This window comes from Humulus lupulus, chromosome 4 (assembly GCF_963169125.1).
Source record: "Humulus lupulus chromosome 4, drHumLupu1.1, whole genome shotgun sequence".
In the NCBI taxonomy this organism is placed as follows: domain Eukaryota; kingdom Viridiplantae; phylum Streptophyta; class Magnoliopsida; order Rosales; family Cannabaceae; genus Humulus; species Humulus lupulus.
This window is the reverse complement of record NC_084796.1, coordinates 173514437-173658615: the sequence shown is the minus strand read 5'-3', so window position 1 is coordinate 173658615 and position 144179 is coordinate 173514437. Positions and strand designations below refer to the sequence as shown.

At 38.8% G+C, this 144179-nt stretch overlaps 2 protein-coding genes, 2 long non-coding RNA genes and 1 pseudogene across 4 annotated transcripts; all 5 read right to left on the bottom strand.

Annotated features, from left to right (window-relative positions):
• Window positions 1–40549: 40549 nt before the first annotated feature.
• Window positions 40550–41710, bottom strand: LOC133829283 (probable membrane-associated kinase regulator 3). The gene has a single exon (XM_062259106.1). The coding sequence runs from the start codon at window positions 41708–41710 to the stop codon at window positions 40592–40594; it is 1119 nt and encodes a 372-aa protein (XP_062115090.1). The 3' UTR covers window positions 40550–40591.
• A 2623-nt stretch (window positions 41711–44333) lies between these two features.
• LOC133829282 (uncharacterized) lies at window positions 44334–67515 on the bottom strand. The gene is made up of 17 exons (XM_062259105.1): window positions 67366–67515; window positions 66800–67123; window positions 66625–66677; window positions 65721–65817; window positions 65524–65597; window positions 65145–65229; window positions 64962–65060; window positions 64787–64863; window positions 64238–64304; window positions 64032–64097; window positions 46230–46337; window positions 46008–46138; window positions 45842–45908; window positions 45356–45420; window positions 45183–45276; window positions 45030–45100; window positions 44334–44935 (listed from the first exon to the last, which is right to left on the bottom strand). Exons 1-17 carry the CDS (start codon window positions 67513–67515, stop codon window positions 44635–44637), a joined length of 1929 nt encoding a protein of 642 aa, XP_062115089.1. The 3' UTR covers window positions 44334–44634.
• Window positions 67516–83341: 15826 nt separating this feature from the next.
• LOC133832677 (DUF21 domain-containing protein At4g14240-like) lies at window positions 83342–87189 on the bottom strand (annotated as a pseudogene).
• Window positions 87190–87385: 196 nt separating this feature from the next.
• Window positions 87386–91881, bottom strand: LOC133829280 (uncharacterized). Its single transcript, XR_009891657.1, has 5 exons — window positions 91367–91881; window positions 89607–89673; window positions 88405–88467; window positions 87603–87674; window positions 87386–87487 (listed from the first exon to the last, which is right to left on the bottom strand). It is a non-coding gene; the product is annotated as an uncharacterized LOC133829280 (long non-coding RNA).
• Window positions 90042–91332, bottom strand: LOC133829281 (uncharacterized). The gene is made up of 3 exons (XR_009891658.1): window positions 91043–91332; window positions 90822–90885; window positions 90042–90206 (listed from the first exon to the last, which is right to left on the bottom strand). It is a non-coding gene; the product is annotated as an uncharacterized LOC133829281 (long non-coding RNA).
• Window positions 91882–144179: the final 52298 nt, after the last annotated feature.

Here is a 144179-nt window from a genome sequence, read left to right as displayed (position 1 = left end):
TTATTTTCTTTTAACCAACTTTATTTTAAAAGTGTGTTTTTAGTAAAGTTTAGATGAACATGATTGGTATTTTAAAATTGGATATGGACCTAGAAACTCGCTTTCTTTCCAATTTTAATTATGTTCATAAGGTTTAAAGATGTTATAATTAATTTGGAATCAATTAGGTTAAAAAAAATTATTTCAAAATAGTGAGTGGGAGAGGGTTGATATCTCAAACATAACCCATGGTCTCCATTATTAATATAACACCGTGAGATATGAATAGCACCTCGCGACGACTTTGTTTTCGTCCCCCTAAGAAAGGTGTCTAGACATATCAATAGCAATGTTGTATTTCTTACATAGATAGGAGCTAATGATGTATTTTAGGCTTGACTAAACCTAAGGCAGCATGTCCTAAGTTAAGTCATGAACTCCGAAATAATGGGTTACACTCACAAAGCTATGATTAAGCTTTTGCAGTGGATACTCATAACTTGACCAAACTAAGCGGTACTTTAATGTTTAAAAAAGTAAATAAAGAGTTATTTTAAGTTTTAAACAATAAAGATAAGAAAGTTTTATAAATTCTCTAAAATTAATTTGACCGACCCTAAGGCGGCACTTGAATTGTTAGAAAATTTTATCGTGGAAATTAATCTTTATTTTATGTGTTTTAATTGTGCTCATGCATCACGTTTAATTTCCGAAAAATTTTATATTTATTTTTCTAAATATAATAATAATATTTGTATTTTTTATTTTATTCAGAATATGCCTGTCTCTAGAAATCTCATCACTGCTTTGATCGCACAAGAAAAATTAACTGGTGATAACTTCATAAAATGGAAATCAAATAAGAATCTGTTGTTGGTTAGCGAAAACCACAAGTTTGTCCTAAATGAGGAATGTCCTGAAGAACCTAGCGTCAATGCCCCGAAACATGTTCGGGGCGAATTTGATGCATGGATTTAATCCAACAACAAAGCTAAGTGCTATATGCTTGTAAGCATGAGTGATGTCTTACGAACAAAGCATGAATCCATGGAAACTTCTTTTGAGATACTAGAATCTCTTAAGGAAATGTTTGGGCGCCCATCTGATCAAAGCCGTCATGAGGCTACTAGAACCTACATGAATGCTAAGATGAAGAAAGGTCAATTTGTGCGTGAGCATGTTTTGAATATGATCAGTGTACTTCATGAAGCTGAGACGCATGGAGCAGACATGGATGAAAAGACACAAGTAAGTATTATACTTAAGTCTTTAACTCCTGCTTTTTCTACAGTCACAACAAATTATGTCATGAACAAATTGTATTTTAACATGACATAATTGCTTAATGAATTACAAACTTTTGAGTCTTTGAATAAGACCATCTCAAGTCAGGCTGAAGCAAAACCATCTTCTTCTAAGAAGAAAAGAAAAGGCAATAACAATGACTGCAAACCTAAAAAGGACAATCCGAAAAAGGCAAAGAAGTCATCCAAGGCACCCAAGAACAAAAAGAACAATGACCCCAAACAAAAGGCACCCAAAGGAAAGTGTTTCCATTGTAATGTCGATGGTCATTGGAAGAGAAACTGTCCAAAGTATCTCGCCGAGCTAAAAGAGAAAAAGAAAGGTAAATCAGATTTACTTGTACTCAAAGCTTGTATGGTGGAATAAGATAAATTATCATGGATAGTTGATTCTGGTTCCACTAACCATGTTTGTTCTTGTTTGCAGATGCTTGAGTCCGCAAAGAAGTTAGAGCAAGGAGAGATGACTATGAGAGTGGGAAGTGGAGCGCTTGTTTCAGCTAAAGCATGTGGAACAGTCTGTTTAAATTTTAAGAACAATTTTCTAGTTTTGAATAATGTGCTATTTATTCCTGAAATTACTAGAAACATTATTTATTTATCTTTGTTACATGAACAAAATTTTGGCATTTCTTTTAATAATAATATGATTTTTATTTCAAGGAATGGGAACAATATTTTTCATGCAAAACAAAAGGACGGACTGCACATGCTTAATCCAATAGAAAAATCGCTCAATAATTTTGAATAAAGTAGTTATTCCACAAAGTAACAAAAGACAAAAGGTTTCTAAAGAAAATGACACGTATCTATGGCACTTAAGATTAGTTCATATTAGTCTAGATAGGATAAACCGGTTAACTAAAGATGGACCTTTAAGGGAACTAACAGTTGGAACCCTACAAGTTTGTGCATCCTGTTTAGAAGGAAAATTGACTAAACGAAAATTTACTTCAAAGGGAAATAGAGCCACCACTAGAGCTAATACATAGTGATGTATGTGGTCCAATTAACATTCAAGCTCGAGGTGGTTATGAATATTTTGTCACATTTATTGACGACTATTCTAGATACAATCATGTTTACCTAATGCTTAAGAAGTCAGAAACTTTTGATAGGTTTAAAGACTTCAAAGCCTTAGCTGAGAAGAAATTAGGTAAATCTTTAAAAACACTCTGATCTGATCGTGGTGGTGAATATTTGGATTCTAAATTCAAAGATTTCTTGCTAGAGCATGGAATTCAATCCCAACTCACAGCACCTGGAACACCACAACAAAACGGAGTTTCAGAAAGAAGAAACCGGACCCTGTTGGACATGGTCAAGTCTATGTTAAGCTACTCTTCACTTCCCTTATCGTTTTGGGGATATGCACTTCAAACGGCTAACTACATTTTGAATGTAGTTCCGTCCAAAGCTGTGACAAATACACCTCTAGAACTATGGAATGGAAGTAAACCTAGTTTACGACATTTCCATATTTGGGGTTGTCTTGCTCATGTGCTAAGACCTAAATCTGGAAAACTAGATTCTAGGTCTGAAGTGTGTATATTTGTGGGCTATGCTCTTGAAACAAGAGGTGGATATTTCTATAGCCCAAGTGATCAAAAGGTATTTGTTTCGACAAATGCAACCTTTTTAGAACACGACTATATGAATGATTTTAAACCTCGAAGCAAAGTAATTTTAGAGGAACTAATGACAGATAATATTTCATCTCCATCCTCTTCATCAGTTAATGATAAAACAACCAAAGAAACCACAATTCCTGAAAAGGAAAAACCAGTGCAACGTCGTAGTGGGAGAATTATGAGACAACCTATTCGCTACGAACATGAGGCACACGTTCTTGTATCAGAGACTGAAAAGGACGATCCATTGAATTTTAAAGAAGAAATGGAAGACCCTGATGTTGATAAGTGGCAAGATTCCATGAATCAAGAAATGGAATCAATGTATTCCAATTCAGTCTGGGAACTTGTAGATCTGCCTGACAATGTTAATGCTATTGGATGCAAATGGATCTACAAGAAGAAAAGGGGTGCAGATGGAAAGGCAAAGACCTATAGAGTAAGGCTTGTGGCCAAAGGCTACACACAGAGAGAGGGTGTAGACTATGAAGAAACCTTTTCTCCTATGACCATGCTTAAGTCCATTTGCATACTTTTATCCATAGCTGCCATCTATGATTATGAGATATGGCAAATGGACGTCAAGACAACCTTTCTGAATGGCCACCTTGATGAAACTATTTATATGGAACAACCAGAAGGGTTTATAAAGAAGGATCAAGATCAAAAAGTATGCAAGTTGATGAAATCCATATATGGATTGAAACAAGCATCAAGATCTTGGAACTTAGCATTTGATGAAACTATTCAAACATATGGTTTCGAACAAAATGTTGACGAAGCATGTGTTTATAAATACATCAAAGGAAAAATTGTGGTTTTCTTAGTTCTTTATGTTGATGATATCCTACTCGTTGGGAATAATGTAGAGACATTATCAAATGTAAAGAAATGGTTGGCTGACAAATTCCAAATGAAATATTTGGGAGAAGCGAGCTATGTTCTAGGCATTAAAATTCTAAGAGATAGAAAGAACAAGCTCCTAGCACTTTCACAAGCAAATTATATTGATAAAGTGCTTGAAAGATTCTCTATGGAGAATTCCAAAAAGGGTCAATTGCCGACCAGACATGGAATTACTCTTTGCAAAGATTAGTGTCCAAAGACACCACAAGAGCAAGAGGATATGAGAAAGTATCCCTATGCATCAACTGTAGGGAGCCTAATGTATGCAATGTTATGTACTAGACCTGACATATGTTATGCAGTAGGGATTGTTAGTCGTTATCAATCAAATCCAGGTTTGGAACAATGGATTGCAATGAAACATATTCTCAAGTATCTCAGGAGAACGAGAGACTATATGCTAGTATATTCGGGTAGTGACCTCGAACCTACTGGATACACTGACTCAGATTTTCAATCTGACAAGGATAGTAGAAAGTCTACTTCTAGGTCAGTATTCACTCTTGGTGGTGGAGCAGTTGTCTGGAGAAGCATTAAGCAATCCAGTATAGTTGATTCAACCATGGAAGTTGAATACATAGCAGCTTGTGAAGCAGATAAGGATGCAGTTTGGCTGAAAAAGTTCTACACAGATTTGGAAGTAGTTCCAGAAGTGGAGAAACCACTTGTTCTTTACTATGACAATAGTGGAGCAGTGGTCAATTCTAAAGAACCAAGAATCCACAAGAGGGGAAAGCATATAGAGCGCAAATACCACTTGGTCATAGAAATCGTACATAGAGGAGATGTGTCCATTCTGAAAATCGCGTCAGAACACAACCTAGCAAACCCGTTCACGAAGACGCTTCCAGCAAAGCAATTCGAGGGTCATGTACGAAATATGGGATTGAGAGAAATGCCTCACTTGCTTTAAGTACAAGTGGGAGATTGTTAGGAGTGTGTCCTAAAAGCATGTAAAAGATATTTGTGTTTTCTGTGAATAAATAAATACATTGGTTTATTATTATTGTTATATTTAGATTGTTAAATTATTGTTTGAATAATTTTGTAAATATTAGAAAAATTCCATATTCATTATTGAGGATGTGATCTTGTATTAGTACGAGAGAATTAAAATCACATGAATGAATAAAAATAGTCAACAATAACAAATTAAAGTTATGGAATTCTTTAATTGGAGTTGTAAGTACGGTTTACTAAGTATCATAATGATACAAATAATCTAGATTCAGATTATTGATGTGGTAAGACATCTCGGTAAAGGTGATTTATATAATATGATTATATATGACAAGGACCGATATGAATTAAAGTCTTTTTCCAAAAATCATTTAACAATAAAGACTTGTAATTCATATCATAAATGATGATCATTTATAGATCAACCTAAATCATGAGTGTTCATGAACTCCTGTTCATGTTTATTAAATATTTTGATTCATTTGTTAAGGTCTCTTCAAAGAATGAGGCTAATGACTTTTGTTTTGGAGATTTAATATCATGGATGGCTGGGAACATGTATCAACAATACGGTATCTAATATTTCCTAACAGATCGTATATTAGTTCCCTTAAGGGTTAATTCTGGAACTGAATGATTTTGAGCTCAAATCTATAATTAGACTATAGATTAATTATCAACTAGTGAATTAATGGTACTTAAGGAATAAGAAGTAAATTAGAAAGGTAAAATGATAATTCTTCCATTTTAATTTATGAACTAATTAATTAGAGGGTTGAACTATTGTAAGATGGTTATATCAATGGACGATTTAAGATAAGATTTATGTAAAAGTATATCTATAACATAAAGTGTGCAATTCTGAATTTATAGTGGAGAAATATCAGAATTAATAAATTAACTATTATAATTAAAGAGTCTAATTATTTAGTTTCAATTTATTGGAGCTTAATGTTATAGGTCAATGGTCCCTGAAATAGCTCAAACAAACATTGACAAAGGTAAATACAAAAATGGGCAAAAATGACTTATTTGATAAGTAAAATATTTTTCTATGTATCAAACATAATTATTGTATAATTATGTGTAATTAATTAATTAAGAATTAATTAGTTATTTGATTTAACAAAAATATAATTAATTTTGAATTAATTTATTTTTGGGATTTTTGGTATTTAAATAATAATAAAAATTGGGAAAAATCACATGCCATCACTGGCATGTGGTACACGTGTAGCACAGTGCACAGTCACTGTGCTACGCGCATAAGAGACTGAGAAAGTTTCTTGGTTCCACAATTTTAGTTATTTAAATATTAAATAAATAATGAGATATTTTAATATTATTATTTAAACAAAAATCTTATAACTGATTAGTTATTTTCAAATTGTTTAAAATAACTAAGATTTTATTTTAATATATTGGATATATTAAATATAGGATATTAGTTTTTCAGAACGTAACTTTTCAGGGATAGAAAAATATATAGAAATCTTTCTTAGAGAAAGAGAACAGTGATAAATACAAAAGTCACTGTTCTTCACAAAATCTGGGTCCGAACTTTATCAGATCTCATGTTTTGAGAACATCTGATAAATAGATTTTGCCTATTATTTTGTATAGCGAGCCCACACTTTTTTTTTGTGTGTTGAGAACATTTTAGAAGATCTTGGTGTGAGATCTCAAGGATTTTGCCATACAAAAAGATAGCAGCAAGGAAGGACCTGAGGTAATTTTTCTATTGATGTCTTTGATTCAATATATATATGCATGTGAAGAAGTAGATCTAGAAATATTATGGGATTAAATTAACAATTTGATTGTTGTTCCGCTCCGTATAATCTCTTATTTGATCAATAAAAACCAACACTTATATATTCAAATGTTGTGTCATAAGGTTCACCACTCTCGCATATATGTATTATAAGTACTTATATATATATATATGTCACAAGGTCAGACGCCTATTTCGCATTTGGCCAGGCACCTACTGAGGCTCGTGAGGCTAGGCGCCTATTTTGCACATGGCTAGGTGCATGTTGAGGTCGGGTCTAATACCTCCTAAGTGGTTTGTGGGATCTTTCTTCCCAAGCACTTTGTTTTTCATTCTCTCTGATATACTTTGACAATTCCAGATCTCTGGAATCAGCTAAGTGACTTCTTTGGATCTTTATGGGGGCCGATTGTGATGATCTGATGAATCCTACTATCTTCTTCTTTGAAGCCTTTTTGTAGAACCCTTCAAATTTTCAACTTGATCAGTGACTCCACTATCACAACATTCTCTTCTACACAGAATCTTCAGATGTATTGGTAGAAGGGTGATTGGAGTAAGGTTTGCTTCCCTCAACATGCAAGTTCTTATGGACCTCTTCCACACGTATATACTTCTGTGCTCATTCGAAGAAGTCATCTAAGTTTGTAACCTCTCTCTTAAGCATGTTACCCCATAACTTGCTTCCTAGGCGAACTCCAGCTATAATAACCATCTTGAGCTCCGCTTTAGTTGAACTTCCCAACTTTGTTGCTTCCATATTGAACATGTGGATATAGCTCTTTAGACTTTCATTCTCGCCTTGTTTTATGTTAATGAGGTTGTAATTGGCATAACGTAATCACAGACTACATTGTATTGCTGAAGAAATTTGCCAGAGAATTGCTGCCATGACTTGATTGTCCCTGGCCTTAACCTCTTGAACCAATTGTACGCAACTCCTTTAAGTGTAACGAAAAAGAAATGACACTTTGCTCTACTGTTGACCCCCCTTAACCTCATCAAGTTATTGAAGGAGTCTAAGTGATACTTTGGGTCCGTAGTACCCTCGTACAGAGTCATGCGAGGCTCTTTGATGCTGGTGGGGAGTTGCTCAACCTGGATCTCCCTTGTGAAGGGTGAATCATTGTCAAATTCTTCATCATCTCTGTGCCCCTAGGTGCATCGATAATCTTGCCTCGAGGGCTTTGCATTTCGGTGTCCAGTTCCCTCATATTTTTGCTTAAGGAGTCTTGCAAGTTCTCTATCTGAACCCTTGCTTTGGTTGTGTCCCTCGGGGGAGCTGCGGGGGTGTGGTTTTTACCCCGGACCCTCTCTGGTTAAATTTCTCCCTCAAGTCAGGTGAAGCTCTTATGGGGGTAGTCTTGGGTTCGCACCTCCCGTAGGTGGGGTTTGCACCAAGTTTTGCCACTGGTGTATAATCTTCCTTGCGTTCTGGGTGAGGGGTATAATAAGTGGAGAGCTGTGTTTTGTCACCGTCCACGGGTATGGTGGTTTCTCCTCATGCATGCTTTTTTCTCCTATGCTGGGGGAGGGGTATGCTTGACCTTCCTTGCAACAGGTCATTCAACACCTCCTACATGTTCTCTATTGCGGCTTCCAGCCTTCGATTTTTTATGTGCAACTCGCGTATCTCATTCTCGTAAAAGTGAGTTTTGGAGCTGGGACTCGTAGAGTGCACCCGCAAACTGTTGACAGGTCTGTGCAAAGAGGGGCATAAAATCCTAGTGGCAAGAGTGCGGTGCATACTCAGGCCACCCACACGGGTCATAGATGGTTCACGATGACCTCCCCTAGGCTGGACTACCGGGAGTGATGCCTCCTTCACCTCTCTAGGGGTTGGATGTTCCTTCGACATACCTCTATTCTCAGGTGGTGGAGAGTCTCTTCTGGAGGCTTTTAGTTGGCCTCCGTCAAGGTGGATCTCAGTATCCTAAGATTCCTGTAGGAGTTTTGGATGCCTTGCCATTTTTTCTTGTCAAAATTGATGGAAGAACAGCGACTTGATAGTTGTCCTTCCCACAAACGGCGCCAAACTGTTGACGGTGAGAACTCGTCAACCAAGTTAAATAAAAAAACTTATGATCTTAAGAGTAAACAGAGAGTAGTAAATAAGCGTAGAAGAACTTAGGATGGTTGTATGGACTTAGAATCAAGTTGCAGAGTGAACATGGGGAGAATATTTGTATTACTCAATAGTCTCTGGTTACAATCTCCCATTTTCGACCCCCTTGCTGGAGGGGTGAAGGTCTATTTATAGTGGAGCTCTAATGGCTCCTGATACATTGTGGTCCCGGGGGACAAAATTATACATAAGTACATTGTCAGGGCAGTGGCACTAGACGTAGTGGTGCAGGAGGCTGTGATGTCAGCTTTGGTATATGGTCAGAGGTGAGCAAGTAGTGCCTCCACTCTTTGTACTAATTCATACCTTCACTACATGTATGATACGAATGTCTGAGTCACGCCTCTATCCTCCACATGGTCGTACATCCCGTGCTCGCACGTGCACCTTGTACCTGATGGTTGTTCTTTCATGTCTAAGACACACCATTGCTCCAAGTTTCATTATCTTTGGCTAAGTGTTGAATGACTTATGAATTCTTTGGCGGGGTAGCCTGGATCTCCTTGATGCATAGAGGGGTGTCGGGCCTTGCATAGCCAGAGTCTCATCCATAATGGTATCTTCTCTGCTCTATGTGAGTCCTGTAGCTCCTCGATGATATTTAGGCACGAGGCCCACCATCCCTTGGTGGCACCAGGCATTGATGCCTTACAAGCATCATGGTCGTAGTGCATAAGGCAGGACGCGAGGCCCACTATCCCTTGGTGGCACCAGGCGCGAATGCCTTGCAAGCGGCATGGTTGTAGTACATAAGGCGAGGCGTGAGGCCCATCGTCCCTTGGTGGCACCAGAGCGGATGCCTTTCAAGCGGAATGGTCGTAGTGCATATGGCGGGGGCGCCTCGCAATATGGGCATACGAATCAGGCACATGTGACCCTCGCGACACAGCCTCGCAAGACATGCGCGAGGCAGGCGGTTCGCTAGACGGATGTACGAGGTAAGGGCACCTTGCGAGATGGATGCCCGTGGCCCGCGGTTCGCGAAACGGATGTACGAGGCTGGGGCGCCTCGCGAGATGGATGCGTGAGGCTCGTGGTTCGCGAGACGGATGTACGAGGCAGGGGGCGCCTCGCAAGATGGATGCACGAGGCAGGCAATTTGCGAGACAGTTGTACGAGGCAGAGGGCCTCGCGAAATGGGCATACGGATCAAGCCCTTGAGGCCCTCGTGACACGGCCTCGCACCTTGGCCTCGCAACATCACCCTTGAGGGTCTCACGACATAGGAGTGTTTCTTAGATTATGGTCTTGTGAGACCCATAGGTGCGACCCCGATGGAATGACTAAGTGACCCTTAGCCATTTATTTCAATAAGGGACCGACCCTTTTTTCTTTGGCGGATTTTTGGTATTCTCAAATCTACTATCAATTAGCAACAAATTATTTTTTGAAAAAAAAAACTTGCAAGAAACTTAAATTTAAAATCTACGTATAATATTTAGTATTACATTAAATTTCCAAATTCAAAAAGTAGAACAAACATAAACTTAAACAAAAATAAATAAATTATTTAATTAAAATAAAATATTTATTTAAAATTTATATAACATTAATATAAATTTAATAAAAATAATTAATAAATTCTATAAATAAAATTAAGGAAACATGCATTATGCATTAAATGTTACTTGTATCTAGTATATATATAAATATTAATACACAAACAAATATTAATATATATGGATCTAATTATATCATAGTGTCCTAGTACTATAAATGCATCCTAATAGAAAACCCCAACCAACCATGTCCTAAAAAAAATAAAAACATTTGACGTCATAGTGAATGTTGGAAAGCACAAAGAGGGACAAAACAAGAAGAAAAGCGAAAAGCGATATATGTATATTGAAAAATAGTTGTGATCATATATAATGATATTGATTGATAATAAGCCCAAATGCAATCTTCCAATGTTCCTAGTGAAAGGAACATCGTTGTACTTTCTTGGGACATCTTTCTATCATCTATTACTATTCTTTTCTGTCTTAAGCAGGTGAATTATATATAATAATACATATATAAAGAATATTAGGAGAAAATAGATCTTTTTGAATTTCAATTTACAAAATCACCTTTTGGCATCAAAACAGGGTGTCAAGACTTTTCCATTGAGTGTTGAGTGTGTGTCAAATGTATGTTGTTGTTTTTTTAAATAATTTATATCTATATACTGATATAAGGAGAATTATTTGGAGGTGAAGTCACTTCTTAGAATAATTTATATATGATTTATCTATTGTATGATTTATTTTAAAAAAAAATAACACTCACAATTTTTTAAAAAGCATGTAAAATATTATATGGTATGGTGAGATTGAGTTCGTTTGGAATATATATATTTATATATATATATATAGGGACACTCTTAATGATTATTACTCATGGATGGTTACTTTAATATTAATCATTGGATTAAGATCAATAATCCATATTTAAGATTGTTAATTAATATTTCTAAAAATAATTTTTGACTTTTTCAAACTTTTGGAAGGGTTACCTGATGACATGGCGGTCACATATTTATTAAATAAAGAATAAAAAAATCTTATCTAATATTCATTCTGTATTCTTTCTTCATTCCTTTTATCTATTCCATGAGAAAAAAATATCATTTTGGAACTAGTGGGAATAATTAATGTGATCGTTATCTTTCCAACTAATGCTTATTGCCTAATTAATCTAAAAAATTTGAAATTATTGATTTTATAAATTTTATTTATTTATTTATTTTCATCATCATTATAATCATTCCTCATCAAAACTTGTTTAGTGATTTATGGTAATCATCTATGGGTAATAACCATTGAGAAGTCGTTCATATATATGTATTTATAGACGCTATAACATGTTAATAAGTTCAAGACACGGAAATTAAGATTATATAATATTAATTTATTTTTGTTGTGTTATAATTTATCTTTTCCGCTAATTAAATAAGAGAAAAGAGAAAAAAAATGAAATTGTGATATTATATATAGCTCTCATATCTATAGCCTTCCAACCTCTTCGTGCACACGGGCTGCGACACCTGAAGAACAGGGTCGTGGCCCTAGCCCCCAAACCCAGAAAATCAACCTAATTTCTACATTTTTCCTCGAGTCTAAACCCCAAATTCATACCCCAATCATCAACCAAACTCAGAATTAAGCCTAGAATTCTCTTTCACATAACCTAAATGTCACAACAAAACCACAAACAACTCCACACACCCATCAAACACCCAAAATCAAACTTAGAATTAAACTCTCATGCAAACTTATAATTCTAGCAAAATTCAATAGGAAGATCAAGTTTAAGAGCTTATCTTTGCACTTAATTCAGTCCCTGAATCACTTCCCAGCACTACAAGCTTCTAGTCCCCCTCTTCCTCAGCCTAAAATCCTCAAGGTTTCTTCAAGCCTTCAACACCACAACAGAGAGAGAACCGATGGAGAGAAAGAGTTGAGAGTTGTTGCTTTGTCCTTCACTTAATTCTAGTATTTTCTCAAGCCATTAGCTGCCTAAGCCATGTTTATCCCTTTGCCAAATGTCCAAAATGCCCTTAAGCTTATCTTAATCCTTAAGTTCTACCAAGAGCAATTTCATCAATTGCCAAGTCCCACTAATTCCTCGAGTGTTCCTATAAATTCTCGTTTAGTCCCGGCATGTCCAAATCATTGCTAAATTATTACCTGTTACCCGGTAATTCCCGAATACATATTACATTCCCAAAATACCCCTAAGCTCCTCTCGAGCCGGGTATTCGACCCCGTTGTGACTATTTAGCTAACCTGCTCCCTAGGAGTGTCTCGGATCGTGCATCAGAAATATATCACCACTCACTCGTGGTATAAATCACAATGTACACAAATATTACATTTATGCCCTCAATGGGAAAAAATTACAAATATGCCCCTAATAGCCAAATGGGGCCCGCATGCATATTTAATTCGCCTAAACATGAATTTCTAATCACATTACCATCAAATTCACATATTGGTATAACTAAATCAATTATTGCCCTCCCAGCAGGCTACTCAAGGCCCTAAGCCTTATTAGCAAATTTGGTATGCTATAATATATTTATAAAAATAAATAAATAAATTATGTTTTTTTTAATCGAAAAATATTGTGATGGTTGTAGTGGGGAATAATGGCGTTGAGTGAGTGAGAGCAGGTACAATCTAAGAAATAGATTTTTTTTTTGAGTTGTAGCTATGGTGGTAGCTATCAAAGATGAGGAATAACTCATCATTTTTTATGAAGAAGTTCGTGTTCTCCCCTTTTATTTTTTTGAAGTTTTTTCTTTATTGATTGCTTTTATTCTTTTAAAAAAGGTAATCATCAATTCTTAGTAAGTTTAATATAGGCCTTGTACCTATTTTATAACCATAATTCTATCTTTGATTATGCATAGCATTTTTAAGACCAGCATACACTGGAGGAGGTACGGTTGCACGTCGAGTGGGTTTGTTGGGTTCAGGTTGGTCAGGTTTCGAGTGGGAAAAATTAATATCGAACCCGTCCGAAATAGTTTCTGGTGTAGGTTGGGTTTAGGTCAGGTAGGGTGGGGGTGCTCGGGTTTGGGTGGTGTAACTGTTGGGAAAAACTTATACATGATCTTTTTTATTTTCATGTAGATTTAATATTAAATAAGTTAATATGAGACAACCTAGAACATGTTTCTAAAATTGAATTCAAAGAGAAATAATGATAAAAACACTTACATTATATGCAGTGGAATGAATAAGTCATTTCTTCAGTTTCTCTAACCCTTGTATCCTTTCTATCGCAGAGTATTACCAAGAAACTGAATCGTTCTTCAATTTTCTTCACAACCTTCCAAAGTATCCTTAGAATCACCTAGACTAGGGTGGGCAATTTTCAACACATGAGATAGATATAGAGAGAAGAATAATAGAAGAGAAAAATTGAGGCTTAGAAAATGACTTATGCAGTAGAGAGAATCTAAAACCTAATAGATCTTCTGATCTTCTCAGAAACTTGTGATTCAACTTATGTTTTCAACTCTCACTAAGCACTCCTTTTATAGACTCAATTAAGCCATTTAATTTAATTAATCAATAAATTATTAGATAATATCAGCCCTAGGTTGAAATTATCATGGGCTTTAGGCCCGTGAAATTTCCTATTTAATTATAAGCACGTTGGACTTAAAATCAAGGCCTGTATTATTTTCTATCGATTTAATTGATTAAATAATTATTTAAATCCTTTATCAAATTAATTATTTATAATTTGAACCTTGATTTAAACTTATTTATTAATTTCGATACCAATTTATCTTAATTAATAAATCTGCCCTATTTTCTCTTTTCTTTTCTAAATTGTATAACTCTATGAAACTATCCAAAATTGACATAGTCAACTTTGATAATTAAATCAATTAATTGAGACTATCTAGATGATTTTATCCAAGGTACAGTGGGAACCATGGGCCTATGAAATCAAACTCCAATAAGTTATCATAAATCTAACAAATAAATTTACTAACTTATTAATTTCTCGTGACTCCACTAAAGACTCAGAATTGTACTCTTGAGTTCATAGAACGCTCTATAAGCAATATAGATACGTTATTAATTATCCATTGTTACAACCATTATTTTTCACTCAATCCTATATAGACGGTCTACAATGAGATGGGACTAAAATATCATTTTACCCCTCATTGTATTTTATCCTTAAAACACTTAGTTCCTTGTAAATGATATTTCAGTAAACTAATATTAATTACTGAAATGAGATCTCTATCATTTAGCACCTTGAACCAAACTAAAAGGAAACCATCGTTTCACTTCTTCATCAGAAGCTATAGATGTTCATATCTATGATTAACACTCCCACTCAATTATACTACCGAGTTCCCAAGATGTAAGTATGGGCTAGTCCGTAGGGTAAGCTGGTAACGAACAAGTCAAATAACTCAAATAATACAATCAGTTAGAATACTAACCACTCAGAATTGAGATTGAATTTACCTATGGTCAACTATATGATATGACTAGAATAGATAATAATGGTATGTTTACTTATCCTATCTACTGTCAATATCGGTCCAGTCTGAGTAATAAATACATCCGATCTTATCTACTTTGCTAATGTTCTGGAAAGAACATAACACTACAATGTGTAAGTAGATCATATCGTAGATTGGCAAGTCAGTGTAAATCATGTGCACTAACTAATCTTAGGACTAACTTATATTTGAACATATAATCATATTTATATTCCATTGTGATTACGTCACTATAAATACGATTAGCTATATTCTCAGGATTTAATAGAAGTTTATATTAAAAAAATAATCATGAAAATAAAACATGTGAGCAAAGTGATTGGCCAAGTCAAAAAATAATTTATATTCTTTTATTGATAATAAATGAGATTACAAAGAAATTGAGTTTTAATTAGGGCATAAAACCCCAACAGTAATTGTAGAGTCCCAGAATTTACTTAGCTAGTTAGATAGTAGTAGTAGTAGTAGTAATAGTTAGTATTAGTTATAGTATGTTCATTACTGTGGATTTTGGTTCAAGCCGGGACTTAGTTGGAAAGTCCTAGCAATAGTTATGGATTTTATAAGTTTAACCTATAGTTTAAGAATATTAATTATAACATAAGGTTTGATTAATATTGCTGGTTATTAATATGATAATTATTATAACCTAAGGTTTAGATAAAGCTAATAAGAATATGACATTTGTCATGAGCATGGATTATTCCTAAGGTTTAGATTGAGCCAATAGGAATATGACACTTGTCATATGTATGATTATTAAGGAATTATTATTTTAATGATAAAATAAGGGAAATATAAGACTTAGTCTTCACCAGAATTTGTTAGGAGCATGACATTTGTCACAATTTTATTTATTTGTGATTTAGATATTTTATTTATTTGTGATTTAGATAATTAAATAGATTTTTCGTAACTTTAGGGTACTGTAACTTCCGGCCTATTTTTGACCCAGTTATATTATGAATTTCGAAAAATAGTATTTCTATAAAGTTGTAGATAATTTAATTAGCTTTCTAACGGTATAAAGATATTCTAAATCGGAGTCCTACAGCTCTAGATATATTGATTTTACTGTAGGTTGGTTTAGAGTTACGAGATTTAGGGAGTTAGAAGTTAGGATTCTATTTGATTTTTTATTTTTTTTAAATCAAGCTTTGTTGACCAAGTCCTAAGCCTTTGGCTGAAGGATATTCAAATATTTTCAATTAAATTCACTATTTTTATTCAAAGCCAAAAAGAAGATTTTTATTCCTAGAACTCTATAAATATGACCTAGCACCAAGCCTTTTCATTCATTCTTCAAGCCTTGATCAGAGCCTTCTAGGTGCTAGTGAGACTATAGAGTGATAAACACTTGGGTTAGGGTTATAAGCTTTGTCATTCTAAGCTTATTAGACACTTGAGAAGTAAGGTTCATAGAGTGTATTTCAGTTTCGAGGTGTAGTTCGGTCATAGCAATTTCAAAGGTATTCCTATTCTTAGTTCCTTTTCTGTATTGTACTTATAGTTTTTCTACTCAAATCCTAACTCGTATTCTCTATTCTTGGTTAGGCATCTAAGATCTTGAACGTAAGATTCTTATTGGTAAGTATCTTTTCGATGGTGTAGTTCATTCTTTCCATTTTTTTTCTTTAGTATACTCACCTCTCTATTATGGTTTTTAGGAGTGTTCCAAAGTCCCAATCTTGTTCTCATATCCCGGTTTTTGGTAAGGAAAATATGATAGATCTTGTATGTTTGTATGATATGTTATGTTTATGTTATGATATGTTTTTGCTATAATATGTATATGTATAATATGTTTTGTAGTCCTTGGGCATATGACTTGTTTAGATAACAAGCCCCAAGATTATGTTTTTAGTCGCTTGGGCATATGACTTGCTTAGATAGCAAGCCCCAAGATTAGTTTATCATTTTCATGGTTTAGAGTTATGGTTTACCCTACCTCAGATATTAGGCAGGGGACCTAGATGGGTTATCATATACTACCATGTGATCTAACCTACCTCAGATATTAGACATGTGACCTAAATGGTTTATCGCATCCCATGTTAATGAGTTAATGACCATTAATATTGTAGTCCTATATGGTATATGTTTTATAGTGTATGCTTATGATATATTGTATATGTTTTATAGTGTATGCTTATGATATATGGTATATGTTTTATAGTTTATGTTTATGATGAAGTTTTATGCTTATGATATATGATGTATATTTTTAGTAGGTTTTCCTTGCTGGGCATTAGGCTCATTCCTTTATTTTTAGTGTGATGTAGGAAAATGAATATGGAAGGCGGAAGGATTCTTGGTAGCTTGGCTTGTGTGTTGAGGATGGATGGAATGTGTGGACTGCGTGTCAATCGAGGATGAAGTTATTTATTTTTAGTCTTTTAAATCATGTTTTTTCCGCATTTAGTTTTGTAAATAATTTTCTTTAGTTTAAAATTATGTTTTATGTTTTAAATAATGGGTACCCATGCCATATTTTCTTTGATGAAAGAAGAAATATATTGAACCACAAAACCAACAATACAAAACAAGCTCAAAAGAGCCCCTCCAACCGAGGATTACAAGAGATTAACACTCTCAAGAAAAATTACATCCTTACTAGAAAGCTTAGATCTAGGCAGGTTTTTAACTCTAGCAAGTAAGCTTTTTTGCAACACAGCAAAAACTGAGTTCACAGAGGAAGACCACTGATTATATAAGCATTGATTCCTGTTCCACCAGACCAAATACACCACAGCAGCTAAACCAGCAGCTAGAAGCTTTTGCTGAATACCTTTCGGTTTCCCCTTCATCCACTCAAGCCATCCCTGGTAATGGATAGGCCAAACATCACAGTTCAGCCAAGTAGCTACTCTCTGTCTCACCATTTGAGAGAATGGACACTGAAAAAAGAGATGAGCATGACATTCTTGCTGCAATTCACACATAGGGCATAAAGCTGAAGATAGCTGTAAATGACACTTAAGTAAGTTGTCTCTAGTTAGTAAGTGCCCCAAAGTAGACTGCCAAAGTATAAACCTATGCTTGGGCACAGATAAATTGCACCAGACAACATGACAAAACTGAACTCTTTCCTTGTTAACCAACAATCCATACAATTTACTGGTGTGTAATTTGTTCTTCACTGTTGCCTTAATCAAAATCTCTGAGTTGATAACAGTGGTTAGCTTAATAAGTTTACACCAATACCAACTCACATCCACTTGATGCTTATACTCCCAAATAGATTGACCTTTAAGGTAAATGGCATCTATCCACTTGACCCAAAGAACATCCTGTTTGGAAGAAACAACCCATATATATTTGGCTAGTAAAACCATATTCCATTTAACACTATCCTTAAAGCCAATACCCCCCATCTGTTTAGGAAGACATACCTGGTCCCAAGCTGTGAGATGTAACTTACTTCTGTTCTCATTCCTCCCATTAGTACCCCATAGAAACTTCCTGCACAGATGATCAATTTCAGCAATGACTTTCTTAGGTAAAAGGAAAATACTCATCCAAAAGGCTCTTATCCCCATAAGCACATAATGAATCAACTGAGTTTTTCCAGCATAGGATAAGTGTTTGTTAGCCCAGTGAAAAAGCTTCAGCCTTATCTTCTTTAATATGCTATCACAGTCCCCAGCTTGCCACTTTGTAGGTCTTAAAGGCACCCCAAGATACTTGAGAGGAAACTCACCTTCAGCAAACTGAATCTCCTTCAAGATACCACTGGTTTCTTTCTTTGAAAGACCACCAAAATAAATTTTTGACTTCTCCAAATTTGCTGTTAAACCAGAAACAGCACTAAAAGATTTAAAGAAAGCTTGAATAACCTGAACTGAAGTGTTGTTCCCCTTGCAAAACAGAACTAAATCATCCGCAAAGCATAAGCTCACCAAACTTAGCTTTTTGCATCTAGGATGAAACTTAAAACCTTTATCCTGAGTAGCTTGGATGAGACATCTAGTAAAGTATTCCATGATAAGCACAAACAACAATGGGGACATCGGGTCCCCTTGTCTCAACCCCTTCCTTCCTGTAAAACAACCCTGAACTCTGCCATTTAACAAATTAGAATAAGATGAATCTTTTAAGCAAGTCATAACCCACTTAATAAAAAGACCCAGAAAAAAAAAAGGCAGCTAGGATGTCCTCTAAACAGTTCCAATCAATAGAGTCATAAGCTTTGCTAAGATCAACTTTCATCACACATCTAGGAGAGATATGTTTCCTCCTATAACCTTTAAGAATATCCTGAAAAATAAGGATATTATGAGCTAAAAGTCTATCTCTAACAAAAGCTCCCTGGTTTTGGTTTATTAACTCAGGAAGGACCATGTTCAGTCTACCACAAATCATCTTCGAAATGCATTTATATAATGCATTACAGCAAGCTATAGGTCTATACTCCACTGCATTAGTGGGATTCGGAACTTTAGGAATCAAAGTCAACAAAGCATCATTTAGACCTTTAGGAAGTGAACCATGCTGGAAGAAGCCTAAAATAGCATCTGAAATGTCATCCCCAATCTCATTCCACATTTCTTTAAAGAAACCCGAACCATACCCATCCGGACCCGGACTCTTGATAGAACCAATGCTAAACATAGCACTTTTAACATCCTTCCTAGAAAAAGATTTGATTAAAGCCAATTGGTGCTCAAGAGAAAGAATGTTACCATGTATAAAACAATCCTTTTGGATAGTACCCAAAGTCTTACTGTGACTGCCCAAGGCATTCCGAAAATGCACAATAAAATGATCCACCACCTCTTCATAATTCTCAACTAACTGCCCAGTTTCAGAGACAAAAGAGGTAATACGATTTGTTTCCTTCCGCTGCTTCATACAAGCGTGAAAATAGGCTGTGTTATCATCTCCAAATCTAAGCCAATTCACTTTACTTCTTTGCCTAAGGTAGCTGTCATAAACTTTATACTGCTGGGCCAAGACAGTAAAAGTTATATGTTCTTCCAGTTGAAAACCAGCAACATAAGGATCTTGCTGACATTGAATTTGAGCCCGATTATATCTCTCCTTAGCAACCTGAAAGTTACGTTCAACATCTCCAATTTGCTGCTTATTAAACTGTCTCAGCACTCGAGAAAGTCTTTTAAGTTGCACCAAAACTTTATCAAGACCAAGCGCCTGAACTGGTTTGTTCCAACAATCCATAACAGTCCTCTTGAAATTAGCATGTTCAGTCCACATGTTAAAAAATTTAAAAGGCCTAAAACCCGAAACCACCTCCTGAACAGTCTTAATGAGACAGTAACAGTGATCTGAAAAAAATGTACCACCTCATTACAGCTATCGACTCAGGGAACAAATCAATCCACTCTTCATTCTTAAAGCTACGGTCTATTTTAGAGTAAATCCTAGCTCTACCATCTTGGTTATTAGTCCAAGATGAGACATCTAGTAAAGTATTCCATGATAAGCACAAACAACAATGGGGACATCGGGTCCCCTTGTCTCAACCCCTTCCTTCCTGTAAAACAACCCTGAACTCTGCCATTTAACAAAATAGAATAAGATGAATCTTTTAAGCAAGTCATAACCCACTTAATAAAAAGACCCGGAAAACAAAAGGCAGCTAGGATGTCCTCTAAACAGTTCCAATCAATAGAGTCATAAGCTTTGCTAAGATCAACTTTCATCACACATCTAGGAGAGATATGTTTCCTCCTATAACCTTTAAGAATATCCTGAAAAATAAGGATATTATGAGCTAAAAATCTATCTCTAACAAAATCTCCCTGGTTTTGGTTTATTAACTCAGGAAGGACCATGTTCAGTCTACCACAAATTTTCTATTATTATGTATTTGATACAATATTTCAAGATTTAATAAAGTCAGTTATATTATTTCTTATGTATCTTTCCCAAAATAGTAGTTATGTATAGTAGATCTAATGGTCCAAGGTCTTAGAAATAGTTGGGTCATTACAGTAACGCCTTGCTAATTCAGGATCGTTACACAGAGTGTTTAAAATGGTGCTTAACTTGTTAAACGAGTCATTTGGATTCAAAAGTGTAATTAAGATTAAACAGTGGTTTAGGTACTAAAAATTTTGGTCAAAAGAATTAAAATTTTCATTATTGCTTTAAATATTTACAAGGGATCCCAAAAAGGCTTAAAACAAAATACAACTATAACAAAGGTTACAAAAATAGCCGATCTAAGCGACAAAGCTGGACTTATACCCTAAGTCCCTCAAAAGTATTTCGATCATGGCAGTCGAGCAGGCTGAATATTTATGCACCACCCTAGATCCCTCCACCTCATGGTCGGTTGACCTTTCCCTTGGCCTTACCTGTACCATAGAGCACCTGTGAGCCAAAGCTCAACAAGAAAACTAACATAACATAACAAATATTCAATAAGGCATGTACATCAAAAAACCAACTTCACCAATAGTAAACAATTCATTCCAACATATAGGATCAGTTATATGGCTCGTGCCGAACAAATGGGTTCAATAACCTTTTAGTGGCCCTACCAACACGGCCTACATTCCGCATGTTAATTTCCATATACGACCCAGTTGATCAATCAGAGACAGATATAATGCAAACATATGAAACAACACATATATAAGACAGGATATATAACCCTAACCAATATTCAAGTAAACGGTCTTAACCGTTGCATATCAACTTGGGGCCAGTGCTCTACTCTATGTGCATGCGTCAATTTTCTTACCTCGAGTCCTGCGTAGAAGAGGAAATGACGTTGAGTGCGATCCTTTTCCTGAGCCTCGCGGAAACCCTAGCCACAACTTAAATTATATGCTTATCAAAGACTATGTCTCGCAACGGGCTCCAAAATCAAACCCTGGCTCTCGAGACCACCAATTCCAGTCAATAGGGTAATGAAATTGTCTCCTGAGCCCCCAATTGGGCCCCTGGATTGGGTCCTAGAAACCTTGAGCCTATTTCCCAAAAATAAGAAAATCACCATTTCAGGGCACCTGATGCAATCGCGCCTACATAAAATTTTAGGGTTTTTGGGGCACCCTACCCTGGCGCAGTCGCGCTACTAGTCTGGAAACCCCAAATCGAACTCAAATTCTTGGGATTACGGGACACTAGCGCAGTTGCGCTAGGTCCCTAGAAACCCCAATCGCGCCCAAAAAAACTCATGTTCTTCCCAATTCACACTTAACGTTTTCTCCCTACAAAACCAGATCTAAACCTTGACCCAACAGGTTATCTAGCAGATTTTTAGCACCAAAACAACCACAAACCAATATTACAACCCCAAAACAACATCAAAGCATCATTAAAACACCAAAAACACAAAAACACCAAAATTTTCAACTTTGAGCTTTTGAACTCAAGATCTTGCTCTAATCCGAAAATCAAGCTTGAATTTTACAAACTCAGCAACAATAAAACCTTCCTAGCAAATAACAAACCCTTTTTCTATCATCGTAGGATACATACAAACATCACAGGACCCTCAAAATTCGAAACCCAAGTAAAAACCCCAAATTGGGCAAGAACACCTCAAAAGATGAAGAACCAATAACGATTTTACCTTTGTTTGAGCTTTAATTCTATACCCTTGTGCTAGAGGTGACTTTGGTAGCTCCAACCCCTCCCTTGTTGCTCAACTTCTCTTTAGAATTCTTAAAATTTCAAGAATTTGGTCCTAAGCCTAAGTGTTTAGTCTTGAAAACCCTTTGAAAGAGAACTAGAAGGGAGAAGGAAGGGTAAACGTGCAGAATCCCAGGAAAATCTCATCACTTAACTCTTTGGTCTATCTTTAAGGTTAAAAGACCATTTTACCCCTTGCCTTCACTAAACCTCAAAACTAACCCCAAGGGCATTTTGGTCATTTGCCTAACAATCTAATTACACCACCAATATCCAAATTAATCAACTAATCCATCAAACATAAATATTTTATCACTTAATTTCATTTCACTAAAAGTTCAAAATATGCAAAACTTCCAAAAATAGCCCTAGGCTCGACCCAAGCCGAGTATTTATTCCCGTTGTGACTTTTTTTCTTTCTAAAATTTCTTGAAAGGACCCACTCATATAAAATATGATAAATATCCACATAATAATGTGGTCTCGTGCACATAACACATACAAATTACAAATATACCATCAATAGGTCAAATTACGAAAATACTCATTTTTAACTAAAGTGGGTCTTTAAACACATCAATACACATAATCATGCATACTCAATCATATAATAATATAAAATAATTAATTCACACATAATCATGCCACACATCCTCCCCGCACGCTAATCAAAGCCCTTAATTCTATTAGAAGTTTCAGGACGCTACAGGTGGGGTCGGGTTCGGGTGGGGAAAAAGTAATACTGAATCCGACCGAAATGGGTGCGGGTGTGGTCAGGTTTGGACCATGTTGCTTTGTTTGTTTATTTTTTATACCATTTTTTTCTCAAAAAATTATACTTTTATTTTTACAATTTGGTTTTTTTATTTTTGTCAACTTTTAAGTGGATAATATTGCAATTCACTCAACTCTAAAATAATTGGATCATGTTTCAAGTTCACTCACAAATCACAATTCACAAATATAAAACTAACATCCAAGTTCAACTCTAACCAAAAACAAAAAATCCATAATTTCCAATTCTAACCAATCCACAAATATTTAGGGTTTTTTTTTAATTTTTAATCTTAAAAAAAGTAAAATAAAAAACTGAATATATATATATGGTCGGTCGGGTTCGGGTGTAATCCACCACTCAAACCCGTGTTTGGGTTTAACCCAATCCGACCTGAACAAACAGGTTTTGTCTTTTTCTCGGGTTTTTCCGGTGTAGGTCTTTTGGGTTTTCAGGTCCAGATGTGCAGCCCTAGGAAGAGGAAAGAAAAAAAAGTCTTCACACTTCAAACTAGAGGAGAATATAGAAAAAGATAGGGTTTTTTTTCAACTGCAGTCTCCATTCTTTACACTTTGTAACACTTAGGTCCCGAAAGTTTATTTTGTATCACTTAGGTCCCCAACATTTTCAATTAGTATCATTTAGGTCCTTAAATGTTATTTTTATTTATTTTTTCTTTCAAAATACATAAATAAAATATATAAAAGAAATGGTGAATCAATCTTAAAAAAAATTGGACCACTTAATTTATGACAATATACCAAACATGACATTGAAAAAATATATATTTTTATGACATTTTAAAAAATATATGATAGTTTTACAAATCAAATTAATTTTTCATTAAAAAATATCTTACCTATATCTTTTTTTTTTTTAAAAAATAATTGAACAATCACAAGATTATCAATATTTATCATGTACATATTTATTTTTATTTTGTAAATTTTTTCTATAATGTAACTTATAACTAATTATATATATATATGTATATGCACATAAATAACTTTATATACATTATTAAGTTTCAAAAAATGTATGAAATAGACAAGAATAAACATAATACAAATTGATAACATCAAGATAATTGATATAATATAGTTATTAATATTAATTATAAAACAACAATATGCAGATAAGAATATTTTTTTAACAAAACATTAATTTAATTTATAAAAAATATTAAATATTTTTAAAAATGTCATAACAATATTTTTTTTCTCATGTCCTGTTTGTTAGTCATAAATTATATGTCCAAATATTTTAAGAATGATTCATCATTTATTTTGCGTTTTTTATGTATTTTACACGAAAAAATAAATAAAAATAACATTTATGGACCTAAATAATATAATTTGAAAAAGATTGGGGATCTAACTAATACAAAATCAACTTATGAGACCTAAGTATTACAAAGTATAAAAAATTAAGACTGCGGAAAAAACCTCCAAAAAGATAAAAGCATCAACTTATTGGTATTTAAAATGATCATAGGTGGTTAACACATAAATTTGGCAATAAGTTTGGAGAAAGCTTAAAAGATAAAGAAATAAATCCAATTGCGATTTTATCATTTAGTTAAAGATTTTTTTTTATTCTAACTAGCTTCGTTTTTTTATGCAATTTATTAATTGGATTTCTTATTGACATTTTATTAATTTCTTGAAAATATTTCAGGAAAATTTGAGTGAAATTTGTACTTATAAGTTTAAACTATATAAAAGTGATTATTGAAGTGGGTTTTCATTTGTTTCAAATTAAACAACAAATGAAACTGTAAAAAAAAACCTAATGAAAAGAGTGAAAAAACTTGCATATCAATAAGTAGGTTTAAGATTCTCTAAGCACCTATTTAGTTAGAGGAAAGGAAAAAAATGGAATGAAAATAAATCTATATTTTTTTTTTGTTGGGTTGGAAAATAAAGTGTTGGAATGTCCTTTTAATATAATGATTTTTCCACTATTTTAGTAGAATAGCTACTCCATCAAAAAGAAAAAAAGAAATATCATTCTAATGTAGTACATAATTTTTTTATCAATTTTTTTTTATTAATTTTAAATTTTATTCTATTTTTATTTCCATTTCTATTCATATTTTTATTCTTCTATTTTCATTACTCACAACCAAATATAGAAGCTCAAACTTTATTCATTAGACTTGTTGTGATACATAAGAATTCTACCAACTCAATTATTGTTGAAACTAAATATCTCAATATTATATAATTTGGATATTTAAAGTGATATCTTCAAGTTTAACACAATTACATGGTATGTTCCACGTGTCACAACCTAGATAGTGTATGAAGAAGGCCTAATATATAAAAACATGTCTTAGCAATGTATGTATATCCTTCTTATCCATATTGTTGTTTTCTTTAGCAAATGCAAATGGTAGGGAAAAAGCTAGCGTAGCTAAAAGAGATAGTGAATGAATTAATTGAACAATATGACCAAAAACAAGGGTCCATTTTGTTCAAAATAAAGAGACAATGAAGTGAAGGTAATAGCAAGTTGTATTGAGGGTGAGTGTACTTAATTTTGTACGTTGGTTGGCATTGGGAAGAAGAGAAGAGAAGAGAAGAGGGATTGAACAAGTGGAGTGGTAGTAATTGTATAGATAAACATTATTACATATTATTGTCAATTATATGCCCAACATGTTTTCTCTCTCGAATGTTTAGTCCACCTCAACAACACACACTGACAAATGAAAACAGCTTAAACTCTTTTCTGTCTCTTTTTTTCAAAGATTTACCTAAAACTCTCTCTCTCTCTCTCATGCCAACTTAGTTGGATCATAGTCTCCAACAATTAAGAAATGGGAAATCAAAACATGTGTTCCCACTAATAAATAATAATAACAATAATCGTAATAATACATTTCTCCATACTAGACATTAATTCCACAAAAAAACTTACATTAATAGATGACAAATTTGATCAATTTGGCTTTATAATACTCCCAAGTTTTTATATATACTAAAAATGAGGTGTTAAAAATAATTGAAATTAGTAGAGGCATTTTTTGGTAGCATATTTTATTTTTATTTTAAAAAAAATGCATTTGACTTTCTTACTAATACACAAATGGGCAAATTATTAAATATGGAAAAATAGTTTTTTTTTTTCAGCTGTAGTTCCTATTTTTTACACTTTGTAATACTTAGATCTAAAAAATTGATTTTGTATCAGTTAGTTCCCCAAGCTTTTCAAATCGTATCATTTAGGTCCCTAAATGCTATTTTTATTTATTTTTCTTTGAACATACATAAAAAAATACAAAATATACGGTGAATCATTCTTAAAATATTTGGACATTTAATTTACGACAATAACAAACATGAAAAAATATTTAATATTTTTATAAATTAAATTAATGTTTTATTAAAAAAAATGTTCTTACGTACATTATTATTTTATAATTAATATTAATAACTATATTATCTTAATATTATCAATTTTTATTATGTTTGTATATTATTGTTTTATAATTAATATTAATAACTATATTATCTTGATTATCTTGATATTATCAATTTTTATTATTTTTTTATTTCATATATTTTGTTTAAAACTTAATAATAGTGTATATAAAGTTATTTATGTGCATATATATAATTAGTTATAAGTTGTATTATAGAAATTTTTTACAAAATAAATAATAAATATGTAGATTATAAATATTGATAATCTCGTGATAGTTCAGTAATTAATATTAAAAATTAATAGGTAAGAGTTTTTTTTAATGAAAAATTAATTTAATTTTATAAAACCATTAAATATTTTTTAAAATGTCATGAAAATATATATTTTTTCAATGTCATGTTTGACATTGTTATAAATTAAGTGGTCCAATTTTTTTTTTAAGATTGATTCACCATTTTTTGTATTTTATTTATGTATTCTTAAAGAAAAAATAAATTAAAAAAAACATTTAGGGGCTAAAATGATACGATTTGAAAAAATTGGGGACCTAATTAATACAAAATCAAATTTCAAGACCTAAGTGTTACAAAATGTAAAATATAAGGACTGCAGTTGAAAAAAAACCCATCTAAAAACAATGAGATATAGTTTTGCTAAAACCCCTAATTATAATGTATGTTACAAGAAATGCACCTTTCAAATTTGATTTAATCCAGAATCTATAACCAACATGGCTGTGGATGCTCTGGAGAGACCCCATTGTGATCACAATTATTACACTTTTGTAAATCCAATGCATATGCATATACATATTTATAAATATTTCAGATTATATTTTCTATATAAACCTGTGGATAACTTTTAGAACCAATGGATATAGATGAAGTTTTATTTTTTTACAGGGAATGGTATCATGATGATTCTTTTGCACGAAAACATGTTCTTGACGCAGTTCTTCGGCAACAGATAATTATATGAATAAGGAGAGGGATTAGTGCTAAATAATGAACCGTAATAGATGAATGATCTCAAAGGAAGATTATAACTCGAATACTTTTTTAGGTTGTTCAAAGGTTAAAATCCTTCTAGTCCACCAGCCCATATTATTGATATCTCTCTGATATTCTTTACAGGGTATTTCTTTACAAATTAGAAGCCAACCTTTTGCAACTCCCAGGGTCTCCATATTTATAGGGAAAGGGCACCTGGGTGTTGGCAAAGGAGGTCATCCTGTGACCTTCTTACCCATCATGTCACTTCTGTGACATTCATGATTAATTCCTAAAACCTGACAATGAAGTGTGGTCTAATCAATAGGTAAGGGAGATAATGGGCCGCATGGTCCAACCTAGTCGTGGGGTGCCTGAACACACATGTTTATGCTGCGTATCCGAGAATTCAGGAATGGAGTAGACACATGATGTCTGATATATGCACGTTTACATTGCGTGGTTGACTTTATAAAAGGTTAGAGGTGTCATCTCCAGCTCATACCTCGAGCTTGATATAGTCTCAGCCCATGGTGTCCACACTGCTGACCCGACACCTTGGTAATCTTACTAAACCTTTGGTTACCTCGAGCTAAGGAGGTAGAGCCTTGTAACAGCAGCTCCGGGTAGGTGGCTTCCACGTGGCTGATATAATTATGCCATTTTCCAGCTCGCTAATAACCCGTGGATATTTACGGTGTACATTTTCCCCCTAAGCCCCTGCTCGTGGCATATGACGTCACCTGGGGCCACAGTGGGGGCTTTTAGGCTTATTTGTGGACTCTTCACATTCCACCCATTACGCTGGTATCGAATATGTAGAGCATCGTGGTTGGTGGCGGTCCGTCTTCCGAGAACTGCATTAAATGGCCTAGCCTATCTTCGACCGTCGTTTCGTCTTTCGAGTAGTGATCCTCGTATCCCACATCAAGACAATCGAACGACCCTCATCTTTTGGCCTTTTACGTATATATAAGGTTGGCCACCTTTCGCATGAGCCACCCTTTCATTTGAAATTTTTCTCATCTCCTTCTTTCTTCTTAGTCTCAAAACCCTTTCTTTCTTCCGGTCACTATTCCCAACGTTCCAGAGGTTCAGACACGAGGGCTCTTTTGTGACTCCGGTACCAGCGATTCCAACAGGATTTCAACCTAGATGCTCCTTTCAGTCTCTACACAGCAAAAATTTATGTAAGTCCTTCGTTTGTTGCATGCTTTAACTGTTTTCCCATTTTCTTGCTTAGGTAAACTTTCTCTTTAGCCGCATGTAGCAGGTTGCTTGTCTTTTGCTCCTTTTTTGCTGGTGTTTTATGCATAGGTTTTTATCCTAGGGGTATCGACCGTAGGAAAAACCATTTAGGAGAATGACTCATAGGATACAACTTCTGGGGTGATTTTCTGGGTAAAAACATTTTATGCCTGTTTGGAACAACAAGTTTTTAGGGTGCAAAAACCGGGTAGCTTAGGGGACACGCTTCACAGGCGGTTTTGCCTACTGAAAACTTTCCTTCCAAGGCAAACATTTATTCTGACCCTCCTAACACACGGATTCCGAGTAATCGGGGACCCGTTGGGAGCACAGGCGCGTGTTCATAGAACCGCGTGGTCTTACTCGCCGCGGGCTGAGATTACCTCAGCCCGTGTAAAGGAAACCCTTCGCGCTAGATTCTTTCTTATGCTTAGGTCGCCTTTTCTAAATTTTCTTCTTTGTTCGTTAGGCGACCAGATGGGACCCAAGAAGAGCGCACCCAGAAAGAGTGCTGCCAGCTTGTCTTCCCAGCAAATCAGTAAGGGGAAAGAGGTGGCCACGGACTCCTCGATCCCCAACTTTTCTCCCACCGTGGAGAAGGAGGTCGAGGTGGGGCCCGACGCCTTTTTCAAAGCCGAGAGGATCGCCTCGAAGGTCACCACACAAGGGAAAGTCAACAAAATTATGCTTTCCCATAACATTGAGATAGGGAGGGGCGCCCTGGATGCCCGACCTCCCCTTGAAGGCGAGCGGAGCTACGCGCCGCTCGACGAGGAGTACGCCGCCTGGAGCGATGAGCATCTCAAGGCTGGAGCCTTCCTCCCATTGGACCAGTACTTTGCGGATTTTTTAAATTACGTGAAGCTGGCCCCCTTCCAGCCCCCCTAACCTACCGTCTGTTAACGGGGTTGAAGTATATATTCCTGAAGCAGGAATGGGAGGTCCCCACGCCGGCAGACATTCTTTACTTCTTTTGCCTCAAAGCCAGCCCAGAGCAGCGAGGGCGAGGCGACGGATTCTACTACCTGACCCATTTTCCAAATTTGGTTGCGGTCATCGAGCTGCCCAACCACCCCAATGACTTTAAGGATCAGTTCTTCATGTCAAAGGGGTTTCGCAACTACGAAAACCATTACTTCAACTGTCCTCGTAAGTTCCTTCTATCTTCAGCTCGTAAGTTGATTGCTGATTAGCCTCTTTTTATTCGTTCCTGACTTAGAAACTGTCATGCAACTATTTTCGCGAGGACGGCCAAGTCAGTGACCCTTGGGGGTCAATACAAAACCTTGGCGGGGCTCCCCTCAAGTGAAAAGGATTATCGCCAGCTCGTGTCTGACGAGACGATGCTGGCGTGTAAGTTAATCTCTCCGGGCCAGACTCTGGCCTTGAGGAGATCGCGGACCACCCCCACTGCTTGTGAGATGGCGCCCATCCCCGAGGAGGAGGCCGCAGATGAGGATGAGGACGAGGTGCCCCTCGTGCGCCGGAAGCGAGCTCTGGAGGTCGCCCAGGAAGCCAATGCAGAGAGGACCCAGTCCGGGGCAGCAGTCGGCCCCTCTGACCAAGGTAACCCTTATTTATTTAGGGACTTAGATAGGGCCATTACAGACCTACGGCTTGCTAGGTTTAACCCCATCCAACTCGTTCATCGCCACCAAAACGACCCAGACCGCGACATCACCCTACTCCAATACGTCGACCAGCTCGTGCTGTGTTATGACATGAGCCGCCCTAGGGGTACTATAGTTGTAGATAATACCTTGGCCTTTAGGTCAGCCTTTTTCGAGGAGTACGGGACCAATCTTAGGTCGTGGCCCTCCCTCCTGGAGGGTGTAGTAGCTTCGGGTCTTAGGCAGTACGTAGAAGAGTCCAGTCCCGAGGCGGATCCGGACCCAGAGCCTCCTCTAGCTCGTGAAGTCGTTATCTTAGACTCCCCCGCTGATGCTCCGGGGCCGGAGGTCGTGACCATAGATTCCTCCTCTAGCTCGGAGGGTAGGACCCCTTTCAATACATACTTAAGCTCTGCTTTCTTTTTTTTGTTTGGCACAAATATTTTTACATGTATATTAATGCTTTGTTGTCTTTGTTTCAACAGAGGAGATGTCGCAGCCCGGGGGCAATGATCTTCGAGCTATGTTCCCTGGAGGAAACCCTTCCTCCGGATCTTCCGGGCCCATGGTGAAGAGGCTCCGGATGGCGAAGAAAGCTATCGGGACTAACTCCAAGTCTCCTGCCAAGGGGAAAAACCAAGCCCCTGCTGCTCTAGAGAAGGTGCCTCCACCCCCTCCTACAACGGAGAAGATGATGGCTCCACCTCCCCTGTGACCTCCTGTCTCTATTTGGGAACTGGAGGCGCCCACTGGGACCTTGTCAGCTTCGACCCCCGGTGTGCGTGTCCCGGTCAACCCCCAGGCCTTGGAGAAAGTCCCCGAGGTCTTTAGGGGGACGGTCTATGAAACCGTGACCTGATCATTACTACAATGCCACCTCGAGGGATTTACGGGAGATCGAGACAAGGAGCCCCGAGAACGTGATGGAGTCTTCATTGGGGATGACCCTCACGGTAAGTTGGCTTTGCCACTGGTTCTCCCTGTTTGTTTGTATATATTTTTTTTCTAAGGCACTTGCCCTATTATCTTTTGGTCTTGCAGGCGGCTTTGGCCCTCCACCGGAGCATATCTCGGTCCAGGGCCAGGATCGATGAGATAAGGGGCGAGCACCAGGCTGCTCAGGTCGCCCTTGCGTCTGCTCAGCAACAGGAAAGGGATGCCAAGGCAGCCCTAGCAACTGCCCGAGAAAATGAGAGGGTCGCGCAGGCCGCTTCGGTTGCTGCATAGACTGAGCTGGAGGCATCTCGGACCAAGCTACAGGAGGCCAAGGCTGCCTGGGCCACACTAGACACCGCGAAGGTCGAGATCGAGGAGGCCAAGGCTGCTCTGGCGGCGGAGAGGGCAGCTTCCAGCTCCTCCATGGAGGCCATGCTGTATCACTGCTGGGTCTTCAACTCGGATGGTGACTTCTCCTTCCTGGGGCCGGACGTGTGGGAGTCCTTCTTGGAGAAGTTCAAAGCTCGCCTTCAACAAGAGGCGGCCTCTGAGACCGGGGAGACTTCTACTGCCACCGAGCAGGATGGCGAGGGGGTGACCTCATCAGAGCAGCTTGGCGGGGCTTAGGATTTTTCTCCTCTCCTTTTATCATTTATCTTTTTATTTTTATTTTTGTAACTTATATTATGAGGTTTTTATCCTCGAAACAATTGGTATCCCCAACCTTATTTCAATTGATTTACATATTTTTGCCCCGACTTTATTTCTCTTCCATGCACTTGATGATAACTTAGTTTTTGTTGGTGTTGTGATTGACATCTTATGCTTTTCTAGGAAAAAACATGTTAATCAACTTGAACCAACTTCTAAGACTTAAGTACTGGTTGTATCCAGGACATTAATTTAAAAACTCAGTTCGTGTTAATCCTTTATCGATATCTCATGTTTTTTAAGAAAAACATCGATCAACCAATTTGAACTAACTTCTAAGTTTTAGTACCTGGTTGAATCCAGGACATTAATTTGAAAACTTAGTTCGTGTTAATCCTTTATCGATATCTCGTGCTTTTTAAGAAAAACATCGATCAACCAATTTGAATTAACTTCTAAGTTTTTAGGACCTGGTTGAATCTAGGACATTAATTTGAAAACTTAGTTCGTGTTAATCCTTTATCGATATCTCGTGCTTTTTAAAAAAAACATCGATCAACCAATTTCAATTAACTTCTAAGTTTTTTGGACGGCCTGGTTATATCCAGGATACAACTTAGTTCGCATTAATCCTTTATCGATATCTCGTGCTTTTTAAGAAAAGCATCGATCAACCAATTTGAATTAACTTCTAAGTTTTTAGGACGACCTGGTTATATCCAAGATATATGCCCCCCAAGTAATTAGGAAAGGGTCTTTCGTGGTTACTTGACGTTACATCCACAAATATACACAATAATGTAAAAACAATTAATTCTCATTACTTAATAAACAAAAGATGGCTTTTCTGATTAAGCCTTACAAATGTATCATTGATAATACTTCTTCAAATGGATAGCGTTCCAAGTTCGTGGGACTGCTTCTCCATTAAGCCGAGCTAACTTGTAGGTTCCTTCTTTAATGACCTCGGTTATTTGGTAGGGCCCTTCCCAGTTCGATCCCAATACTCTGTCCTTGGGATCCTTACTGGCTAGGAAGACTCTTCTGAGGACCAGGTTGCCAACGTTAAAGGCGCGTTTTCTGACCTTTGAGTTGAAATAACGAGTGATCTTTTGTTGATAATGTGCGAGCTGTAGCTGTGAATCTTCTCGTCTTTCGTTAATCAGGTCGAGGGACGCGCAGAGCAATTCGTCATTGCGGTCTTGGTCAAATGTCTAGACTCTATGCGAGGCTACCTTTACTTCGACAGGAAGGATTTCCTCACTCCCGAAAGCCAGGGAGAAATGAGTATGACCCGTCGGCGTTCGATGCGAGGTCCGTTATGCCCACAACACCTGGGGGAGCTGTTCTGGCCAGACTCCCTTGGCTTTGTCCAGTCTTTTCTTAAGGCTTGCCTTTAGCGTCTTATTGACGGCCTCGACCTGCCCATTGGCCTGGGGGTAGGCCACGGAGGAGAAGCTCTTAACAATGTCGTGCCTCTCACAGAATTCGGTGAAGAGGTCGCTATTGAACTACATTCCATTATCCGATACGATCTTCTTTGGCAGCCCGAATCGGCAGATAATGCTCTTGACCACGAAGTCGAGGACTCTTTTTGAAGTGATTGTTGCCAGGGGCTCTGCTTCTGCCCACTTGGTGAAGTAGTCGATAGCCACCACCACGTAACGAACTCCTCCCTTTCCAGTAGGGAGGGCACCAACCAAGTCAATCACCCAGACCGCGAATGGCCACGGGGACGAGATCATCTTCAGCTCGACCGGGGGAGCTCGGGCAACTGTGGAAAATCGCTGGCACTTGTCACATTTTTTGACGTAGGAGATCGAGTCCTTTGACAGAGTGGGCCAGTAATATCCTTGCCTTAATATCTTCAGGGCCAAGCTTTGCCCCCCAGTGTGATCTCCGCAAAAACCCTCGTGCACTTCCTGGAAAATGGTCTTCGCTTCGCTTGGCAGAACACACCGTAGGAGAGGTAAAGAGTGTCCATGCCGGTATAATATCCCATCTACCACTGTATACCTTGGAGCCTGGTAAAGTACCCGCCTTGCGTCATTTCGCTCTTCAGGTAACTTTCCTGCTGTGATATATTTGAGGATGGGGGTCATCCAGGTCAGTCTGGCGTCGATCATCTCGACCTCCGCCCCGACTTCCTCTATGCTTAGTTTCTCCAAGAACTCTACCGACACTAACCCCAAAGTCTCCGCCTCCCCGGAGGTAGCGAGCTTTGCGAGGGCTTCCGCGTTGGCATTCTGCTCCCGCGGTATCTGCTCAATTGAGCCATGCTCAAATGCAGACAGCTTGCTTTTTACCTTAGCCAGATAAGCAGCCATCTTGGTTCCCCATGCTTGGTATTCCCCTAACACTTGGTTTACCACGAGCTGGGAATCGCTGTAACACTGAACGGAGCTGGCCTTCAGCTCCTGGGCCACCCTTAGCCCGGCCAGTAAAGCTTCGTATTCAGCCTCGTTGTTGGACGCTTTGAATCCAAATCTCAACGCCGAGTGGAATCGATGTCCTTCTGGGGATATCAAAATGATTCCAGCCCCGGAGCCATTCTCGTTAGACGAGTCATCTACGAAGACCTTCCATGAGGCCTGGACTAAGGAGGCCTGGGCTAAGGAGGTCTTGGATGAATCTTCCACAGGACCTTCTCAGAATCCTGTGCATTCTGCCACAAAATCAGCCAGGGCCTGGATTTTTATTGTAGTTCGCGGTATGTACAAAATATCGAATTGGCTGAGCTCAATAGCCCACTTCAGCAGGCGTCCCGATGCTTCAGGTTTTTGCAAAACCTGCCTTAAAGGATGATCGGTTATGACATGTATTAAGTGGGACTAGAAATACAGCCTGAGCTTTCGGGAGGCCGTAATGAGACAGAAAGCCATCTTCTCCATCAACGGATAACGGGATTCAGCTCCGAGGAGCCTCTTGCTGATGTAATAGACTAGCTTCTGAGATCGGTCCTCTTCTCGGACTAAGACGGCGCTAGCTGCAACTTCCGTGACAGCAAGGTAAAGGAAAAGAGGCTCCCCTGGCGTTGGTTTGGATAATACAGGCAGCTTGGCTAAATGTTATTTCAGGTCGAGGAAGGCACGTTCGCATTCCTCGGTCCACTCGAATTTCTTATTCCCCCGGAGCAGGTTGTAGAATGGCAAACACTTGTCGGTAGATTTAGAAATAAACCGATTAAGGGCCGCCACCCTTCCTGTCAGACTTTGAGCGTCCTTTCGCGACCGGGGTGAAGGCATCTCGAGTAGCGACCTGATTTATCGGGGTTTGCTTCGATTCCTCTGGTATTGACAATGAAACCCAAGAATTTTCTTGACGCGACCCCGAAAGTGCATTTTTGTGGGTTAAGCCTCATGCCGTATTCTCTCAATATCTTAAAGCATTCCTCCAGATCGGAAACATGGTTATCGGCAGTTTTCGACTTGACCAGCATGTCGTCAACATACACTTCCATGTTCTTCCTGATCTGGTTGGCAAACATCCTATTTACCAACCTCTGGTATGTAGCTCCGGCGTTCTTCAACCCGAAGGGCATGACCTTGTAACAATAAACGTTAGTCGGGGTCATGAAGCTAGTGTGCTCCTGGTCTGCCGGATTCATGGCGGTTTGATTATAGCCTGAATATGCATCCATAAAAGACATGAGCTCGTGTCCCGCCGTGGCGTCTACCTGTTGGTCGATCCTTGGCAAAGGGAAGCAGTCTTTGGGGCAGGCTTTGTTCAGATCAGAGAAGTCGATGCAGGTCCACCATTTCCCGTTGGGCTTCGCGACCAACACAGGATTGGTGACCCAAATCGGGAACTTGGCCTCACGGATAAAGCTGCACTTTAAGAGCCGGGCTACTTCCTCTTCTAGGGCCTCAGCTCGGGTTGTTCCTAGGCGCCTTTGTTTCTGGGATTTCGCAGGCACGCTTTTATCCAAGTGTAGGGTGTGCATGATGACACTCAGACTGATCCCTACCATGTCTTCATGAGACCAGGCGAACATGTCTAGATTCTCCTGCAGAAACTTAATCAGCTCCGCCTTCCTTTCGCTACATAGATTTTTCCCGAGCTTTACCACCTTCATGGGATCTTGTGGATCGATGTTTACCTCCTCGAGCTCTTCGATGGCTTGGAGCTCGGATTTATCCTCACCTATTCTGGGGTCGATATCATTATTTAGGATGATATTCTCCCCTTTGGCGCTCAGAGGTTTTTCAATCTCAGGATTAGGCACAAGTTCCTGAGATTCCTTATTTTCGCCCTGGACGGTCATCGTTACCTGCCCGGGTTTTGATCTTCCCTTCATAGAAATGCGTAGAATTCCCTGGCAGCGATTTGGTCACCTCGGACCGTGCATATCCCCTGAGGAAGAGGGGAATTTTAGCGCGAGGTGGCGGATGGAGGTAATGGCTTCAAACGCTATCAGTGTAGGTCGACCCAAAATGGCATTGTACGCGGCGGGTAATCAATGACCACAAACTCGAGGAGTTTCGAGACTGTCTGAGGTCCCTCTCCTAAGGTGATCACCAGCTCGATCGTTCCTATTGCCGCCGATCCTTCTCCAGAGAATCCGTATAGCATCATGGAGGTGGCTATCAGCTTGGTGATAGATAAACCCATCTTTTCCAGCATAGACCGGAACAGTAGGTTTACCGAGCTCCCATTATCGACCAGTACTCTCTTAACCCTCCGGTTAGCGAGTTGAACGGCTACAACCAGAGGGTCGTTGTGAGGGAACTGGACGTGGCTGGCATCTTCCTCGGTGAATATGATTGGTTGCCTCTCCAATCGTTGTTGCTTGGGTAGATGTTGCTCAGGGACGAACTCCACTCCATTATGAGCCTTAAGTTTGTTGACATATCTCTTTTGGGCACCCCTGCTCGTGCCAGCCAGATGGGGACCTCCGAAGATCGTGGAGATCTCTCCTCCTATCACGGGAGGAGGGACGTCCTGATCTACCCGAAACCCGGGCTGACTTATCGGGACTTCCAGAGCTGGATGGCCGGCGGGAACTCTATTCCGCGCATACTGAGCCAAGGGTCCGACTCTGATGAGAGTCTTAATCTCATCCTTCAGGTGCCTACAATCATCGGTGTTGTGGGCAATGTCGTTGTGGAACCGAAAAAACTTAGAGGGGTCTCGCTTACCCTTATGGTGCTTCAACGGTTCCGGCTTCTTCCAAAGGAGGCGAGCAGAGTTTGCTAGGAAAATGTTCTTCCTAGTGTGTGTGAGCTCAGTATAAGTCGCGTAGACCAGTTTAAATTTTTCTACGGACTTGTTCTTCTTTGGGCCGTGCTGGCCGCCCTCGCTGCTCCCCTTTCTCTTGCCTCCACCAAACTGGTTATTCTGTGTAACGGTTTGTGTCGCTATCACGACCTCCGTTCCCACTCCAGCGGGCTATTCAGGGACCTGGCTGGTTCCCGCGGCTGATGCTCGCGCCTCCTCTAGGTTTATCCATCCCTGGGCCCTATTTAGGAATTCGTTTACGGTGCTGACTCCCTTCCTCTGTATCTCTTCCCAGAGTCCGCCTCCGATGAGGATCCCAGTCCTCAAGACCATGAGCTTGGAGCTGTCATCTGCGTCTCTGGCCCGAGCAGCGACGTTCGCGAATCTGCTCAGGTAAGCCTTCAGAGGCTCGTCGGGCTGCTGCCTTACGTTCGCCAGGGTATCGGCCTTGACGCGGGCAGCCTGAGAAGCTCGGAATGCTCTTTTAAAGTCGGCAGAGAAGGTTTTTCATGAGCTGATTGATTGCTTTTTACTCTGCTTGAACCATTGCCTGGTCGGCCCGGTCAAGGTGGAAGGAAATATTAAACATCTCAGCTCGGGACCAATGTTGTGGGCCATCATCAAGGTGTTGAACATACCCAGATGATCTGACGGGTCCCCGTCTCCGTTGAATTTGGACAAGTAAGGCATGCGGAAACCAGGTGGATACGCCGTTGCTGCTATGCTGGGGGCGAAGAGCTCAAGTTCGTCCCTTGAATCATACTCATCTTTTTCTTTTTCTGATAAGAGCTTCCTCATCAGCTCCTCCATCTGAGCCAGACGCTTAAGGGTTTTGTCCTGACTTCCTTGGTTGTTCTGGGGCTGTTCAACAGCTCCGGTTCCGTGGTATGTGTTAGGCGGGTTATTGTCCCTCCTATCTTGAGATAGGTTATATGGGACGTTCCCGCTGTCACGTACTTCAGATAGGCCTTCCCCTTGGCGAGCACGACTGCCATTTCCAACTGGGTCTCCTCTCTGAGAGTTTAGGCGATCTCAGAGGTCGCCCCTCGGGGCGGCTTGAGGACATTGCGCCGAGCTCAAGCGATGGCGCAGGTCTCTGCCGGAGATGTCACTTCGACGACTCCCGGTCCAGTAACTTCCATTTGAGAAGCAAGGAGCCCGCCGCTGAGGATGAGAAACCGGGACTTCTCTAGGCACCCGGCTACGATGGGAAGGTCCGACGGAAGGAGGATTTCTCCTACTGCTCCCATGAGCCGGAATGTCTCAGACTGGCCGAGGAGGAGATGGGTATCTTATTGGTGAAGGAGGATGTCTGACTGGTGATGCGATCCTAGTCCCATCAGGGCGGATCAAGTTAGGTCACGACCGCTCCGCTCTACCATCCTCCGCGTCCTGCGCTCGGCGATCTGAGCGGGGTGCAGGACGGCTGGCCGGGGCGGGCTATCCTCGCGAGCCCTCCCCAGATCTCCTTCGCGAGCTTCCTAGAGCCCTCCTGGGTGCGCTTGAGGGTGGAAGTGAGCTGGGAGTTGAGGTCCGGACCGATCGACTGAACTGCTGCTCGGCCCTAGGAAGTTCCTCAAATGTGGTTTCCCGGTGGTGCGACGTGGGAGTAGAATTTATTGTTGGGGGTCTGACCGACCGACTGAGCCTGGATCGATTACCCCGGCGGGACTTATGAGTCTCACCATGCCCCTTTCCGACGTTAGCGTCGGTTGTAAGAGGGGGTAGTTGGGCCAAAACCTCTTGAATCTGCTGGTTTGCTTTCGCCAGCTAACTCCTCAACTGTGTATTTTCCATTTCTACCGCCGTGTAGAAATCCGAGTTCGGATTGGGCGGCTGGGGAGCCGAACTTCCAGTGTCATCTTGGCCTATTGGCTGCTTGCCCGGCCGCTGCTGAACCTCAGGGTTCTGATCATTGGACATGGCGGCATGATGGGCCTCCTGCCCATCACGTTGGTCCGCCTCGTTACCATGTCTTGAGCGAGTGATTACCATGAATGGGTATTTGCGATAGCACCAATCTAACAACTCTCAATGAAAGCACCAAACTGTTGACGTGGTTCTTCGGCAACAGATAATTATATGAATAAGGAGAGGGATTAGTGCTAAATAATGAACCGTAATAGATGAATGATCTCAAAGGAAGATTATAACTCGAATACTTTTTTAGGTGGTTCAAAGGTTAAAATCCTTCTAGTCCACCAGCCAATATTATTGATATCTCTCTGATATTCTTTACAGGGTATTTCTTTACAAATTAGAAGCCAACTTTTTGCAACTCCCAGGGTCTCCATATTTATAGGGAGAGGGCACTTGGGTGTTGGCATAGGAGGTCATCCCGTGACCTTCTTACCCATCATGTCACTTCTGTGACATTCATGATTAATTCCTAAAACCTGACAATGAAGTGTGGCCTAATCAATAGGTAAGGGGGATAATGGGCCGCATGGCCCAACCTAGTCGTGGGGTGCCTGAACATGCACGTTTATGCTACGTGTCCGAGAATTCAGGAATGGAGTAGACACGTGATGTCTGATATATGCACGTTTACATTGCGTGGTTGACTTTATAAAAGGTCAGAAGTGTCATCTCCAGCTCGTACCTCGAGCTTGATATAGTCTCAGCCCATGGTGTCTACACTGCTAACCCGACGCCTCGGTAATCTTACTAAAACTTTGGTTACCTCGAGCTAAGGAGGTAGAGCCTTGTAACAGCAGCTCCGGATAGGTGGTTTCCACGTGGCTGATATAATTATGCCATTTTCCAACTCGCTAATAACCCGTGGATATTTAGGGCGTACACATGTCAATTTAACAATTCATATGTAAGTAAAGAAAAGGAGTTCATCTGAACACCTTTTTCAGCTTTCCTTTTCAATAAAAGATCAGATAATAACTTTGATTATATTCCACACTTTTATGCAACAAAAAAAAGCACACATTAAACACTCAGTTTTCTTTTTGAAAAAGGACAGTTGTAGCTAATAAAGCCTGAAAGACATTGTGAATCTAGATAATAAAAGTCTCAGTTATTTATTTATTTGCATTTTCATAAAGATTTTATTAAAGTAACTTTCACAGAAAAACAAGAAGTTTTCCTTTCATCATTTGATGAATGAACTGAGCTGATTCTCAGTCTCACTCAACTCTTTGCTTCACTATCATTTTTGTCCAACATATCAAAAAAATAAATTAATAAAAAAAGGTTGGGCTTATGATTATGAAAGATACATACTTGTATAGAATGAATATTAAAAATGTGTTTGTAGAGAGCTACAACAAAGTACAAAAGAAAGTCAAGAGAGGAAGTGGGGAGAAGAAGATTTGATTTGAACAAACAATTAACAATATATAAATATATATATTTTTTAAAATTAAATGTAGTAGTGCTTAAGCATAACATTGATAGAACACCCATTCTATAATAATAACAATCAACCTGCAATCCTTGAAGAACACCATGGAAAAGTCCCATCTTGGGTAAGTGTCTTTGATCTATATGAAACGCTAAATAGCGGTTGCTGTGATGACTGCTTACAGTGAGCTATGGCTCCTTGAATGGAGCTCTCAAGCTCTGAGTTTGCACTGCTACTACTCCTCTTAAGAAACTGTAGATCATGAGAGCCATTTGAGCTTAATGAAAAGGAAGATGAAGATGATGAAGAAGAAGACCCTGATGAAGAGGTAGATGTACACAAAGATTTAGCCCCAGAATGCCTCTGAATCACACCAGAAAATGACTTTCTATGGCTAGTATTATTACTATTGTTACCACTAGCAGCAGCAGCCTCGGCCATAATTTCATACTCTATGCTCTTCATGAGAGTAGATATCTTTTGGTATCTCCCATTCTTGTCTCCATTTTTTACGGAATCATTACATGTAGAACTACTGGTAGTAGTAGTAGTAGGAGGAGTAGGAGACTCTTCTGATGACTTAGTATTATTATTATTAAACAAGGACTTGAGAAAAGCTCTTGAAGCCTTGAGCTTTCTACCGAGTGAAGACTGCTTGAGCTTCCAAGACCATGACTTGATCTTTGGCAGCCTACCACCACCACCACCATTGATGAAAACTCTGACTTCATTTGCCCATTGAGAGAGATACTCATCTGGATTTAGATCACAACTGACTCTACATGACTCTGATGGTGAGGACTCCAATGGAGTGCTTGTGTTTGTACATGGAGCAGTGGAAGAAGAAGAAGAAAAAGAGAAGGGTATTATGGTAAAGGTGTCTTCAAAGGCTTCTTCTTCATCATCTTCTTCTGTATTTGAGCTTTGGATAATCTTTTGAACCATTTGTAAACGAGGAGGGAGATGGAGAGGAAGGAGTTTTCCTTTGTAGAAAAGCTCATCAGCTGGGAAATAAGAATCTGATGAGGACATTTGAAACTCAAACTCTTTGCTGCTTTGTTGAGGTGGTGATGGTGGTGGTGGTGGAGAGTTAAAGGCATATCTAAACAAGTCAGAAGAAGATAAAGATGAAGATGATGAAGAGGTTATTTCCATGTCTATGTAGTCCTCTTCTATAAGATTTGTAGTAGTGGCCATTATCTCATATGATGATGGCTTTGTGTGTTGTGTAATGGAGATATTAGATGCTTATGGGGAGAAGAGCTTAGTGAAGGGAAGAGGGCAGAGCATTTTTCAAAGTGAAGATGCTGCCAAGTTTAAATATAAATATAAAAATAAAGTGTCAGATTTATCTATTTAATTTTAAATTGTTAATTTTTAAATTTCATTTGATATGAATGAATGCTTCCAAGAACTACAATGCAGAAAGAATATCATCATTTTAAACTTGAGCAATCAATCTAGAATCCACTCTCATCTCATCTTTCATTTTTACATTGATAATTATTACTAATACATTTCTTTATAATTTAAGAGTTTTTAGCTGGAAAAAAAATAGACATGCAACTAAGTATTTATATATATTTTTTTCACAAAATTCTTAATTTTTTAATAATTTTTTTGAATTCTATACACTAGGATAATCTACAATGTTTTAAATAATGTATAATGTATAGAAAAATATCAATTTTGCTCATTAAAAGCTTAGATTTTGTTTTTTAAAAAATGATTTAATTGCTACTATTTTCAAAATTAAGGACTTGAGTTTTAAATACGGCAACAATTAAATCCTTCCGATTTTGCAATAGAAATTTTTGAATTTTTGTAGTAAATTTTTTTGAAAGTTTATAATATGAATAAAAAATGTCAATTTTGTTCATTAAAATCTTATAATTTTGTTATAAAAGAAATAATAATAGCAAAAACTTAATTGTTTCTATTTTAAAACATTGGGAGTATTTATGTTATAAATCCTATTTTCAATTAATGAGTATGTATATATATATTGATGAAGTTGTAACAAGTATGATGGGCTATTAGAAAGCATGAGACGATGAGGGTAGTGAGTGTGTCTACAATGCATGGAACTGTAGAGTTAGTGGGTCACATTGGTGAATCAGCTCATGCATTATGACCCACTTTTTGTAAATACCTTGAATTGAACATAGGTGAGTGAGAATCTCCCACCCCAAGATGTTGACCCTCATACCTGTTTTTATTACACTTTCAATGTAAGTAGCATAAAACCCACTTTTCAACAGTGCTCACACACTTTCCTTCCTTTTTTTTTAAAAAAAAAAAAAACAGTGCTCACTGCTCAGAATGTGAAAACTCATCATAAATCTCATATTGAATCTAATTTGAATTATGATGATTTCCAGTATGGTGCATCTATGTTGGAATTCTCAATGTGTACATTAACCCATCTCTTTGCTCTTCCATCATATTATTATACATATATATCATTAATTCTCACTTCTTTTACTTTAATTTCATGGCTCTATTATGAAGATTGGCAGGCTATGTTTTTTTTTTATCATAAAAAGACAAGGTTTTTACCCTTCTTTATAAATAATTCACACCTTGTATTTATTTAAATAGACAAGGAAAAAAATATTATATAATATAATATAATTCTGTTAACATCCACAAACTTCTCTGAAACCATAAAAATTGAATTTTAAAAGGCCAACCCACTTCTCAAAATCAATTTTTTTAAGGAGAAAGAGGAGGGGGAGTGGAGACCTCTATTTTGTAATTTTTCTATACATGATAAATGATACAGGTGTCTTTGTGTTTGACCTGGTCAAATTATAGAAAGATTTTCTATTTAATAACCCAACAAAGTTCGAATATTATCCTAATTGTTTTCCTTAACTATGTACTAATTTTGGAAGGGTTACTAATTCTGATGTTAGAGTAGAGAAATTGAAGAAAATGCATAATTATTATTCATTCAAATATTTGATTCCAATCATGCCTCATTTTGCTTCTTTGTCTTCACTCTCTTGTACACGCTAAGCAACTAGGGCCAGTAGACCATGATAAACAAAACTTTGAACTTTGTTTGCTATGCCCTTTTGATGTGTACATAAAATGGCATTAATTAGTCTCCTTCACTAATCCACCAAAAGTTAATACTTGGACTTGTTGAAAAGAAGGATTTTTAGCATAAACGTCCCGTAAGTTCTTTGGTGTTTAACAAATTTAGTACTGATTTTTTTTGTTTGGCATAAAGTTATTTAGTTTTAAAAACAATAACAAATAAGTCATTCTAGTTAATTTTTTTTTTTTTTAAATCTAAGTTTATTATAGAATTATTTTTTTTTAGAAAAAATTCCCTATGTAGCATACACGCCCAAAAGAATTTACATATCATAGTGTACAGAAATATTTTTAAAAAGTTATGAAAATAATAAAACAAACTCAATTGCTATTGTTTATAGAGGTCAAGCATTTGATTGCTACTTTATTTCGCACAGACGGAATTGCCAAACAGTTAAAAACTAAAGGATATTTATTCTAATACCCCTTGAGAGAACTTGACATTTGCATAGGACTTTGGTTATATATATGTTAGTGTGAGAGTTATCTCAAAGATAGATACATACTTATCTCTTTAAGATGAAAGTTCGAAGTTTCTTCCTTGGTTTGTGGGTCTGTGGTGTTCATTGAGACGTCTTTAATTTTTACAAGCAACCCAATTTTTTTGGTTCTCTGTAGAGTTCAAAAACACACATATCATCTAGATGGGACTGTGTGTTGTCCCTTCAAATGCTCAAATGAATTATTAAGCTTTTCCATTCAAAGTATATGTTTCTAACAAACAAAAACCTAAGAAAAAGTTGCAAGCTTTGTTAGTAGACAACTTTGATTCAATTCAAGTTACTACTAAAAAACAATCCTTGGTTGGGAAGACCCAACAGTGCATAACATAACAAAAATAACTAAGACACTTCATACTTTGGCTTACATGTAATAATGTACTCTTTTGAAAATTGCTGCTTATTTGGTTTCTCCTCAAGGCATGCCACAAAGAGATTGACATCAGTGACATGTCATATATACCATATATTACATATAATAAATACATTTTTACATACATAAGAATCTCTATATTTTCAGTCCTTTTCAAAAGCATCAAACTCCCAGTCATTGATCTCCTCTGCTGAGTCACTTCTGCCATCGTTTCCCAGCTCTGTGTCAAGTTCTGTTAAATTTTCCTCAGATTTCAGTGTCATCTTATCTTTTATCAGTGAAGACTGAATTACTTCATGTATGCTTTTTGTGGATGGACTTTTACTGTTCATAGAATTTTTGTTTGGAGTCTCAATCTTCAATATTGGTCTCTCTATGGATTCAAACTCATCTCTTAAGTTTTCAATGGCATCAAAAAGGTCTTTTACCTTATCATCTTCTTTCCTGATATTAAGAAGATATCATAATACCATTTCTGTATAATGGAAAGGGACTGAGATTTGTTGCATAATCATGACATGAAGAAAGCAATATGTACCTGAAAATGCCTTCAGTTTGGACATAGAACTGATTTTTAATGGTTTCCACTACACTAATTGTGGTTAAAAACTGAGAAAATAAGACCAAAAACCAATCAAGATTTCATAAAAGGGATAGTTCAGAACACACAGAAAAAAAGGACAATGCATACCTTGGCTTCAATATCTACATATTCCTTTTCAAGATCTTTCTTTGGGTTTAATGATTTTGGACTTTCATCATCTTTACCAAGTGATAATTCGGATCTAATATAAGTCAGTAGTACTAGTAAGAGACCTTAATTAAAAGCATAACAAATATTTCAAAGAAAAATAAAAAAATTACCCTTGATTTTTATTCAAGCTCTCCATGAGTTCCTTGATTCGAGTGAACGATGACCCCAACTTTTCCTAATTAAAACACAAGATAGGCATATTATAAGAAAGTAAAAGAAACATATTGTATTGTTGTGATGTAGACTAGGGTCATGTTTGGAAAGTAGGATTAGATTGAATAATTTCATCATGTGATTTTGTTATGAAATTAGAGAGGATCTTAAAAAAATTAATCCAATAGCTTTATTAGTCCACCAACCATGGAATAACTGAATCTCATTGAAAAATTTGAATAATTTCATCTTATGTAATCCCTCGTCTTCATGTTAACGGTATAAAAAATTACAGCTTTGTATCCAATTTGTTTTCTCATAATTTAATCTTAACAAATAATCATATCTTATTCATTCTTTTATGTTTTATTCTCTTATATTTCTTAATCCAATCCGATCCAATCATACTTTCCAAAAAATGGCCTAAATGTATAATAACTTGCCTTGTTTGTAGAGAGAAGATGTACAACCAAACTCACAAAACGGTCTCCACATCTCTCCAGTTCAACCCTTCAACATATGAACAACAATCTTATCTATAAACAAGGAACTTAAGAATATCAAAACAATTCTATTTAGTTGTGATTACAAAATTTAAGATTCACATACATGACCTGCTTCTCTTTTTGATCTGTATATGAGGTCTGGAGAACCCAAGTTTCATCCAGAAACTTGATCCAAGTATCGACAACATCAGCTTCTGCTCTGTATGAAGCAATGGATTTTGACAGCTCATCTTCCTGTTATTTACACCATTGAATCATATAGCCAAAACTAATCAAAAGGGTCCACAGCCATGACAAGTTAATATAATATTAATAGCAACTATACCTTTGTTTTCAAGTGTACAAGAATCTGATTACTGGCTTCATCAAACTGGTCTCTTTCTTCCCTTACATTATGAAGGCGCATATGAGCAGCAGCCAATGAGGTATTAACCTTTAACAAATGTTTAGAATTTATATATAGTTCTTAGAATATTGAAAGGTCAAGTGGAACTCATATTGCAGAAGAAGTGACAGATAGAGTTTACTTATTAGCAATTCATGCATCTATATGAGTAATTCCTACGTCAGAATCCAAAACCAATAGTCTAATTAGTCAATATTAAGATTCTTTGACCATAATCTTCATAATATGGTCAGCATTAAATATCCAATACCCACTAATATTATGTTTTTATTTTGCAGATAAATGTGTATGAATTTGCATCAATGGTTCAAGCAAAATATTTCCTGAGCTTAAAAATTTGTGTGACAATGCTATCGATTTTAATTCTGCATATTTTATTGAAGAGTTGCCTCGTTTTTATACAGTGGCCACGGCCTGGATCATGTCTGACCGCGACCTCCCAGTCAGAGAGTAGTGGCTGCGGCCATGATTGTTAGTGGCCACGGCCTGTGCTCATGTCTCAACATGCGTTTTGGATGTCTCGACATTTCTGGGTTTTATATCAAAAAATCATTTTTGATGTGATTTGCTGATGTGGTTGGTTCTCTTATTAGAGCTATATTTACCCATTTTGTTCAGAATGTTAAAGATCAAATGAGAGAGTGCATTTTGTAATTGAGAGAGTGGTTCTTTAGATCTTTGTACATTACATTGGTGGTTGTAATCTCTTCTATTTTCATAGTGAATTTCGTCTAGGGCTTTGCCCTGCCTTGGATGTAGGCAGCAAAAACATCTTGCTTTTATCTACTGAACCAAGCAAACTTGGTGTTCTGTGTTTATGCTTTTTTTTCTGCTTTATTATGTTCATCTTTCATCTATTGTCTTTAGGTTTAATCCTAACATATTGGTATCAGAGCCAGGTTAGTATAATCAGCTAGAAGATTGAAGTTCTTGGTTCAAAGAAGACAAGTTCTTAGTGTCAAAAGGTGGGTTTTACTAGAAGAAACTTTTGTTGAAGACTTCTTGGCTAGAAGCTCCTTCAATCATGTCAACCTCTAAATTTGAATTAGAAAAATTTGATGGCAAGAACGATTTGAATATATGGCGACAAAAGATGATGGCACATTTGGGAAATCTCGGGCTGGGTGATGCTCTTAAAGGTGAGTCCAAGTTAGGGGATTTAATTAAGATCAAGGCTGAGATTCTCAAGATGGCAAGAAGCACAATCATTATGAGTTTGAGCGATTTAGTTCTAAGAAAAGTGATCAAAGAAACTTCAGCTTGTGAAATGTGGGATAAGTTAGAACAATTGTATATGACAAAGGCTTTACCAAATAGGATTTATTTGAAGCAAAAATTTTATGGCTTCAAGATGAATGAGAATAAATCCATTGATGAAAATATAGATGAATTCACTAAGTTAGTTTCAGATCTGGAAAATCTTGAAGTTAAAATAGATGAGGAAGACCAAGCTATTTTTCTTTTGAATTCTCTCCCTCGGCAATATGACCAACTTAGGGACACTAATAAGTACAGCAAGGACACTTTAACTCTAGAGGAAGTGACAGGAGCTGATTACTCCAAAGACCTAGATTTGAAGGCTAATGGCAAGCAATCCAAACAAAATGGAGAAGGTTTGAGTGTAAGAGGAAGGTCGGAGAATAGGGGAAATCATAAGAAAGGAAAAGAAAGGCCTAGGTCACAATCAAGAAATGGTGCTCAAGGACCAAAGGTTTGTTGGATTCATAATAAGGAGGGTCATTACAAGAAGCAATGTCCTTAGTGGAAGTCTAACAAGGATCAAAAGTCTGGAAAAAAGACTTTTGGAATCATAGCAGCTGTCTCAGATGAGTTCGGTACAGTTGATGTTTTGATAGTCGTTTCAGATGTTTTGACAGCCAGTAATGCAGATTCAAGGGATGAGTGGGTCTTAGATTCTGGGTGTACTTTCCATATGACACCTAGAAGGGAATGGTTTATTGACTACAAAATAGTTCAGGGAAATAAGGTACTCACGGGCAACAATCAGGCTTGTGATTTTGTTGGTGAAGGGAGAATAAAGCTAAAGTTGTGGGATGGTACAATCACGATTTTTACTGGGGTTAGGCACATACCTAGGTTGAAAAGGAATCTGATTTTTCTCGGGCAGCTGGATAAATTAGGGTGTTCTTACAAAGCTCAAGGTGGAGTTTTGAGAGTGGTAAAGGGTTCTATGGTGGTGTTGAAAGGAGTTCTTGAACACGGGTTGTATGTTCTACAAGGTTTGGCCATTTTGGGAGAAGTTGGTGTCTCGGTTCAAAGGGATGATCAAACTAAGATATGACACAAAAGGATAGGACATATGAGTGTTAAGGGTCTGCTAGGATTCATAAAGCAAGGTCTTTTGGATAAGAAGAAAATTTCAGATTTACAATTTTGTGAGAGTTGTGTGTTGGGCAAATCACACCGACTCAAGTTTGCTACTACAATTCACAAAACTAAGGGAATTTCAGATCTATGGGGTTCACCACAGGTACCATTCTCATTCTCTAAGTCTCAATATTTTATTTCTTTTATTGATGATTATTCTAGGAAAGTTTGGTTGTATTTTTTTAAAACTTAAGATGTGACTTTTTGAAACATTTAAAACATGGAAAGCTTTAGTAGAAAATCAAACTGGTAAAAGAATAAAGAGACTTAGGACAGATAATGGTTTAGAGTTTTGTGATAAAGAATTTGACTCTTTTTGTGCTGAAAATGGAATAGTTAGACATCGTTCATGTCCTAAAACGCCACAACAAAATGGTGTGGCTGAGCGTATGAATAAGACTATAATGGACAAGGTTAGGTGCATGTTGAATGATTCAGGGATGCCAAAATGTTTTTGGGCTGAAGCAGCAGCTACAATTTATTATTTAATATATAGATCACCATCTACATCCATTGATTTCAAAGTTCCTGAAGAACTTTGGTCAGGTTCACCTCCTAGTTATGATCATTTAAAGATATTTGGTTGCTTAGCATATGTGCATGTAAGTCAAGGTAAATCCAATCCTAGCGCCAAGAAAGGTTATTTTTTAGGCTATCATAGTGAGGTTAAGGGTTATAGAATTTGGCTAGCTAAATATAAAAAGTGCAAATTAGTAGAGATGTAATATTTGATGAAAATGCATATTATAAGACTAACATGCAGGTACAAGTTAAGCAAGCCACTGAACAACCGAGGCTCTAAACAAGTCTCAGGTTGAGTTACAAAATCAAAATGCAAGTATGGATGCTAATCAAGGTTGAGCAAGTGATCAAGTTGAAAGTGAACAAGATGGTGATGAAGAAGAAGTTGAAGAAGAAATATTGAGTCCTTAATAACATTTTGAAGATTATGTCTGTCACGACCTGAGTCCTAGGCTGCGGCGGATTTGTAATATCCATAACTTGGGTGGTCAAAGGTCAAACTTTGACCCTTGTTGGAAAATAGTCTTTATAAATGATCCTTTAGTTTATATTAAATAGTACTATCATTATAAGTCAAAATAATGAAATAACTTCTATAATTATATATAAAAATATTAATGATAAAAACATGATCATTTATCATTATACATAGAATAATAATATCCCCACAGTTATGTAGTCACCAAACAGTTAAATTTAATAAGTCATAAAATACCCAAAATAATACTTAGCATCCACCATTCCCGATTCCTAACTATTACATAGCTAATAGAGATGTATAGACCATTAGGTTCCAAATCAAATATATATGCATATATAAAATGTTCAAGAGATTGGACTATGGCACTAAATAGAACTAGATTAAACACATTGGCTCCACCAATAATTCACCTTCCACATTCACATCACTAGGTTCCTAGAATGGGAGAGGTATAGGGGGTGAGCTTATAAAGCCTAGTAGGAAAGCAACTAATATCATAGGACCCAAAATTTTAATACAACCCCTGCACAGTTAGCTTTGAAAACAAAACATACATCATCATGTATAAACCAAAATAGAGAGAAACGACAAATAATAATAAGAGCATAGCTACACGTGCACATCACACCATCCACTAGATTCCTAGTTCCCGTTACCCACCAAACCGACATCCTAAACTAGGTAGCCGAACCTGATAACCACCACAAGGGGGAGGCTCAGAACACTTCCTGTATACAGATGCTAGGTCTTTACACCTACAGGTGAGTGGACACCTGATCTACCTATGATGACACAGAGACTAGGTCGTGAAATAACAATATGCACAAAACATAATCACTATGGCTCTCATAAGTATAACCAAATGTAGGTAAACATGAAAAGAATGAAACATATTCCATTTATATTTTAGAAAATTGATAAACCCCCAGTCAAGTTTGTCTACAATAGGAGGCCACGTGATACCTAGCTTAGCATGGTTATGTATTTTAACTTTTTATTGTTTATATTCTCTAGCTGTGTTCCTGTTAGAGGCTTTTTAGTTTTTATTATATTTTTAGTCCTAGGTGGCATTATCACTTAACCAATCAACTTGTATATATAGAGGGTGTTTTTCATTTTGTAAGGCATGGAAAAAGAGAGATTAAAGATGAGTTACTAAGGAGAGAACAACCCTCTCGAACTGGTTGTAATTGGAGAGACTAGCCTCTCGAATGCTAGCCAATTCTGTGTACTTTGTTCATCATTCAATAAAGATTTCTGGGAGTTTATTCATCACTTCTTGGGCTAACTACTGATAGATTGTTCTCTACTAAGAAAAGTCTATCAAAAATTGGACAGCATAACAACTGCATTTGAATAAAACCTAAAAATCATAACCTGCATCAATATATGTACAAGAATATAATTGGCACACGGTGCCCCTAGAATAGTCCAGAAAAACATGCAGGTTAAGTTTTCCATTTTTCAAACATTTTACAAATATAAAAAATTTGGAATATGTCAGACGTTATTCGATACATATAAAACAAGACCAAGAACCTAGTTGAGTCCCTACCTCTTTAGGATCGCTATCCTCTGCCCAAGAGACACTCCTAAGCCCCCTATTTTTAGGTTCCAAGTAGTTTAGCCATGCTTCCAAGTCACTTTGTCCTCAACCGCACACAGTGGCGGTTCACGGTGGCTGGTGGAGGTGCTCCGGAAACGGTGATAGAAATTGACTTTCTATATATCAAAATGATCCTCTCGATGAGTACATCACAGAAGTACATCCCATTCTCCCAAATGACCCAAGGTGTCAATGAAAAATGCTTCCAAATGGGCAGAGATACCCAAAATCTCGCTAGAGAAAAATGGTGAGTTGACTGGAATGACTTAGTGGGCGACGTTCCTCTATTCACACTGGTTCCAATGGTACCAATCACTTGTCAATTGAAGGTCGGAGTTGGCCGGAATGTCGCCTCAAAGTTTTGATGGCTAAACTTCGGAGTGTCCATACAAGTGTGTCCCTGCTCCGATTGCCACCAAACTTTGGGGTTGCTGTCATCATCGGTCGGGGAAGCTACAAAGGCAGTGCGTGTCAAAAATGGTGGTCGGCGGTGGTTTGTTCTGGTGGCTTCCGTGACTTGTCGAATAGAGAAGAAGAAAAAGAAAGAAAAGAAAGCGGAAGAAGATGATGGAGTCGGGGAGAGAGAGGGAAAAGGAGAAAGTGTTGTTTTTTACTTAAAGTGAGTCCCACCACTAAAAAAAATATTATTTTATTAATTAAAAAAAATGTGTCTTTACATTTTTCCCTCCTTAGAGAAATTTCATCCCGAAATTTTCAAAGTACAACCTCAAGCTGAAAATTAAACAAATGAGAATATTTCTCATACATCTTCGACTCTAACTCCCAAGTAGCCTCGTATTCTCTTTGGTTCTACCATAAGACCTTGACTACTGGAATCTCTCTATTCCATAGCATCTTTTACTCTCTTGCTAGGATCCTGATAGGTTGTTCATCATATATCACTTCCTACTGAAGAGGGATAGTCTCGTACTCAATCATGTGCGACAGGTAGTATATATCCTCAACATCGACACATGGAACACATTGTGAACATGCCCCAACCATGCTGGAAAATTCAATCAATAAGCGACCTCCCCAACCCTCTCAATAACCTCGAAAGGTCCAATATACCTCGGGGCTAGCTTACCCTTTACTCCAAATCTCGTCACAACATGCATACGAGTAACTTTCAAAAAGACATAGTTACCAATTTCAAACTCAATTTCTCGTCGATGGAGATTGGCGTAACTTTTTTTTTTTTATGACTTTGAACAACCTTAAGTCCCTCTTGGATGTCTTTGATCTTCTCAGTGGCACTAGCAATAATTTGGGGTCCAATAGTGACATGCTCATTTGGTTCTGCCCAACACAAAGGTGATCTGCATGAGCTCCCATATAAGGCCTCATATGGAGCCATGCCTCTACTGGCTTGATAGCTATTATTATAAGTGAATTCCACCAATGACAAGTGTTTTCCCCAGCTACCTCCAAAATCCAAAATACAAGAACAAAGCATATCCTCCAAAGTTTGGATGGTCCTCTTAGATTGTCCATCTATCTGGGGATGGTGAGCGGTACTCAAGTTAAGTTTAGTTCCTAAAGCTTTTTGCAATGCTCGCCAAAACCTTGATGTAAATCGAGGATCTCTGGCATAAACAATGCTTGAAGGCAACCCATGCAGTCGAAGTATATTATCCACATAAAGTGAAGCTAGTCTAGAAACCTTATAATCCTTCTTAATTGGAATAAAATGAGCAGATTTGGTCAAAAGATCAACAATCACCTAGATAGTATCATGCTTTAATGGTGTTAAGGATAATCCAGTCACAAAGTCCATCGTGATCTTGTCCCACTTTCATTATGGTATAGGTAAAGGTTGAAGCAAACCTGAAGGTCTTTGGTACTCAGCTTTAACCTGCTGACAAACCATACACTTAGCTACAAAGCTAGCCACATCTCTCTTCATACCTTCCCACCAGTATTGTCTTTTTATGTCTTGATACATCTTTGTGCTTCCAGGATGTACAACAAACTTAGACCTATGTGCCTCGATCATAACAGACTCTCTAAGATCAGGAACATTTGCAACGACCAATCTTCCCTTATGGTATAAGAATCCTTCGGCATTTATTGTCCATCCTTCTAACTGCTCAGCATTTTGGATTTGATTCCAGATAAATGTCAATTTCTCATCTTGCCACTGAGATTGCTTAACTTGCAAAAGTAGCACTGGTATAGCCACCACGTTAGAAACACAAGAAATCTTTTTTCCAATCCTCAAGGGCTAAACAAGCCACCGTGATTGTTCTTTTCCAATCCTCAAGGGCTAAACAAGCCAAAGTACCATAAGGTTTTCTACTTAATGCATCAGCGGCCACATTTGCTTTTCCAGGATGATATTGCAAACTGAAATCATAATCTTCCATGTACTTGACCTGTAACGACCCAAAATTACTAATAAGGCTAAAGAGCCTTGATTAGTGTGTCAGGAGGACATAATTGGAAGTTATGTGAATTAATGGTGAAAATGCATGATTATATGATATGCATGATCCTATGATTATATGGATATGTGGAATGCATGTTTATGAGTATTAGATAAGCATGATGGCCCTGTTTAGTCTGTAAGGGCATAATTGTGATTTTGGCTCGTTAGGTTATAAATGTGATTATTTGTGATAATTTGTTGAGACCACATTATTATGTGGATATATATTTGCAGACTTTCGCACGAGGCGATCCTAGGGAGCAAGTAACGGGAAAGTCACAACGGGACCTGATACTTGACTCTGGGTGAGTCAAGGGGTATTTTGGGTATTAGGCAGTTATCTGGGCTATCGGGTTATGGAAATAAATAATTGTAGATATATTTGAGGTCAGGAGACTTAGGAGGGAATACTGGGGAAATTTACCATTTTGCCCTCATGGACGTTTTTGGTACCCCGAGCTTTGGGATTAACTTAAGTAGTCTAAGTAAGACAAACAAACAAGGGGAAAAGCTAGAAACACCTAATCGACCTCTCTCTCTCCCTTCTCTCAGCTCACTCAACTTTCTCTCAAGGAAGCCACTGAAACAAAAAGGGAATTGGAACTTTGGGGATTAGCTCAGTTTTAGCTAAGGAATTCATTCAGGAGTTGAGGTAAGACTTGAATTACTTTTTTGGTCATTTAATTATGTAGCTTTGGGCTGGGTTCTAAGTGTTTGTGGATTCTTGATTTTGAAGATTGAATTGGGGCTAAGGATTTGGGAATTAGCTCAGCAACTGATTGGGGGATTGGTTCTTCAGTGAAGGTAAGCTATAACTTAAAGTTTAACATCTGAATTCTGGAATTCCTGACTGTTCTAAGTAGTTTATGAGCTTATGGTTTCAAAGGTTGAAGTGGGATTGTGATGGGTTTCTAAGCTAGGTTTTAGTTGGGTCTTGCTACTGGAAACATGTTAGGGTGTTTGTGATAGTTGAATTGTATCATTTGGATGGTTATGGGTTGATTTGGGTGAGGTTTAAAGGTTAGAAATGGAGAATTTTCTGGGTTCAAAGGGGTCGGGCTGCAGCTCTATTCTTGGTGTGCCGCGGCCCTCTAGAACATGTGTGCCAGGAAGAAGGGCGGGCCGCGGCATGGGAAGCTTAGGGTCGCGGCCCGTGTCTGCGGTCTGGGGAGGCTAGGCCTCTGGTTGGGGGTAGGCCGCGGCATGGAGGGCTAGGGCCACGACTCTTAAGAGTATTTTTGGTCTTTTCGAGGTTTAGGGCGCCCAGAATTGACCTAGGGTGCTCGGGATCGATTCCACTACCGTGCTTGGTGGAATTGGATGTCCCGAAGGCTAGAACTTGTCCCAGAAATCCTTATTTGATTATTATCGATGGAATCCTTTATCATGGTTGTGACTAGGTGTACGCTTGGGCTCGGGGCAAGATCGTGCTCGGGGGTCGTCTTTCTTAATCAAAGCACTTGCAATTAAAGGTAAGAAAATTGCACCCGTTTATGTGGATAGGATGGGACTAAGTGATCCCTATATTCGTGTGCACTGTTATATGATTGTGATAAACCATTTGAATATGTTGGGACTAAGAGCTCCCTATAATTGTATAAATTTCATGAGGTGGTATTATGCCATGGAGGACATGTGATAAACGGCGTAAAAGTGTCGGAATCAACACTTGCACATAGGGCACGACTCAGCCACTGGTAGATGAGGACAACTTATTAATCATTAAGCTCGGTTGAGCTGGCCAGAGTCAGTGGGTATAACACTGGGGGCGGCCTAAGTAAGCCGAAGACAGTGGGTTAAATAGAGGGTGCGGCCTAAGGGTGCCGACCCTGAATATTATTTAATGGTTACGATAAACTGTTGATTATGAACGTGATTATTGTTGTTTATCTGATGAATATGATATGTTGATTATCTGGATGACAAGTTGTTATTGATCGATTGTTACCACTGAATAGGTGAATGTTATGAATTTCTGAATACTTGGTTATGCTTTGTAGAATAATTAGTTATTGATATTGTTCATGCTTTGTAGAATATTATGTTTTCTTGTTGGGCCTCGACTCACGGGTGCTACGTGGTGCAGGTAAAGGCAAGGGTAAGATGAATTGACCATGGGTTGGAGAGCTCTGGGGATGAGGTGTACATTGTCAGCTGCTCAACCGCCACGGTTGAGGGTTTCTACAGGGGCGGAAACATAAAATGTGCATTTTGCCATTAGAGTGGCTTGGATTATTTATAACATTCGGAAATTCTATATCAAACATTTATTTTAATGAAGATTATTCGTTATAACCAAAATCTTTTAAACCTAACCTGTTTATGTCTTTAGATTGACATTTTTATTTAAACGACTTGATTAGCAAGTCTCGCAATATTTCAAACACACAGTGTAACGCTCTTGGTTATCCAGGGCGTTACACGACCTATCTTCTTTGCCTCAAATTCAAGTCTCTTTGAGTAAAGAGATACTTTAAACTCTTATGATCAAAATATAATTCAAAATTTTCCCCATATAAGTACATCTCCAAATTATTCAAGGAAAAAATCACTACTGCAAGTTCCAAGTCATGTGTGGGGTAGTTTTTCTCATGTGGCTTCAATTGGTGTGAAGCATAGGAAACAACCTTGCCATTTTTCATGAGAACTCCTTGTAAACCAGTACCAGAAGCATCAGTGAGTACCACATACGGTTCATCACTATTAGGCACAGTGAGAACAGGCGCTGTAGTCAATCTTTGCTTAAGTTCTCTGAATGCTTCTTCATAATTGTCATCCCACACAAACTTTAAATCATTTCCTATTAGCTTTGTCAAAGGCATAACAATTCGAGAAAAATTCTCCACAAAGTGACGATAGTAACCTGCTAACCCAAGAAAACTTCAAACCTCAGTAACATTCTTTGGTCTTTCCCACTGCAAGATAGAAACTATCTTCGTAGGATCCATAGTAATATCTTCTTGATATATTACATGCCCTAAGAATTTTACCTTGGTCATCTAGAAGTCACATTTCTCTTTCTTAGCATATAATTGATGGTCTTTCAAAGTTTGCAACATAATTGTTAAATGTTCTGCATGGTCCTCAGGCGTCTTGGAATACACCAAAATGTCATCAATAAAAACAACCACAAACTTATCCAAATAGGTTCTAAAGATTCTATTTATAAGGTCCATAAATGTTGCAGGCGCATTCGTCAATCCAAATGACATCACCAAAAACTCAAAGTGTCCATAATGTGTTCTGAAAGCATTTTTAGGAATATCCTCTTCCTTAATCCTCAATTGATAATAGCCTGACCTCAAATAAATCTTGGAAAAAAAACTTTGAACCTCCGAGCTAAACAAACAACTCATCTATTCTTGGCAAACGATATTTGTTCTTAATTGTCATCTGATTCAATTTCCAATAATCGACGCACAGTCGCAAGGATCCATCAACTTTCTTGGCAAACAAAACTGGAGCTTCCCATGGGGAAGTACTGTTCCTAATGTAACCTTTATCCATTAGCTCAACAAATTGCTTTTTCAATTCAGCTAACTCTAGATATGCCATGGGATAAGGTGTAGTAGAAACTGGTTGAGTCCCAGGAGTCAAATCAATACAAAACTCGATCTCTCTATCAGGTGGTAGTCCTTGCAAATCCTCAAGAAACACGTATGGAAAGCCACTAACCACTGACATCCAAGGAAACTTGTCTAGAGGTCTAGACTCATCCTCAATTGTAAACAGACTCCAATAACACTCTAAGTTATTGAAATCTTGTTAACTCAATATACAATGAAATCTTGACTTGGAGTTAAAATTGTCACCCTTTTGCGCGAGCAATCTACAATGGCTTAGTACTTAGATAACCTATTCATGCCAAGAATCACATCAAATTGTCTCATAGGTAACACTATCAAGTTTCCTGAAAACTTATGCCCTTCAAACACAATACAAACTGATTTACATATGGTTGATACCTCCCCATGCCCTCCCATAGGTACACTCAACTGCAATGTAGGACTAAAAGTTTCCCAACTCAAACCTAACATGTTAGCAAACATTAATGACAAAAAAGAATGTGATGCACCAGTATCAGATAATGTATGAGCCCAAGAGTGTGAGATAAGAACTGTACCATCCACAACTCCTTGCCCTGCTCCTCCTTATACATCATCACCACCAAGGACATAGGCTTGACCAGAGGCTTTTCCTTCTTCTTGGTTAGATTTTTTTTTCCATCCCATTTCCTTATAATGAACTTTAGTTCGCAAGGCTAACATCACACACTTGTTCATGTTTTTAATAGTTTCATCAAGTGTTGTAGTCCTCAATCGAGTCATGAACTTTTCTATCAAAAGAGACTTATCAACGATACCAACACAAACATAGAAGGTCAACTATACAAACTCTATGTAGAATTCATTCACTCACATTCATCATTATCTAGTCATTTTGTGATCTCATCAACCTATCATTGATCTTAAGCAATCAAATTATCCAATCAATCCCTCCTATGAGATGGGTTAAAATGTTGTTCTTTGGAAACCTTTCTCAAAATTTCCTCAAGTCATCCCGTCAGTTCCACTCATCCTACTTAAGGCTTCCTACCAATCTGGTGCGCTCCTTTCCAACTTGGACACATTAAAAGTAACATGATACTCTTCAGGTGTTCCCAAAATGTTTAAACTCTTCTTTATCTGCCTCGACCATCTTTCAGCCACCATGGAATCTTGTCCACCTTTAGACTCAGGCATTTGTATCCGATGGAAAATCTAGAAGTGGTGGCTTTGTCGAGTAGCTGTATCCATTTGTTGGGCAGGAATGCCTCTTGAAGCCCAAAGAATGGCGTTCATAGGGAATGCAACTAGCGGAGAGGGAACCTCAGTCTCAGGGACATCAACAACAAGCCTCTCCTTGTTGTCATTCCTTTCGGATGCATTTTCTTAGGTCATTAAATCAAAAGCTAACTAGTTAGTGAGGAATGGATGCTATTTATATACATATGCCTTTATACATCACAATACTTTATTTTAAAATAAATTTAATCTATTTGGTGACACACTCCGAGGCATTTAAACCCGGTGCTCTAATACCATTTTTTCTGTCACGAACCGAGCCATAGACTGTGGCAGATTTGTAATATCCATATCTTGGGTGGTCAAAGGTCAAACTTTGACCCTTGTTGGAAAATAGTCTTTATAAATGATCATTTAGTTTATATTAAATAGTACTATAATTATAAGTCAAAATAATGAAATAACTTCTATAATTATATATAAAAATATTAGTGATAAAAGCAGGATCATTTATCATTATACATAGAATAATAATATCCCCATAGTTATGTAGTCACCAAACAGTTAAATTTAATAAGTCATAAAACACCCAAAATAATACTTAGCATCCACCATTCCTCATTCTTAACTATTACATAGCTAATTGAGATGTACAGACTGTGACAGTCAGAATCCCGTGATCCGTAAGGGGAAAGACCGGGTAAGCTGTGCAATCCCACACCGCCTGGGGAAGGTCAAGTGTGATGATTCTAAGACTGTGTAGGTATGGGACTACACAGTTGAAGAGGGCTTAAATGGATTGATGGGCACTACCTATATCAACAAGATGCATCTTCTTTTCAGTAGTCCATCACTTGAGAACTCCAAAGTTAAGCGTGCTTGACCTGGGGTAATCTAGGGATGGGTGACCTCCTGGGAAGTTTTCCTAGGAAGCATGTGAGTGAGGACAAAGCACGTTGAAAAGACTCGTGTTGGTTTGTAGGGCTAGTCGTCATTCCAGAAAACAGCCATAGTGACGTGGGGCGTTACAAATGGTATCAGAGCCTTGACCCAGCCGGAAGTGTGGTCGACAGGGACGTCAGGCCCGTAAGGGGGGGGGGTGATTGTGATAGTTAGAATCCCGTGATCCGTAAGGGGAAAGACCGGGTAAGCTGTGCAATCCCACACCGCCTGGGGAAGGTCAAGTGTGATGATTCTAAGACTGTGTAGGTATGGGACTACACAGTTAAAGTGGGCTTAAATGGATTGATGGGTACTATCTATATCAACAAGATACATCTTCTTTTCAGTAGTCCATCACTTGAGAACTCCAAAGTTAAGCGTGCTTGACCTGGGGTAATTTAGGGATGGGTGACCTCTTAGGAAGTTTTCCTAGGAAGCATGTGAGTGAGGACAAAGCACGATGAAAAGACTCGTGTTGGTTTGTAGGGCCAGTCGTCATTCCAGAAAGCAGCCATAGTGACGTGGGGCGTCACACAGACCATTAAGTTCCAAATCAAATACATATAAAATGTTCAAAAGATTGGACTATGGCACTAAATAGAACTAGGCTAAACACATTGGCTCCACCAATAATTCACCTTCCACATTTGCATCACTGGGTTCCTGGAATGGGAGAGGTATAGAGGGTGAGCTTACAAAACCCAGTAGGAAAGAAACTAATATCATAGGACCCAAAAGTTTAACACAACCCCCGCATGGTTAGCTTTGAAAACAAAACATACATCATCATGTACAAACCAAAATAGAGAGAAACGACAAATAATAATAAGAGCATAGGTATACGTGCACATCACACCATCCACTAGATTCCTAGTTCCCGTTACCCAACATAGAAAAACCAACATCCTAAACCGGGTAGCTGGACCTGATAACCACCACAAGGGAGAGGCTCAGAACACTTCCTGTATACAGATGCTAGGTCTTTACACCTACAGGTGAGTGGACACCTGATCTACCTATGATGACACAAAGACTAGGTCGTGAAACAACAACATGCACAAATCATGATCAATATGACTGTCATAAGTATAACCAAATGCATGTAAACATGAAAAGAAAGAAACATATTCACTTTATATTTTAGAAAATTGGACAGTATAACGATTGCATTTGAATAAAATCCAAAAATCATAACCTGCATCAATATATGTATAAGAATATAATTGGCACACAGTGCCCCTAGAAAAGTCCAGAAAAACATGCAAGTTAAGTTTTCCATTTTTCAAACATTTTACAAATATAAAAAATTTGGAATATGTCTAACGCTATTCGATACATATAAAACAAGTCCAAGAACTAATTTGAGTCCATACCTCTTTAGGATTGCTATCCTCTACACAAGAGACGCTCCTAAGCCTCCTATTTCTAGGTTCCAAGTAGTTTAGCCCTGTTTTGAAGTCACTTTGTCCTCAGCCGCACACTGTGGCGGTTTGCGGTGGCTGGTGGCGGTGCTCCGGAAATGGTGACAAAAATTGACTTTATATATATCAAAGTGATCATCTCGATGAGTACATCACGGAAGTACATCCCATTCACCCAAATGACCCCCGGTGTCGCCGAAAAATGCTTACAAATGGACGGAGATACCCAAAATCTCGCTGGAGAAAAATGGTGAGTTTACCGAAATGACTTAGTGGGAAACGTTCCTCTCTTCACGCTGATTCCAATGGTACCAACCACTCGTCAAATGGAGGTCAGAGTTGGCTGAAATGTCGCCTCAAAGTTTTGACAACGAAACTTCGGAGTGTCCATACGAGTGCGTCCCAGCTCCGATTGCCACCAAACTTTGGGGCTGCTATCGTCGTCGGTCGAGGAAGCTACAGAGGCAACGCATGTCAAAAATGGTGTCCGACGGTGGTTGGGTCTGGTGGCTGTCGTGACTTGCCGAATAGAGAAGAAGAAAAAGAAAGGAAAGAAAGAAAAAGAAAAGAAAGAGGAAGAAGAGGATGGAGTCGAGGAGAGAGAGAGGGGAAAGGAGAAAGTATTGTTTTTTACTTAAAGTGGGTCCCACCACTAAAAAAATATTATTTTATTTATTAAAAAATGGGTCTTTACAATGTCTTATCAAGAGATAGAGTGAGAAGGCTAGTTCATATTCCTATAAGATGTAATAGCATGTAATAGCATTTGCTCTAAATGTAGCTGATATTTTGGAAATAGGAGAGCCAGCATCATTTCAAGAAGCCAAAAATAGATCAGATTGGTCGAAGTGGAAACAAGCAATACAAGAAGAAATCAAATCTTTGGCTAAGAATAAGACTTAGGTGTTAGTTCGTAAGCAAAAGGGACAAAGAGTGGTTGGTTTGAAGTGGGTCTTCAAGAAAAGGTTGGGAAACCTGGTGTAGAAGAAGCAAGGTACAAGGCAAGGCTTATGGCGAAGAGATTTTCTCAATTTGTATGGATAGATTTTCATGAAGTTTTTTCGCCGGTGGTCAAACATACTTCTATAAGGTTGATCTTAGCCATTTTAGCTATTCAAAATCTAGAGTTAGAGCAATTAGATGTCAAGACGGCCTTTCTACATGGTAATTTGGAGAAAAGGATCTTAATGGCACAACCAGAAGGTTTTGAGCATAAAGGTGATGAGGAAAAAGTTTGCTTTTTGCAAAGATCTTTATATGTTTTGAAGCAATCTCAAAGACAATGGTATATAATATTTGATGATTTTATGACAAGGAAAGGTTTCACTCGTAGTATGTATGACAGCTGTGTTTATTTTACCAAATTCATTGATGGTTCATTCATTTATCTCCTAATATATGTGGATGACATGCTTATTCCATGTAAGCATAAGCAAGAGGTTCAAAAGCTTATGGAAATTTAAATACTGAGTTTGATAGGAAAGACCTAGGGCTAGCAAGAAGGATTTTGGGTATGTAGATCTTTACAGATAGAGACAAGGGAATTCTTATGCTTTCACAAGTGGGATACATTGAGAAGTTAGTTCAAGTGTTTGGACAACAACAAGCAAGGCCTATAAGCACTCCAATAGGTGCTCATTTCAAGTTAAGAGCTGTTAGGATGGTGAAGAAGAAGTGAAAGCAGCTGAAATGAAGGATATCCCATATTCAAATGTAGTGGGTAGTATGATGTATGCTATGATAAGCACTAGACCGGATATAACCTATGGTATTGAGCTAGTAAGTAGGTTCATGAGCACACTAAGTCCAGAACATTGGAAGGCTGCAAAATGGTTGTTGAGGTATTAAAAACCTCATCACAGTTGAAGCTAAAGTATTGTAGATATGAGACAGCTAGGCTACTGTGATTCAGATTTTGTAGGTGATTTGGACAAGAGAAGGTCCATTTCAGGTTATGTTTTTACATTGGGAGGAAATATCATCACTTATAAGTCAAGTTTGCAGTATGTGGTGGCTTTGTCAAGCACAGAAGCGGGATACATTGCCTTAACTAAAGCTGTAAAGGAAGGAATTTGGCTCAAAGGGTTGGTTAATGAACTCGGAATTGAGCAAGGTAAAATTGTTGTATTTTGTTATTCCCAAAGTGCTATTCATTTGTCTAAGAATAGCATATTTCACGAGAGGACGAAACATATGGATGTCAGACTTCATTTTATAAGGGATATCATCTTCAAGAAGTTGATTGAAGTGGAGAAGACTGATACTAAAATAAATCCAGCAAATATATTTACTAAAGTTGTTCTAGTCAGCAAGTTCCAAGGGGCTTTGGACTTGCTAAAACTTAAACCAGATTAGTTTCAGGTGGTAAAAGGGTGCCTTAGTCGGATTCACTGTTAAATAGAGGCAAAGGTAGAGATTATTGAAGAGTTGCCTCATTTTTATACACTGGCCGCGGTTTGAATCATGTCTGGCCATGACCTGCTAGTCAGAGAGTAGCGGCTGTGGCCAGGATTGTTAGTGGGCGCAGCCGGTGCCCATGTCTCAACATGCGTTTTGGATGTCTCGACATTTCTGGGTTTTATATCGGAAAATCAGTTTTGACGAGATTTGTTGATGTGGCTGGTTCTCTTATTAGAGCTATATTTACCCATTTTGTTTAGAATGTTTTAAGGTCGAATCAGAGATTGTATTTTGTAATTGAGAGATATTTCTAAGGTTTGTAACTTTCTTCTAATTGTTCTTGGTACACAATTGGGGTTTTAGAGTGGTTCTTTAGATCTCTGTACATTACATTGGTGGTTGTAATCTCTTCTATTTTTATAGTGAATTTCGTCTAGGGCTTTATCGTGCCTTGGATATAGGTAGCAAAAGCATCTTGCTTTTGTCTACTAAACCAAGTAAACTTGGTGTTGTGTGTTTATACTTTTATTCTGGTTTATTGTGTTCATCTTTCATCTATTGTCTTTAGGTTTAATCCTAACATATTTATATAACATTTTATTTATTATTACAGCCTAGACATGAAGAAGATATTGCAGATTAAAAGTATTTAGTTATTATACATGTTAAAAATCTGAAATCTGATCATGATTTCCTAAAGTGCATTTTGAACATAAAAAATATGATGGGATGAGCACAAAAAGGTAAACCTTTTTCAGTTCAGCTTCAAGTTCATCTCTTTGTATCTCAAGTTGTCTGATCTCTGCCACCATTTCCTAAATAAAAAAAAAGGTCACAACTAACTACTTAACGCACCTAAACAACAGAAAAAGATATATTCTTAGCATGGGATATCCTGCTAGTTATTTGACAGAAGAACAAGGACTATGGATTCTGAGGTAGTAATAGTGTATGCCTTCTCAAAATGATGAACTTCATCCGATTTAGCCACACGAAAGCTAAGAGCTTCTTCTTTATGAGATCTGCCATATAGATAGAGGAAGTGAACAACTAACATATATTCACACTGTAGAAACTCACACAAACACACACAACCAGCCAAGAACAGAACAGTATGGAAGAAAAAACACAAGAGGTACTTGGTTCGGTAAACTCAAGAATGAGTATCCTACGTCCAAGGAAGGATTCTACTATCAACCAATATCAATGTAAAAGCCTATTCAAGACAAGAGTAGTGGTACAAAGCTTTAAACCCAGCTTATAACCCAAAACCTCACTGCTCTCTCAGTTTTCTCTGGCCAATTTCCCATGGAAATACACTTGAAACCTCAGCTAATAAATTGCAGAATGTAACCTATAAAAATAGTACTAAAACCCTTATATACTAGTCTATATCAAGATAATTTTGTTACTTAGTAAAGAAACCAAGTCTTGGTTAGTTTTGATCATTATTGGTTGCAGTCCTAACCATGAACCAACTAACTAGACTAAGTGAAAACCAAACCTGTGGTCTAAAATGCGTTTTTCAGCTTTCGAGGTAGAGTTGGCTAGTGATTCTAATAATATTTTCAGTTTATAAACCTGCAATGCAACATTAATATAAACACTTTAGATCTATGGATTGAATTCTATCTCATTAAGACATTAAAGAGTAGTGGTAGTACTGCATGGATTGAAACCTTTTCAGCATGTATTTCTGGAGAGTCTCCATTTCTCAGTAACTTTTTTTTCTGCAAGAGAGCCTCCAAATTGAAACATAGTTGAATTTCATCAAGTGCCTGCAAGCAAACCAGTTCTTAAATAAGAGACTAAAGCACATCAGAATGTCTAGTTAAGATAATAAAAAAGATGAGCAGGCTCACTGGTTCAGTTTCAAGAGCTGTTTCACCATCTGTAGTCTTTAGTTTATCAATCTTTTCCCTTATGCTGCAGACTTCAGCATCTATTCTGTGAGTATAGAGAGAAAATCCCAAAAGAAACTTAGACAAATGAATGAATGAAGAAACACAAACTCATACATGAACATACAACACTATTCTCTCACGGCTCTTTCGGTTCACTATTATTTTGGACTGGATACTCCTTTGAGTTGTTGGGCTATGATATTGTGTTAAAATTCATGAGTTCCATCTCAAAACCAATTAGCAAATGAGGGAAATAATCAATAACTTTTTAAGTGTATAAATATACTTATATCCATTCGATGTGAAACACTAACTAGAGATATAGTAAGTAAAGCACCGTGCAATGTCTGCATTTATTTTCAGCCCCGCTATAGCACCTTGAGCGAATTGGAGCAATTCTTCACGTTTTATCTGAAAAAAGAAAAATAAATAAATAAAGTGTAACATATATACATACACACTTACACACGTACATGTCATTGTCTTATTACTATTTTATGTATTAATGAAGAGGTGAATAATCACCAGACTTACCAATACTTCTTCATGGCAGCCTGAGAAAGCCTCGGCCAAGTCCTGCACTCTTTTCATTACATCAATATGTACTTCCTTCCCTCCTGTGAGACAAAGCCTGTATATTACAACGACAAATATAATGCTAATTAAGCAAGTTATCTCAACACATATATAGTAATAAGGTCAAATAGCTTTTTTTTCCTTTTGAATTATTGAATTTTTCGACTTTTGCCCTTTAAATTATAAATGTACCCCTAAAGGTTCTAGTACTGTTGGAAACAACCTCTTAAGTTTTTACTAAATACCATATATAACTTTATGTTTTTAAAAATTCGCCAACAAATCCTGTCATTACTAAAATGTACAATAAATAACCTTTGAAATAGATAAAAAAAATAAAAAAATTTCAATATAAATGCATAATATCATTTAGTTATAATTCAATTAAGTTTAAGTTTATCTCTGGTTTGTTTTACGATCACAAGGTCTGTTGTGGAATTTTTAAAAATATAAAGGTATATATGGTATTTAGCTAAAACTCAGGAGTATAAAATAATATAAACCCGAAAAAATAAATGAAATTCTGAGGTAATACTTTCAAGAGTCGTTAATTTACTCTCCGAATTATAACTCATCCAATTTTTTCCATCTGAAATAATGTTAACTTTTGTGTCATGTCAGTTATAGTCTTTCTTGGACAGAAGATAACATACATTTGTAATGTGAAAAAATTTAGAGGGTAAAAATCGGACGATCAATAATTCGAGAAACAGAAAAGCTATTTGTACTACTTCTACTACTACTGATAATAATAATAATAATAATAATAATAATAATAATAATAATAATAATAATAATAAGAATAAGAAGAAGAAGAAGAAGAAGAAAAATAATATAAACCAGTAGAGGAGACAAATCAAACCCATATATCTCCATTAGCAGGGGAACTTCTTCATCATTGGGTGCTTCAAGAATCTGGTCATACAAAAGAGTGAACCTGCGGTTAAACTCCATGCATCAGCAAATACAAAATCATTTATTTTTCTTTCATAGCAGAGAAAACAGAATATTAATGTGTGTATTGGTGTATTAATTACCATGGACAATGTGATGCCTTCAAGAGCTTGGCTATAGAGAAAAACATCAAGAAAGTTTCTGGGTACATCTCCAGCAGAGTCAACATAAAGAACCAAAGTAGGTTTCTTAGGAGAATTATCCTTATCATCAAAATTACTAGTAGGAGAATAATGATGACGTTGTTCTCTTGTGCTTTCAGAAGTGGATGATAATAATCTCTCCACTTCTTTAAGAGCAACCAACCACCTTCTCAATAGTTGAACTCTTTCAACCCCTCTACACGAAACAGACACTTCTTCTAATCTTTTTACTGTATGCTTAAAACCTTGTAGATTCCTCATACCCTGCACATCATCAATATACATAAACATATACATGTAATAAACATTTTGAGTTGAGTTGTGAAATTAGACTTAGTTTTTATTGTCATGACATCAAGTATGTCAATAATGCTACTTTGGAAACATTTTACAAAGTGACAAAATAAGAAAAAGCCTTTTTTTCTCGAACACCTTATAAACATTGGTTATTATATAATGATGTATATTTATATGTAAGACGCTTATTGTATATGGAGGATTATTACAATGCGGTCTTGGAGGATCCTGGCGCCACCCGCAACGGCATTGCCGGCGTGGACAACAACGGAATCAGCATAGCTGCGGACGGTGCGACGGAGCTGGTTTTGACCTCCTACCTCCACTGCCCTGTTCACCGCCGTTCTTAACCACGACATGCTTTTCTGTATCTTAATATTTGAGAATTGTACGTAGTGATATCCCACAAAAACTATAACAAATTAAGAGAAAACAGTTTTGTTAAGATAATAAAGGATATCATAATATATCATTCATTAATGATCAAGAAGATTGAGTCCGCCACCTTCCTCTCCTTTCCTTTCTTTTCTTTTCCTTCCTTTTTCCTTGCCTCTTATTACGCTTCATTACCCTTCCTACCATTTTTGCATGCAATATTTATATTTATATATATATAATTTTTTAAAAAAAAATGCTATTTATGTATATGTCCTAAAATTATTAATTAGGGAAGAACGAGAAATTATCTCTAGGTTTTTTTTCAAATTTTTGGTATTTTTTAACTTTTTTACAGTCCCTCATATTTTTTTTTAAATACTACCTTAACTTTTTGGAAAATATTTTTTTATGTAAAGTTATATATTTACAAAAATATGGTGTCAATGAAACAACTAAAAAGCAATAATAATACAACAACTAAACATTAAATCACTGCATGCTAACATTTTTTTTTTTGAAAAAAAAATCAAAATATATATGAAAACAACTAAACAACAAATAGACACCAACACAACAAAGAACAACTATATATAAACTTAAACAACTAAAATCAACATGAAAACTATACATAAAATCTAAACAACACAAAAATAACAACCTCACAACAACACAGTGCAACCCATTACATTTCAAAAAAGCAACACACTGCAATACAATATCGAAAAAGCAACTTAAATACAACACAACAACAATCTCACAACAACAACATTAAAAAAACCCAAAACTTGAACCCATCCCTCACTGCCCAACCAACCGTGAGCCCCGTCCCAAGCTCCGAGTACCCCTAAGATTCACAACCCCGTCCAAGCTCCAAGCTCCAAGCTCCGTTGCCCATGCGCGTCACAGGCGCGATTCCACCTGTGCAAGCCTGACCCGACCCAGACCTCTGCGCAAGCCCAAGACCCCTCGCCTCTCCCCATCTCAGCTCCAAGTCGCCAGATCCCCAAGCACGCAGCCCTAATACGCGCAAAACCAACCTTCGAGATCCCAGGCGCGAAGCCACAAACCCAGCACTCAAAACGTCGACGCTGAGCCTCTCCCACGCTTCGCCGCAGCCATCAGCCAAGAGTCCCTTTGTACGAGCCCTTCCTCAAGCACCCACACAGCCCCGCTGACTTCCCACCCGCGAGAGCTCCATCGAAGCCGAAGAGGAGAGTCCGTAAAAATGAAAAAAGAACAATAATGAATAGTAAAAATGTTAAAAAATCCGTGTGTCAGTAAAATTGTTTGAAAAAAATGACTTTTGATCACTTTATGTAAAATTCTCTTATGTCTATACCACATTTTATTAAAAAAATGTCAAGGAAAATCATAATAATAGTGTGTCTCAAATAATTAGTGTTTGTTATTTATTAATGTTTACCGAGTTTTTCAAAAACTAGAATTATGAGTAATAAGAAAGTTAAAAAGAAAGGATTGAAGATAAACAAACAGAGTTTTTACGTGGCTAAAGCGTTAGTGAGCCTTAGTCCACGAGTCTATTGTATTAGAGCTTAGAAAGCTTTTACAATGGAGTTTTCTGCAAGTCTGAGCAGAGTAGTTGCTTACAAGAGAAAATTCGGGGATCCCTTCTACAGTGCACAACTTGTCCTATTTATAGGTAGTTGGATGCAATGGGCTTGGGCTGGACTAATCCGGGCCCAATAGGGATATACTCATGATTTACTCGCTAATGGAGGCTTAATACAAAAGACTTTGCTAAATAATACACATTAATCAGGGCCCATTGGGCTGGCTTGGGCATAACCAAGCTTTACAACAGGCAGTGGTACGTAGCCTCAGATTGGTCCGCGTGGGCTTCTAAGGAGCACCTGGGGACAAGATCCTCCAGAGTAGTGGAAGTACTGTTCCCCAATAACGGTGTACATTCCGTATGTAACCTCTTCTGCAGGTTAGTTGAGGAGACCAAACTCCGTGTTTCTCAGGAATGTGTCAGTGTCAGGGAAGTTCAATCCTGTCCACCCAGATGCCAGGTCCAGGTTCATTTACTAAGGTCCCGGCCCGTTTACCAGGGCTCTGGTTCGTTTACCCGAGCTTGGGTTTATTTACTAATGTCCCAGTCCATTCTCAGACTGTTAAGCCCGCGACCCTTACTTGCATCCCGGATGATGCCATTAGGTTGGAACCAAGAAGCTGAGTTGGGTCCGCATCTTGGTCCCGATTCCCTCGTTATGGCGGCACCCATTGTACAATGTTGGGCTTACTGATGATTGGACCACTAGGGCTTTCTTCTTCCCTATCCCTTGGGCTTAGGCTGGGCCTTTGATCTCTTCGAGAGAGCCCACATACCCATTATGTCATGTCACGCGTCTGGGGGAAAAACGGAGATAACAATTAACAATGATAGATATATAGTGAAAAATAACAGAGTTTGACATTGTAGCTAATATTATTTTACGTCTGTTGTAGCTACTAGCTGGAAAATAGGAAAAAATAGTGTTCTCTTTTCCTTCTTTCTTTCTTTTTTGCGGGGGTAGGGTGTTCTTCACTGATTCTAAAAAAATAAGTTAGCTACTGCTACACTAGTTCATGAGATTAACAGGTTGGGTGCATGCCTATTGTGTTTGTGTGGGACATTATTCTAGAAAAACGATAGAAATACATACAAACTATCATTATGAACGACAATTTCTCTTCCAAACGACAAAGTACCTAAAAAGGGAATATCATATAAACCACAAAAGTATAAGTACAACCCATTTTTTTAGAAAAAAAAGTCTATTTATAAAATTTAAGCTTTTGTAAGTACACCCCACTTACTTTAATTCAAATTAAAATTAAGCTTCAATTGAAGCCCTAGAAATTTTTATCAATGGAAGAAACAATATTGAGATTTCATCAATTGCAAAGTTAAAATTTTTTTAACTTTTAATTATTTTATCAACTTTTTATATGACTCTCACTTATAAATTATATAAGCTTTTCCTTCACTCAAAAACACACTATTTTGAGCTAAATCCTAATCTTTTAGTTTTCTAGTCCAAGGCTGCGTTTTAGTTCTTGGAGCATGTAGTGGACTTTCTAGCGTGTCCTTTCTTGTATTAGTATTTTGTTCAGACTCCTTTGTATTTCTTTGGGTTTTTAGAAGCTCTATCTTTTAATTTCGATGCATTCGATGTTCTTGGTTTAAGGCACCCTTCAATAAAAAAAAACCGTCCACCTATTCTAACTAGTGATGAAAAAAAATGTTGATCCTTTTGAATGTCAATAGAGATTCTATCTTGTATGGTGGCAGACAGGGAGGTGAAAGATTAGTGTTCCTGGGGTGTACACCATTTGTTTTTTTTTTTAAAAAAAAAAAAAGAAACCCAATTTTGTAAATAGGAGTATATTTATAAAAAAAAATATATAGTATTTTAATAAATAGAATGGGGTATACTTAGATTAGGGGTGTACTTATATTTTTTTGGGATGTAAATATAAGCCCCCTTTTTTGAACTACAACTAAACTATAAATGACAACATTCAAAACTATAATTAGGGAACTTTATGGCGAAAATCAGTAAGTAGTCTAAAAAGATTGATGTCAATAAGTAATTTCTTTTGTGGCGAAAATCAGTAAGTAGTCCAAAAGGTTGCACTCATCCACATGTGGATAAGTCTATTGGAGGTCTCACCAATAGACTTATCCACATGTTTATCCCTAGAACATGACTCCTCCTCAATTCTTAGGTGCTTGAGAATCTCTTTCTAAGAGATCTCTTCATTCTTGTAAAGAATTTTCTTCCTATAGTCTCTTCAAGATGGAGGTAACTTGGCTATAATAACACGAACAAGGAATTGCTCTGGCAACACAATCTTAATAGTAGAGATTTTATTCACAATGATTTGCTACTCATGGATTTGGGGGAGAATGAGTTTATCATTAATAAACTTAATTTCCATGTATTGAGTGATAAGGAATTTATTTGTACCTTCTTCCCTGAATTTGTATTTCTTTTCCAAGGCCTACCATATCTCTTTAGCAAACTTGGTGTTGGAGTAGAGGTCGTCAAAATGATCTGATAGGGTATTTAGGATGTGACCTCGACATATGAGCTCATCTTCTTCGTGTTTCTTCATTTGTTTGATAACATCTTGAGTATCATCCTCCTTTGGTGGATCAAGGGCTTTCAAATCATTCTCTGAAACATGATACATCTTGAGAGTAGTGAGAAGAAACCTGTAATGCCTTACTAATCCAGGACCGTTACACCGTGTGATTAAAATAGTGCTTAGCTTGTTAAACATGTCATTTGGACTTAAATGTGTGATTAGAGTTAACTAATGGCTTAGGTATTAAAATTTTTGGTCAAAGAAGTATTACTTTTCATTAAAATGTTTGAGTACACACACAGGATCCCAAAAAGAATTTATAAGCTTGTAGTATCTCAGAATTTTACTTAGCTAGATAGTAGTAGTAGTAGTAGCTAGTAGTAGCTTGTAGTATTTTAATTTTCGTGATTATTGGTTTAAGCCGGGATTTAGTTGGAAACTCATAGAAACAATTATGGATTTTATAAGTTCAACCTATAGTTTAGAAATATTAATTTTAACATAAGGTTTGATTAATATAGCTGGTCCTAGAAATATTATTTATTATAACCTAAGGTTTAGATATAACTAATAAGAACGTGACACTTCTCACATGCATGTTTATTTAAGGATTTTAGATGAATAATTTAATAAAAGATGATCTAGAAGCTCTAGAAACTTCTAGCAGCTGTTAGGATTACGTTTTACCCAGTCAAATCTGTTTTACCAAACTTCAAATACGCTGAAAGTGTGCAAAAACATGTTTAAAATATTAGCGTATGCCGATATATCGCATCTATAGGGCCGATACATCGCCTACGGATGATATGGAAAACACGTTGACTTCGTACAAATGAAACCACGTAGGCTCGGGGCATAGGTATAGGGGATATATCGCCTAGGGTAGGGCGATATATCGACCCTTGGGTTGATTTTTGAAAATTTGGTAGAACCGAGCTAAAAATAGCCCTCAACGACTTGAACTTGCTCTTGAACATTTTTGACCGAGTTCTGGGCATCTGTTGAAACGAAAATTCAAAATTATTTAATTATTATTCATTTTAAAAGGGGTTAGTTTCACTCGAGCTCTATAAATATGACGTAGTACTCAACCATTTCATTCATCATTCAAGCATTCTTCAGAGCCTCCAAGCTGTTAAGTTTATTCTAGAGAGAAAACACTAGGGTTTTGGGATTTAAAAGCTTTCCAATCTAAGCTTTATAAACACCATGGAAGTAAGATAAAGTGATATTTCAGTATTGAGGTGTAGATCAAAGTCTTAGACTATCCAAGGTATTCTTATCCTCAGGTTTAATCCATCATAGTTCTTTTATTTTCTTTCATTTTCTTCCAGATCCTAACTTGTTATTATGGCTTTTGGTTAGGTGTTTAAGTTTCTTGAAACATAAGGTTTTTCGGTAAGTTTCTATCTTGATGGTTTAGATCTCCTTTCCATCTCCATTTCTTTAGAAAATTTATGGATCTTACTATTTGGTTTTAGGAGTTTTCAATCCCGTTCTTGTCTCCAATATTCCACTTTTTGGTAAGGAAAATAGGTTATATTATATGTGTTATGATATGATATGATATGTTATATATGTATATGAATATGTTTTATGTTATAGTCACTTGGGTATTATAGTTGCTTAGATAGCTAATCAAATCCCAAGATTTTTTTCATTATTGTAGATTAGAGCTATGATTTACCCTACCTCGATTAGTAGACAGAGGACCTAGATTGGTTATCATATACTACCTTATGATCTAACCTACCTCGATTAGTAGACTGAGGACCTACATGGTTTTATCATATGCTACGGTAATGAGTTAATGCCCATTAATATTGTAGTACTATGTTTATATGATATACGTTTTTACGTTATATGTTTTATAGTATATGTTTATAGTATTATAATTTATGTTATGTTTTAGTAGATTTTCCTTGCTGGGCATTAGGCTCATTCCTTTTATTTTAGATGGTACAAGAAAATAAGCTTGGAAGGCAGGATGGATTCATGGCAGCTTTTGCATATGTATTGGGGATGGACTGAATGGATGGACTACTGGAAGATCAAGGATGAAGTTATTTCAAGTCTTTTAATTTATGTATTTATTTCCGCAATTAGTTTTTGAACAATTAAATAAAGTTTTATGCTTTTCTTTATGTTTTATGTATTAAACAATGGGATCCCGTATTTTGGATTTTTAATAAAGTTCTATTATTTTTTGAATGTATTCCAAAATAGTAGTTATGTTTAGTAGTTTTTAATGGTCCGAGGTCTAGAATTAGTCAGGGCATTGCAGTTGGAGTCAGGCCCACAGTTCATATGCGTGAAGTTCTCCTTGATACACACGCAAAAGCTCCGAATCTAACCGCCAATGTAAGTGTTTATGTTATGATTATTATGTTTATGTTAATAGCTAACGCTTTAGCCATTATATTTTTAGTCAAAATGAATGGAGTTTTGACCTATCATGATATCCGAGCCATAAAGGCATTGAAAAGGATTAGAGAGTCAAGGAATACAATAAGAGTGCTAAAAAGAATCACTCAAAGATTGATCCTATTTCACAAGGAGATAGTTAACCTTCAAACCACTAAGAAAATTATGATGAGAGCCATGGAACAATATGTCTTAGTAATTAGGCTTTTTAAGGATTTTCCAATTGTAGTTTCAAAATTAGAAGAAATATGGGAGACTATAGATAATGAAGATGAATTATCGGTAGCCATGAGATATTATTTCCTTGTACTAAGGTTCATCTCTAAGTTTGAATTTCAATTCACAAATGAACAAAAGCATAATATCTTAATGTAAATTCCCCGAGGTAGTTTCGAGGCTCATAGTAATGATGATTATGAAGAAATAGATGATGATATGCTAGATGAAGGGTCAGATGTAGAGGATCTTGATTTTTAGATTTACCCTAGTTATTTTTAGTTTAGTTTATTTATTTATTACTTTATTTATTTATCTTTGAATTTATGATTGTACTTAGTGAAAATATTTTTCCAAATAAATAAAGTTGTTATTTGTGAATGACAAGTATGAGTTTGATTTTTTCTACAATCGTAATAAATTTAGAATAAATTCAATAAATAATGACTGAGTCAAGCGAGGGTGGATATAAATCAATGAACTGGGTTCTGTATTGAGAGTTTAGGGGGCCATAGTAGTGGGAAAGATTTTACTGATCCCAACCCTCCCTTAATATGGTTAACTTTTGAACATCGACGAGTTTCAAGCCTGATAATTAAGTCATATAGGATGGTTAGAAACATGCTTAGAAAATAATAAAGATGGCTTATTGTTCTAAATATAGAAACACACCCTAATTTATAAAGACGACTTACATAATTTTTCATAAGAAATCATAACTGATAGGTTTGAGTTATGTGTGCTTAGATTAAGTTTAGCCTTAGGACCTATTAGGGTAAGTTCTAACGTGTTTTCTCAACTATTAGAACTTTGCTGAAGACGTCGCTATGAAGGTCTGCATGCACGAACGACAATGCTTCCAGCGTCGCCAATGAGACTAACAAAGCCCCTCCAGTCCGAAGAAGGGGAACGCGTGCTACCAATTGATAACACCATTGAGATTGTCAAGCTACATCAATAAGTGGAAGAACTGTTGCAGCAACAACGACAACATACCCAGCTGCAACCTTAGACTCAGCCCCAGCCTCAGCCAGCAGCTCAAGCACCCCAGCAAGTAGGATACCCATATGGGGGATGGCCGAGGGTGAACTATGCGCCTTATCCAGCTCAATACATAGAACCAGTCTACGAGTGTTTCTATAAGTATCACTCTCCAAACTTTGAAGGGACAACTGAACTCTTCGAGGCAGAAGAATGGCTCATGAATGTAGAGCCTATTCTAGCACACATGAACCTCGGCAACGCAGATCGCATATCCTGCGTTTCTTCTCTTCTAAAAAATGATGCTAAAATCTGGTGGGATTTAGTACATCAGACTCATGATGTCGCCGCCATTTCTTGGGCTAGATTTGTGGATTTGTTTCACAAAAAGTATTACAACTCGACAGTCATCACTACGAGCATGGAAGAATTTTCCAGTCTAAAGCAGGGCAATTTGAAAGTAGTCAATACACTCAACAATTCGATCTACTAGCCAAGTTCGCGCCAGAATTGGTCCCAACCGATTTCTTGAGGGTTACCAAGTTCACTAGGAGAGTCAGACCCAAGATTGAGCTAGGAGTCAAGCTTGCAAATTCTGGAACCACTTCTTACGCCGATTCTCTAGAAATGGCTATAGAGGTGGAAAGACTCCAAGAAAATGTTAGTAAGGAGGAAGCCAACAAGTCTGAACCCAAGCAGCAAAATCAAACTCAGAATGGTCGAAAACACAACAACAACCACCAACACAACAATAATGACCAGAAAAGGAAGCATCCTGAAAGTAAACAAGCTTACAATGACAACAGAGCACGGACAAATAATGGGAGTAATAGGTCGGGTTATGTAGAATACCCACAGTGCTCAAAGTGTTAGAAAAGACATCCTGGGGAGTGTTTTGCAAACACTAAGGGTTGTTTCAATTGTGGCCAGGAAGGTCATCGGAAAAAGGAATGTCCGTAGCTTAAAACAGAAGAAAAGAAGGACAATAAGATTGTTCCAGCCAGAGTCTTTACCTTGATCCAGGTAGAAGCCGAAGCTAGTAATAAATTGGCCACACGTCAACTTCCTATCCTCAATAGTATATGTTAAGTATTGTTTGATTTGGGAGCAATACACTCGTATTTCTCGTTAGGAATGATAGAAAAATTAGACAAACTTTGTGAAAGATTTAGAGCTAGGTTTGTTACGGAATTGCCTTCAAGCGAAGTAGTTCTATCATCACGAATAATACAAGGAGTACTGATCAAAGTTGAGGACACAGAACTAGAAGGAGACCTGATAGAGTTAGAGATCAAGGACTTAGATGTAATATTGGGCATGGATTGGCGAGCAAGGCATGGCACAACCATTGACTGTAGACGCAAGCAAGCAACGTTTGAAACTCCCGACAGTTAGAAACTATGTTTTATGGGAAAGGTTCCAGGACTACAGACACCGCTTATCTTATCTCTCAAACCTCAGAGGGTGATAGAGGTAATGACCCAACTAATTCTAAGACCTTGGACCATTAAAAACTACTAAAACATAGCTACTATTTTGGAATACATATATACTTAAAATATTAGAACTTTAATAAAAAAAAAATCCAAAATATGGTACGGAATACAAAATATGGTATGGGATCCCATTGTTTAATACATAAAAACATAAACATAAACTTTAATTAATTGGTTAAAAAAACTAAGTGCAGAAATACATAAAAACATAAATTAAAAGACTTGAAACAACGTCATCCTCGATCTTCCAACAGTCCATTTAATCAGTCCATCCCCAATACACATGCCAAGCTGCCACGAATCCATTCCGCCTTGCAAGTTTATTTTCCTGCACCATCTAAAATAAAAGGAACGAGTCTAATGCCCAGCAAGGAAAATCTACTAAAAACATATATCATAAATCATAAGACTATATCATAAAACATATACTATAAAACATATGACGTAAAAAATATATCATATAAGACTACAATATTAATGGCCATCAACTCATTACCGTGGTATGTGATAAAACCATCTAGGTCCTCAGTCTACTAATTGAGGTAGGTTAGATCATAAAATAGAATATGATAGCCCATCTAGGTCCTCTATATACTAATCGAGGTAGGGAAATCATAACTCTAAACCACGATAATGATAAAAATCTTGGGGTTTGCTATCTAAGCAACTGTAAGCCACAAGTGACTAAAAACATATTCATACATATATACATAACACATAACATATTATAGCATATAAACATATCATAACACATATAATCTAACCTATTTTCCTTACCAAAAACTAGGATATTGGAGACTAGAACGGGATTGGAAAATTCCTAAAATCAACAATAAGAATCATGAGTTTGTAAAGAAATGGAGATGAAAAAGAGAACTAGCCCATCAAGATAGAAACTTATCGAATAACCTTAAGTTTCAAGAATTTAAACACCTAACCAGAAGCCATAATAATGAGTTAGGATCTGAAAGAAAATTAAAGAACTATGATGGATTAAACCTGAGGTTAAGAATACCTTAAATGGACTAGAACTTCGATCTACACCTCAATATTGAAATATCACTCTATCTTACTTCCCAAGTGTTTATAAAGCTTAGATTGAAAAGCTTTTAAATCCCAATCCCTAGTGTTTTCTCTCTAGAATAAACTTAGTAGCTTGGAGGCTCTGAAGAATGCTTGAATGATGAATGATGAATGATGAATGAAATGACTGAGTACTAGGTCCTATTTATAGAGTTCAAGGAGTGAAACTAACCCCTTTTAAAATGAATATAAATTGAATATATTTGAATTTTCAGTTCAATAGATGCCTAGAACTCGGTCGAAAGCATTCAAGAGCAAGTCCAAGTGGTTAAGGGTTGTTTCTAATTTAAATCCACAAAGTTTCAAAAATGGCTCCAAGAGCTGATATATCGCCTACCCTAGGCGATATATCGCCCCGATCTATGCCCTGAGCTTCCGTGGTTTCGTTCGTGCGAAGTCGATGTATTTTCTGTATCTTCCGTAGGCAACATATCGACCCCTATAGCTACGATATATAGGCATACGATGATATTTTAAACACGTTTTTACACACTTTCAACATATTTGAAGTTTTTAAAAATAACTTTGACTGAGTAAAACGTAATCCTAACATCTGCTGGAAGGTTCTAGAGCTTCTAGATTTATCCTTTATTAAATTATTCATCCAAAATGCTTAAATCCTTAATAAGCATGCTTGAGACAAGTGTCACGTTCTTATTATTCTATCTAAACCTTAGGTGCTGCTACTACTACTACTGCTACTACTGCTACTACTGCTACTACTACTACTACTGCTACTACTATTGCTACTGCTGCTGCTGCTACTGCTACTACTGCTGCTACTACTACTACTGCTACTACTACAGCTACTACTGCTACTATTCCTACTGTTACTACTGCTACTGCAACTGCCACTACTAAAATTCTGAGATGCTAGAATAGAGAAAGGATGTCACACATTCTTAGCAAGCATCATGGACATGGCTCAGGAAACACCATTAAAGGTTGGAGACGTCCACATTATAAAGAAATTTTCAGAAATATTTTGTAACGATCCAAAATTACTAATAAGGCTTAAGGGCCTTGATTAGTGTGCCGGGAGTACATAATTGGAAGTTATGTGAATTAATGGTGATAATGCATGATTATGTGATATGCATGATTATGTGATATGCATGATCCTATGATTATATGGATATGTAAAATGCATGTTTATGAGTATTAGATAAGCATGTGGGCCCTGTCTAGTCTGTAAGGGCATAATTGTAATTTTGGCCCGTTAGGGCATAAATGCGATTATTTGCGATAAATGTTGAGACCACATTATTATGTGGATATATTTATGTTTGCAGCATTCGACCTGAGACAGTCCTGGGGAGCGGTTTAGCGAGATAGTCACCGGTGGGAATAATTAGTGGTTAGTGGCATTTTGGTAACTTGGGTGACTATAGGTAACTCTTGAGGATAGTTGTTACAAGTGGGAATGTTGCATTCTTGCAAGAGGTTAAGGAAAAATCTAGGCTGCCCTTGAGGATTAGTTAGAGTCTAAGATAGAGGTGAGGGAAATTGTGTCATATGGATTTAGTAGTAGATAGGCTTTGGCTGAAGTAAGGTTTGATACGTTTCTCTCATTTTTTGGTTTATACATGGGTTATTTTTGGGAGCTCTAGAGAAAACCAAGAACCAAAAAGAAGAAAGACCTCTGATCTTGTGGGATCAAGTGGGGAATCAAACCAAGGAAGCTAGAGGGTGTTCTACATATTTGAGGTAAGGATTTTAAGTGATTATTTTGTGGAATTCAGCCAAGAAATGTTATGGTTTGAGAGCTGAGTTGTGTTTTGTCTTGTGGATTATTGGAGTGAAATTCAACTTGGGAATCAAAGGATTTGGGCTTGGAGTTGAATTTGAAAGAGGCTTAGGGACGAATTTCTACTCAAGGTAAGGGTTCTATGCATCTTTGAGGTTATTAGCTGGTGTGATTTAAGCTTTCTGGTTTGTGCTTTAAGTTTTTTAAAGTTTGAAACCACTTTGTGATTTTGAGTTTGGAGGAGTGTTTGGGTGGGTTTCTGGTGTTCATAAGTTTTTATACTGTTTATATGAAGTTCTAGGTCGAATTGGGGACTTGGGTGTGCTTGGGTATTGATTTGGAAGAATTTTGGCTCGGGAAAAATGTTGGGAAAAACCCAGTTTTCTGGGTTCGTGTATGAGCGCAGCGGCCCTGTTCTTCCGTGTCGTGGCGCTAGGTTGAATTAGGAGGATGGAACCACTCTGGGCGCCGCGGCCCTATAGGGCTATTGTAACGACCCGAATTTGCTAATAAGGCTTAAGGGCCTTGATTAGTGTGCCTGGAGGGCATAATGGGAATTAAGTGTGATTTTAGTGAGTAAAATGCATGATTATGATTTAAAGCATGTTATATGACTATTTGAATACTTGTGATGCATGACTATGTGTATTAGTATGCATGTAGGCCCTGATTAAGGTAGAAGGGCATAATCGTAATTTTGGCCATTATGGGCATAATTGTATGCATATATGTGATAATTGTCGGGACCACATTATTATGTGGATATATCTGTGATTTGTGACTCGAGACGATCCTAGGGAGCAGATTAGCGAAAAAGTCACGGCGGGGGTTTATACCCGGCTCGGGGTGAGCCTGGGGGTATAAATGAGAGTTTAGTGAGTATATTGGAGTCTATTTTGACATGAAGGAATATAATTGGTGATTAATTAGCTATCGGGAATTAAGCGGTAACTATTAGAGACACTCGAGGAGTTAGCGGGAATTGGGGTGAAATGACTAAAATGCCCCTAAGTGGATTAAAGGGTTTAGAATTAAAAGGGAGGGCATTAAGGTCATTTGGCTTTTTAAAGATAGGTATTGCTGAGGATTTATATTCGTGGAAGTGGTAGAATACTACAGAAGTCTGAGGAAAGAAAGAAAAGAAGGAAAAGAAAGAAAAGAGAAAGGGAGGAAAACAGAGCTAGTTTTCTAAGGGTCGGTTGGTGATCTCCTTCACCATTTCTTTGTGTCTTCTTGGAGAAAAATTCAGAGGAGAGCTAGGTCAACTAAGCCATAAGGTTTCTGAGTTAAGTTTTAAGATTTGGCAAGGGTTTAGCAAGGATAGGCCATTTACTTGAGGTGAGACTTTATAGTTCCTTCAGTTCTGGTTTTGGTTTTTAACTAAGGTAACTAAGCTGTGTTGATGGGGAATTCTAGGGAAGTTGGAGCCAAGGGTTGAGGAAGAGCAAGCTAAAGAGGTCTAAAGGCAACTTGAGGTCGAATTTCTATCAAAGGTATAGATTCTGAGCTTTTAACTTTGATGTTTTGACTGGTTTCTGCTGAGTTTTGAAGTCTACACTACAAGAAAAAACAGTATTCATAACACTTAAAAACTGCTAACCGGGACTATTGATAACACTTCTGAAAATGCTAACATAGTCCATGTTATTAAAAGTCCAGTCTTTTCTATAACAGTTTTTGAATGTTATGTTCGGTGTTATCTTAAACTATTCAATAACACATTTTTAGGTGCTATAATATTCAAATAATAACATTTAGATAGAGTTTTTGGTTATAAATTTGAAGTTTAATCTTGTACTTTTTTCATAACACTTTTCAACTGTTACATTTGATTATTTTAATAACATTTTTAGTTTGTTATATTATATAAATCATAACGATTTTTTACGCTTATAATATGTTTCTAAATCATAACATATTAAGGTTTTTTATTGTGATAATGGTACTTATAAGTTTTTTTTTAATTAAAAGATTTTCATTATTGTATTTTGATAAAAAAAATATCAAAATTAATCATAAAATATAATTCTCAATAGATTGATAAACCATAAGTATTACATTAAACAATAACTAATTCAAACTCTGAATGTGTCTATTTCATGAGATCTTAGTTCTAACTTAAGTTTGAAAGCATAACATAATAAAGTTTTATAATCTTGAACATTTTTTACTTCAAAAATGAAAAACAAAAAATTACAAGATACACAAGTAAACCATGCATGAAACTTGCTCCATCATTCAATTCATCATCCTTTGTGCACTTGTCTTTGTTGTGAGTCCATTTGTTGTGCACTTGTCATATACATGTTTCCCTTTCTTGTTTCCCTTTCTTCCACAGGTCCATATGTAATCCTCTTTGCAATAAAGCCAGTTGTAGTCCACAAAAGGCCTATTGCTGTCAAGCTTATGTTAAGCTCCATCTTTAGAGCACTGTAAGCTCCAGTCACATCTACACACCTGTAATATTCGAGTGTAATAATGGAATCACACCAGCAATTACTTAAAGTGGTAATTCTAGGGCTTTTATAAAAAAAAAACATAACCAAATTGCCTTGTATTAATTAAAAATGCATGAAAGTTGTAATTCTAGGTTTCTGTGTTGGAAGTAATGAAATTATAAGATTTTATCAGTCAATCCAAGTATAGGTGTCAGTGTGTGCCTATGCATGTGTGTAATCGGTCACTTGATATATTATGTCACTACACAATATAGTATCTGATAAAACTGGAAGATTAGAACTTATTAAAGTGGCAGCTATAGTCATCCATGTTGCATTAATGAAATTATTAGCTCTTATTAAATATATCTGTATTATACTTTCAAAAGCATCAATCAAGCAATAAAAGAATATGTACTATTATCTGATAGAAGTGTCAAACGTAAGCATGAAAAATCATAGACAACCTATGACTTCAATACAGTAATGTGTATAAAAAGGAAGAATGAAAAGGCTAATAAAAGCAGACATTACATTCTATGATATCCTTTGGGTTTGGTTGACAAGTCCTGGAAGTGATCTGAACCTAAAACAACACATATGGATTGATCTAATGCATCTAGTGCCATCTAACACTTTCTTAAAGATCATAAATTTTCACCTAAAATATTATAGATATATATAAAAACATATATCCTACTAAACAAACAGTAAGTTACATGATTTACCTGAGAATTTAAAGAGGAAAGAATACTGAAGTCGCTGTACTGGCCAGACGATTCCCTCAATAACTTTTTCACACCAGTAGAAACCTCCTGTCAAGATAAACTAAAGCTTAATATACTTAAACAATTAAACTCTATAAGAATGCTGCAAGAAAATCCCAAACAAAAATACTAGTTTCTAGTTACCAAATAGATTAACAATTTTCAAATAAATATGAATTACAATATATAGAGCAAACCTTATTTACATTCAATCCTAATGCCTTGTTTCCTTCATCCAAGTCTTCCAACTTTTCCTTTCTTCTATCTGGGACCTGAGTTCATGGTCCCTTTGGATAGCAGTCAAGTGATTATCAAGTTCTTCGACACTACAGATGATGACCCAAAAATTAGAAAACAGAAAGTCCAAATCTGACTTAAAACCCATTATCATCTCTATCAAGCCATAAATCCAGATAAACAGAAGAAAAAACCAAAACTGTATTATTTTTCTTCAAACTCATGAGTTATTTTAATATATAATAATTATTATAAAAAATAATCAAAGATGATGCCTAAGAATAAAAAATCGTCATTACCATTTTAGATAAGTGGGGATGTAATCAAAATAAACCATTTTCTTCACGGCAACGGTACCCTAGTCGCATTGAAGTCCCCGCTGTTACAACACCATCCCCATAGTCCCACCTCCATGCTAACATCTGCAACAACAGAGAAAGAAAGAGAGAGAATGAGATCGTGGGTGAGAGGGAAAGAACTAAATCTAGAGACACAAACAAATGTACATATATCCTTGTATATATATAATACCTATACATGAAATAAATACATCAAAATAGGACAACATCAGAGCAGAAAGAACTAAGAAAACTTAAGAAAAAATAGGACAGAAATGGCAAAATAGACAATGAGAGTCACTAAGGAGGGACAAGTGACTAGCATAACAACCAAATAATAATCGCACCACACTTAATTCATAGTAACTGCTCTTTAAAAGTTCTATGCATCTGCCTTTATATAATATGCAATGTCCTAATGGGAATTTATATTTGGAAAGACAACCAAAGAAAAAAAGTTACTTTTTGTAAACAAAAGTAGACCCTACAAACAAACAAAATTAACATAAAACTGATGAAAATATTGAATACACCATAACAGATGGAAATACTCATCACAAGCTAAAATGACATGGTGAAAACTTATAAGAAATCAAGCTATAGAATCATGCCTTGTGTAGTCATGATAGCAACAAAAAGGATTATGCCAACAGGTTGCACCTTAAAAAAATGCCAAGCTTGATCACTGGTTAGAAGAGATACATACCATCGAGCCTACACCTCACCTTGCCAAGCCCTGCCACCATCACATCATCATTAGAGAGAATTAAGGCAGTCTTTTTGATTGATTTCCTAACCTATAAATAAGAGACCGAAAATTGAATGAAAGTTAATAGAAGAATTAATAAACAAATCATCAAATAGCTATATATGAAGATAAAACTCCAAAGTAAATTAGATAAAATATAATCACGTGTGAAGACCTGTTGCCATTTTTTCCTTTCTGTTTTATGTGCATCTGGTTGTTTTTTATGCTCTGTATTCTGAATTAGTTTTCTATTTCTATTGTTGCTCTTTCCAACTGCTTAGAAAGACCTTAAGGCATTAGTTGATTAATATATACATAAATAAAGAAACCCATGTAAGAAAGCTCAAATACCTTGAACCTGAATATTAATTAAAGAAACTTCCAACATTGAATGTTGCTTTATGCATTTTAATTTCTCATTAAGACCTGGCTAAAAGCATTGAAGCGATCAATACAAAATATTATATTACCACTGTGTTAAAAAGCAATCAGTTGAATATTTATATTAGATGAAATTAGCGCATAAATGATCAACTCTTAATAATGGACCCATTCTAAAGATACTTTCATCTTTTACCAAAACATTGATAAGTGCTTATAGTAACTCTTAAAAAAACCACATTAATTATCAAAAGCATCAAACAAAGAAGCCTAAATAATATAAATATGCATATAGAAATAGACATGTTCTGTAAAATTATTACTAGGCAGCCACAGAAAAGTCTTCTCCTCATCAATTGTAGGAAGCTTGCTTTTCCCTTTAGTCTTCACCACAGCTGCCATATGACTGCTGCCCTTCTGAAACTCGTTTAAGAAGACTTTTCACCTAACAATAAGCAGAATTGAACAAGTTAAAGAGAAGAGTACAAAGTATGTTTCCCGCTGTTAGTTCCTTTGATAAGTCAAATTTAAAATGCATCTAGTATACAAACATCTTCTAAACATTCACATTCTACTATTCTAGCACCCACCAGAAGCAGTCCAATAACGTTCTTCGGATTCCTAGAATAGACAGGAACTCAACTATGCCCCCGAGCAAGAGCTTTTCCCATAGCCTCCCTGTGTTATTGAATAAAAGGAGGAGAAAAATGAGAAATACAGTAAAAAAATATAATTTTTTTCTGCAACAAACTTCTGCTAAGAAAACAGAAAATAACTCTACGACGAGAAAACACATTGAGCTGTCATGTGATTCAAACATTCCTAACATTTCAATTGCAGCATAAGACATGTTTCAGTAAAACATGGGTCACGCCATTATGATATGCCAGAGCACTGTATGCGAAAATAAAAATAAAATGTACAAACTATCCTCAGTGAAACTTTGTGTAAAAAGGTGACAGAACTATTGACAAGCCAGCTACTAATTGGGATAGTGTTCCTAAGATGATAGGCTAGGAGCCTAGGACTGATATCACAGCTAAAATATCCTTCTTTTAACACAATCTATCACTACAACAACAACAAAACTTTCTATATTTTCTTCTTTTATAAAAAAATAGTTTCTAAGGTCGAGTGACTGAATCTTTGAAAATTAGCTAAAAACAGCATGTAAACAAAAATTGTGAAAACCAGTAAAATCCAATTGACAGAAAGAAAGAACAATGAATTCATGACCAAAACTCACCAGTCCAACTTTGAATTGACATCTAAGGAAAACGTTGATTCAATGGGTGTCATAGCCTCCTCAGCTGTCTGTTTTTTAAGATTTTAAAAAAATTAATAATAGAAAGAAAGTAAGATGCTGATTTTCTAATCATGACACATTATTGCAAGCTTACTATCATATTCAAGTTACAATTTCAGTATGAGCATAAAGAGTGAAATCATATCAAAATGAAACTATAATGACAAGAAAAGTTTCAGAATGCTCTTTAAACCAAAAGATAAGATGACTGGGGAGTAAAGTAAAAAAATCCAAACAACTTTAAAACAGAATATTGAATAAGCGAGCTCGAGAGAGAGAAATATTTAGCATGAGCACAGAGTTTCAAATAGCTACACTTCAAAATGAAATTACAATTAAAAAAAATAAGTTTTAGCCTCTTTGGTATAGTTCTAAAGACTCAGAGAGAGAGAGAGAGAGAAGTAGAAGAAGTAAAATAAACTTTCATATTCACCAGGATTTACGTCCACCTCATATAATAGTTGGATATAATACTATCACTGGCATACATGCAAATTAGAAGGAAATGAATGTAAGGAATAATGATATTTCTGTTAAGACCTTACCTTCTCAGTTAAATCTAGTGCCCCACTTATAATTGTTGTCTCGTCATGTGTAAGCTCACCACCCTTGCCGGCCTATTATGACAAGATAAGGAAATCAGAACTAATGCCAAGATATATCTGTGGTAGATGATAGCAATAATTCGTATTTTCAACTTGTAAAGCTATTCCTTAAGTTAAAGAGCATATTAATTATCCTCAACAGCTTTACTTTACCTCTTGGTTGTGGATGGAGACAAGGACTTTTAACTGAGCTCGCCTAAATAAAGCTTCATTATGTCCTAATACCCAATCCAAAATCTGCATTGTGTATATCTCAAGTCAAAAAATAGATATAAATCCCTTATAATCTGATATCATTAAGAATCCATCGTTTTGCAACCAGATTCCACAGTTTTGCTTTACATTTATGATTTATTTTTAACCACTGAAAAAATACTTAAATTCAATGACTAAAACACCAGTTTAAAATAGTATAGATTAGAGGGTTGATAAATGCAAATTCCAAGTTCACATTTAAATGTTTAAACATCAACTTTCCAATTGGGTATGAAATTGGGTAGCAAATTATCATCAAAATCCGAACAAGCCAAACAAAGTTGGAACCTACTGCAAGTCCATATCTAGTGCATATAGCTTGTGGGATAACCTGATTTAGAAAAGCGAATATCAAGTTTCCATCATAATAAGCCAACAAAAATATTGACACTTTACTGTTAAACCAAGCATGAAAGTTAATGGAACAAAAATAAAATACCTCTCCAAAAAATAGAACAAAAGTCACAGAGAGAATTATAGCCACATACTGATTGAACATTTTATCCAAGTAAATTGGAAGGGCCTGCAAATTTGTGAATCACCATATCAAAACATCAATCTGGATTGTGAATACTCGATAAATATATAATCTATGCATAAAATCACATCAAATTCCAAATGCCAATCGAAAAAATTATTCCAACACAAGCATATATATATATTGATAATATTCAAAATGGTTTTTTGATATTAAACATGAGTAGTAAAATGTCTTGCATAAACTGAAAAAACACCTTTGCAGCACTTTCATATGCGTTAGCGCTTCCCTCATAATCCTTTATTTTATACTTAACTTCTCCAAGCAAACAAAAAACATCAGGGTCACTTGGCTTCTCCTGTGTAACACAATAACACGAATACAGGCAAGCTTAGATCAAAAGTTTTTACTGAACCCTTCCTTTGGCCAGCATCGGCCAAGTACATTACTCTTCAGGAAGTACAGAAACAAACCTTTGTCAAGTTCTCAAGCAAAGAGACCACTCGGGTATATTCTCCTAACTCAGCCAAGGTTACAGCAGCTCCCTGCAAATAACCCGAAATAAATATAGCATGGATGCTACAAACAACAGGAATATAGATGGTTTACCAAAAAAAAGTCAAATCAAGAAAACCCTTTGGCACCTAACCCTACTTAGAACACTGTTTCCGTCAATTTTCATCAGATGATGTTGCAGCTAGTAGCATCTTTAATTTTTCTCATTTTTTATGTAATATTTAAAATTTAAACACTTCTCCAGCTTTCTTTATCTTTTTCCTCCAGACTATATTTTTATTAAAAGAGAATAATCAACAACACTTCCAGTCATTATTATGTCCAATAGATAGAGTAAGATAGGATCAGGAGTGATCCTACATCTGGCCAACTAGAAATTAGCGGTAAAAAGCTTAATATTTTTCACAAAAACCTATAAGACATAGAATCAGCTCAACATTTTTGGTTTGAAATAAGAAGCTAACAAGGGTTCATTTTACATTTAAGCCTCACTAGATAGTACCAAGTGATTTAATCAGATGACTTTTTCTTTTTTTAAAGCCCAACTAGAATGAAATAAAATAATCAACACAATAGCTTATTAGACAAGTTCTATCGCTTTCAGAACTTAAAATACTGCAATTTTCTTAGAGAACACCTAATTAACCTTGTTCTCCTTTTTCTATTCTTTAGATTTTCTCACACTAAAAATCTTTTTCCTTTGAAAGAAAGAGAGACTCACAAAAGAACATAATCTGGCATTAATAGTTTCTGACTCACCTCAAGAGCAGTTGGATCTCTTGGGGAATTGCTCAGTGTTGCTTCGTATCCTCTCAGTTGAGTCTGCCATGAATCAGAAGTAAAATAATTAGCATGTTGGGCAGCTCTTTACCACTTTCGGGATGATTCCTCCAAAATACACAACATGATTGATGGTCCATTAGGATCAACAAGAAATATGTGAAGTATAAACCAGCTCAGCAGCAAAGAAAAGCATAAAATGAATATAAGACTTGATTTGCTAGTCATATAAGAAAGAAAAAACATTGCATACTGCAAGGATCAAAGGAGTTATCAGAAACAGCAACAGTATTAAAATTAGTTATACTTAACCGGGAAGGAAAAGTGTTACAGATTTTAGTTTTACTATTTGCAAAATTTAAGAGGATGCCAAAGGAAGTCAAATCCCAATGTATACACAAAAGGGAATGAGTATACTGCACCAAAAAAAAAAGGAAATGATCAGAGAGTCAAAGAAAAGAAAGGGTATAATATTATAATGAAATATTTTTAGTCTTATAAATAACTAATGATGTCAAATTAATCAATAATATAGTGATTTTGAGATGTATCTCTAATTTAAATCCACTCTAGTGCATTATATATCATTAAGTTTATATTTATATTCACTCCAACATTCTCAACCTAGTACTGTTGTTCACTCCAACTTTCTCAACCTACTACCAATATATTTAAAGGGCTCTCAATTTATTTAACTTCATTAGTTGTTCTAATTAATAATATCAGAGAGAGAAGAAAATATTTTAGCCACAATTATTTTTTCTACTATCAAAAGGTCAGTCATTAAATTCTCTCTTATCTGCTTCGCTCTAAATGGAAGTGCAACAAGTTATTTAACTTCTATTCTATCAACAATCCCTCCAATGAGGTAAACACCACAAAGTAATGGTTGTATATGCTAGTTCCTAACTCTCCCAGTCAGCTATCCAAAAGACCATGAATTGTGGTTTTAAAATTCTGTTCTATCTGATAATTTAGAAACAGAGGAAAATTTTATGACTCTTAAATCGTATGTAGTGCTTCACAATTTAGTACAGAAAAGTTTAGCTTTTAGATATTGAACTGTCACAATATACTGGGCACTATGATAATCATATCTAATGTCTAGACAGACCACGCTGATTGATCCAAGGCACTTCTATCTTTGAAGAAAAACAAACATCAACTAATACAAATATTACCTAAAGAGTAGTTTTCTCTTCTTCTGACAGTTGATTACCAACAACTGCAGCATCCTCAGGACCAACACTGAAAAATTGTAGACCATATCAAATGCAATCATTTCTCAGGAAATTAAGCAATAAAGTAATACAAAATAGACATAATAAAGAAAAGATATGGGGGAAAAAAAATACATCTAACCCCTTAAAGCATAATATTTTCGTTGCATGTGGTGTTCTTAGCATACAAACAAGTTTACATTCAAGTAGTACGATTCAACAATCAAATCAGGGTTGAAATAAATGTAGTATACATATTTGTCAATGGCAATAGAAAACAATTGGTTCTAACGATAAGTTGTATAGTAAATATGAATTACCTTTCAGCCCCATTAAAAGTAAAAAAATAAAAGCTATGTAACAGATTTTTGGGACCAATTTCGTGTAAATAGAAGATTAGACAACCAAATAGTGCTAGCATTCCACACCATGTAAATTATTGGAAGATGAATAGTCTGTAACTCATTGTTATTTTGAAGAGCTTTAGATATTTCAATAACAATGGAAAGGGAAATTATGAAGCAATATGTCTTTCGTATCCAGACATAATATGAGCAAAGCCTGCAAACATAAAGAAAAGAAGAAACAAATATAATTGACAACTAGAATAGCAAAAAGAGAGAAATAAAAAGGCAAGGGAAAGTTGGGTTGTGCCTATCTTCATGAACTAAATTGCTGAAACATAAGCACTCATTAAAGTTGTAATATTTATAATAGATGTTAAGAGGTCATCTTTGGTTACAGAAATAATAGTGAAACTACAATGACTACATCCAAAAATTCCAGTCTCTTAGTCAATCAGAAAAAGAAAAACTGCTGAAATGTTTGGTGCATCAATTCTCTTTTGACGCCCTGAAAAGTTTGAACATTCCTTTCAAGCCAAAGTTGCCAACATAGAGCTAGTTTTGAAGATTGGTCATTACAGAAAAACATTTTAATTGATGAGTAACAGCATAGACTTCCAAGAAATATGTAACTGCATGTTTTATGGGAAGAAAAAACTGCAGAAGCATGTACAAAAACATGTTTGCAGGCAGTAAATACAGGGCAATTTTTTTTTAAGAATATACATGCTAATACCGAAGGGAAAAGTAATTGAGATTAAAGTAAAAATTCTTCATTGTAAACTATCTTACGAATACAAATACATGACACATTAACCCATAGAATAATGACCTTGACATCACTGGTTCCAGGAAAAAACTTGTCTCCAAACTTGTGAAAACTAACCGTCATCACCCTGCCATGTTAAACTATGAAGATTCGATTAGAGTAACAAGCGAGTGTGACAGCTACAATAAAAATTTTGATACCCTATGATTTTACTGGTAGTAATTGACAGGCAGGGGGCACACAATAATTCAAAAAAAAAAAAATCAAACCCAGGACAGTTTGACCTCGGAGCTTAGTCGTTGCAATCGAAAACGAATAATCAAAGACAATAGGAAGAAACCCATTAGAGTAGAAAGCTAAGGTTTAAGATACATGGAAAGGAAAGGAAGATTGAAGCCAAATAGGTTCAGCCAAACAATAACCAAATACACCCATAGAAGCCATCACCCATAAAAAGGAAACGAAAAGGAAGTATGTATAAACCCATCAGTTATTTTAGCTTTATTTATTAAATTAAAAATTCCCAACACCCATCAGTTGGAAACGAAAAGGAAGTATGTACAAACATATACATATAAATATATATATAAAGAAATAAAGTAACTTACAGTGAAAAAGATGCTTAGCGAGAGTTTCATGGGGCATAAACTCAGCCACGAGTAACCTCTCATCTCCTTCGCAGCAACACCCAATCAGAGAAAGAGCTCCACTATGGAGCGTGACTTCGTGAGGCAGAGAAGCTCCACTCTGGAGCGTGACTTCGCGAGGCGGAGAAAGAGCTCCACTCTGGAGCGTGTCTTCATTAGGCAGAGATGAGTTGAGAAGACTTCGTGAGGCGGAGAGACGAGACAAGAGTGAGAGATGGAGACTTCGTGAGGCGGAGAGACGAGACGAGAGGCGGAGAGACGAGACGAGAGTGAGAGATGGAGGCTGAGAGAAATTTTTTTGGGTAACTTAGGGATTAAAATTTGGCAGATGAGACCAAAAAAGAAATTTTCATTTGGCGCCTGAGGTTTTTTCATATGGCGCCAAAATAAAACATTCCGTGTGTTTTTATCACCCACCATTAATAGCACTTCTCAATATATGTTATTTTTTAATGTAATATATACTAAAAATTGTTGTAGTGCTAGAAGTGGCTATGGTGAATTTTGAGATTAGGGATGCATGTGCTTGGGTTTTGAGTATTTGGGGTGCTTGGGATGAGTGAAGTGTGTTAATAAGCTTGTTTTTGAGTTTGGTGAAGGTTTGGAGGAGTTTTGTTTAAGTTTGACTCGAGGAAATCGCAGGAAGGGAAATTGAGTTGTTGCCTGTCTGTGACTAGCGCTACAGCGCTAGCCTTTGGGCGCTGCAGTGCTAGGCCATGCATGCTGAGGGTATTTTGGTTCTGCTTGTAGCGCTGTAGCGCCCTCCAATGAGCGCTGTAGCGCTACCCTGTCTTCAGAAAGGGATTTTAGGGTTGTTTTCAAGGGTTTTTGACCAAGGGTTTGGGGTTTGATTCCACCACCTTGTTTGGTGGAACTAGAACTTCCCGGGGGCTCAGGAATGGTCCCAAGGCTAGGTTTTGGACTTGAGGTTTGGTGATGACTTTGACCTATGGTTGTGTTTAGGTGAGCGCTAGGGCTTGAGAGGGATCGTGCTCAAGGAGTCAAGTGATCAAAGCTAGCGAATCGAAAGGTAAGAAAAATGCACCCGGTTATATGTTTGTGGTGGGACTAAGTGCTCCCGATATTTGTATTATGTCAATGATGGTATTATGCCATGGGACATGTGATAGCGGCCTAACGGTGCCGTACACAATATTTGCGCACAGGGTGCGGCTTGGCCACTGGTAGTCGAGGACAACTTAATATTCACTGAGCTCGGTTAAAGCGGGCCGGAGTTAGTGGGATAACGGAGGGTGTGGCCTGAGGGTGCTAACCCTAGTTATCGTATGTGATTTGGTGTATGCTATAGATTGATATGTTTAGTATGCTGGATACTTGACTATTCTGAATGTTAATATGGTTAAGAATATGTGATGCAATGTGAGATATTGATTTGTCTGTTGATTGCTTATGCTCTATTGTTGTGTTTTCTTGCTGGGCCTTGGCTCACGGGTACTACGTGGTGTAGGTAAAGGCAAAGGCAAGTTGGACCAATCCTGAGATGGAGGGCTGCGGGGTGGAATGTACATAGCCGGCTGTTCGGTCGCCATGACCGAGGAGTGGATCAGGACAGAGATTGTCGAATTGTCTGTTTTGCCTTAATATGGCTAATTCTGTATTTAGTCCTTGAATCTTTTGTAACCAGTTTCAAACTTAACATTTTTGGGATCCTGTGTAAACAGGAAATGTTTCTTTATGAAAATGTGACTTTTGAGACCAAAACATTTTAACCCTAGTTCCTTTGTAGTTCCAATAACACGTTTTTAATTAAATGACTTGATTAGCAAGTCTAGCACTTTATAAACACACAGTGTAATGGTCTTGGCTATCCAGGGTGTTACAGCTATGCCGCAGAGCTAGACTAATCTCAAGAAAGGGGAAAATTGAGTTTTGAGGGTTTTGGCTCAGGGGGCTCAGGGGACGCTTCCGCTACCTTGTGTGGGGAAATGGGGGGTCCTGAGAGCATGGGATTGGTTCCGGGAAATGATTATGAATTGATTAGTAATGAGAGTGCTATGTATGGTTGTGACTAGGTGAATGCTTGGGCTCGGGGCAGGATCGTGCTCGGGGGTCATCTTTCTTAATCAAAGCACTTGGAATTAAAGGTAAGAAACTACACCCGGTTGTGTAAATATGTTGGGACTAAGGGCTCCCTATACTTGTATGCATTATTCTACGATGGTATTATGCCATGTGAACATGAAATATACGGCCTAAGAGTCCTGGGACAATATTGGCGCAAAGGGCGCGTCTCGACCACTGGTAGCCGAGGACAGCTTAATAATCATTGAGCTCAGTTTAAGCGGGGTGGGGCAGTGGGGTGAACACTGGGCTTGGCCTAAGCAAGCCAAAGACAGTGGATTAAATAGAGGGTGCGGCCTATGGGCGTCGACCCTATTTGTTGCTTGACATGTATACTATTGTTAATTTGATGTATATGATATGCTGAATATCTGGAAACTAGATCATTGGTTATTGACTGATGTCCTGGATTGAATGAATGCTATGCCTTGCTGGGTAATTGATTAATGTCTTGCAAATCATTTGGTTAGGCTTTGTGAACTACTTGGTTATTGATTTTGATTGTGCTATGATATTATTTTTTCTTCCCGGGCCTTGGCTCACGGGTGTTGTGTGGTGTAGGTAAGGCAAGGGTAAGATGAGTCGACCATGGGTTGGAGAGCTCTGGGGGCGAGGGGTACATAGTCAGCTACTCGGCTGCTACGGTTGAGGGTTTTTACAGGGACAAAGACCTACACTTTGTATTTTTCCATTAGAGTGGCTTTGATTATTTATAACATTTGGAAACCTGTAATTATGTCATTTAAACCTTGATTTGGGATCCTATGTACCAAACATTTATTTTAATGAAAATTATTCATTTATAACCAAAATCTTTTAAACCTAACCTGTTTATGTCTCTAGATTCACATTTTTATTTAAAGGGCTTGATTAGTAAGTCTCGCACTATTTCAAACACACAGTGTAATGGTTTTGGTTATCTAGGGCGTTACATATTTTCTAACGACTTACCAGGATTACAACCTACTTGGGAAATTGACTTCACAATCGAACTAGTACCGGGAACCGAGCCTATCACAAAGGCACCATACCAGATGGCACTAATAGAACTCAAGGAGTTGAAAATGCAGATGCAAGAACTCTTAGACTTGGGTTTCATCAGACCGAGTCATTCGCCATGGGGAGCACCAGTTTTATTTGTGAAGAAGAAGGATGGAAGCATGCAGATGTGTATCGATTACTGCGAGCTGAATAAGGTGACAATTAAGAACAAGTACCCGCTACCCCGGATCGACGACTTATTTGATCAACTCCGAGGAGCGATTGTATTTTCAAAGATTGATCTACGGTCCAGTTATCACTAGCTCAAGGCACGAGAAGAGGATATACCAAAGACAACTTTTAGATCTCGATATGGACATTACGAATTTCTAGTTATGTATTTTGGTATTACCAACGCTCCAGCCTCATTTATGGACTTAATGAATTGGGTCTTCAAGGATTACTTGGAAAAATTCGTCAGTGTTCATTGACGATATTTTGGTAAACTCCAAGGATGAAGTCGAGCACGAGGAACATTTAAGATTGACCATGCTATGACTAAAGGAGCAACAACTTTATGCCAAGTTCAAGAAATGCAAATTGTTTCTGTCGCAAGTAGGGTTCCTCGGCCACATAGTATCCAAAGACGGAATCGCTGTAGACCCAGCTAAGGTAGAGGCTGTGAAGGATTGGCCAAGACCTAAGAATGCGTCAGAAGTTAGAAGTTTTCTCGGGCTAGCAGGCTATTATCAGAGATTTGAAGAAGCCTTTTCTAAGATAGCCACTCCTCTTACTAACCTGACCTGGAAACAACAAAAGTTCAACTAGACGGATAGATGTCAAGAGAGCTTCTAGTTGCTCAAGGATAAGTTATGCTCAGCACCAGTACTTTGTGTACCGACACCCAACGACAAGTTTGCAGTATATTGTGATGCATCGAAGTAAGGATTGGGTTGTGTGCTGATGCAAAATGATAAAGTAATAGCCTACGCCTCAAGGAAGGTGAAGGAATATGAGCAACGCTATCCAACACACGATATGGAGTTGGCAGCGGTGGTCTTTGCATTGAAAATCTATCACCACTATCTTTATGGAGAATGGTGTGAGATTTATACAGTCCACAAGAGCTTAAAGTATTTCTTCACACAGAAAGAGCTCAACATGAGGCAACGTAGGTGGTTAGAACTAGTAAGGGATTATGACTGTGAAATCCTATACCACCCAGGAAAAGCAAATATAGTTGCAGATGCGTTAAGCCAGAAGAGTTATGGAAATTTAGCAATGTTATCCAGAATAGAAAAGCCGTTTCAGCAAGAGCTGATTAATGCCGGAATAGAACTAGTCAGGGGTCAACTGGCTAACTTGTCCATCTAGTCGAGTTTATTAAAAGGTATACAAATCGAGCAAGGGCATGATGACACATTAGTATCGCATATGGATGTAGTTAAAGAAGACAAGACTACAGATTTCTCTATATCAGGACAGGGGTTCTTGAGATATAAAGGACCGGTGTGCGTGTTGAATGATTATGCAATTAAGATAAAGATTTTAGAAGAGGCACACACTACCCCATACTCAGTTCACCCGGGATATACCAAGATGACTCATGACCTTAAGGTACTATATTAGTGACCGTGAATGAAGAAAGACGTAGCAGAGTATGTATCCAAATGCCTTATATGCCAGCAAGTAAAAGCATAACATCAACGACCTGCAGGTTTATTGCAACTGCTTAGTATTCCAGAATGGAAGTGGGAAGACATAGCCATGAACTTCGTGATAGGATTACCATGAATGAATAAGCAACATGACTTGGCTTGGGATGGGGTAGATAGACTCACCAAGTTAGCTCACTTCCTGCCTGTTAAGATTACGTACATTGCAGACCAGTACACAGACATTTATGTTCGAGAAATAGTACGACTACATGGAATCCCTAAGACCATAGTATCTGATAAAGGATCGGTGTTTACATCAAGATTTTGGGGAAGCTTGCAGCAAGCCATGGGTACCAAGATAATTCTCAATACGACATTTCATCCTCAGACCGACGGTCAATCCGAGCGTACCATACAAATTTAGAAGATATGTTGTGCTCTTGTGTACTAGACTTCAGAGGATCGTGGAGTAAGTATTTGCCACTTATAGAGTTCTCCTACAATAATAGCTACCAGGCAATGATCGGTATGGCACCCTATAAGTTACTTTATGGAAGGAAGTGCCGATCACCGTTACATTGGGATGATGTAGGAGAAAGACAACTTCTTGGACTCGAAGCTGTTAGAGAGGCTCAGGATGCATTGACGTTGATTAGAAAGCGTATGCTCGCTGCTCAAAGTAAAAAAAAAGAGTTATGCGGATGCCAAGCGGCGAGATGTAGAAATCAAAGTCAGAGATCAAGTCTTCTAAAAGATATCTCCTATGAAGGGAGTGAAGCAGTTTGGGAAGAAAGGCAAACTTAGTCCTCGGTTTATAGGTCCTTTTGAGATATTGGACAAGGTGGGAATAGTAGCATATAGATTAGCCCTATCGCCAGCTCTAGCAGATAGCCACAATGTGTTTGACATATCGACGCTGTGTATATATGTGTCAGACCCAGCTCACGTCCTCAAGTATGATACGTTAGCACTTCAGAAAGACCTGAGTTACGAGGAACAACCTGTTAGAATCCTAGAGAAGGGGATGAAGGAATTATGGTCTAAGAGTATTCCGATATTCAAGGTCCTATGGAGTAATAGTTTAGAACGGGAGGCAACATGGGAGTTGGAGGAAGACATCCTATCACTGTATCCAGAATTGTTTGGTAAGTAAATTTTGGGGATGAAATTCTTTTAAGTAGGGGAGAATTGTAGCGTCTCAAAATTTTACTTAGCTAGATAGTAGTAGTAGTAGTAGCTAGTAGTAGCTTGTAGTATTTTAGTTTTCATGATTATTGGTTCAAGACGGGATTTAGTTGGAAACTCATAGAAACAGTTATGGATTTTATAAGTTTAATCTATAGTTTAGAAATATTAATTTTAACATAAGGTTGTATTAATATAGCTGGTCCTAGAAATATTATTTATTATAACCTAAGGTTTAGATAGAACTAATAAGAACGTGACACTTGTCACATGCATGTTTATTTAAGGATTTTAGATGAATAATTTAATAAAAGATGAATCTAGAAGCTCTAGAACCTTCCAGCAGCTGTTAGGATTATGTTTTACCTAGTCAAATATGTTTTACCAAACTTCAAATATGTTGAAAGTGTGCAAAAATGTGTTTAAAATATCAGCGTATGCCGATATATCGCAGCTATAGGGCTTACACATCGCCTACGGATGATACAAAAAACACGTCGACTTAACACAAACAAAACCATGTAGGCTCGGGGCATAGGTATAGGCAATATATCGCCTAGGGTAGGGAGATATATCAACCCTGGGGTTGATTTTTGAAAACATGGTAGAATCGAGATAGAAATAGCCCTCAACCACTTGGACTTGCTCTTGAACATTTTTGACCAAGTTCTGGGCATCTGTTGAAACAAAAATTCAAAATTATTCAATTATTATTCATTTTAAAAGGGGTTAGTTTCACTCCTTGAACACTATAAATAGGACCTAGTACTCAACCATTTCATTCATCATTCAAGCATTCTTCAGAGCCTCCATGATGCTATGTTTATTCTAGAGAGAAAACACTAGGGTTTTGGGATTTAAAAGCTTTCCAATCTAAGCTTTATAAACACCTTGGAAGTAAGATAGAGTGATATTTCGGTATTGAGGTGTAGATCAAAGTCCTAGACTATCCAAGGTATTCTTATCCTCAGGTTTAATCCATCATAGTTCTTTTGTTTTCTTTCATTTTCTTCCAGATCCTAACTTGTTATTATGTCTTTTGGTTAGGTGTTTAAGTTTATTGAAACATAAGGTTTTTCGGTAAGTTTCTATCTTGATCGTTTACTTTTTTTTTTTAAATAGATACAATTCAAGGACATTTACTTTTAAACATATATTTAAAACATGGTTATAACCATATTCTACAACCGAGGCCAATTCCCTAATCCTTGTGCAAGTGTCGATTTTCTTACCTTGAGTCATGTGCAAGTAATGATATGATCCCGAGCATGAACCTTTTCACGAGCCTTGCGGTAATCATAGTGAAAATATAAAAAATATCCTCATTAAGAACTAATCATGAATACAGACTCCAAGACTATTCCCTAGCTCTCGAGACTTCCAATTCGACAAATTCATGTGATGGAACCGTCCCCCAAGCCCCCAAGCTTGACCTAAAACCTAAAAAAAACCATGTTTTAAAATGGTGCACTGTGTCACGGGCCTCCAACTTGACTCCTCGAATTGATGGAACGTGCAACACTTGTTAGCACAATCAGCTTGCAAGTCAGCTTAAAATTCACACCTACAGCAAACAAACCCAACAGTTAACCACAATACAAGTCTTGCACATGTAAGGGCAATGACGAAGCATGAGCAAGCACAAAGTAAGCCATCCAAAGGCAACATCCCACACAACAGCTAGAGCATACAACATAGGCAAGTAGCACGCGATGACCCAACAAAGGTAACAAACAAGAAATGCATAGACCATAAAGAAAGCATACACAACAGGACATGGATAAACATCGTATTATTCATATATGGCCTTGATAAGGCAAAGGAGTACACAACTTAAGCCCCTATCTGCTAGTTGCCATGGTGTTTCCCTAAGTTCCCAGATCACCTCCCCCTAAGGATCATTCTAAGGAAATAAAGTCTTCCCATGAACATATATGATTTTCTCTTGGGAGACATATACATAATTACGAAAGTGTCATCCCCTACCCCTGGGGTTACTTGGTACAAGACTTGACTAATGGTTAAGCACCAAGGGATGCTCATACATACAAAATGGCCCCCTGGAGGTGTGTCATGTCACAACACGTCACACTTTCCCTCACTTAAATCTTCGGCGTCCTCGATGAACCTGATCCTTACTGATCTTCAATCTGCATAAGCTTGTGCAAGTCCTCCGCTCTTTCACATCAAATTTCTTCATCTCTGAGCCCTTTCCACTTCACCAGAAACTCTTTCTTATTCTTTCTGTTCATGACCATAGTCCTCTCTGCTAGGATTTCTTCAGGTTGTCTGATGCTTTGTGGCTTGACGCTGACTCATTCTCTGATAGACTGGTTGTGAGCTAGATCTTTTGGATCTTCATGATACGGTTTGAGATTGCTGACGTGTAAGACTTGGTGTATCTTCATCCATTATGGTAAGCTAACTTTGTAGAAGGTTAGGCCCACTTTCAAGATGATTGGAACAAGACCCTCATATTTGCGGACAAGTCTGATGTCCTTATTCCCTCAGAATCTAAGTTGTTCAGGCCTCAACTTGATCATCACTAAGTCGCCTGCTTTGAATTCTAGCAGTTGTCTTTTTTGATATGCCCACTTATTCATGCTCTTTGAAGCCTTCTCCAGATAGGCTCGGGAAATCTTAGTGGTTTTCTTTCAGTCTTTCGTCAAATTAAAGGCTCTTGGATTTCTTCCTCGATACTCATCCACTGTGTGGGCGTAACAGTGGTTGATGGCCATTGACAACTTCAAAAGCGCTCTTGTTTGATGAAGAACTCTTCTGAAAGTTGAAGCAAAATTGAGCTACATATAGTAGTTGCGGCCAATTATTTTGGTTGGCGTTGACAAAATGCCGCAAGTACTCTTCCAACATCCCATTGAATCTTTCAGTCTGTTCGTCTGTTTGAAGATGGTAGCTCGAGGAAATGTTTAATAGTGACCCCAAAAGGTTGAATAACTCGGACCAAAAGGTCCTTGTGAATCTTCCATCCTGGTCACTGACTATATGTTGGGGTACTCCCCAATACTTAACAATGTACTTAAAGAAAAGTCTTGTTGTCTCTTCTGCCGACCAATATTTCGACACCGGTATGAATGTTGCATACTTTGAAAATCTGTCCACGATCACTAAGATTGCACTCAAGTCTCCTGTCTTTGGTAGACTAGTAATGAAGTCAAGCAACACACTCTCCCATGGTCGGCTTGGAACTAACAAAGGTTCTAACAACCCTGGCGTCTTGTGTCTCTCCACTTTGTCTTGCTGGCAGGTTAGACAGGTCTTGGTATACTCCACTATATCATCGCGAATTTGTTGCAAGAAGTACCCTTGCTTCAATAGGGCTTGTGTTCTCTGCCACCATGGATGACCCACCCATAAGGTGTCATGACACTCACTCATTAGTGTCCTCCACAAATCTCCCATCTTTGGAACATATAAGCAGCCACCCTTGGCCCACAAAAGATCGTCTTCCACCCAAAATTGGAGAGTTTTCCTTCTTTTGCGAGATTCATGAAGGTCTTCACCATCAGATCTTTCTCTAGGTTCTCCTTAATGCGCTCTTGGATGGGAGTAGTCACCGCGCTAGCTGACATGTGTGCTAGCAATTTTAGAGTCGCCAACTCAGCTTTGCGACTCAAAGCATCTGCTGCCTAGTTAAGACGGCCCGCCTTATGTTCGAAATGAAAGTAGAATTCTGCTACAAACTCCTGCCAGCTTGCTTGCTTCGGGGTAAGCTTTGGCTGGGTGAGGAAATGACTCACCGCGACATTATTTGTTTTCACCACAAACTTCGACCCCAAAAAATAGTGCCTCCACACTCGTAGACAATGAATTACTGCGAGAAGCTCATTCTCTTACGCAGTGTACCACCTCTCTACCTCTGTAAGTTTGCGGCTTTCATAAGTTACGGGTGGCCCTCTTATACAAGTACTCCTCCCAAAGCATAATTAGATGCATCTGTATGCACTTCAAAGGGTTTACTAAAATCTGGTAAGGCGAGGACAGGAACCCGCATCATGACTTCCTTCAGACTCTCAAAAACTCAGTCAAGGGTGCCACTCTTCTTGAATAGCCTTCCACAAATTTTCGATAGTAGTTGGCTAAACCAAAGAAAGAGCGTAGTTCCTTCAAATTGGTCGGGGCCTTCCATTCTTGAATAGCCCGCACCTTCTCTAGATTCATGCGGATCCGACCACACTCCACAATGTGGCCTAAAAACTTGATTCTCTCTTGTGTGAAGGAGCACTTCTCTCACTTCACATAGAGTTGGTTCTCTCTCAACTTCTAAAACACTTGAGCTAAGTGTCATTGATGTTCTTCTATTGTGGTGCTATAAACCACAATGTCATCAAAGTAGACTACCACGAACTTATCTAGATACTCATGGAAAACTTTGTTCATCAACATATAGAATGTGGATGGTGCGTTTGTCAACCCAAATGACTTGACTCAGAACTCAAATGCTCCATATCGAGTCAACACATTGTCTTCGGCTCATCCCCTTATGCTATATGTACTTGATAGTAGCCTGATCTCAAATCTAGTTTTGTAAAGAATTTCGCTCCACTTATCTGGTCGAACAAGTCTGCGATCAAGGGGATGGGGTACGTATTGAACACTGTCACCTTGTTGAGAACCTAGTAATCAATATAACATCTCAAGCTCCCATCGCGCTTCTTCAGAAATAGCACGGGTGAACCAAACGATGCCTTCGATGGTTTGATAAAGCCTGCCTCTAGTAATTCCTTCAACTGTTTCCTCAGTTCTTCTAGTTTAGGGGACCCCATCCTATAGGTTGCCTTCGTAGGTGATTTGGCTCCCGAAACTAGTGAGATCTGGTGATCAATCCCTCTTCTGGGTGGCAAGGCTTTGGGGAGTTGATCCGGCATAACATCCCCATACTTCTTCAAGACCATTCGAATCTCTAGTGGAATTACTTCATCCACTGTATCCTCGTATACTTTGGATAGGGAAACATATGTGGGCTCTTGTCTTTTCATGCCCTTCTTCAATTGCAAGGCTGACAATAACTTGGTTTCTAGAGGCTGCTCCACTTTAGCAGGCACCACTGCAGTTGTCTCTCCCATTATGAGTAAACTTCCCGTAGCTGGGATAGGAATGACTCTCTTCTCCGTAAGAAAGTCCATACCCAATATCACATCAAAGTCGTCCATTCGCACGAACACCAATTCAGTTTTCCCCTCCCACGAGTCAATCTTCATGTTCACCATCTTAGCCATGCTGGTTGTGGCTAAGGCTTCTGAGTTAACCACTTTCAAGCAGCCATAGTCTTTCTCCCATTTCAGTCCTAGACGTTTAGCTTCGATCTCCGAAATGAAGTTATGAGTGGCGCTCACGTCGATCATCACGCTTCAAGCCATTTTACTATTTAGAGTGGCATCCACATACATTAGTCCTTTTCCAAGGGTCTTCTTCACTTTCACACGTGTATATTCCTCATCCTCCTCTTCATTGGCTTGCCCCCCTTGGGAAAATGATGCTTGGAGGGCACTCATCTTGGATTTGTGAGGACATTCTGTCGACTTATGCGATTTGGTACAAATCAAACATGTAAGAGGCTTCTTGAACGGGGGGCTACTACCTTTGTTAGGAGAGTTAGACTCCACGCTCCTCTTCTCTCCTCCCCCACTCTTGCTCTGCCAAGACTTTCCCGACTTATTACCCCCAACGTTGCTTCTGCATGGTGAAGGATTAGTCTTCTTCAATTGAATGTTCCTTGATGAGTAATCAATCAGTCGTTCAACAACAGCTTGAGCAGTGGCCAGGTCAGCCACTCGCTGTCTCTCGAGCCCTTGCTTTGCCCAAGGCTTCAACCCTTCCAAAAATGCAAAGAGCTTATCCACTTCGGACATGTATTAAATATTAAGCATCAACTCAGAGAATTTCTTCACGTACTCTCGGATTGTTCCAGTGTGCTTTAGCTCTCTCAATTGGCGTTGAGTTGTGTAAGCGACATTTTTAGGGAGAAGCTGCATCTTCAATTCTCTTTTTGGATCTTCCCATGTTGCTATGGTGCATCTGCCATTCTGAATGTTATCATACTTCGTCCTCCACCACACTTTGGCATCCGCGGACAAGTACATTGTTGCTATGGCGACCTTGCCATCTTCTGATTCAGCTCTTGTTAGGTTCATTTTAGGTTTGTTTTAGAGATTGTTTTATGTTATGTTTTTAGTTATTTAGGATTGTTTAGCGCAAATTTATGCTTGTTTTCTTCTTGTTTCAGGTTTTAATGGTCAATTGCATAATATGGAGTGAAATGAGAAGAAACATGTTAAATATGATTAATAAGATGGATTTCGTGTTGATTGTGGAGTTTCAAGACATTATGTGTGGAAAATACTACATTGAAGATGCTCAACACACGTCGTTTATGCTCTATAACGCAAGTCTGAGATTTCAAGCCGCATTTTGACCATGATTTATTCACTTTATGGAAATACTTCTGTAAATAGAAGTTGTAGATATTTCTCTTAGATTTCCATAGCTTTTTGAATCATTAAATTCGGAGTTATATCGAAGGAGTTATGATCAAAATACGATGAGCTGGCGCTGCAGGCTGTTCGAAACGAGTTTCGTTCCATTCTGACTTTAGCGCTACAGCGCCATAATAAGAGCGCTGCAGCACTAGTGCACCAGATTTTGAAGCATTTTGGCACTGTAAATAGCGCTACAGCGCTCCAGAAGTAGCGCTACAGCGCTGGTTACGTAATTTTCAGATTTTAAACCACTTTTTGAAGGGCAATTTGGTCTATTCACGTGGGGATTTGGTAGGGATTTTTGGAGAAACATATGTGCGACTAAAAGAGGGCTGAAGGGGGTTCGACGGCTGGGAGTAAGAATACCATCTTGGAGGATTGATTGCTTTGTTTTTCATCTTTTTCTTTAAATTTTTATGTTTGTAATTGAATTATCTTATTGCTAGAATGAATATCATGGGCTAAATTCTTTTTTAGGGCTTTTATGTGAATCTTTTGGAAACCCTTTTTTATGGTTTAATGCAAAATTGTTGTTCTTCTTCATCTCTATCAATTCCTTACAATCTGTGTTATTTGTGCGATTATTGATTGATCACCTCTAATTGTTATTTCATGAATCAAATTGAAATCTGAAAAGTGAAATTTGATATGCTTTGATTGTTTGAATGCAAATTCAATTTAGAACGAAAGTATCTAAATTGTTTGCCTATTTTTCTGAGTTGCGTGTTTAATGCCTTCTTCATGATTCAACTTTACCATAGAAATATAGGAAGTTGTCATTTAGATTGAATTTTGTAAATCTTAACCAGATTATGAATTGTCTTTGCAACTTGTTCTTGAATAGGGAGAATGGGATATAATTCTTGCATTAGGAAATAAAAGGGTGGAAAATAGAGGATCTTAATTGTCCTAATTTCATTCTCTTTGTTATTTTGTTTAAATTTTCATTGTGCTACGTTAGTATTCTTCTTTGTTTGAAATCTCTGAAATTATTTAATCAAATAGAATTAAAAAGATTGATTGATTGGTAATTGATAAATCAGTCCTTGAGGACGATACTTGGTTTTTACCATTTTATTACGAATTGCGACTGTGTGCACTTGCATAGCATATAAATTTCGCAACAGCTCTCATGACTTTGAAGTAATGCTTCATGTCAAAGAAGAAGTTCTCTAAGTCCTTTCCATCTCTAGCCCTGCCATAGAGCCTCAGCTCAGGCACCTTTACTCTTCTATATTCCATGCCGATGGGTCCAGCTGCAGGCCGATTCTCGACTGCCCTCATGGTAAGGTTCAGTTTAGTGTTCATCTCCAACATCTTGTCCTTCAACGCCTCAACTGACCCCCTGCAATTCTCTTCGAGGTCATTTAATGTTTCTTGTATTTCTTTCACTGCTTGTTCCACTGCCTCAATATGTTCCTCCCTATGAGGACTATTGGATGTACTTGAAAGGTTCTCCCTTCGCTCGATTGCAGTTATGCGGGCTAGTAAATTGGGTGCCATTTTGTGTGTTGTCTGTCTCTTGTTCTAGCTTGATAGAGCTAAAATCCCTGACCCTCTTGTCCAGGCCATCTAGCTCTTTAGCGTGCCTCTCCAACGCCTCGATCCTTTGAGTGTTGCTCACCATCATGCAGGGTCACCAAACTTTCTCTAACCTGTCTTTGATACCAACTGTCACGGGCCGCCAACTTGACTCCTCAAATTGACAGAACGTGCGACACCTGTTATCACACTCAGCTAGCAAGTCAACCTAAAATTCACACCTGCAGCAAACAAACCCAACGGTTAGCCACGATACAAGTTTCACACATGTAAGGGCAATGAAGAAGCATAAGCAAGCACAAAACAACCATCCAAAGGAAACATCCTACACAACAACTAGAGCATACAACATAGGTAAGTGGGACGCGATTGCCCAATAAAGGTTACAAACAAGCAACACATAGACCATAAAAAAAGCATACACAACGGGACATGAATAAACATCTTTTTATTCATATATGGCCTTGATAGGGCAATGGAGTACACAACTTAAGCCCCTATCTAGCTAGTGGCCATGCTGCTTCCCTAAGTCATCAGGTCACCTCACCCTAAGGAGCATTCTATGGAAATAAAGTCTTCCCAATACCATATATGATTTTCTCTTGGGAGACATATACATAATTACAAAAGTGTCATCCCCTACCCTGAGATTACTTGGTGCAAGACTTGACTAATAATCAAGCACCAAGGCATGCTCATACATACAAAATGGCCCCTTGGAGGTGTGTCATGTGGTAACATTTCACACGTTGCCCCCTAGCACAAGGGCACCCAGAAACACAAAGACGCTAAAAAAGCTCCCATGCATAGCACGGGGAATCTACTACTAGCTCAGGGGCACCCAAAAACACAGAGACGCCCCAAAAAACTCCCCTGCATAGGTCAGGGGCGCCCACCTCTGGCGCAAGGGTGCCACCATGCGAACCTAGAATTTTGGATTCCTTTTTTTTTTCCGCGATTTCTCAAACCCAAGCATGGAAAATTCGACCCAAAGCTGTAATAATGTAACGTCCAAATTTCCCTAATAAGGCTTAGTGCCTTGATTAGGGGGCCAAGAGGGCAATAATTGATTTAATTGCATTATTATGTGATGATATGCATGATTATATGAATTATGTTGGTTATATTATAATATGACTATATTTTCATGTTTAGGTGTATTAAGCTTGCATGTGGGCTCGTTTCTTATTAGAAGGACATTTTTGTAATTTTTGTCCGTTGAGGGAAAAATTGAATATATATATATGTATTATATGATTGAGACCACATTAGTATGTGGATGTATTTGGGTTATTCGGCATGAGGCGATCCTAGGAAGCAAGTTAGCAGTTTATTCATAACGGAGTCAAATACTCAGCTCGGGGTGAGCCTAGGGGTATTTTGGTAATTTAATACATTACCGAGATTTATCGGGTAATGGAAAATTAATTAGTGATTATTCAAGGATATTGGACATAACGGAAATTATGTGGCGTTAAATATGATTAATGGGAAAAAAGTGGCAAAAGATGGATTTGCCCTTGGGGACATTTGATGAGTAAGCTAATGAGCAAGGGGTATTTTAGTCATTACATGCCTAAGGGAGATATATACTTAGCCAATTCAGAACCTAGTAGAACCAAGGAAACACTATCACCTCAGCACAACACACTCTCTCTCTTGTTACTCTCTCTACCTCTTGAAGCATTGGAGGAGTTTGATTATTTTGAGAAGGAAAAAAGCTTGGAAATGGAAGAATGAAGCTGGGAATTGGAGTTGGAGGAGGCTTAGGGTCGTGATTCTTCTTTGAGGTAAGGTTTTGCTCTGGTTTTTGGTGGATTCTTGCTATGGTTTAAGTTTTAGTAAAGTTATAAACTATTGGTTGGGTTAAGATTTGGCTTGGTTTTTGGGGTGCATAAGTTGTTTAGGATGGTTTGACATGTTTGTGGGGGTATAATTCTGGTTTTGGTTTGGAGTTGTGGTGAGTTTGCAGGGTTTTTGGTTCGGAGAAAATGGTGGAAAAACCCATATTTTATGGGTTCGCACAAGGGTGCCGCGGCGCTGCAGTGGTCCAGGGATGGAGGCTCTGGCTGAGTGCCGTGACGCCAAGCCATTTTTCAGATGCCTTAGTTTTATAATTTTAGGGCATAGGACAAGGGGCTCGAGGGATGATTTCACCATCCTGTGTGGGGTAATTGGAGGTCCTAAGAGCACGAGATTAGTCTCGGGGTTCAATTATGGAATCAAATGGTAATGAGAATGTTATTTGTGGATTGTGACTAGGTTACCGCTAGGGTTCGGGAGAGGATCGTTCTTGGCAGTTGTGCTTGCTTGCCTATTTGCTTGCGCTTGGAACAAAGGTAAGAAAACTGCACCCAATACGTGATGTATGTGATTAGGGTTAGCCTGGTTGTTAGATATAGTTATGGTTAGGGCTCGAGCCCCTCTAAATGTGCATGATTATGATTATGCCTGTGATTGATTGATTAAGCATGTTTGAATGCTCTGTATCTGGATAATTGTTAAACGGTGTATGCTTATTTTCATGATTTGATTGAAAAGCATTGACTTATAATTCAAGGGCGGCAGTAGCGCACTGAGCGCTGGTTGAAAGCATTGACTTATAAGTCAAGGGCGGTAGTAGCGCGCTCAACATTAGTCGAAAGCATTGACTTATAAGTGAAAGGAGGTAGTAGCGTGCTGAGCGCTGGTTGAAAGCGTTGACTTATAAGTCAAGGGTGGAAACAGTGTGCTGAGCATTGGTTGTTATGGTTAGGCCTAATTAGAAGTGTGACATACACTTGTCCGACCCAATGGTCGTTGGAAAACTAAAGCGCTAGGTATGCTGGGCCAGCTCCCCAGCTAGTTATACAGAGGATAGGACAATGGGCTTCGGGGTGACTCCATGGTCCCATATCCTAGGGCACTGGGCCCCAATATGATGCTGTAGTCATTTATTTGAATAGAATGCATGCATGAGTAAGGTTATTACTGGTAGGCATGCTTATTATGATTATGTAATATGTTATTAATTGCTTATGAGCATGTTTAAGTTCTCTTGATGAGCCTTGGCTCACAGGTGCTATGTGGTGTAGGTAAGGGGAAAGGGAAGCTGGACCAGCTATGATTTGGAGAGCTTCGGTGGCGACGTGTACATATGCAGCTGCTCGACCACCATGGTCGGGGTTTGTAATTTTTGAGTTGTAATTATCCTCTTAGAACTGTAAACGGCCTTGTAAACGTTTATTTTGGGATCCCATGTATGCACTTAATGTTTTAATGAAATGACTATTCCTTTCATCCAAGAAATTGAACCCTAAGTCATTAATCACTTTTAGTTGCGCGTTTATGGCAAAATGTCTCGATGAGCGAGTCTAGCACTATTTAAAATACATAGTGTAACGATCTTGGCTATCCAGGGCATTACAAATATGCTCAGAATTGAGTACTCAAAACCAGCATACAACCTCTATTACATCTAACAACACAAACCCAATGCCCAATTCATGTTTCGAACCACAATTCCACCACTTAGGTCAAAACCTCCAAATTCTTCCTCACCCAAAATTCAACATTAAACCACCATTCTAAGCTGCAAATAAATCTTCCCAACAATTATAATTTAACCCTAAGCATCAAATCCCTGAACCAAATAACTTAATGCCCATAAATTTAAAAAATGACTTTAACTTCAAAAACTCCATCAAGAACAAGAAGAATATCCAAAGCTTCAAGGAAATTTCGGAGCAAAGATTACTTACCCTTAAAAAAACAAAATCCTTGGTTGAAGATGCCCTTCTTGTTGCTACTAGCTTTCTCTATCAGTGCTCTAACTCTCTTTAATCCCACCACAACCAGATTTGGGTCTAAAGTCTTGGTTCTCAAAACCTCTTCAAAAAGGAAACTATGAGAGAGAGAGAGAGAGAAGGGAATATGAACGTGTATCTTAGATAGATTCCAACACTTGGTTCAACTTTATCTACTTTAATGGTCAAAAGATCATTTCACCCCTAGCTCAACTTAACCTCAGAATCAAACCCAAGGGAATTTTGGTCATTTTGCCTAAATCACCACTAAACCTCAAATTGTACCACTAATTCCCAATTAAATAATTAACCCCAATTATTTTCATTTACCAATAAACCCCAGAAGTTTGCCCAAATTTCCATAATACCTCTAGGTTCACCCCAAGCTGAGTTTGTTGTGTCTTTTCTGCTAATTTTCTCAAAAGGATCGACTCATGCCGAATATCTCAAATATATCCACATAATAATGTGGTCTCAAACACATAGCATATGAAATCACTTTATGCCCTCAACGGGTCAAAATTACAAAAATCCCCCTTTTTAACAAAAGCGGACCTTTAAACACATTTAATACACGCAAACATGCTTAAGCAGTCATATCATAATATAACTCACATAATTACAAATATATTCAATTAAATTCACATAATCCACAATTAATTCCAACTATGCCCTCCCGCCGCACTAACCAAGGTACTAAACCTCATTAGGAGTTTTGGGACGTCACAACTATCTCCTCCCAATAGAAATTTTTTCCTTGAAATTTACCTGAATAGCTCGGGATACCGATCCTACATATCTGACACTAGCTTCGAAGTCGCTTCCTCTACTTTGTTGTTCCTCCATAACACCTTTACTAAGGCAATAGTCTTATTCCTCAAGACTTTATCTATTCTATCCAGAATCTGTACTGGCCTCTCCTCATAGGACAAATCTTGGTATAATTCAAGATTCTCATAACTCACCATGTGCGTAGTACCTGGCACATACCTCTGAAGCATCGATACATGGAACACATTATGAACTCCTGATAGAGCTTGAGGCATAGCCATTCTATAAGCTACCTGCCCAATCCTTTCCAGGATCTGAAAAGGTCCAACAAACCTAGGGCTCAACTTTAATTTCTTTCCAAACATTTTCACTCCCTTTAGTGGTGAGACTCTAAGAAAGACATCATCTCCCACTTGGAACTATACATTCCTGTGCCTCAAATCTAAATAACTTTTCTGTCTACTATGTGATGTGAGCATCTGAGCTCTAATTTTCTCTATAGCTTCACTAGTTCTCTGAATTGCCTCAGGACCATGATACTTTCTCTCACCTATTTCAACCCAATGGTGGGTGATCTACACTTCCTACCATACATCATCTCATACAGAGCCACTTCGCTAGTCGACTGGCAGCTGCTATTGTAGGAAAACTCAATCAAGGGAAGATACCTGCTCCAAGATCCCCAAACTGATGAAAAGGTGTTGCAACAAAGTAAACACTACTCGTAATTGAGCTCCCACCTTTACCTACTACATTAATTTGGTTTGGCTAAAAAGTCCAAGATTAAACAAAGCTCAAATCTGTCCAAAACTAATTTCCTCAAATCCCAAAAACATTAATGATATCAATACATTCTAAAGTTCTCCTCCCTAGTCATCACCTTCATTCTTTAGTGCCACCTATGTAACATAGAACAAAAACCTCGACTTAACCATTTCTAGAATTTGATAATGACAAAATCAATTGTAAAAAAAAAATGCTGAATCAAAATCCAATCATCAAGAAATAGAACAGAAGAATCAAATAAGTCACAAAATTTCATAAACCCCATTTGAAAGCAGTCCAAGAAAGTCACAAAGATTCATACATTCATCACCAAATTCATAAAACAAACGTCAATAATTTCAAACATCCATATCACAGTTTCTAAGCAACAAAACAAAGCATTTACCAATTTTCTTCCCTCAAAAAAGAAAATCTTTAAAAGAGACAAAGAACATACTTAAGAGTGAGAAACTATCAGATAACATGGAGAGAAAAGGAGAAAAAGATTAATTAAAGAAAAATGGAGCAATCAGAGAGCTCAAGGTCATGAACCAATCCAAAAAAAAAAAAAATTGTTTTGAGATCTTATTAAAGGCATGGATTATCCAAACCCAAATAATCTAATCTTGAGAGTGAAAATGATTCTTCTTCGAATAAGTAGTCATTCTCCTTCGAAACTTTTATTTATAATTAATTATTAGGTAAATTGATATAGTTGTTTCATTTTTGCCCTTAAATTTTACTTTTGTAATAAATTTAATTTTTCATTCTTGATATATTATATTAAAGTATTATTTAAATATTAATTTTTTTTAATCCCTAACACATATGCTATTAAAAATATTTACACAAATACTTATTGACTTATGTTACAATATATAACTGAATAAAATAAATTAAAAATATGAAAAATATTAAAATAATTAAAAATTTATTAACCATCATAAAAGTAAATAATTTACTAAAGAAAATTAAATTTGTAAATTGCTTAAGGATTTTTCTATTTTTGTTATTAGTGATTCAATCATCATTATTCTATACATTTATTGTAGGAAAAATAAATATTTTAATGAACTTTCATTTAGTTTTATTAATAATGAAAACACAAAACCATTACAAAACTATATAAATTTAAAAATTCTTTTAGTCTTTTTCCAAATCAACATTTTCTCATTTCTTTTACTTTTTTTTATTTACTTATAGCTAATAGATACATTAATAACATTATTAAAAATAATTTTTCTTTATTAATTTTTTTTCTAACCATTTAATCAATTATATAGTGCAACAAAAAACCACATAATCAACTTCCATAAATTATACGTAAAAGATGATTTTTTTTTTAATTTATGTAAAAGTTGAATAAAATAAAATCAATTATATGGCTAAATTTATGATAAAAATTAAATTTAATGATAAAATTAAAATAACTTTATTATGTATGGGATTTGAAATTAAATAATTATGGCAAGAATAAAATGGGCATAAATTTTATTGAAGAATTTAATATAAGTGTTAAGAAAAAATTGTTGGAAAAATAATTTTAAGAGTATTCTTGGAAATGGTTGCTTAATTATGTGTAGTTATGGAGATAAATGGTAAATATATTTTCCATAAAATAAAGTATAGTGTATTTCATTTATATAAAATAAAATAAAGTGTCTCACATGATTTAACTACACCCTAGGTTGAAGATACCAAAAACTAATTGATGTGATGGTGAAAAAGGCAGGTAAATACCATTTTTTGGAGTAAATGGTTTTGAGAATTGTTAATTAAAATAAAAAAGAAAATCGGGGTAATAGTTGGGGTACTTGGCTGGTCATTTTAGGAGGAGGTGTGAGGTGTTGAGTAAACACATAGCCACCTAAGTCTATTTTTATGAATTTTGAGAAAATAGGGAAAGTGGGGTGAAAATTGTCACTTTTCTCTCACCCAAACCGCCTAGTCGAACCCCACCCTCTCTCACTTCCTCATTTTAGTTTTCAAACTCACTCAAACACTCTCTCTCTCTACCTAAAATCCTCTCCCTTCTCTGTAGAAAATACAAGAAGAAAAACAAATGAAAACTTTCTTCAAAGCTTTGAAACACTTAGAACAAGGGTAAGTGTTCTACTATTCTTTCCCTTTCATTTGAGAAATTTCACTATTTATGCATAATATCGTGTATAATTACTAAATAATACCAATACTAATTAGTTTTTCAAATTGGTGCTAAACTTTCACCAAGTACCAAAAATACCTCTCTCATTCCCCCCCCCCCCCCCCCTCCACAAACTCTCTCACACTCTCTCTATCTCTCTGTTGCTCTCAATCCCTTCCTCCCCGAAACTGAAACCCAAACCGAAGGCAAACCTCAATAAACAAAACCCTGAATTGATATCACCCTCTTTCTTTCTCTTCTCCGAAGTCGGCCACCCAAACTCGTCGAACCTGTCGAACCAATGTCGGCAGCGAAGCTCTAAACCCACAACGTCAAACCCGTCAATCGAACCCATATTCTCATTAAGGTAAATTCTTGAACCCATATTCTCATTATTGTTGTTTTGATCCCTTTGAATCTGGTGGTGTGGAATGGGTATGGCAGTTCTTAGGTCTGCGTTTTTCTGTTGTTTTTTCTGCGTTTGAACCAGTAGCTCGATAGGTTCGATGAAGGTTCGATAGAAGCTTGATTGATCTATGAAAATATATGAAACTAGCTTGATAGGCTCGATTATGGTTTGATAGTAGGCCGATAGGGTAGTTTGAAGGGTTTGATGGTGGATCGATAGAAGCTCGATAGGAGCTCGATGGATCTGTGGTTTTAGATAAAAAGAGCTCGATAGGTTCGATAATGGTTCAATAGTAGGATCGATGGATCTGTGGTATTAGATTACAAGGGTTCGATAGGTTCGATAGTAGGCTTGATGGATTTGTGGTATTAGATTACAAGGTCTCATAAGTTAAATAATGGTTCGATATTAGACTTGACTGTAGCTCGATGTTTTTTAAGACAGATTTTTCTTAGCTCGATAGGCTCGACACTAGCTCGATAGTCTCTATAGATTTAGATTGTTGATATTGCTCGATAGCTTCTCGATAGTTGCTCGATAGGGTATGTTGCAGCTCGATTATATCTCGATGAAAACTTATTTAAGTTTTTGATGAATTTTTTTTTTAATTTTTGTGATTCTGTTTTCTTACCAATTTTTTTTCATGTGTTGTTGAAGATGCCTAAGTTGCTTGTTCCGTTCAGTGATCACTTTCCTGGTCGAGTGGCATATCGGGGTAGTAGCACTTTAAATCACATTAAGGCTAGGTTTGTTGAGCTTGGGCTGCTTGAAAGGGCTAAGGAATCCCCTTTCAAGCAGTTCTTTTTGGCTTCGGAGTTTAAATTCTCCGGAGTCTTGGTGCATCAACTATTGTTGAGGAAAATCTCCAGCAACAACGAAGATGAGGTGCATTTCTTCTTAGGGTCGAAGTCTTATAGATTCAGCATGGGAGAGTTTGCCCTGGTGACGAGGTTGAATTTTAGTACCTTCCTTTCACCAAAAGAGTTGGAAGAGCGTAATCTCAGTGACTGATTGATAAAGGAGTATTTCAACGATGCTGAGAAAGTAAAGCTCTCACAGGTGGACCATGCTTTCAACACTTGTACTGTCGTGGAAGATGTGTACAAGCTTGGTCTATGTTTGTTGGTTGAGGGGAGTCTGAATGCCATAGAGGGAAAGTTGCACATATGGCGAGATATTCTGAAAGTTGTTGAGGGCATAGAGTACTTCTTCAGCTATCCATGGGGAAAGTACTCTTATAGAAGGATGTTGTAGCTTGTAAGAATGAAATGGTGAAGCAAAAGGCCAACTATGACAACAAGAAGGATGCAAAGGTGCAGCAAGAGTCCAAGTACATTATGTATGGTTATGCCCCGACCTTACAGTATTGGGCATATGAGGCTATCTAGCAGCTTGCGACGGAGTTTGTTGTGAGCTTGGGAAACATGGTCTCAAGGATGCTTAGTTAGTCGCATCGGAGGAACAAGGATTTCGCCAAGTCCGTCATCCCACCGATGTTATCGAAGAAGAATGTAAGTTATATTTGATTGACATTAAATAATTATTTTTTATGTACACACTTATTTTTTATGATTATTTGAGTTAACCAAATGTTTTATGTTGTCTGCAGTTGATCGTCCTTCCGATGTTGAAGCCTCGACTAGCAGAAAAAGACTATAATTTGTCATTGACAGAGGGAGATCTTCCCCTTTATCCTGGGCTTGGCCAGGATCCCTCAGAGTCTGATGAGGAGGAGGATATGACTTTTGAAAAAATTGCGGAGATAGTTTCTCAGGTAGCCGAGGCAAGCAAGATATTTGATGATGCTGCTCCAGAGGAGGAGGTTGCAGGTCAAACCCCTCTTTTTGCCCCAGCCTCAGCCTCAGCCTCAGCCCCAAACCCAGCCTCAGCCCCTAAGCTCGCCGAATTGATTGAACGGTTGGTCAAAGTCGAGGGTCGATAGGAGACCCTACTAAAGAACCAGTCAGTGATCTTGGACGCATTCAGTCAGATCCAGACATTTATCAAGGAGAAACCGAGGGGCTCCAAGGAAGATTCAGACTTAGAGTCACTGGATATTCCTCTAGACTATGTTGATGATCCAACCATGCCTCCTACCATCATTGTGACACCTGATGCTATGACTCCGGGAGTCATGATTGTAAACCTTGAGGATGTTGCTAGGGTTCAGTTTCAGAGGACTAGACACCAAAGATGCAAGCCAGTTTGGTTTGAGGACTACACCAATCCCACGAGGAAAAGACCTCGCATTGATGCAACTACACCAGAAGAGGAGGCTACACAAGTGCTGGACCCTCTCAAGAGCCATATCACAAATAGTATAGGACAGTGTCCAAGTGGCTTGTAACGCCCTACTACCTTAGAGCTGTTACTAAGTGAGTTTTTTTAAAAGAACCTTTGTGCAAAGAACTCGTAAACCGAGGTTTTTAAACCCAAAGTGTAACTAAGTAAAAGTTAAGGCTGTAATCTTAAAAAATGCGTTGTTTCATTGAAAATTTCGAGTATTAACATCTGGGATCACAAAATAAAGTTTGAAAACTGTTTACAACCTAAAATAAGTTTACAATTGCTTAATTAATAAAATCTCAGATTATTACAGCCATTTCTCAAATAAACCCCCAACCAAAGCAGTCGGGCAGGCCAAACATGTACGCGTCGCTTCATGCTCTCCGTACTCATGGCTGGTTGACTCAATCATTGCCCTTACCTGCAACGCAGAGCACCCGTGAGCCGAAGCCCAGCAAGAAAACTCATACAGTATATAACATATGCATAGAATATAGCTGACATATAATCCGCTGATAAATAGGAAAACCATCAGACTGGACAAGCACGGCCATGCCGCCCCAGAGGCCTTACCAAAGCCTGGGGTCTCGGTCCTTACCGTAAGGATAACTCATGTATCCCTTGGTTCCCACCCTGGCTATAAGCATCCCATGTGCTAAGTGCTACTTCCGGCCCCAAGGCCGTTCTCGGCTCCATTGCCGTTCTCGGCTCCTTGCCATTTCGTTCAACTACAATCACAGATAGTCTACTCAAATAACATTTGAACATATATCAATTCAATCAAGTTTGCACCCTAACATGTAGTGCAATATAGGGCCGTGCCCTGCAATCATCTCAGCATGCAATATAGGGTCGAGCCCTGCAGTCACATCATGGGCCCATGCCCTGTCTTACGGGTGTTATAGTTTTCTTACCTGTATTCCGAGCTTCCTGATGCATTAAAGTCGCGAGCACGGTCCTCTAACCCGAGCTTCCCAAAGACCTAGTCACAACACGTATAAAACATCCTTTAATACTAATCAATTCAAAATCACTTCCCGGAACCAATTCCACACTCTCGGGACTCCCAAATTCCTAAAACAAATCATTGGAAACATCCCCCGAACCCCCGGAGTAAAAGCTCAAAAATGCAAAATTTCAAGTTCTGAAAATGGCCTAGCGCCACGGCTCTACCCAAGAGGGCCGCGGCGCCCCGCAAGTCAGAGAGCCACCCCTGACTGGAAACATCCTCGCGCCGCGGCGCCCAAGAACAGGGCCGCGGCGCTCCTTCGCGAACCCAGAATTTCTGGGTTTTTCCTCCTTCAATTCCCTCATCCAAAACACCTCTAAACCAGCCCAAACACATATCTCAACCCCAAAACCAAATTGAAACCTCAAATGAACCATCTAACAACCTATAGACACTAGCATCAAGATCAAAACACAATCACACCCAAAAAACCACACCTTTGATTTCTAATTTCAGAAAACTCAAACCCATAGGCCAAAAACACAACCCAAGCTTGAAAAACCTAAACCATGCCTCCAAAATCTTAAACCACAACAGATATGAAAACCCAAGGATGTTTAAAACTCTTACCTCAAACAATAATTCAACTTTGAGCCCTCTCCAAATCCAGCTTCAAGCCAAATCCTCTTGATTCTTCTCCTAATTTGCCCAATTTTCAGCTCCTTTCTTCCTCTCCTTCTCTTCTAGCTTTTCTTCTCTCAATTTTCACAAAACCATCAAATGGATAAGCCTAAGCCGTGTACCCCTTTTTCCCAGCTGAAACTTATCTAATCCCCAGCCAAATGACCATTTTACCCCTTCATCAAAGCCCTTTTGCTAACTAAACCTCAAGGGCACTTTAGTCCTTTCTCCTATATTGCAATTCTACCATTCTTTCACCTAAACTTGTTACTCCCAGCAGTAACTAATGGTTACCCAGGTTACTCAATCACCAATAACCATTAACCGCTAAATCTCAACTTAACCATAAAATTCCCAAGGTACCCCTAGGCTCCTCCCGAGCCGGGTATATAATCCCGTTGTGACTATTGAGTTAACTAGCTCTCCAGGACCGTCTCGGCACGTGCATCACAATAATAACACCACACTCACGTGGTACAAATCACATCATACAATTAACACATATATGCCCTCAGCGGGGTAAAATTACCATTATGCCCTTCTAACACAATCAGGGCCTACATGCATACTAATACACATAGTCATGCATCTCAAATAGTCAATTAGTCATATATCATGCTCTAAATCATAATCATGCATTTTACTCACTAGAATCACACATAAATTCCATCATGCCCTCCAGGCACACTAATCAAGGCCCTTAAGCCTTAATAGCGAATTTAGGTCGTTACATGGCTGCTTGGAGACATCCCCAACAAGACCCCGAGGACTCGTGCATTGCGAATCCTAAAAAACCTTAGTTTTTAAGGCTCTCAAATAGAGGACTCGTGCCTCGCGAGTCCTAAAAAGCCCTTTTTGTAGTAGTGATAGTGAAATTTCTCTTTTATTTTTACTCTCTTAGATTTTTGTAATGATCTGACCATTATTGTTGTGTGGGGAGGGTGTGAAGGTTTGTGGAACCTAGAACCAAGAGGGAAACCAAGAGCTAGAGCCAAACCAAAATACAAGAGCATCAAGAGGTATATAGTTGTTGTTTCCTCTTGATTTGTTTTTTTTTAATATGTTATGTGGCTGAGTTGTATGTAGTATTAGTGGTGTTTAATCTCTTTGCTATGTTTTAATAATGTAGATTTATATGCTTGATGTTGCATGCATGTACATTTTATTTCCTTGATTAGTTTGGAATCCAAAGTTCCATAGGACCCTTAAAAATTTGCTTGCTATCATGTATTTTGTCTGACTTCCAAGGGGTCAAACACTTCTAAAAATATTTCTTTTAAAATATTGGACAACACTAATCTGTAATATAGAAAGAGAATATAATTTTAGACCCAAGAATCACCTAAAAATGTTTTATATGTTTTGAGTTATAAGCATTTTGAGATTAATGTGAAAATCTGAAATATTTTTGACAGATTAAAGTTATTCTATAAGTGCTGCATTTTTAACTTTCAAAAATATTTCTTTTGTAAAATTTGATTTCACTGATTTGTAAAATAGGAAGAGTACATACTTTTAGACTCAAGAATCACTATAAAAGATTTTTAATTTAGGAGGTAAGGCCTTTGCAAAATTGGTATTCATTCTGAAAAATAAATTATGGCAGCTGGTATTCACTTTTTGTAAAAATTATTTGAATAGGTTATAAATTGTTTTAGGTGCTATATTTTGGTAGTACTACTTTAGACATATTTAAGATAAAGTATTTCAAACAGTTTGTGAAAATTTCTCTTAGCTTATGAGTTATAAATTTTACAAGTTAGGTTATTGAAACTGAAAATTTTCAATTTTTGACAGTTTTGACTTACTATTTTTGAACACTTATATCGTGTTGAAAAAAAGGGTGTTTTAGACTAGAATCTTTTGCGTGAACCTTGTATATATAACAATGTTCAATCCTGTAAAAAATCGAAAGAAATTATAGAACGGTTTTCAAGTGTCGAGGTCTCAAAATTAGTCATTTTACACAAAACAAGCTATTTCCACCACTTAGTCAATTTTATATATAAAAAAAAAAAAAAAATCTAAGAAAAAGTTAGATTTTTCACCAAAATTCTACTTTTACTAATTAATAGATTTAGACTTCATATTAATTAATTATCAAGGTTAAATTGAATGAAGAAATACTATTTTTTTCTACAAAATTAAAGGATTTTATTTTTAAAATTTAAAAAGGGTCCAATGCCATAATATTAAAGAAACTAAATAAACGACCTTTTAGCAACTTAATTTTTTTCATGGGCCTTTAATTAAATTAACTTTTTAATCTTAATTTTATTCTAAATAAAACTAAAATATACTTTTCTCTAATTATTATTTATTTCCTTAAAATAATAATTTCTTAACAAATTATTTCACTAAGGGCAATCCTATAATTTAGCATGTTTTTCAAAAATTTACCAACCCGGCTAGAACCGATAGTTGTGATAGCATCATAGAGTATGCTTATTGGTTAATACTTTGATAACGAGGTTTAAGAGTTTGAATTAGCCGTTTAGTGGGCTAAAATAAGCAAGGACGATAATACCCTCACTTAATAAACTGTAATGACTAAAATGCCCTGATAGTTTATTAATAACTTAATTGTCATAATTAATCCAAGTATATTGTAGGAATTATAGTATTGGCTAAAAGGAGTGTGTAGCTATGGTTTAAGGATTTACGCTGGGAGCGAAGGAATCCAAGCAAAAATGCTTAGTAAGTTCAACTTTAAAACAAAAGCATGCAGAGAATTAGGGTTCTGGATCCATCCGGACCCTACACAATCAAATTCAAGAACGCAAAAGCATCCCGACAATCTTATGGTCATGCCTGATAACCAATGAAAAATTATTTTATATAAACAGATAAATTCATGCACTCATAAAATCCCAAAACAAGCAGATATATCATATCACAACTATTTCTTATCAATAAATAAATCCCTACACTCAGAAAATTCCAGAGAAAGCAGATATAATATATCACAACTATTATTCGAGACCAACGCTCGGTAATTCCAACAATTTGGGCGTAACACGCCCTCCAGCATAAATGTTAATCTGTAAGAGAGAACCGAGTTTCAACACTAAGATCTAGCCAATAAATATCCCCATCAAGGGTAACTATCGAGTTACTTAGGGCATCACTACTTATCCAAGAGTAAATCCCTCACAAGGGTAACCATTAAGTTGCCTAGGGCATCACTACTTATCCAAGAGTGTAATCGAAGTTACACGGTTTTACAGAGACTTCTATGTTACTTAGTGGTGCTAGTGAGCAGTTGCCCCTAGGGTGTTCAGCCGCACTCAAACTTGGCAACCCCTAGTATCTCTAGGCACTCTCACTGAATGGCCAATATTCACGGCTACTATCTGGGAATAACTTATCAGAGCACTTGCTCGGGTTCTAACCGTTCACTGATTAAGTAAGCATGAGGGCCCTCAGGTCCCATTTATTTTTGGCGCCCCTAGGTTTAAACCAACAATCCTTGCCTCTTGGCCACTCGTCGCAGTAATGAACCGGACATAATAAAATCAAGTAGTGTGACGGGGATCAGCCGTCTAGGATATGACGGATATCTATCGTTCGTATTTTCTAACTCAGCACCCACTAGACTAACGTCTCTAAGCAACTTTCTATGATAGTGTATATATGTGCATGTGTCCCTATACTAACATACAATACAATAGATGTTTCATGTTGCAGCCACATAATATAAGTTGACTTACTTGGAGTCCTTAGCTCTCAGTAGGATTTCACCCTCCAATATATAGTCCAGTTATGCTTAGCCAATATTGTAATTATCCATACAGTATACTCAGATTAATTATGGCACTTCATAATTCATTATTATTATTTTGGGCAGTTTGGTCACTTTCAAAATCATTAGTAAGGATTAAAGATCCTTATTTGGTTTTAAACTCATTAAGGAAATTCATACAAAAATATTTGAGACTAAACCCTATGTCTTGGGGAGACCTATCCTATGGTCTCGATACATAGGCTCGGGTATCACAATAGTATTTTCCCACAATCCACTAAAAATCTTATTCCTTAAAAGTATCGCTATTAACCCGTACTTTCAAAAAGTCAGTTAAATATATGGAAGATTTTAGCCGTTATTATATTAAGAAAATACTAATTAATTTCCTAAATTATTTTTCAAGAAAATAAACTCTTAATTTTCCTTTTATTTTTCTTAAGGTTTTAATCTCTAAAAACCGTTTTAAGAAAATTGCCTAATTTGTCTTAATTAGGAAAATTGTTAAAAATTTCCCATCTTGACTACTGTTGGGCCCAAAATGTTTGACCCAAAAACCTTTTCCGTTTTAAGTGTATTAAAACGGGTCATTTTGATCTTGCAGAGGCCCTGAACACAGAAGTCGTGGGTCAGAGGCGATCTACGCCTCTGACCTCTGTATATTTAATTAAACCAAATACATTTTGGGGGGAAATTCAGTTATTTCCCCCACCAATCAGGGACTCAATTTAACAAACTAACCACCTCACATTTTTGTTCTATAAATACTGAACTCTTATTCAAATGAAGGCATCAAAAAACTGACTTAGGCATCAGAGTGTCTTTCTTGTAGGCACCCCCATCGGTTCAACAATTGAAAAAGTCAACTTCATCACCAGAGAAGGATCGGAGAATTAAAAATTTTCGGCAAATACCTCCAGATATAGAAAGGCAAAGTTGTTGCATCTACAAATTGGCACCGTCTGTGGGAAACCCTATTCCCTCTTTAACTGCATCGTCAAATCAAGAAATCTTTTCTTGGAATCAAGATTCACCAGAACATAAAATCCATGCCGCCAAAGAACAACGGGGCACCAGGTACCGTCGCCCAGGCTGCCCCAGCAACGAATGTAAGCGACCAAATCGACAGGATGTGTCGACTGCTGGAAACTAGTTAGCAAAGATCCAATGGAGCTATCAAGACACTGACCGAAGCTCAGGCCAGGCTAGAAGATGAGATCGCCGAATTGCGAAAAGCAAATGAAGCCATAAGAAGGGCCCAAGACAAAGATAATCTCCATCTTGAAGGGACTGGAGCTCCAATCATCCATGTCGACTCCCCTGGGAGAAGCACACACCATGTCAGGGAAGGGTCACAAGGTCCTCTACCATCCTCTCCAACTCGTCTTCACTAGGGGGCTGAGGAGCAACGGGAAGCATGTTGCGGAGAACATGCACGAGCTGGTGCAGAGCCCACGAGACCACCCTAACCAGACACTGAGAAGGGGACCCAACAGTCCCAAGCACGAACCACACAGGATACACCAGCCGAGGACTGTACCCCCTCCATCCGGTTCTTTGACAGTTGGAAAGAAGAGATGCTGCGAGAAGTGATGCAGAAGTTCTTAGACGGGAGGTCTGCTCACGCTACTAAACACATGGATTTGGTTTCCAGGACCACAGAAAGATCACCTTTTGCAAAGTGGATACAGAACGAGCCCAAACCACGAGACTTCATAATCCCTCCACTGCCTGCATTTAATGGAAAAGGAGACCTGCTCAACCACCTATTCCAATTCCAACAGAAGATGGCGTTGGAAGCCAACAATGAAGCCATACAATGCAAAGTTTTCTCCACACCTTTTTTTGGGCCAGCCGTGCTTTAGTTCAGGCAGTTGAGACCTGGCTTTGTCAACAGTTTCAGTGATCTTCGCAGAGCCTTTCTCCAACAGTATAATGCTAATTGTGAAGCCCCAAGAACGATGGAAAATCTCTAATGAATCGGGCAAGGCAAAAATGAACACCCAAAGTCATACCTACAACGTTTCATCGACCTCGTACATTAGAGCCATGATGTTGAACCAGTCACCGTGGCTAACCTCTTCGTCAAAAGCCTACAGGTGGGATCTCTCTTACACGAAAATCTCCCCATGACACCACCGTATGACATGGCTGAAATCCAGATCCCCGCCGAGGGCGTCTTTAGGGTCTTGGAATTTTGAGAGCGTGCGCAAAATAAGTCTGCACATATCTCCACTCCACTAGCAAATAAGCCTCCTCCCCCACCTGCAAGGGACGACAAGAGGAAGAGACAGGAAACAGATCACATGAAAGGAGGAAAAAAGCAAAAATTAAATCGAGATCCACCACGATACCCCTCTTTCGAATATACCGTCCCCCAAGAGGTCATCTACGAAGAAAATAAAGAAAGAACCATCTAGCGTGAACCGTACAAAATCACCACTCCCCCTGAAAGAAGAGATAAAAACAAAATCTGCCTCTTCCATAATGATCATGGCCATACAATCTCAAAGTGCCACAACCTCCACAATCAGATCCAGGCCCTCATGAGAAGTGGACGATTAACCCAGTACATTAAAGGGACAAGCAGACCCGGCATCTCACAGCCCAACACCGCTTATGACCCGACACCACCAGTAGCAGATTCCCTAAATATGGCCTCCACGAGCTCTCAACAACCTCTCAAACAAATCCCCATGATACACGGGATCGTGGAGCTCACCGAGGAATAAGAACAACATCCAAAATTCATATGAGAATGGAGGAAAGGGTGAAGCGATACAGATCATTAGGCCACACAGTCAACCTTGTCACTTCAGAAGACAAATGTTATCCAACCTCTGCAATCACCTTCATAGAAGATGACTTGCGGGGAGTGCACCTACCCCATGACGATCCTTTAGTCATTTCGTTACAGGTCGACCATCGCCAGCTGGGAAGAGTTTTGGTCGATGGGGGCAGTAGTGTTGATATCCTCTTCTGGGAAGCCTTTCAAAAGATGGGACTCGGAGAAAGTTAGATCAGGCCCTCTGTTGCACCAGTCTTGGGATTTAACAGCCAAAGGGTATACCCGAAATGGGCCATTAGATTAAACGTAGTCGCCGCATAACGCACCTTGCCCATGGACTTCCTCATAGTGGACTCCGTCACAAGCTACAACTCCATCATGGGAAGAAGTTGGATCCACCGAATGTAGGGAGTGGTCTCTACTTTGCACCAAGTTATGCGGTGCCACTCACCCAACAGCTGTTATACAATCGACATAAAAGGGTGTCAGAAGAAAGCCAAGAAATGCTTCCTTACCCTGAAAGAGATAAATGATTCTGGCACCTCCACTTCTGATGAAAACCCCACCAAATAGCAATCAAAGAACGGCTTACCAGCATGTCTCAAAGGCATAGATGTAGAGGAAGATCGCGAAAAGCCCCAGACCACCCTTGATGATCTAGAAGAAATCTATATAGATGATGATGACCCATCCAAAATAGTGCTGGTAAGTGCCAAGCTTCCTGAGGAAGAAAAGCAGACCCTAATCCAGTTCCTGAAAACCAAAGTTGGGACTTTCACCTGGTCTCTGCATGATATACCAGGAATAGACCCTTCTTTCATGAATCACAACCTCAACATATCAAATAGCTTCCCGCCCGTCAAACAGAGGTAGAGGAGGTTTGCTCTTGAAGTCAACTAGGTCAAACAAGAAGAGGTACAACGGCTTCTGAGCATAGGAGCAATCAAAGAATGCCTGTATCCCAGTTGGCTAGCCAACCCTATAGTGGTCCCAAAGAAAAACGGAAAAAAGAGAGTATGCATAGACTACACCAACTTAAACAAAGCATATCCTAATGATAGTTACCCTCTCCCGAAAATTGATCAGATGATAGATGCCATAGTAGGGTTCGAAAGAATGAGCTTCCTTGATGCCTACTCAAGATACAATCAGATCCCCATGAAGGCAGAAGACCGAATCCATACGGCCTTCGTCACAGAGTGCGGTCTATACTGTTACAAAGTTATGCCCTTCGGACTAAAAAATGCAGGGGCGACATACCAGAGGCTGATGCACAAACTTTTTTCCTCATTACTTGGGAGGAACATGGAATTATATATCGATGACATGGTCATCAAATCTCAACAAGGTGTTACACATGTGGAAGATCTAAATGAATGCTTCAACATCCTCGACGCCCTTAAAATGAAATTGAATCCAACCAAGTGTGCTTTTGGGGTGTCCTCTGGCCAGTTCTTAGGATATGTGGTCGGCCAAAGAGGCATTAAGGCCAATCCAACCAAGCTTGCCTCGCTCTCAGAGGTCAAGGAACCTAGAACTATCCGAGACATCCAAGCTCTGACAGGTAAAATCATAGCACTAAGCCGATTTACATCCCGCATGTCCGATCGTTGCCAGCCTTTCCTCCAATGCATCAAGAAATCTACCAGCACCACCTAGGGGATAGAACAAAATAAAGCACTTGAAGAATTGAAAGCCCACCTGAGCTCTCCTCCCATACTAAGCTCTCCCATCCCCAACAAAGATCTCTTCCTGTACATGTCTGTTTCACACTTCGCCGTGAGTTCTGTGCTCTTTTGAGAAGATGAAGGCCGACAGAAGCTAGTGTTATACTACAGTAAGATGCTACTAGACACTGAAACATGCTACAACATGATGGAAAAATTGGTCCTCGCGCTAATTACGACAAAGAAGAAGCTTTGATAGTATTTTTAAGGCCATACTATCATTGTATATACGGTCTACCCAGTGAAGCAAGTCTTTAACAAACCCAATCGCTCTGGTAGATTATCCAAATGGGCAATTGAGCTTGGGACATATGATATACGGTTCTTGCCGCGAAAATCAAAGAAAGGCCAAGGACTCGCTGATTTCCTAGTTGAGATACAATCTTTTACCCCAGACACCTTACCTGAACTGCTGGAATCATAAGCTGAATGTATGTGGACAATGCATACAAACGGAGCCTCCAATTCTCAAGGGGCTAGAATCAGCATCGTATTGGAGGCACCCTCTGGACTAAAAATTGAGGAAGATATATGGTTGGAGCAATTTTCCACTAATAGCAAGGCCGGATATGAGGCTCTGATTTACGGCTTAGAATTAGCATGAGACATGGGGATCAGACGCCTGAAAGTCAGAGGAGATTCAAAACTAATGATAGAGCAAGTGGTCGGCAATTTCGACACCAAGGCACCCCACCTGGCCAGCCTATTGAAAAAAGCATCTGAATTGAAGTCACAATTCCATCAGTTTGAGCTCGTACAAGTACCGAGGGAACAAAATCAGAAGGTCGATGCCCTTGCCAAACTAGCCTCCGCAATTTCCACAAGCCACTCACCAGGAGCTTTGAAAGTTTTCTCAATCTCATTAGAACTAGAGTGTTGGATGGATCCAATCATCCGCTACTTGACCAAGTCTGAATTGCCAGCCAATACAAAAGATGCGAAGCTCCTGCGCCTTCGAGCTCAACGTTACTCCGTCATCCATGGAATCTTCGATACTTACGTCCCTCAGAAGCTAAAAAACTATTAGAGGAGATCCACGAAGGGGCATGTGGGAACCACACAGGGGGCCGAATCTTGGCGCACAAAGCACTCACATCAGGGTACTATTGGCCATACATGATGACAGAAGCGCGCGACTATGCAAAGAAATGTGACAAATGCCAACGATTTGCACCCACTATCAATCAACTCACTCAAGTTCTGCATTCCACTATCGCACCTTGGCCTTTTACAAAGTGGGGGATGGACGTAGTAGGGGAACTGCCCAGAGCTGCTGGAGGAAAGCGGTACGCTTTGTTAGCTACCGATTACTTCTCTAAATGGTTTGTAGCAGAGGCCTACATCATGGTCAGCAAAACATACACCATGAGCTTCATATGGAAGCACATCATCTGCCAATTTGGGATACCATGGGAAATAGTCGTGGACAGCGGAACCCCGTTTCAAAACACAAAGGTACAGGAGCTGTGTGACACCTACAAGATAAAATTGAGTTTTTCTTCTGTCACCTACCCCCAAGGCAACGGACAAGCAGAAGCCTCCAACAAAGTCATTTTTGCCAACATCAAGAAGAACTTGGAAGATAAAAAGGGCGCGTGGGTAGAAGAGTTACCAAAGGTGCTACGGGCATACATAACGACAAAAAGGTCCTCTACGGGCGAGTCTACCTACGCCATGGTGTATGGAAAAGAAGCTATCATCCCAACAGAAGTGTGCCTACCGATGCTTCAGGCAGAAGTAGCTTTCGCTCTGACCACAAACAACATACAGTTAATACACAACCTCGATCTCTTGGATGAGTTACGCACAACAGCACAAATATGACACGAAAAGTACCAAAAGGCAGCAGAACGCTATTACAATAACAGGGTCCACTCTCGCATGTTTAAGAAGGGAGACTGGGTTCTGTGTAAAGTCACTAGCAACCCAAAGAAGTTGGAGCCGAACTGGGATGAACCCTTTGAAGTCACAAAAGTGCTAGGGCGAGGATCTTATACTCTCAAAAATGTACGTAGTGGCAAAAATGTACCTCGTACTTGGAATTCAATGTCTTTGAAATAATATTATTGTTGATAGTTGTACTCTATAATTCGAAAGGAATAAAACAAATTTCCTTTTTTGCATCACTCTAATATATTTTACATAGTCAGCTTTTGCTGACACAATTTTGCACGAGGAATCTTTCATGTCATGCTAAAAAATAGAACAAGCATGTGACAACTATCAGTTTACTTGCTCCGCACTAAGAGCTACTAGTAAATACATATTTTAATATATCCTTACCTACCCATATGAGAAACACATTATTCACGTGCACTAAGCTCTACCTACCACCTCACACTATAAATAGCGACCATTGGGTCACTTGTGAGTATAAGTTTTTCATCAATTTAACATTTATCTGAAACACATCAAGAATTTCTAATTCCTATGTAGCCATTTCCTAAACTTAAGAGGCCCTTAGTAAAAAAAGGAATATTTGTTAGCATGTGGAAAGTGGTGCATGGTAAGTAGCAAGAGGTAACTTCGAACACGCAGGATACATACGGAGGCATGTTGCCTCTGTCATTCCACTTGATATCTTGTCCACAACATTATGGGTTTTCACCTAAAGGCATTCTAATCTGACTTGACTAAACTAATGGGGAGTTGAGGCCAGCCATTTCGCAATCTAATCTCGCCTGACTATGCGGATTTGGCTGACCATCTAGGGTACACTTCACCACCTACCCTGTCCTCTTACTTTGCTCCGAGGAGCTCTGCCATGTTGTTTAATCTACCTTGACTACTACAGCAGAACCATCAGACATCCCACTTCGGGTCTGCTCCCAGGGCACATTAACTGGTTTAGCAATCCCAGGCTGGGAGGAACTTTTCCCACAGTCGCACCCACAACCTTTACAACGGCTGCCTCTATCGGATTGGGAGCCTACCCAAGCAAGCCTTGCCACATACATCTCGGTATGGGTGCACTAGAAAGATGTCTGATCCAGGGTTCTGCCTCTCTTAGCTCTGCCTCGACACCTAGCCTCGCATGCTGCGTCCTGCGCCTGAGCTAAACCATGTCACTCCCTCTCACAAATGGTAAAGCATCTACATTGATTTTTCATGCACCCAAGGGGACGACTTAATTCTAATAAGAATGCGACACAACTATCTCTCAAAGCAAAGATTTCAATGCAAAACGGCAAAAAAAAGAAAACCTCATAGAGCACAAAACTACCATGATTACGATCTTCAGCAGATGATAGGAGAGAAACTACCTACGCACTCGACTCTTTTAGCAATAAATGCACGAAATCAATGTAAACCTTGTAAATCAGATAGTCAGATGTCCACAAATTGTCAATATAAACAAGTAATCAGTAGTTTTTATTTACAAAATATGTTATATTAATAATGATTCCCAGTTGTTTACAAAATATGACTCTTTTTACTATATTCCCTCTTGAGACGCAAATAGCATAATTTACAAAATGCACATCTTGGGAGCATCTAATCCCATTCAATACGACGCGTATACTCTGCCATCACACTCTCTAGCTTCGGATGACCTAATCCATAACGCTCACACGATATGTAATACGGGATTCCACTTCTTACTATCTCAATCAACGCCCATGTAGAGTACATCCACTGCAGCTTATCAAAGATCCGCCTAAAAAATGCCACATTTACCCAATCACGATGTTCACCTGAAACAGAAATGTCATCAGCACCGAACAATCGCCTCAACATTATGCCAAATCACTCACACAACACTTAACTAGGCATTCTCTCCCACCATCTGTACGAGTTCTTACTGTATCTCACGCGCAACGACCTAAAGGGTCTATGAAGCCTCTTATCAGAATACATTATCTGGCCCTCATCTGCTACAATATTTAAAGAAAAACACATTCACTAACTACCAGGCAAAGAACATAAATGAATTTCTATAATTTGTATTGATACTTTGCACATTACATCTACAATTGTCCAAGTAGTAACAAACAAAGAAGACTAAACATGCATATACAAGCATAAATAACTGTGTTGGTCATTCTATGGCACCTCTTTCACCAGCTGGCCTTGCCTTCATCACTGGAGTAGGCTCCATCACCATCTGTCCGGCCTCTGACACGACAATAGAGGACACCTACCCTGCAAAATCACCTTTTTCAACAAGCTCCCCATTTGCAGTGTAAATTGAGCCCAAGGCGTCACCCTTCAACTTCAATTTTTCAAGATGCTATGTTGGATAGGTGATTTGTAGATCTCCAAGTTCATTGAGGTACTGGTCAACAATATACTCTCCAACTTTAACATTGATGCTTTTACAGTACATCTCCAGTTTAGCCCATTTCTCCTCTAGAGTTCGCTTCTTGTTACGAAGTGCAAGATCCACGTATTTTGCAGTGTCTACCTCGGCAATACTCACGAACTTATGTTCGGTAATCTCACGATCTCGGATGCGCTGCCTCGTGGCTTCTACTGCCGTCTCTTCTGCCTTCTGCAAAACAAACCCATCACCTAATCAAAACATGCAACATAACACTCAACCATAATATCATCATACCAATATATAAAGCACATACCTCAGCCATTTCCCTTACCTGTACCTCAATTTTAGCAACGACTCCCTCTTTCTCCTTTAATTTATCTTTTAAATAGAGTTCTACCTCCAGCTTCTACTTTCACGTATCTGCAACATTCATTTCCAACACCCCCACTTTCTGCTGCAGCTCTTTCTTCTCTTTCTCTAATATCTCTTTATCTGTCTGCAATGACACTACATCTTCCTGCAAATCGTTTATCATGTTATCGAGCTTCTCCATTCGAGCTTCGTGCTGCATGCAGAACTGGCTCTTTTCCATCCATTTATTAGTCATAGCCACTAGGTCAGCTTTTAATTTGTCACGCTCTAGCTCTAACCCAACAGAACCGACTAGCTCCTCCTCTGTGGCCACCACCTTCTCTTTTACCTCTGCTAGCTAGGTTTCTAACTTCTTTATGGCCTCCACGAGCACATCATGGTTTTCTTCGGCCATCTTTCTCTCTACACGCTCCTCTTCAAGCATGGCCGCTTGCTCAGCCATCCTAGCGCTATTCTGAATAGCCGCTGCATACTCCCTTCTAGCAATAGAAGCGCATACATAACTCTGCAAAATATTAACTACACTTGGCACACATCAAACCGGACAGACACCACATGATACTCACTCTCATACACACATGGCACCCATGCTCATATTACACAAACTTACCATCCATATGTGGTCAGACACTTATTGAAGCAAGTCACCTTGACCACTCAACGACCCAACAGCTTCTGCAGGAAGATGAGGTCTACTGACGCGCAACATCTCATCCATCACCTCTGTTGACGTAGAAGACACATATTCTGGCACACCTACTACTTTGTCATTTTCTTCTCTCCCTGCTAGCGCAACAACAGAAGCAACGGGGGCAACCGGTTCCCCGCCTCTCGCTAGCGATGAAACCATAATCCTATCATATGTCAAAGCATCTGTTTTCATTCCCATAAGATGTGGCATGGAGGGACGTACAAGCAACCCCTCTCCAGCATCATTACCCAAGTCACTTGGGAGATACACTAGCGTCTGTACTACAGAAGACGTCAGTTTCTCTAGAAAGGCACTTGGCGACTCAAAATTACTTGTGCCCTCTGAGGATATAATGATGACCTCTCCTAAATGAGGCCCAGAAGCTGTAGGAGATGTCGCGTGAACATCAACACCCAAGTTATGGCCACCTGCGACCTCGAAAGCTCCTGATTTTTGACATACGGAGAGAGTCTCAAGAGTAATGACTTGGCCTACATCGACTGGCTAAGAAGGACTGCCCATAAACTCAGAGCTACCCCCAAAAGCATCCTTTAAAAGACGGTTCTTATGGGAGGCAGAAGAAGGGCGTCTCCCCTCTGATCCTTTCCTATGGCCAACGTCAGACCCCCCAGCCAAGGCAGTGGTAGAGGGAAAAACCTCTGATGATCTCGCACAGGTGCTAGGAGATCTCGCCTCAACTAGCAAGTACCCATGCACCCCAGTAACAGACACCGCCTCTAATGATTTGGCTGCTGCAGGAGGCAGAGCCGCAGGGGCCACAACGCCTTTCGGACCCTCCCCCAGGGAGGACCCCGGTGCAGGAGAAGAAGAGGATGATGGAGGTAATGAATCAACGGAGGCAGACCCCAGAGGTTTCTTAGGTAAGGATAGAGCTTGCCCAATTAGTAACTTCCCTGGTGTAAGCTTGGGGATTGTCAGAGAAGAGCCTCTTGCAGCAGAAGCAAAGCCTCTTGAAATCCAAAGTTTGGACGAAATGCATTTTCCGTCGTCCGAGTCTTCGTCAGAGGATTTCTCTCGAAACATCCTCTTTCTCAGAGCGTCCTTTGGCAGAGGCACCTGTTGGAGAGGCTGGACCTGTAGAGCATCAGAGCACGACCTTGGTGCTTGGCACAGGCGGCGAAGTTCTCTTAGCACGCCCTCTCATACTCAGTTATTGATAATAATAATAGAGTCGAAGAAGCAGGGGGGGACCTTTTCAAGAACACTCCCACCTGCTTCGCACACGTAGCTGTGATCTTGGCAAGGGACATGTCGCCCTTCTGTGTCCTGACCCGCGTAACACCAAGATCAGTTCGATCCATGAAGCAGAGCTGAGTCATGATTTGCATACAGTAAAGGTTCATTACCCCTCTGATGCTGATGGTGTTTTCTTTGGACTCATGAAGGAGCCCTTTCTCCGTCAGCAAGCTTTGTCTCTCGGGACTCAGGCTGACCTGAGGCCATGCGAAATCTGGGACATAAAATAAAATGGAGACGCATAGAACCTGATTAATGGACAATCATTCAGACTCAATATGCTTACACGAAAGAAGAGAGAGAACAAAGTAAAGACATAACTCACCTTTTATGAAAACCCTGGCCAAGGGAAAAATTTCTTGGGGTAGAAATTCAGGGTACCACGCGCCTCTAATTGTAAAGAAATATTTGTCCCAATTCCTATGGGAGCTGTTGTTGACGGTGAGAACTTGTCAACTAAGTTAAGTTAGAAAAATTGAAATAAAGAACTTATCAATGAAAAAATTAAAATATCTTATCAGAAACTCAAAGAATAGTTGCAGAAAGAAAATGTGAAATGAACTTGTATTTCTTATGGTGTAGTGCTATAGTGTTTCTTCCAACCAACCCCCCTCATGTGGAAGTAGGTTTCCTTTTATATTGAGCTCTAGTGTCCCTTCATACATGGTGGTCCAGGGGACCAGATAGTACACAAGTACACTGTCAGGAGAGTGGTATCAGGTGTAGTGGTGTAGGCTCCAATACATGGTCAGAGTCTGTGGGAGCACCTCCACTTTAGTACTTGATTGTGCCTTCACTACTTGCCCAGTACGAGTGTTAGAGACTGGCTACTTGTCCGGCGTGGGCCTTGTCTCCGTACTCTACTTCCTTTTGGTTTGTACGTGTGCTTCTTACCTCCTCTGACTTCGCATCGAATCGCTATGAGGCTTGCCATATATGCGGCGCAAGATGCCTCAGAGAGGCCATGTCCCGTGAGGACCCTAAGGACGCGAGACGCCTTGCGGAGGTCATGTCTCGTGAGCCCCCTAAGGATGCGGCTGCCTCCGCGAGGTGCTTGTCTTCTTGGGGAACTTGTCCTCGCTCGTGGTATAAGGCTCATGTGACAATCCTTGACCACACTAGGGGAGTAGGCATGACCAAGTGAAGTGGGCTTATCTCACGAGATACTACCATGCACGCAAGACGCCACCCCTGTTGGTGCACGAGATGCTTCCCCTAGGGCGCAAGATGCGAGGCGCTGCATGTTGTGCGAGGCGCGAGACAATGGTCTCGTGAGGCCCTCGCTGGGTGCACCGAAGGGAGACGGGCATGAAACGGTGGTCTCGTGAGGCTCTGGTTGCACGGCCGAGACGAGGCGTGACTGTAACGCCCTACTACCTTAGAGCCATCACTAAGTGAGTATAAAATGTGCAATTAACTCGCTAAACGAGGTTTTTAGAAAAAAAGTGTGATTAAACAAAAAGTCAAGGCTGTAATCTTTAAAAGTACTCTATTTCGTTGAAAATTCCAAGAGTCTAACATTTGGGATCCCAAAATAAAGTTTATAAAATATTTATAACTCAAAAAAGGTTTACAAATGACTAATTATCAAAAACGTAGTTTACTACAGCCATTTCTCAAAATACCCCAACCAAAGCAGTCGGGCAGGCCAAACATGTACGTGCCGCCCCACGCTCTCCATACTCATGGCTGGTTGACTTTTTCCTTACCCTTACCTGCAAAACAGAGCACCTGTGAGCCGAAGCCCAGCAAGAAAACTCGCACGACACATAGCATATGCATATTATATAATCAGCATATTAGACAATCCACAGATAAAACAGATAGTCCATTAGACTAAACAAATACGGCCATGCCATCCTAGAAGCATTACCAACGCCTGGGCTCTCCGTTCTCACCGTAAGGATATCCCATGTATCCATTGGGGTCTCACCCTAACTATAAGCACTCCATGTGCTAAGTGTTATTCCCGGCCCCACTGCCGTTCTCGGCCCCTCGCCATTCTCGGCTCCTTGCCATTCCCGGCTCCTTTGCCGTTCATTCTACTATAACCACATATGGCATACTTAAACAACATTCAAACACATAATAATTCAATCAAGGCTACACCCTAACAATAATACAATCTAGGTCCGTGCCCTGCAACAACACTATGGGCCCATGCCCTGCTCTACGGGTGCTACAGTTTTCTTACCTGTATCCCGAGCTTTACAATGCACCAAAGTCACGAGCACGGTCCTCTATCTCGAGCCTCTCCGAAAACCTAGTCACAACACATATAAAACACCCTTTAATACTAACCAATCCAAAACCACTTCCCGGAATCTATCCTACACTCTCGGGACCTCCAATTTCCCAAAACCATATAACGGAAGCATCCCCCGAGCCCCCGGGGCAAACTCCCAAAAATGGAAATTTCCCTGTCCTGAAAATAGCCTAGTGTCGCGGCGCTACCATTGAGGGCCGCGGCGCCCAGCAAGTCAGACAGTCCCCCAGCTCCTGATACAACCTCGCGTCGCAGCGCCCCTTCGCGAACCCAGAATTTTGGGCTTTTCTCTGCATTTTCCCCAAGCTAAAACACCTCCAATTCAACCCAAGCACATACCTAAACCCCAAAATCAATTTAAAACCCCAAATAAACCATTTAACAACCTATAAACATCAACAACAAGCTCAATTACACAATTACACCCAAAATCCACACTTGAGTTTCAGACTTCAGAAACTTAAACCATGGCTTCCAAAACTTAAATCAGAGCTTGAAAAATATAAACCATGCTTCTAAAATCTTAAACCACATCAGATACGAAATTCAAACATGTTAAAGATTCTTACCTCAATCAAGAATTCAGCTTGAATTCTCTTCAATCTTAGCTTCAAGCCACTTTCCCCCTTGATTATCCAAACTGAATTCCATGCAAACCAGCCATAACATTCTTTAAATTCCCACACTTAATCTCTAAAAATCAAACTTAAACTTAAACCAAAAATAGAGCATAACTCTTACCTCTGAACAATCTTAGCCTAAACTTGATTTTGGTTGCCTCAAACCTCTTGATTCTCCTCCTAGGTTTTAAATTCAGATTTCTTCTTCTTCTCCTCTTTTCTTCTAGCTTTTTCTTCAAATTTCAGCATAAACTCAATTGTGACTAAGTGTTGAACGTGACTCACCCTTTCCTTCAGCTGAAGCTATCTAACCTTTGCCAAATGACCATTTTACCCCTCCATAAAAATCCTTTCCTAACTAAACCTCAAGGCCTTTTTGACATTTCATCTTTCTTACAATTCTGCCATTTCCTCATCTAGACTTGTTACCCTTAATGGTCACCCAAGTTACTCAATCTTCATTAACCATTAGCTCACAAACTCACATTATAAGATCCCCAAAATACCCCTAGGCTCCTCCCGAGCCGGGTATCTAATCCCGTTGTGACTTTTAAACTAATTAGCTCCCTAGGACCGTCTCGGCACGTGCATCACAATAATATCACCACTCACACGTGGTATTATTCACATAACACATTTATTACATTTATGCCCTCAGCGGGCTAAACTTACCAATTTATCCCTAACAAACCAATGGGGCCCACATGCATATTTATTCCACCTAAACATGCATTCTAATCACATATTCACTTAAATTAATATATTAACATGTTAATTCACTTATTGCCCTCCAGGCACGCTAATCAAGGTCGTAAACCTTATTAGCAAATTGGGGTGTTACAGTGACCACCCTGCAAGAGGCCCTGATGACATGGTCGAGACGAGGCGAGCGCGAGACGGTGGTCTCGCGAGGCCCTGGTGGCACGGCCAAGGAGAGGCGGGACCACCCTGCGTGAGGCCTTGGTGACATTGCTGAGGCATGGCGAGATGGTCTGGGATGTCGTGGGCGTGCGAGGCGCTGGCCTGGGCGAGCTGTGCCCAGCTGTGCGAGGCCCTGGTGACATGGTCGAGGGTCTGAGATGCCGTGGGTGCGCGAGGCGTTGGCCTGGGAAAGGCGTGCCCAGTCACGTGAGGCCTTGGTGACATGGCCGAGGGTCTAGGATGCCGTGGGCACGCGAGGCGCTGGCCTAGGCTAGGCGTGCCTAGTTGCGTGAGGGCCTGGTGACATGGCCGAGGGTCTAGGATGCCATGGGCACGCGAGGCGCTGGCCTGGGCGAGGCGTGCCTAGCTGTGCGAGGCCCTGGTGACATGGCTGAGGGTCTGGGATGCATTGGCCGTGCGAGGCACTGGCCTGGGCGAGGCGTGTCCAGCTGCGCGAGGCTCTTTCTGCAGCAGAGACCCAAATGTGCGTGTTTTGGACCTGTCACAAGCGCGGAATTTTTGAGCATCCACACTTGCCCCCTAGTCTAGGAGAGGACCTTTAGGTGCTCTGGTAGACTCTCCTCTTTGATTCTTATAAATAAGCCTTCATGCCTAGCCTATTATTTACACCTTACCTCTTCAGCTTAGTGGTTTTTAGATCCTTGCTCTTTTCAAGAGGTAAGAGGTTTAATCCCCCACAGCCTCACTTTTGTTATCCTCTTTCTTTTTTTTTTTTATTTGAGTTCATTTTTCGTATGTCCATATCCACGTAGGTCCTTGTGGACTAAAACACCTTTTTCCTTTGTTTTTGCAGACGTGTGCTTCCGACCATTTGGCTCTTTTTGACCGTGACGGTGCTTTTGGCCCTCAACCTCCTTTTGACCACGACAACGTCTCATTTTACCTGCTTGAGGTATATTCTCTTTTTTTGTTTCTTATGTTCATCAGGTCCAAATTAGCACTGCTCGGGATGGGGTATTTTGGCCTGAGCTTTTCGTGAGTTAATCTTGTTGCATGCCCCTTTATTCATACCCTGTAATGGGTCATTTAGAGCATTTGTGCCTAGAGGTTTTGAGCCCATTCCTTTGTGTTTTGTAGCAATCCTCTCATTTATACGTGAACCCGTTTTGCTTTCAGGATGAGGTCTCATGGTAGGTGAAGGTCCGTTCGACATTCCTCCGGGGGTCGAGTTTGTTGACTTGTCTTCAGACTCAGAGTCCCCTGGAGAAAATTCTTACCACGACCATGACACCTTAAGGCAAGCCCGTATTCGTCACTTCAAGCACATGGCTGAAATTTGGTGTAAATTTTGGGTGGTAGAGAGTGAAATTGACTCGGTTTTGAGAGGAGGCGGAGTACCTTTCCCCCCTGACCTTAGTGACCATGTAGCGAACCTTAGGGTGACCCTTTTAGATTTGCAGATGGAGTTGGAGTTTATGGAGGGACATCTCCCGTCTGAGCCTCCTAGCTCGTTCTTTCCTAATGACTATCATGGGGCCGTCCCGTCTTCTCCTCAACCCTTATTTTCGATCTTCCCTAGTTTAGCGCTTCCGCAGCCGGTGTCTCGGTGAAAGACTCTTGCCAGGAAGAAAAAATGGAGGGTAAAGTGTTCTGTCTCCTCCTCACCTTTTTCTTTTGGGTTTGCAGATATGCCGAAGAGAGGACGACGACAGGTGGCTACTGATGACCAGGACACTGCCCCCCTATTAGCATCCTCCCTAGTGTCCCACGTGTCCAAAAATAAATTTATAGAAATAGTAGATAACTACCGTGTTCCTCCGGAGTACGCATTATACATCCCTTCGGACAAGTGCTAGGCTGACTGCCCAAATACGGGCTACGTGGCCATGAGCGAGCATATCCTAAAGGCGGGTGGTAAAATCCCATTACACCCATTCTTCGTTGCGGTTCTCAACTATTTTGACCTCGCTCCACTTCAGTTGGCACCCAACAGTTGGCTAACCTTGAGCTGCCTCTTCATCGCGTTTATGGAACTTGTCCGCCGTGCTCCTACGGCCCAAGAGGTGCATTTCCTGTACAATCTCATGCCCTCTCCCAAATCCAAGGGCTTTTATTTCTTGCAAAAAGCAATACTGCAGTCCCCTTGATAGAGGGCGCTGTGTCCAACCCGGGGTCTTGGAAGCAGGACTTTATCTTTGTGCAGGGCCCCCTTTCAGTTCGTGAACACTTTCGTTCTGCTCCCAGTAAGTACTTCGAGCCACCTTTTTTCTTTTCTTTTTGAAACTTACTATTTTATAACTTATGTTTGTGTTGACAATTGTGTGAATCGTGCAGAGCATTTCACCATACCTGTAGTTGTTGGGTCGGAGGCGGACGCTATGAACACAATCATCAATGCTAACCCCACCGAGAAAAGGGCTACATACCTCTTCACTGTGGAAAAACTCAACTTTCACAAGATGTCCCCGGTTTTAGATCCCGAGTTGCTGTGGACTCTTCTCGAGTCAAAGAAGATGAAGGCTGCCTTGGCTGAGCATCGCTCGGGTGAAGGTGAGGCCGAGTGTGTGTCGGAGGGAGTCTCCCTTGGACACGGGCAACCTCACCAGCTGTCTTCGTCCCCCAGGGAATGCCCTCCCTTTACCCCTCTCGACCCTGACATGACTTCCCAATTCTAGGGTCAACAGGCCATGCCTGAGCATTTTTTTTGCCCCGATCCTGAGGACTTTGATGCTTTTCCTCAGGTTCCCCTTGACCCCGGTCCATCAGGGGCTTACTTTCTCGATCTTCCTGCACCCCCTCCTGATTTACCCGGGGCTTATTTTTCTAACCTTCCTGCGCCCCCTCCTGTCTCAGCGAGCGGATCGTTTGTCCTCACCCAGCCAGGTACCCTTAGCTTAGAAGGGGTGCCGTGGGTGGGCCGCATGGCGGCCTCTTACGGGCGGTGGTATGTCTAGATCGCCTCAGACCTCCCCGAAGCTGATTGGAGTGGTCTTGGGAGTTTCTCTATGTCGGATCTTGGGGAGACTCTTACGTGCTCTGCTGCTTGGGTGAGTTCATGCATCTTATGTCGGCCTTATCTCTTTTTATCCCCCCCCCCCTTTTTTTTTTGTTACTTATCATTGTTGTTGTTATTTTTCTTGTGCAGACCTATACCGTGGCTCAGCGGATTGCCGACTCGGCTCACAACCTTTCCATGTCGAATGCCAAGAGGGACCGTCTTGCGGTTCAGGTCCAGGAGCTTGAGAGGGAGCTTGCTAAAACCAGGTTTAGGCTAGAAAAGGCCCTGGCGAAAATTTCTGCCTCATCAAAAAAGAAGAAGAGGGCAATTGCCAAGGCCACGATGTTGCAGGAAAGGGTCACCAGCTTAGAGGTCGAACTCCAGGGTGCCAAGGCTATTGCGGCTGCGTCGCAGGAGAGGGTCGCTTCCTTAGAGGCCGAACTTGAGGGTGCCAAGGCTGCTGCAGTTGCGTCGCAGGGGAGGATCACTTCCTTAGATCCGGACAGGGAAGTTATTGAGTATAGGTCCATAGAGCGCACCCTTTATGGTGTATGGAGGCAGGATCCAAACTTCAATTTCTCCTCCTTTGGCGAGCACGCCGTTGCCCGGGCGGCTGGGTGGAACGCCCATGGCAGGAGGCCTTGAGATTGTCATTTCATAATTTTTTCCAGTTAGTCTGTTGTGGATGTATGCTCGTTCGAGCCTTATTGTGCTTGTAATAATAAAAAAAAAATTAAGTCTTGTTATGTTACCAAAACTCTCTTTTTTTATATATATACATATGCGGTTATTCATCTCTTATTCCTCTGTGTTCGAGGTCTTTTTGAGCCCGTATGATGGGGTTCGGTAGGTTCCCCTTTTTTATTTATGAGGCTAGAGGTCCTTTGGATCCCATGTGAAAATGTTCAATAAGTCATTTTTTGGTGCCTCTTGATTGTTCTTATAAGGATATATTGACCCCTTGGGTTCTAGCTATCCTTTTATATATTTTTGCGCGTGCTTATTATTTCTTGCGAGAAGCATCCTTCTCGTCATTATTCATAGTACTATTTTTGCAAGGGTCTCTTTTAGGACCCTTTTTGGCTAGACGGCTTGGTGGCCGCTCTAGGCTTATTGGTGGGTGCTCTTTCTGAGGCCTTTCCCCTTTGTGGGAGCATTTGCCTTTATTTGGAAGTTTTTTTTTTTTTTGTAAGACCTTTTGGCCTCCTTGATGTTCACAAGGGTAGTTAATCCTTGTGAACTTCAAGAGATGCCTTGCAAGGTCTTCTCCCTGTTTGTTAGGGTTCATCACGCATTTTTTTTTATATAAGGACCTCGTTTAAGGCCCTGATATAAGGGGTCCTTTTGGGATCCTCCTGATAGAGGGTCCTTTTTAGGTTCCCTCTGATATGAGGGGTCATTTTTAGGATCCTCCTGTTAGAGGGTCCTTTTTAGGATCCTCCTGATATGAGGAGTCCTTTTTAGGATCCTCCTGTTTGCTGTATGTTTTGCCTCCTGTCCTACCCCCCCCGCAAGTGTTTGGTGAAATTTATTTCAACAGGCACTTTGGTGGGTGCTATATGGGAGAAGAATAACACGTGAAGTGGTGAACAATTTCATTCATAGCGTGTGGGTTACAATGACATACATATGAAAGGGTCACATATAATTGGGAGGTTACCCAGGTAGCCTCTTTAATTCTTACTCACTAAATGAACATAATAGGGAACAAGCTAAACATAGGTCTTCTTTGCATGGATGCAGAAGTCTCACTGGTAGTATTTCTTGAGGTGCTCCGCATTCCACGCCTGAGGTATAATGGTGTTATCCATGCGGGCCAGTTTGTAGGTGTTTAGTGGTATGCACCTGGTAGGGTCCTTCCCAGTTCGCCCCCAGTACCCCCACCCCCGGGTCTCGCGTGTTGGGGAGTACCTTCCTCAGTACTAGGTCTCCTACCTTGAACTTTCTCTGTCACACCCTTGAATTGTAATACCTCGCTGCCCGTTGCTGATATGTGGCCAGCCTTAGTTGTGCCCTTTCCCTCTTGACTTCCAGCAGGTCCAAGTTCCCAACCAACGCTGTGATGTTAGCCTAGTCATCATATGCTTGCGTGCAGAAGGAGTTAACCTTCATTTCTACCAGAAGGACAGCCTCACAGCTGTAGTCCAAGGCAAAAGGTGTCTCCTTAGTGGTGGAACGAGGGGTGGTCCTATAGGCCCAAAGCACATTCGAGAGTTCCTCGACACAAGCCCTTTTCAACTTTTCCAACTTAGTTTTCAAGTTCCTTTTCAGGAACTTGTTGATGGCCTCTACTTGCCCGTTGGCTTGGGGATGAACTACTGTGGAAAAAATCCTTCTGATTCCTTTTGCCTTGCAGTAGTCCTTGAACATCCCTCCTTCAAATTGCGTTCCATTGTCGGAGATGATCTTGTAAGGTACTTCGAACCTGTAGACGATATATTTGTTGACAAAGGTGGTGATCTGCCTAGCTGTTATGTTGACTAAAGGCTCCGCTTCCATCCACTTAGCGAAATAGTTGACTACTACCACCGCATACTTAGCTCCTCCTCTTCCTGTTGGCAGTGCCCCTATCAAGTCAATCCCCCACACAGCGAAGGGCCACAGACTGGTCATGCTCACCAGCTCATTTGGTGACTGTCGTGGGTAATTCGCATGTCTCTGTCACTTGTCACACCTTCTTGCGAAGTCGTTCGTGTCCTTCTCCATGGTAGGCCAATAATACCCCTGGCGGATGGCCTTTTTTGCTGTGGACTGCCCCCCAGCATGGTTTCCACATTCCCCTTCGTGTATCTCTTGTAAAAATTTTGATGCCTCTGCCTTATCAACGCACCGCAGGAGTGGGGTAGAGAAGCCTCTCTTATACAAGGTTCCATCTACTAGGGTGTACTGGGTGGCTCTGTAAATCAGTCTACGAGCCTCTTTTTTATCCAAAGGCAAGGTCCCGTCATTTAAGTACCTCCCAATGGGTGCAAACCATGGCTCCTCGGAGCTCTTGACCGTGGTCATCCTTTCTTCGGCTACGCTTGGCTTGGGGAGATATTCGACCGATATAGAATCAAGCGTGTCTTCGTCTCATGTGGAGGCGAGTTTTGCGAGTGCATCGGCGTTTGTGTTTTTCTCCCTGGGGATCTGTTCTATCGTGTATTTTTCGAACTGATCCAAATACTCCTTCACCTTGGTGAGGTATGCAGCCATTTTTGGACCTCTAGCTTGGTATTCGCCCTTCACTTGAAACACTACCAGCTGTGAGTCACTAAATACATGCAAGTGGGATACCTTTAACTCCTTAGCTAGCTGCAGGCCGGCCAACATCGCCTCATATTCCGCCTCATTATTGGAATCTTCGAATCCAAATCTCAAGGCACAATACATCTTGTGCCCTTCAGGTCCCGTCATCACTATGCCAGCACCGGCTTCCCCTTCGTTAGACGCCCCATCTGCATGGAGGCTCCATTCTTCAGGGTGCCTTTCCTCTTCATGCGCCGGTTCATTCTCCTCTATTTCCCCCTCCTCTTGGGGTCGGTATGCAAACTTGACTATAAAGTCTACAAGTACCTGCCCGTTGATTGAGGTCCTTGGGGTGTAAGTGATGTCGAACTGACTCAATTCAATCGACCATTTTAACAATCTTCCTGAAGTTTCTGGCTTGTGCAAGACTTGACCCAGGGGGGTATTGGTGAGCACCTCAATCGCATGAGCATGAAAATAGGGCCTCAATTTTTGAGAAGCCACTATCAAGGCTTATGCTAACTTCTCTATTTCCGGGTACCGGGTTTCTGCATCTACCAACCGTTTACTCACATAGCAGACAGGTTGCTGGTGCTTATTTTCCCCCTTGACCAAGGCGGTGCTTATGGCATGCTCTGATACAGCTAGATACAAATACAACTTCTCCCATTTTTCTGGCTTGGCCAAAAGGGGTGACTTTCCAAGGTGTTCCTTTAGCATGGTAAAGGCATCCTGGCATTCATCACCCCAAGCGAACCTTTTGTTCCCTTTTAGGATGTTGAAGAAAGGGAGGAATTTGTCAGTAGACCTGGAGATGAACCTATTGAGGGCTGCCACTCTCCCCGTTAAGCACTGCACCTCTTTTTTGCTTCGTGGTGGGCTCATTTCCAGTAAGGCCTTGATTTTTTCAGGATTAGCCTCGATACCTCGGGAATTCACCATGAAACCTAGGAATTTTCCTGACGAAACTCTGAAGGTGCATTTGAGTGGATTCAGCTTCATTCTATACCTTCGAAGGGTGTTGAACATTTCCATGAAGTCGCTGGTGAGCTCCTCCGCCTTCTTCGTCTTCACCAGCATATCGTCCATGCACACTTCCATGTTCCTTCCTATTTGATTCATGAACATTTTGTTCACCAACCTCTGATAAGTGGCACCTGCGTTTTTTAAACTAAAGGGCATCACTTTATAGCAATACAACCCCTTGTTCGTTATGAACGAATTATGCTCCTCGTCAGCAGGGTTCATGGGTATTTGTTTATACCCAGAATATGCATCCATGAAGCTAAGTAGCTCGTGTCCCGCTGTGGCATCTACCAACTGGTCTATCCTAGGAAGCAGAAAGTTGTCCTTAGGGCAGGCCTTGTTCAGGCTGGTAAAATCCACACAAGTCCTCCATTTTCCGTTGGGCTTCGAGACTAGCACTGGGTTTGACACCCATAGCGGGTAAAATGCCTCTCAAATGAACTCGTTTGCCTTCAGCTTGTCAACCTCCTCTTTTAGGGCCATGTATCTCTCTGGGTTTAGTGCTCTCCTTTTCTACCTCACCGGCCTTGCTTTTGGGTCGATGTTCAGATGGTGGCACATGACCACTGGGTCTATCCCTACCATATCCTCGTGACTCCAGGCGAATACATCGAGGTTGGCTTTTAAGAACTCTACTAGCCTCTCCTTCATGTCACCGGCAAGGTTTTTACCTACAGTCTACTTTCTCAATGGCTCATTCATGACCGTTACTTCCTCCAATTCCTCTACCAGTTCAGCTCTGGGCTCTTCTGTGACTCGTGGGTCCAATTCTCTTGGGTTCGCACCTTCATGCACAACCATCGCCATAGGTGATGTCGTCTTTGTGGCTGTGTGGAGGGATGTGTTATAGCATTCTCTCGCTTCCTTCTTCTTTCCTTTCATGCATGCTATTCCCCCGGGAGTTGGGAATTTCATAGCTAAGTGGTATACAGAAGTTATCGCCTTCAATTCTCTTAGGGAAGGTCTCCCTAATACTGCGTTGAAGGCTGGGGCGCAATCTACCACAACGAAGTTTACCATTATGGTGGCTTGTCTGGGCTGTTCTCCCATAGTGAGGGCTAACTCGATTGCCCCCAGGGGCTGTATCGAATCTCTCGTAAATCCATACAAAGAAGTATTGCAAGGCTTTAGGTGTCGAAGGTTTAGTCCCATCTTCTCCAGCGCTGGGCGATATAAGAT

Excerpts from the sequence above, each read along its gene's own strand:
- LOC133829283 (XM_062259106.1), bottom strand. The coding sequence starts at position 41,710 with ATGGCCACTACTACAAATCTTATAGAAGAGGACTACATAGACATGGAA.
- LOC133829282 (XM_062259105.1), bottom strand. The coding sequence starts at position 67,515 with ATGTCGTGGTTAAGAACGGCGGTGAACAGGGCAGTGGAGGTAGGAGGT. Across the intron at positions 64,098-64,237 it reads AAGTTCATCATTTTGAGAAG|GAAATGGTGGCAGAGATCAG; the intron begins GCATACACTATT and ends TTTTTTATTTAG. Across the intron at positions 45,277-45,355 it reads AGCTTGAATAAAAATCAAGG|ATCCGAATTATCACTTGGTA; the intron begins GTAATTTTTTTA and ends GACTTATATTAG.